General features: G+C 37.3%; 1 protein-coding gene and 4 pseudogenes across 2 annotated transcripts; all 5 read right to left on the bottom strand.

Moving 5' to 3' along the window:
- Window positions 1–53,558: 53,558 nt before the first annotated feature.
- LOC149155259 (E3 ubiquitin-protein ligase PUB23 pseudogene) lies at window positions 53,559–55,186 on the bottom strand (annotated as a pseudogene).
- An 18,069-nt stretch (window positions 55,187–73,255) lies between these two features.
- Window positions 73,256–73,564, bottom strand: LOC149155258 (binding partner of ACD11 1-like). The gene has a single exon (XM_089444373.1). It carries the CDS (start codon window positions 73,562–73,564, stop codon window positions 73,256–73,258), a length of 309 nt encoding a protein of 102 aa, XP_089300499.1.
- A 3,253-nt stretch (window positions 73,565–76,817) lies between these two features.
- On the bottom strand, window positions 76,818–79,287 carry LOC149155257 (E3 ubiquitin-protein ligase CSU1 pseudogene; annotated as a pseudogene).
- Window positions 79,288–84,208: 4,921 nt separating this feature from the next.
- On the bottom strand, window positions 84,209–86,780 carry LOC149155256 (ACT domain-containing protein ACR3-like; annotated as a pseudogene). Its single transcript, XR_016263492.1, has 6 exons — window positions 86,728–86,780; window positions 86,449–86,563; window positions 86,250–86,317; window positions 85,494–86,117; window positions 85,010–85,114; window positions 84,209–84,874 (listed from the first exon to the last, which is right to left on the bottom strand). The product of XR_016263492.1 is annotated as an ACT domain-containing protein ACR3-like (transcript).
- A 500-nt stretch (window positions 86,781–87,280) lies between these two features.
- Window positions 87,281–129,866, bottom strand: LOC149155255 (E3 ubiquitin-protein ligase PUB23 pseudogene; annotated as a pseudogene).
- Window positions 129,867–144,179: the final 14,313 nt, after the last annotated feature.

Below are 144,179 nucleotides of genomic sequence, written 5' to 3'. Positions count from 1 at the left end.
TCGGATTCTCCCAAAAATGCATTTTGATTGATTTGGGAAACAACAAATAATTTTGTAATTTGAGTTGTAGGTATGACCAGTCAGCAGCCTGTACGCTGACTGGGCCATGACTTGGAATGTTGACTTGTCCTCTATCAACAAATGAATTGTCGACACTTGGCGCAACATGATTGGTTGAAACCTGGTGAAATTTTATTGGTTTTTTCTTTTGGTAAAGTGGCCCAATGAGGGAGTGCCACATTACCTCTACATGGTGGAAAAAATTGGTTGAAGGGTTGAACAACACCCCCACGAATCGAACACATGACCAAATACTAAACAACCAAGTCCAACACCAACGCGTCACTCTAATGTTGCTTGTTAAAACAATAAATTTGAATTAATTTAATGTGTAGTATATGGGACAAATGAGGAGGGATTGGGCTAAGCCTTAACCCCTAGCCACCACTATGCCATAGGACTATGGGAGGGTAGCCAAGGGCTAGGGCCTAGCCTAGCCCCATAGCCTGCAGCAAAACCAGAGGCCCATAAGCAAAGAACCAAGGACATGACCAAATGTAGTTTGGAGGGTGCCAACCCCAAGTTGTATGACCCATGGTTTGAATAGCGCACAAGGATTTGAGGTGTACCCAAAATAGAACCCTTAACACAGTCATATGCCAAGTCAGAAAATCGTTGCAAAAAGTATTTTGGGGCCAACTCCAAGGTCATATTGACCTGTCATGTGAACAGAGCGCATGAGAAAGAAAATTTCTGAGGGGCTAGCCCTTAGGGGGCCTAACCATGGTCACATATAGTGACATGGAATGAAGGGCGTGCCAACGAAGGGGGCTAGATAGAAGCCCTAAAAAGTCGGCACTTTTTTTGGTCATATGGTCGTCATGTGACCAAAATGTTCATGACTATGGGCTTAATGGCACCCTTAACGGTCCTACAAGTTTCCCGCCAAGCTAGAATTGTGTCAGGTTTGGCACACCGATTCTGCCTTTGGGGTACTTGAGCCAGGTTGAAGCTGAATTGTAGGATGGTTAGCTGCAAAATTTGCGAAAAGGAGGAAGCAACCACAACTTTCTCAGTTTTTGACCAAATGAGGTACAAAAATAACCAAGATATGGGTTTTTGACACTTCTGGATCTATTGAAGATATCAATTCTACTATTTGAGTAGTGTAACGCATGTAAGCACACTTTTGAGAATTTTATAATGAAGAGGCCCTGAATTGGAAGCTGGACTAGGAGATGTAGCCCAAGAGAAGGGTGAACTCCTTTATCATGATTTTTGTTATTTCTTTCAGATGTGCTTTATTTTCTCTGTTTGGCTGTAAAATTTGTTTAAAATTTACTTTTTATGTGTTTAGTAAGTTGATACTCTACCTAAAACACATAATTTCTCTTGCAAATTGTTTAAAAATATTCAAGTTTACACATACATATTAGTGCATGGGTTTATGTCCAAACTCATCATGCTCACCCATCACCTTATATCCCATACTTATACAAATTTCAGTTGAAAAATTAACCCGCGATGTTTAGGATCACAAAATCCCACTCTCAAGCCTTGAGAGGAATTATTTTTTGTTCAGAAGTACACCATGCACCCTCCAAGAGCACAAAGCACACTCCCTCTCCATTTTCCCTTTCCTTGTTCTAAACTATGCCCTTCAAGAAACGAAGCCTTCTTTTCAACACACTCCTTCAACTTGAAGAAGTGTGCCCTCCTTAAGCACATGAGAGCACTCTGGAGACCTAAATATCAACCCTTCATCCTTCCATAGTGTGCCATGCACCCTTCTAATCCTTTTTTTGGATGAGGGCACTCTTAAGGCATGAAGCTTCACCCTTCAACCTTCATACTTGCACCATGCTCCCTTCTAGGCCTCAAGAATTCATCCTTCAACCTTCAAGAGTGTGCCTTGTTCTCTCCTTCTCTCTATTGAGGGCACACCGCACTTAGGAAGCTTGAAGCCTTCCCCTTAATCCTTCGAACATGCACCACATGGCCTACCTATATTTTATCTTCCTCTTGAGAGCATGAGCACATGCTGAAGCCTTGAAGCCTCCCCATTCATCCTTCAGCCTTTTGAAGTGTGCCCTTGTGCCTAGAAGCTCTCCTTGATCTTTCCAAAGCACATTGTAAAGGAATGAATACAAAATCTGCACGAAAGATGTTATAATAGGAGATTTTCAAGTTGATATTTTCTTATTATGAGTGATTACAGATACATGTATTCTTGGAACAACATGGAAATCACGCATAAGATAGGGAAAAGAGGGAAAATAAAGGAATTATTAAAGAACAAAGGACACATTTAAATCTTGATGATTAACGCACCCAACCCACAGGGATATATCCAAAACCTATGCAAAGGGATTTCACTTTTTTCTCATAAACTTTAACTATTGATTTATTACTTTTATGTTTACCTATGAAGGGTATTACCATATACCATGGTGTTATTTGAATTCATGTGAAGGAAATTTAAATTGATATAACTTAAGTTTTTACTTGGCCTTAAGGAATTTGATGAAAATGAGATTTTGGGGGTTAATCAAAATCCCTTTTCCTTAACAAATCAATCTAGAGGCCTGTGGGTTATGGCCCACTAAGCCTATCGGAAGCGTTTCTTAGGCCTTCAGCCTTTTAACCATGGACTTACATTAGAATCAGAGCCACCACTTTATCAGAGCCAATATAACTATCAGAAGCTGTAATATAGGCGTTAAGCTTTAAAACCCCATGGCCACACAACTATCAGAAAACACGTGAACACGGGATTTACAAAGGAACCCTGCTTAGAGTCCATGTCCAGACCTCAAATATTATAATACCACAACTATAAAATTGACGGGTCTTCCTTTAGCTTTCCGCAGCCCTATTCCAACGCTAACCTCCGAACTCTGACAAGTGATCAACCCGACCTCTGATCGTCGATCGGCTTTATCAGTGATATTGCCATCAGTGTATCGTCCCTTCGGTAATCTGTTGTCCAAATCCGTTAGCCTCTCTGATATGCAATTTTTGATCACATATGGGTCGTCCATCTGACGCCAAATCCAATGGCTATCACTTAATCGCAACTTCGCATTCACAGTCAAACTTTGGTCGGTTCCGATAACTCATAAATAGTTCTGCCAATGCGATAAAGGTTGATCTGGACTGTCAATCATTCGATCCAATGGCTCTTGTGTGTTCTAAGTCATTCCTTCCTTATCTTTGGTCTTCCTCACATTCGTTCGCCGCTTGATGGATTTTTGTGTTTAAAGCATAGTTCTATGCTATACCTGCATTCGCATCACGACTACCATATATTTGATCACCATCGATCCTACTGTGATGGGTGGTCGATCAACACGCATACAAACAGGAAATTATGACATTAACCTATATCTATATATGAAGCACAGATAGACCTGTAAATCAACACTTAACACACTTTTTCTATTATATACAGAGCATGGTTACAATTCTAAGGCATTTCAGCCTTAGGACAAACCCTCCTTTCGACTACATTGTGAATACTTTCGGCTTTCAATTCTATCAGTCCCTCTATCTACTGCTCTATATCCCCCTTGAACACATAGGTTCGTATGTATATAAGAAGTGTTGGATCAGATCACGGAAGTATCTAATCAATTTCTCCATGATTTCCTCTTACAAAAGCCCTAAAGCTCTTGGTACATGCATACATATGGCAAAATATATATTGATAAGTCTCTTCGAGACTTTTATCCATCGTTTTCCATCTCTAAATCTGTTTTAAAATAGATTTTTCCCTGTTTTGCTCCCCTATTCCATGTCTTCCTCCTTTTATGCTTTTGATTCTTCCCTTTGACTAAGGGTGCTGGATGCTCCTGAATCAGACTCCTGAGGCACAATATTTATGACCTCCTGGTCATATACTTCTCCTTGTCCTTAGCAATTCTACCCACTACATTTCTTCAGTGGAACTGCATTCATTGTCTTCTGTGAGATACAACCAAACCTCTATAGTAACAGTCTCCTTCTACTACATGATACCTCACCAAGCTCTTCTCACTCAGTCTTTTGGCATCCTTCAGGTTCTCTCCTCTGGAACCATATTGCTGACTAACAATTCTACCCAACACTTCTTTTGCTGGAATTGTTATCTCTAAGACAACTCTACCCACAATTGCAACTGTGGAGCTACCTCAACAACTTCTACCCAACTGCAGTTGGAAGTTTTTCGCAGCTTCTCTTAGGCTATTGCTACAAATCTTCTCACCTTCTGTTGTCGTTATTTGTGCGACAGTAAGACCGTAACTCTCCATACTTTATCAAATGTACCTCCTTCTCCTCTGCTTTCTCTCTGGAATCCTTCCTTGCATGCATAATCTTCTTCTATTCTTATACCACTAATGGTGCAGGGCTAAAGTAATACCCACACATACCCACAGTATGAATTATTTTCAAATGCATACTGTGGGTATGTGTGGGTGTTACCTTAGCCGTGCAACGCTTCCGATAGGCTTAGTGGGCTGTAACCCACATGCCTCTAGATTGATTTGGTAAGGAAAAGGGATTTTGATTAACCCCCAAAATCTCATTTTCATCATTTGGTATCAGAGCCACCACTTTATTGAAGCCAATATAACTATTGGAAGCTGTAATATAGGCGTTAGGCCTTAAAACCCCGCGGCCACACAACTATCGGAAAACACGGGAACACGGGATTTACAAAGGAACCCCACTTAGAGTCCATGGCCGGACCTCAAATCTTATAAGCCCGCAACTATAAAATCAGCAGGTCTGCCTTTAGCTTTCCACAGCCCTGTTCCAACGCCGACCTCCGAACTCCGACAAGCGATCAACCCGACCTCTGATCGCTGATCAGCTTTATCGGCGATATCGCCATCGGCATATCGGCCCTTCGCTACTCCGCTGTCCAAATCCTTTGGCCTCTCCGATATGCGATCGCCGATCGCATCTGGGCCGTCGATCTGACGCCAGATCCAACGGCTGTCACTTAATCGCAACTTTGCATTCGCAGTCGAACTTTGGCCGGTTCTGATAACTCATAAAGAGTTTTGCCGATGCGATAAAGGTTGATCTGGACCGTTGATCATTCGATCCAATGGCTCCTGTGTGTTCTCAGTCGTTCCTTCCTTATCTTTGGTCTTCCTCGCATTCGTCCGCCACTTGATGGATTTTTGTGTTTAAAGCACAGTTCTCTGCCATACCTGCATTCGCATCACGACTCCCATATATTTGATCACCATTGATCCTACTGTGATCGATGGTCGATCAACACACATACAAACAGGAAATTAAGACATTAATGTATATCTATATATGAAGCATAGACAGGCGCATATATCAACACTTAACACATGCTTTCTATTATATATGGAGAATGGTTACAATTATAAGGCATTTCAGCCTTAGGACAAACCCTCCTTTCAACTACATTGTGAATACTTTCGGCTTTCACAATTCTATTAGTCCCTCTATCTATTGCTCTATATCCCCCTTGAACACACAAGTTCATATACATATAAGAAGTGTTGGATCGGTTCACAGAAGGATCCGATCAACTTCTCCATGATTTCCTCTTACAAAAGCCCTAAATCTCTCGGTACATGCATACATATGACAAAATATATATTGATAAGTCTCCTCGAGACTTTTATCCATATTTTTCCATCCTTAAATCTGTTTTAAAACAGATTTTTCCCTGTTTTTCTCCCCTGGTCCATGTCTTCCTCCTTTTTCTCTTTGGATTCCTCCCTTTGACTAAGGGTGTTGGAAACTCCTGCATCATAATTAGCCTTCCTTTGAACATATATGCATCATATATTAATCACAATGTTTTTTATAGCGTTATGTCCTTGGCTTGGATTTCATATTTCATTCTTGTCATACCTTATATTATTTGAATTGTGGACATGGCTCACCATGACTGTAATCATATTTAGGTTATCTTGGTTTAGTTATTATGTTACTGCTACACATCTTAGTTTGTGTTACACTTGCATGCAACTTGAGAAGTGATGTCTAGTTGTTTTTCCTTTCTGACACTATGCATTTTTTGTTATAATGAATGGTAATGATTTATTTGTATAAATTGGCAATAGAGAATGAACAAGTAGTGGTCAGGGTAACCACCCTAAACCTACCCTATTGTTGGCCCTCATTCTCTTTGAAGCTTCTCAAAGAAAGTTGCTCTACAAGGGGGTTTTGTTTTCCTTCATCCACTCAAGGGTTTCCTTTGTAGAAAAAATATGATTCTCTTGTATTCTCAATGGTGAGTATACGTATTATACCAGGACTACCAAATTTACTCAATTTTCTTGATATATTTTCCCTCCAATAATTTTCTGTGGCCTCCTGCTTTTAGTTTGTGTTTGGTTTCTCTAACTATCAGATGGTTTTTATGTTCCTTTTTTATTGTATGATATTTTTAAATTACTCATGCCATTTTTGTGATGGCATTCTTATGGCATCACTTGCATAAGAGTTTACCGAATTTGGCACAAAAAAGGATCGAGGGCTACAAAGTTTTGACACAAATTATTTTGTATTCGAATAGTTCTCAGCAAGGGTATGATGACCTATCTCATATATATTTTTTAGAGATATTGTCTTGTTTTTCGTTTGATACCGTTCTGCTGGTGAGAACTTTCGTCCAGGGTTTATGTTCTAGAAATTTTACCTCCCAGGCTCCACTTTTACTTGGGTTTTTCAAGTAAAAACACTGGCCATACCTAGACTATCCCTTGGTGATATAAGATTTAATCTGCACCACACTCCTAGAGATTCGCAGGAATTAGACTCCCTCTACCAAGGGTCATAGGACGGGGAGGCTGGTCTGATTCCAAGAATCAAACTCCCCCCACCCGGGGCAATGGGGAGGGGCAACTAAGCAGGGGTGGTAATTGCAACCCCACCCAGGGTCGTGGGGTGAGGGCGCTAGGCAGGTGTGGAAACTGCAACCTCGCCCAAACCCCCCCCGCCCCACAACCTTAGGTGTGGAGAGACTGATTCCTAAAATTAGACTCCCCCTGCTAAGGGCTATGGGATGATGTTGTTGGGAGGGGGTTATAGTTGCATAGTGGGGCAAGGGGGATGGATGGGGTGGAAGTTGTGTGCAACTACCATCAACAACCAACCCCACTGCCTCACGACCCTAGGAGGGGGAGTCTGATTACTACCCCATCTAGAGCCTGCCGAGCTATAAAAAGGGTCTCTTTCACCTCTAATTACCTCACATTAGTTCAATCCAGGAACGTTTTGTTATTTCAAATTGTGTCTCAGTCTGAGGCTATCATTTGCCAGAGTAATGCTAGTCGTACAATGCTCAAAAATACAAGAGCAAACAGATGCTTTTTTACCGCAAACTACTTTTAAAGATTAAACCAAGCATTCAGAAAACTAAGCAATTTATCAGTCAAGGGTTCAATAGCAGTAACTCATCCCTTTGTAAACTGATGGAACTAAAGGAAATCAGGGAACAGATCATCGACCTGGGAGCCAGACAGTAAATGTCAATGCTCACTATAGCCTTAGATCGTTCTTCACACCACACAATAACGCAAATGACAGGAAATGGAACGACAGATAAGAAATAGGACAGCAAATAAGAAATGGAACAACAAACCTGAAATGGAACAGCAAACAGGAAACTGTAACAGCAATTAAGTCTAATAAGCAGTAACACCTTAGTCTACAAGATCAAATGCAATAATCGTGTCCTACAAGAATCAAATGGCAATCCTTCACTTTTAAGGATGAATTGAACAACACACAAAAATGGAACAACACTGATTAATGATGGACTATAGAACAGTGCTTGAAAACCATACATACATGCACACGGCACACCTTAATAGTAATCTGATCTTGGTAATCCAGATATCAATCTTAGTTATAAAGAATACGACTGTATTTTAGAATGGAACAACAATGTCTATAGATTCAACAATCACAAAGAACATAATCCCTAAGATGAATTCAGTAATACCAATGAAATAAGTGTACACACAAATACTCTGTAATTGAATGGCAATAGTATTCTGTAAAGACCAACGATATTATATCAGCACTTAAAGGAACAGTAATACATTGCAAAGTTAATACAATAGTTATGTCTTCAAAAACTTCAGTAAATCAAACATAACAGAGCGTGTGATGTAAACTAACAGAACATATCAGATTACTGAATAACACTGATAATTAAACCATGCATAAACCAAAAGTAATAGTACAAGAGCAAGTGTCCTCGAGGACCGGGACCTTAGCCTCTAGGGGTACACCGCTTGAAGTTATTCCAGACTCAGAGATGAAATAGCAACCAAGTTTGTATTAATGCATAAGACAGAATTACAATAGATCAGTTATCAACGAGACTTGATGATCAAAGTTTCAATGTTAAGGGAAATTACATAAAACATAACAGACTCCTCGGGCTAACAGTGATGCCCCTTTTATAATGGTGAAGGTGGAGATGTCTAGGTGTAAAAATAGTTAAAGTAGCGATCCCTCAGGATCAAAGGATCCTGAGGGATTCGCCCAACCGTTAGTTCTCGGTTATCTCTTTTCTTTCTTGCGCTGAGCCAATATTTCCATTTCCTTTGCAGGGCTGATACGCTTTGATTTGGTTTGCCTTGTTTGCATATGGTTCCCCGTCAAAGGGACAACAGTTAACCCTGCCTTGTTCTTTCCTTTGGAATGGCAGTCTTTCGTTTTTCCTTCTTCCTGCATAAGAAAATGACAATTGTCAGTGTTTTCGTTTTGCACATTAATCTCACAGGTTTTATTACAATTACTTATCATTTACCTAGTTCATGATGCAAAAGGTTTGTAAGTTAGAATGAAAGGATGCTGAAATAATTACCAAAAACATACCTTCTTTAGTACACCACACACCCCCCTACTTACCCTTTTTCATGCCCTCATGAAAACATTGTAGTTGACATGTAAGGTAGTGAGAGAGTAGGCTGGAGATGGAATCTCATGTGGAGGTTTACAGCCATGATGCATAACTAGATGTTCAAAGAAATGGCCTGTCTGACCCTCAGGCATCTCATACAGGGCTTGGTATCCAGGTGCAGGGTACCAAATGATTGGACTCCGGAACCTATATCCTAACCAGGATGGCCCTGCCCTCAAAATGACTTCGCCATAGAGGTGCAAGCGGTTGGTGGCTAACTTAAAATTTTTATACTTAAATGGTTCCCTGAGTTGGATATTCGGATTAGAGATCTGATATCAAAATTTAGCCGCATCAATGGCAAGGTCTTTAATAGTGAAAAATTATTCTATTCCTGTCGATTGACTGCTATATGAATGGGTCCTAATGCTTCAATTACACCTGGAGTCTTCATGAGCTTCCTATGTTGTCTCCACAACTATACTGGATCCCTAGGCTCAGCTCTCACCCACAAGTCTAATCTTTTTTCTTGCCTTTGGAAAGCATTATAGGTTTTAAGCCATTTAATTTAATTAACCCCAAATGAAATAAATGCCTGTAATTGGATATCCCCAACAAAAGGGTTGAGGTTCAGCTCAGTCTCCTGGTCTAATACAAGGTTATGCAAATAAAATTCACACAGTAATCTTTGAACTTTTACCCCGTAGTGCTTACAGCAGTTTATAAAATCATCGATGGTATTAATTTGTATAGGAGCACTTGCTTTAATAGCCTTTATTTTCAATTGCAAATATCGTTCCATTAAAAACAAGGCATAATTCTTAGCAGGGGCTCTACATGCTAGGACGTCATTGTACAAATAACATAAGGTATCCATATGCTTGATAACTATATCTAATCTACGAGTTACCTTCGCGACTTTTTCTTCTTCCCTTCGCCACCCTTCAAAGGCCTGGCTTTCGGATAGATTGACGTTCCTTAGCTGTTGCTGTAGTTCTTCATACCTTTCTCGAGGGACCGTTTGCTCTATAAGCTTTTCTACTACTTACTGAGCTTGCGTCAAACCCTCTCGTAGGGTTACTTTTCTTGGATCACTTTCCCATACGGTGGTGGAGACCGGGAGATTTACCTGAATTTTCCTATTGCGTTGTCTTGCGTTCATGGCCCGTATTTCTCCCGAGGGTTGTGCCTCCATCTGAATTTCTTTATCGCATGTCAATATATCATCCATTTGTATTTCAACATGGGTAACAGTCAACTACTATTCCTTTTGATTTTGAACAGCAGACTGCTCCTCAACAACATTTGGAACAACAGCCTGCTTTTCGACAAGGTTTTGAACAGCAGGATGGACTCTGGTCCTCCGATCCTTTGTCTTGAGGGGTTTTGCTGGAGTAGTTGCATGTTTCCTTCCCGAAGTCCTTTTTACCCTTTTCCTTGCTTTCAAAATCCTGATCTGCTGTCGAAGCTGAACTATTACATTCAGTAGTCTTTGCTGTTCTTTCCGTAATTTCTTAATTTCCTCAATTTCCTTAGAAGGAACAACACACTCTTCATTGTGGCCTGGAATATGACCTGGATCAATTCCTTGATTTTCTCTTTGGGGTGCTTCTTTGTTGCTCTGCTCTGGTTGCTCCAGGGCAAGAATCCTAGCTAGTTCTGTTATTTCTTGGGTGACTTCCTTTTCTACCTCCCCTTCTTCCAGAATTTCTTCTAGTGTCGTCTGGCTAGGAATGGATTGTTCCTATTCTGCATCACTTCTCTCTCCTGTCAAATTTTTATCATGAACAGGCTGACTCTCGTCTTCTACCTCCCCGGCATGTAATTCTTCATGTGCATTTCTATCATGAGTAGAGTGTTCTTTTGGTTCTTCTTCAGCATGGGGATCTGGTGGGCTGGAGGGTTGGCCATATACACCCATATTGGGCAAGATTTTGGCCAATTCATCTTCTCTCAATGGATTCTATAATGTGCTTCCTTCCTGTTGTTCCATTTCCTCCTCCTGCTCAGGTTGTTCGGTTTCTTCCTCCGTTTCTCCTTCCTCATTTTCCTGCATTTCTCCTTCCTCATTTTCCTGCATTTCTTCTTCCTCATTTTCCTGCATTTCTTTCTCATTTTCCTCTCCTTCTAATTGTGGGGGTGTTTCATCCCCTGTATCGTCTATCTATACTGGTTGGCTGGTATCTCCTTGCGATTTTTCCTTCCATCCCTTTAGCCGTGCTAGTCGGACCGATTTCCTTCATTTTTCTGGATGCTCATGTGTACTAGTGGCATGTTTACGTTTTGGGGATGGTGTGGTCAATCCTCCATCTATCATGGTAATTAGCTCTTCCCAGCTGCTCTATTGTTGGGTAAGGCTATCACTAACTATTAACCGTATCAACCCAAGATGACTAACAACTGATTCTACATGCTGTGCCTTTTTCATGCTCCGTGCAACGTCATGAAGTAATGAATTCAAAAATGCAGGTAAATTTACAGAGAATTTTTTCTTTAATACAGCTAAAAGTTTAAGGTGTCATGGTCTTACCACATCTTTTCTTCCTTCACAGGTGATGTAGCTTTGAACGGTCTTTGTCAATTCTGCCCACAGTTCTCCTAATGTTGTTGGTAGAACCCCCTTTCCTCTAATTGTCAGGTTTGGCCTTCCTCCTAGAAGGTTTCTATGATCTTCTGCAATCTCTCCTTCTTTAACATCCATACAGGTCCAACGGCTGGCAGTCCCGAGACCTCTATGATTATGTCATCGGTGACTGCTATGTGTCTCCCCCTCACTGTGGAGTGATCCTCTTGGAAGTTCTGCAAGAATTCAATTGCTACAATCTCATTGGATTCCTGTAAGCAATTGAGATAAGTTAGCCACCCTGCTCTGGTCAAGATTTCCCGTACAGCATCAGAGACTGTTAACACCTGTGGTTCTCTCCAAATCGATCTTCCTCCCATGTTTATGGTTTCGCTGTAAAATCTTAGAATTTTACAATGGAACAGTAGCTGTTAAAACACCGAGAGGCAGACAGACGTAGGACTTGCTCAAAATTTAAAGGGCTTTACTAATGTCGCAAAGCATACTATAGAAATGGCTTAGGAATAGCAAGCCATGCAAAAATAAAAAATAGTATACCGTTGATCCATGCTATTCCCAAGTATGCAATTTCCCAAATAGCGGTCTGACTCGTAATCCAGGGAATGCTGATGTTAACCCCCCCCGCAATGTGATAGGCCATCCCAGCCGTCAAATAAAGGAGTGGCGTGCCATTCTATTCTGAAGCAGAGTCATAAAGGAATAGCGTATGGCAATATGCCATGTTTACAAAAGTAGCAGATTACCAAAATCGATGTGTAAAGTTGGATCGCTTAATACATAAGAGACTGTTGTGATATGATGTGAAGCAGGGAGGATAGGACATCTGCCGTGCATACAGAGTCTCATGCGGTCATTGTCAATTGTTCTGTCATGATTGGTGATAATAGATTTACATGCGTTGTATAGTTCAGAAAATAATATACATTCTTCTTATGTGATTTATTACTAAGGTATAAGAAACAGAAGGGTGTTGATAACTACCTATTGGTATAAACAATGTGACTTCAATACCATTAACAGTGCTTTGTTGTCGACAGGTGTCCATAACCTTGGCAGAGTTGTTTATTTCACCCATGGAACCATGATCCTTTATGTATGCTTAGGAAATGTTGTGCGATGTCAAAATGTAGGCCATTATGCTGGCTTGGTGACCAGTTAACCATAATGCCATTCACAAGGAAGGAGTGAAAGGTGGGCAGGCTGGTTCGTGATGAGACCTCCTGTTCCAAGGGTTCTTTATTTGATATACCTTTTGGACCATATTCCTAGTGTGGTGGCCATGGTGGGAATGTCACTTCACTTTCTTCCTCATGATCTTGGTAGGCTGGCTCTTGATGAGACCCCCTATCCTGCATTTGACAACTTATATAAACAAGTCATTAAGACATCATTGTTTGCTCTTTTTTCTTTCTTTTTCATAAAGTACTTTCCCGAACCAACACTCCTTAAGAGTAGGAATGGTGGAAGAAGTCTTAGCATCTCAATAGGAAGATATAAACCCTTTGCTCTTATTCCTGAATAATAATCAAAGAGGATTAAAAAGAACCAACGTGATAAAGATAACCAATCAAAGCAGAGTTAGTGGAATAATGAGAGCAAAAGATAATGGGTAAGTGTGTCCTTCTCTCTATCCTCTTACCAATTCAGAGCGATTTCTTATAAAAATAGCGATTTTATAATTCACAGATTTCAATATGTTGTGATTTTGTATCCATTGCATAAGTGCATAACTATATTCCAAAAGACATGAAAGAACAGGAACAGTAAGCATCATTAATTTAGAATAGCAAGGGGAGCAAGCATAAGTAAAAGGAATACGAGGATGTTGCTGTTTCAAAAAGGAAGAGCAAAAGAATACAAGCGGTGTTCCTTTTAGAAAAAGGAAGAGTAGAAAGCACAAATGTCGTTCCTTTGGAAAAGAAACAGCAAAAAATAAAAAATGTTGTTCCTTTAGAAAAGGAACAACAGAAACCCAAATGCAAATCCCAATTTGGTCCTCGAAGGACTGGGGTTGTGGAGACAAGCTTCTTCAGATCCTGGAAAGCATGTTCACATTTTTCTGTCCAAAGAAAATCAACATTACTTATTAGTGCATACAAGGGTGCAGCAATATGCGAAAAATGTTCTATAAACCTCCTATAATAACCAAAAAATCCAAGAAAACTGCGTACCTCTGTTTGAGTGGTAGGAGTGGGAATAATCAAAATTATTTGGATTTTGGCTGGGTCTACCTGAATGCCAGCTGCTGAAATACAGTGTCCTAGAATAAGTCCTTCAGTCATCATCATATAGCATTTTTCATGGCTTAAACAAAGCCTGGTAGCAATGCAGCGTTGTAGGACTTTTTCCAATGCATCCAATGCTGGATTGAAATCGTCTCAATATGGTGTAAAGTCATCCATGTATACTTCAAGTCCTTCATTTATTAAGTCTACAAAAATGCTGAGGATAGCCCTTTGGAATGTTGCAGGAGCATTGCATAAGCCAAAAGGTAGAACTCTGTAGGCAAATGTTCCCCAAGGACAAGTAAAAGTGGTTTTGTCTTGGTCTTTAGGGGAAATATGAATCTAATTGTATCCACTGAAGCCATCTAGGAAAGAAAAGAATTTCTTTCCTGCCAAAGTGTCTAGTACTTGATTGATGAATGGGAGAGGGAAGTGGTCTTTTTGTGTTGCTTTATTTAGTTCTCTGTAGTCCACACAAATTCTCCATTTCCCATTCTCTTTTGGTACTACACAAGTGGAGAGACCCATTTACTATCAGATATAGGGTAGATAAAATTTACATCTAAAAGTTTTTGAACTTCAGCTTTTACCACATCTTTTAGATGAGGATTAAGTCTTCTTTGAGGTTGGCGAACCTGGTTCGATTTCCACAATTTTACTATTTGCAATAGAGGTAACAGGTATTGTTTGATCATGCGTATCTTTAAGAGGACCTTCTTTTAATTAATTATCGAATGCTACCTCTATCATGTGACATTGTGTGCGGGATCTGAATTTAGTTTGACTAATAAAATTATTAATGGCATCGTCTTCTGTTTGGTCTTTGAAGTCAGGTGCCTCTTGTATAGTTAATGGAGATCTAATGTTATCAGTAAGGTATGATACAGGGTGCTTATTAGTTTTACTTATTGTGACACTCGGTCGTGCTGGAGGATATAAAGATAAGTTCTTGATATTCGCTCCTCTCGTTATGGTCATATTGCCTTGTCAGCAGCCAATATAGGCATCGGTAGTTGCAAGCCAAGGTCTACCTAAAATCAATGGGTGTCCATCAAGTCCGCTTTTGGGATTTATTATCAGAAAATCGGTTGGATATTCCCAGGAGTCAACAGATTCCATGACATCATGTAGTGTGCCCTCTGGCCTAACCACAGATTGGTCAGCCAGTTCTAGTAAGGTAGAGGTGGGTTCTACAGATGTAATGCCTAGCTTTTGGCAAGTAGTAGTTGTTAAGATGTTAATTGCAGCTCCTAGATCAACTAAGGCATTGGGGAAGGTTTGACCATAAATTTGTATGGTGACTGTTGGATTTCCTGGGTCTTCGTATTTAATGGGTGTTTCTTTTCATAATAATAAGTCAGATAGAGTGCCAACTACTTGGACTCTTGGACTGTTTACTATATTCCTCCTTGGTTTCTTTACACACAATTCTTTGATGGTATTTTCATATATCGGAATGTCTTGAATGGCTTGGAGGAATGGAATTTTTATGTACAAATTTTGTAATTCTCCTAGAATGTCAAAATCAGGATATTGTGTAGGTCGAGGTATGATTAATCGTTCTGGGAACGGGGGAGAGGATGTGGTTGCTTGGTTATGAGTTTGTTGTTTTTTCATACCCTCTTCTCTTGACCGTTGTTCTCTAGGTAACTGATTTCCAACATGGGTTGTCTTATCTCCCTCAGTTTCAATAGTACACCCAGATCTTAGCTGAAGATCATTACACTCCCTCAGATCGGCTCCTATTTCTGATGTTTCTGCTATTTGGACAAATTGGACCGGTCTGTTATTTGGATTGGGGTTGGGTTGGGCTAGGAGTTGTGGTCTCAGATTAGACTGGGGATTTTGTTGTAAGGCTAGCAGTGTAGGTTGAGGGAGCGGAATGGTTCCTACTGGCTGGTGCATCGGTCTTTGCCAGTTTGTCCGCCAGGCTGGACTTTGTGAAGTAGTGGGAGTCCATTGTGCTGGGTATGCATTACTTTGCCAATATGGTGGGGCATAGGGAAAATTAGGCCAACTAGATTGGCTTACCTGATTCGGCCACGGGGTTGATGAAGGAAATGACTGTGGTGACCAATTTGGAAACGGGGGTTGATTTTGCCACATATTATATTGTTGAGCATTATACTGTGGAGACTGAAAAGAAGAAGTTGGATCCGTAAACATACCAGACTGTCACGGCTGCCACTGACGGCGCTGGTTGAGCAGATACACCGATTCTGGCTCTTCTTCTGCTTCCTTATATACTAATTTTAATCCAGGCAGTGAGGGACATCTTTCCGTAAGGTGATCTTTTGTGTAGATGGCGCATGTTTGGACTACATCTAGTGGACACTCCTTATGGCTATGTTTCTTCCTGCATTGGGGAAAGAAGATTGCCAAATTCTGTTCTACCTCCATTTTCTTCTGTTTGGCCTGCATAATATCAAGTTGTGTAGTTAGTGTCCCTAGTATATCAGTTTTAAATTTTTCCAATAAATTTCCAATTTCTGCACGTGTTACTCCTTCTGTCGAAATTTTATTATCTCTTACAAACAGATCATGTTCTGCCGGTTTTAATCTTGTGCTGCCTCTCGAGCTCCTGATACATAAATCAATAATGTCAGCAAAACTTTCCTGATAAATATCTCCTTTTCCCATAATGTTTAATGTTTCAATCCATTGTTCCTTCATGCCCCTAATTAATGCTTTTTTCAACACATTATCAGGTAAAGGCAGTGATGCATAAGGAGATCTTTGAAGATCATACTGAAAATGTTCCACATACTCCTCCAATGTTTCATTTGGTCTAGCTAATATCTGGAATATTTCGTCCTTCAGTTCTCTAGACCTGCAATAGTCTTGATATTTTTTTAGAAAAGATTCTTTCATTTGATCCCAGTTATTTATAACCCCGCCACCTAATCGTATAAACCATCTTAAGGCAACCCATTTTAATGTAGAGGGAAATAATTTCAGTTTCTGGGGGTCGGTGGTGTAATCATATCACCTACACAGCACATCGAACTCAAATAGAAATGCATCCGGATCTTCTCATGTAAGACCGTGGAATTTAGGGATATGTTGAAGAGGGATTTCTTTCATAGGCGCATTTGCTGCAGTATCCACTATGGAGTATTGTAATGTAGAGGTTTGGGTGTTTGGCTGGTTTTGAGCCATTTGGTCGAATATATGCCAATAACCTTCTAGGATATCTAGGAGGGTATTCCTAGGTTGAGAGGGAATGGCTTTAACAGGAATGGTTTTAATAGCGCTTCCTCTATCTGGGATAATGAGAGTGCCTAATGTCTGAGGAGATTGAGTTTCTTCAAAAATGATTTTTGCAACACTTCCCTTGTCTGGGCTATTCAATGGCTGAGTTGTCCCAAGAGGAGACCTCGGTTCCTCAGTTTCCCCTGTCTCTCCTCCTCCTTCACAAAGATTGCTAAAATTCCCTTCTTGCAATAGTTCTGGAGTAGAATTTTCAATTTCTTGAAAGTCCTGCTCTTCAGTTTGACTATGCACCTCAGCAAAGGCTACAGATGGTGATCATGTGGCCTGAAAGGAACTAGTAAGCTGTCTAGAAATAACTTTTCTGGGTCCTACTGAAGGCTGAGATTCTGCTTTCTTGAAGATTCCATCTATGAAGGTTGATCGGCCAAGGGTCACCGGCCCCTTAGCTTTTTCTGGCTTGGGTAGAGGTTTGGAATTCTTTTCTGGCTTTTTTTGCTTAGCCATGCACACAAATCAACTGCTAGGTTCTACCCAAACAAAATAACAGCAAATCTGTAGGAAAGCGGGCAGGGGAGCAAGGCTATTACATGCTCCACACGTAGGTTCTTACCTTCCATTTTTAAAACCCAATTCTTCCCTAGCAGGTTCTTACACTACTCTGAAAAGAAACAAATAGCTACGCTCTTTCCCCAACAACGACACCAAAATGTCAAGCTATAAAAAGGGTCTCTTTCACCTCTAATTACCTCACATTAGTTTGTCAATCCAAGAACGTTTTTTTATTTCAAAGAGTGTCTCAGTCTGAGGCTATCATTTGCCAGAGTAATGCTAGTAGTACAGTGCTCAAAAATACAAGAGTAAACGGATGCTTGTTTACAGCAAACTACTTTTAAAGATTAAACCAAGCATTCAAAAAACTAAGCAATTTATCAGTCAAGGGTTCAGTAGCAGTAACTCATCCCTTTGTAAATTGATGGAACTAAAGGAAATCAGGGAACAGATCATCGACCTGGGAGCCAGACAGTAAATGTCAATGCTCACTATAGCCTTAGATCATTCTTCACACCACACAATAACGCAAATGACAGGAAATGGAACAAAAGATAAGAAATAAGATAGAAAATAAGAAATGGAACATCAAACCTGAAATGGAACATCAAACAGGAAACTGTAACAGCAATTAAGTCTAATAAGCAGTAACACCTTAATCTACAAGATCAAATGCAATAATCGTGTCCTACAAGAATCAAATGGCAATCCTTCACTTTTAAGGACGAATTGAAAAACACACAAAAATGGAACAGCACTGATTAATGATGGACTATAGAACAGCACTTGAAAACCATACATACATGCACACGACACACCTTACTAGTAATTTGATCTTGCTAATCCAAATATCAATCTTAGTTATAAAGAATATGACTGTATTCCAGAATGGAACAGCAATTTCTGTAGATTCAATAATCGCAAAGAACATAATCCCTAAGATGAATTCAGTAATACCAATGAAATAAGTGTACACACAGATACTCTGTAATTGAACGACAACAGTATTCTGTAAAGACCGATGATATTATATCAGCACTTAAAGGAACAATAATACGTTGCAAAGTTAATACAATAGTTCTGTCTTCAGAAACATCAGTAAATCAAACATAACAGAGCGTGTGATGTAAACTAATAGAACATATCAGATTACCGAATAACGTTGATAAGCAAACCAAGCATAAACCAAAAGTAATAGTACAGGAACAAGTGTCCTCCAGGGTCGGGCCCTTAGGCTTCAGGGGTACACCGCTTGAAGTTATTCCAGACTCAGAGATGAAATAACAACCAAGTTTGTATTAATGCATAAGACAGAATTACAATAGATCAGTTCTCAACGAGACTTGATGATCAAAGTTTCAATCTTAAGGGAAATTACATAAAACATAACAGACTCCTCGGGCTAACAGTGCTGCCCCTTTTATAATGGTGAAGGCGGAGATGTCTAGGTGTAAAAATAGTTAAAGCAGTGATTCCTTAGGATCAAAGGATCCTGAGGGATTTGCCGAACCATTAGTTCTCAGTTATCTCTTTTCTTTCTTGCGCTGAGCCGATATCTCCATTTCCTTTCCAGGGCTGATACACTTTGATTTGGTTTGCCTTGTTTGCATACGGTTCTCCGTCAAAGGGACAGTGGTTAACCCGACCTTGTTCTTTCCTTTGGAATGGAAGTCTTTTGTTTTTCCTTCTTCTTGCATAAGAAAATGACAATTATCAGTGTTTTCGTTTTGCACATTAATCTCACAGGTTTTATTACAATTCCTTATCATTTACCTCGTTCATGATGCAAAAGGTTTGTAAGTTCTAATGAAAAGATGTTGAAATAATTACCAAAAGCATACCTTCTTTAGTACTCGACAGAGCCGTGGGGTCATTGGGCTGGTAACTCCCACCCCCGCCTAGCCCCGCAACCTCACAACCCTGGGATGGGGAGTCTAATGTCTCCCTCACCCAGGGCTAGGCGAGGGTGGCAAATGCATGCAGCAACTGCCACCTGCACCTGTCCCCGTCGTCCCAAGGCCTTGGGTCGGGAACGAGTTTTTTTTTTTCCCTTTGAATTTATTTGATTTTTTAAGTTTTTTAAATGTTTATCAAATTTTAATTTTATTTTAATGCATTATTATTTTTTATTTTTTTATTTTCTTGAAATGTGTTTTCTCCTTTAAATTTGTATTAAACATTTATTTAATTATTTACTTAACATATCATTTTGGAAACATAATTTTTGTAAATATACATATTTTAAAATGTGTGTTTTCATTTTAAATTCTTATTTAAGACATATTTAATTATTTTATTTAATATTTTTTTTTTACTTATATATATATATATATATATATATATATATATATATATATACAATCTTTTTTAATTTTTATTTTATTTTTAACATATTTTTACTTTAATTAAAAAAAAATAGTAATAATAATAATAATAATTCAAATGTTATCACCTTTCGATATAAAATTCATTAAAATTTCTTAAAATTTGTCGTTTCTTCAACATTTTTTATTCAAATTTTTTATAATTATTTTTATTTAACATGTCCTTTTTAATGAAAAATATTTTAATTCTATTTATATGTAAAATGCATATTTTTTGTTGAGTATTTAAAATTATTATTTTTACTGACAATTATTTTATGTGTGTTGAAGTATTAATTAACGATATGTAAATATATAAAAAAATCCTAACCTCAAAATATTAGCATTATTATTTTTTTAACTTTTGGTAAAAAAAAAAATATAAAAAAATTTATAAAAAACATTGCAAAGAAAAACTAAAAACACACGTTTGTAAAACCCTTAAAAAATAGACATCATAAGATGAAAATCAAGAAGAATAAGACAACTTGAAAAATGGTTAAATAGTAAACATTTAAAAAAAATTGTTCGCAGTTAGGACATAAGAAAATTTAAAGTGTAAAAAATATGCCTTAAAAAAAATGTTGATGCTTTTCAAATTCACATGAAAATCACCAACATTTAAAAAAATTAGCCACACTTAATACATTACAAAATTTAAAGTGTCAAAAATAAGCCATCTAAAAAAAGGGGTTGATGTTGCATCAACACTTTTCAAAATCAGCAGGAAATTCACTAACATTTAAAAAAAATGTTCGTACTTGATACATAATAAAACTTAAAGTATCAAAAATATGTTCCAAAAAAATGGTGTATTATGAATCAACACTTTTCAAAATCAGATGATTCTTTGCTACCTCAAAAAAACAGTTACTCAGTACACTTCCCATTTCAAATTTTACATTGTTGGAGATAAATGTGCTCTCCCACTTGAAACTCTTTGTGTATGCTTCACTAGTCTGCATAGCTTTTCTGCCTATCCATGGCAGCCGTTAATTTTTTCCTAATCCTAATCATTTCCTACTCCAATTCTTTTAGAAAATTTGGCCCAACAAGTACTCCATTCACATGATCATCCCAATTGACAGGGTTGGTTCATTTCCTTCCATAAAGTGCCTCGAAAGGGCTCATTCAAAAAGACTCTTCGTAGCCATTGCTGTACAAAAAATCTACTAGTGGATGGTAGTCTTCCCACTTTCTTGGTTGATGCATCACATACATATTCAACATATCCTCTAATATTATGATTACCCTTTGTGTTTTCCCATTGATTTGAGGGTGGTGATGTGCCTCTAAAGTAGACATAAATTAAGGCTCATTTTCCCATCCTTCGGCACATTAAACCTCTCTTATTGCATTACATAATGTATTTTTGAATTTAATATGTTCAATATGAAGGTTTATGGATAATTGCATATTTGTGCCTAATATTATTTATTTTTGTGGAATATTGTGAGAATATTGGGCAGATTATGAAGATTTGGAGGAGGAGATAATTTAGGAATTGCTCCCTACTACAGGAGGTTCAATATTAGATAATACATCAAGAAGATATTTTGAAATAATTGCATAGATTCTAGAGCTCCAATGACTGAGAAAATCTAGGAAGGTGTTCCCTGTCATTTAATGTAGATTCATAGTATTAGAAACCAAATCCACTAATTAAGGGATTTTGGTGGGTAAATCTTCCTCTTTTCATGGAGAATGCTTCCTAATAATTTTTTATAAGTACCAAGTTGAATTTGCATCTAGGTGTTGATTTTCCTTAGTCTTCTTGTGCAGAGAACTCATATTTTTGCTGCTTCACTTTCATTTCTTGTAGGGATGTAATTGTATTGATCGAAAAAATGAATATTGGTGCCATGTTAAACTTCTAAATCTTGATCTCCTTCATAGGAATCTGATTTTCCTTGGGCTTGGCTATCCTAGGAGCCTCAGATCCCTTTTATATTATTTACATCTCTTATTTTCACTTCTTATTCACATGGATCTCTTATTCTTGTCTTTTTTCTATTTCGACATTTAGTATTAATGATTTCTTGTTGTAGGATTGGGTTAAATAGTTGAAGTAAGTTATTTTACAAGATAACAAGCATCATTCCATCCTTGGAACAACTTTTTAAGGTCACAATAATCGTTGAGCTACTTGGATTAGTTTTCTTATTCCCAAATCTAGATTTTTGGAAGTCTCTTGTAGCAAATAACAATAAATTTCTGCTACTTTTTAGAACATGCTAATGAGATTCAATCAAGTTGATTCCACTTGAATTAGATCGAAAAAAAATTCTATTTAATAAAAAAAATTACCCCATTTCATTTCCACTTGATTAGGTTAGGAATTTGATGGATTTACTAACTCACTAGTTCTTGAATTTCAAGATTTTAGAGTAGTAATTTTCTGCTATTTTTAGCATGGGTTAACAGAGAACTTTTCGAGTGATTCCACTTAGAATGGAGGCCTAATACATCCTATTCAATAACAAAATTCATCCCATACAATTTGGATTTGATTTTCTTGGTCATTCAATGAATTATAACTTCCTGTAGTAAATATATAAATTCTTGTAGTTTCCTATAGTACTCTTCCAATGTTTATACACTTGCCTAGATTTTCTCAAAAAGATTGGTTTTGGTCCCTTAGGGTTGAATCATGACCACTAGGTCTAAATAAATGGTTTAGGAGGGATAAACACCACTTAGGACTTTCATTTTTACCCATGCAAAACATCTTAGTGATTTGGGTTAATGAACAAATTTATGAATTGGAAAATACAATGATGATTTTCTTGATTTCCACATCTAATGAACTCTGTTAATGGATCTCAACTCTTTGAAAGGTAATGGTTTAAATTTAATTCGTGATTCTTTTTTTATGCAATTAGAATAGGTTTATTTCCTTATATTTTCTTTCGTACAATAGCTTAAGGTTTCATGCTCTTAGGATTTCAATCACCCTGTTCTTCTTACCTGGAATTAATTTCTTTTTCATTTCGAGCATTTCATTTTCTACAATTACTTTAGGATTTTATTTCATTACATGCACTCCATTACATAATGACAACAAAATAAGGAGACATTGTATGTTGCATATATAGTGCTGATACCTCTTAAGATTGTATGAACTCCAGGTTGATAATTAAAGTCGGTAGCCTTGGGAATTGCAACATTCTTGTTGTGATACCAAGGCTCATCATTTTTTGGCACTGTTGCCAGGGAGGTGTCAAAGTATGCATTTTTTCTTCCCTATTTGAAATTTTTCTTTTTACTTTTTTTCAAAACCAAAAAGTATTTGTATTAGACATATTTCATTTCAAAAATAGAAAAGTGCATTGCATTAGTGTTTTCATTCAATTATAGAAACGTAAAAAAATCTCCAACACCAACCCACCCCCGATTTGATCACATGGTGTAGTAAGAGCCAAATCACCATCCACTTTTTCATGTATAATAAGAATAGATCGCAAAGAATGTAGAATAAATGGATGCAGATGATGATAATGAGGAAGATCCTCTCTGATTTAACATTCAAGATAATGATTGTAGTGTGCACATAAAGAACATCCCTCCATCTTTTCTTACAAAATTTCATGGTCTAAGGTCACATAATCTGGAAACCTTTCTCTTTGAATTTGAAATCCTTCGTAGATCCTATGGTTACTAAACACTTAAAATTTGAGATTGTTTCCAGCAACATTGAAGGATAGAGCTCTTGAATGGTTCATCAGTTTAAGGACTAATTCAATAAGATCATGGAGTGAGATGCAAAAAATATTTCTAAAAAAATATAAAGATCATGATCTTAAATAAGAAATATTTAGAATGATTCAAAAAGAATATGAGTCTAGAGGATCTAATAGAGAGGTTCATGTATAACGGTAAGAGGGAAAAACTACATCATTTAGGATCTGACACACTAAAAACCCTCTTACTTAGAACAATTGGAGATGAGTGGATTCATCTCCTTGATCTTATGAGCACAGGTGATGTATACCAATTATCATTTAAAGAAATTTCTAAAACATGAAAACACATAGCAAGAGGAAGGGAAGAGTAATTCAATCAACATCAAGATTGGTAAGTCAATCTAAACTTGGAAATTTGCTTGATAACTTTAAAACATATATTCTTAGCAATCTAAATGAATAAGTAGAAATGTTAAGAATACAAAATGAGAAAAAAGAAGATGTTGATAATTGGGTTATCCATGTAGAATCACATGATGTTAAATATTGCCCCTCATTAACAAGGTTGAAGGAAGTTCACCAAGATGACAATGGAGCAAGTCAATTATCAATGCAACTATGTTATGTAGCTCCAAGAGGACCATCGCAGCCTATTCAACCTTATATGGTGCAAGAGCCTAATTCACAATTTCAAGCTAATGAACATACATCTCAAAGTAATTGTAACACACCCTTTCCTTGGAAACCTTGGCCATTTCAACCCCATAACCAATCTTCGAAACAAGGTTGGCAAGGAGCTTATGGGAGCCATCCACAATATCATGAATATTTTCCTCAATATTATACATACTCAACTCCATGTTATCCTTACCATCCACCTACACCACAATTACAACCCCAACCACATCCATCTCAAATATCTACTCCCACTCAACTACCTATATCACCATTTCCAAACCCACATAATGAATTAGCTCAGCCCACTTACAATGCTAAGGTACAACACTTCCAAACATATCCTCTTGATCTAAATGGTATTCATCTTAGCTTAGGAAGAGTATCGCAAAAAAAGAGATTATCTTGATACCATTGAAAGACAACATGCATAAAAAGAATATTCAAATGAAAAGACCAAATAATCATGGGCTACACTTGACGAAGAGAAAACATCAAAATTAGAGACTGGGAAAGTTCCCTCATGTTTACCATTAGATCCTCTATGTGTTCAAGAACATAATGAGCAAGTGGACCAAGAGCATCAAAACTATATTGAAATATGGTTCCAGCAAAGTGTCAACTTGTAGCAACCCACTCTTCTTCAACAATTCCTGATCTCATCTCAAGCAAAGAAGTTGGTCTCTCATATTGAGGTACCTGTAAAAGCATATAATTCAAGCCTATACATCAATTTATCTATCATATTGATGTGCACTTGACTTCATTAGAAGTATTCCTACACCTGAAAATGATTTTGTTTTTTCAAGTAGAGTAGGATAGGAAAAGAAATAAAAAATGAAAAATAAGAGAAAAATATAAAATCTTAAGTGAAAACCTCCTTTGAGGCGCCTGAGATCGGCTCATTTATTGAAAACCTCCATGAGGTGGTCAATGGGTTGGAAAAAAGGGAATAAATTAGAAAAAGAAAAGATCCTAGTTGAAAACCTCCTTTGAGACACCTAGGTAGACCTACTAGTTGACAACCTCATTGAGGAGGCTAATAGGCCTAGAAGAAAAAATAAAAGGCTTTTCTCCATGTATCTCTCGCTAATGAATGCAGGTGCTCTCCAACCTATGCAAGCAAAAAAAATTGTTGGGTTGTGTTATATTCTTTCCATGACTAGCCTACATAGTTAATTGAGGGGTTAGAAGGGGGGCGAAGCCCCCCCTTCGTTGTGCCGATTGCGCAGCGAGGGGGTCATAGGGGGTTTGAAGGGGGGCGGGTAGCCCCCCTCTATGGGGTCTGGGGCAGTGCCCCAAGAAATTTTTTTTGGACCCTATATTAGGTTGGGCACACCTACCTATGGTTTTGTGCATAGTTTTCGCACATGGTTTTTGAACGCTATGGTTTTCAGTCCATGGTTTTGGGATGTAATGATTTTCAGTCCATGGTATTGGATGTTGGGCATGTATAAATATGTATTGTATCATTAAAAGGAACATAATGAAAAATCAAGCTGATAGTCCCGGTTTTGGGATCCATGGGAAAATCGCTGTGTATATGTGTTTTATGTGTTATGCTCTCACTATTGTTTATTTTTTTGTGTTTTAGAATTCGTATGTAGGTAATTTCTGTACGAGGTTAAAACCTACATTTGGTATCAGAGCCATTTTCGCTTCAAGGGGATGCCTTTGTTGTTGAGGGGTTTCGTCGGGCCTGTGGTAGACCTTGTTCAGTGGGATATCTATGGGATCGATTCTGGTGGTGAAAGAAGATGGCGAGCAGTGGAAAGATAGAGATCGAGAAATTTAATGGTCATAGTTTTGATTTGTGGAAACTCAAGATGGAGGATCTATTGGTGGATAAAGATCAGTGGATTGTGATAGATCTGGATACTAAACCAATGGGAGTGTCCGATGAAGAATGGAAGAAGTTGGATCGAAAGGCAAAGAGCACAATACGATTGTGTGTTTCAGATTCAATATTGTTGAATGTATCACGGGAAGCTACAACTAAGGCTTTGTGGGACAAGTTAGGGACTTTGTACCAATCTAAGTCTCTGGTGAATAAACTGTTCCTACGGAAAAAGTTATATAACCTGAGGATGAAATATGGAGACTCATTGACAGAGCATCTGAATGCATTTAATACTGTGTTAAGTCAGTTATTATCTGTTGATATTAAAATTTCAAATTAAGATAAGTGCATCAGTTTTTTTTGTTCTCTACCAGATTCGTGGGATAGTCTAGTTATTACAATAGGTAGCAATACAACTACCTTACAGTTTGATGAAATAGTCTCATCCTTGCTAATGGAGGAGATGAGATGGAAAAATATGGATAGCCAAAATGGTGATGCCTTGTTTGTACGAGGACAGTCCTAGAACATAAACAAAAATAAGTCATCGAGTGGGAGATCTAAATCTGCAGGAAAACCTGTAAAGGTAGTTTGATGGAAATGCGGAAAGGGATAGCACTACAAAAGGGACTGTAAATCTAAAGCTCATGACAAAGGAAAGGGATTTGATGATGCTCCTTCTGCAGAGGTAAAAACCACCTCAAATGAAGGTGTGGATGTGTACTTGGCTTCTTCAAGTACACATGTAGATCATGAGGCACGTTTCATTGACTCAAGTGCATCCTTTCACTTCACTCCCCATAGAGAGTGGTTCTGCGAGTATGAAAAATACGATGGTGGTGATGTCTTCTTAGGGGATGATCGGAATGCTAGAATCATTGGTCGCAGAAAAGTAATGTTGAAGTTACAAGGTGGAAGGGTTAGAACACTTCTGGGTGTTCTGTATATTCCTACTTTGGCTAGAAATCTTATTTTTGTAAGCAAGTTGGATGATGCAGGTGTAAGAATAGTGTTCGAGAAGGATACTTGCAAGATGGTTTGGGGAACACTTGTATTGATGAGGGGAGTTCCAATTGGAACTCTGTACAAGCTGCAAGGTAGCACTGTTGTTGATCGGTGCAACAATTCTATGATTCCTGAAAGTGGAGTAGAAAATCTAGTGGTATCTAGAGAGAAGACCATGTTGTGGCATCAAAGTCTTGGACATATTAAAGAGAAGGGCCTTCGAATACTTCATGGTAAAGGTATGGTAGAATGTATGAGTAATAGCTCTCTGGATTTTGATTTCTATGAAAACTGTGTATATGGGAAGCAGAATTGGGTGAGATTCCCCTCTGGTGGTACGCGAGTGAAACAGATATTACAGCTTGTGCATAGTGATGTGATTGGACCAATAAAGTTTCCATTACTAGGTAAGTTTGTGTACTATGTATCATTTATAGATGACTTCTCAAGGAATACATGGATATATTTCTTTAAGAAGAAATCTGAAGTCTTTGACAGGTTTAAAGAATTTAATGCTCTGGTGGAAAACCAGACAGAGAAGAAGATAAAGGTGTTGAGGTCAGATAATGGTGGAGAGTTTTGCAGCAAGGAATTTGAAGAATTCTGTAAGAAGTGTGGTATAGCACGACAGAAGACTACTCCATACACACCTGAGAAAAATGGAGTCGCGGAAAGATTAAACAAGACGTTGATGGAAAGGGCAAGAGGCATGCTCAGTGGTGTCAGGTTAGGACATGAATTCTAGGCAGAGGCAATGGAGACAACATGTTACTGGTCAACAGATCACCTTCATCAGTGTTAGAGGATAAGACTCCACAAGAGGTATGGACTGGTAAGAAACTCTCTCTTTCACATCTGAGGGTATTTAGATGTGATGCATATGTACATGTTCCAAAGGAGAAAAGAACCAAGTTGGATAGTAATTCTGAAAAGAGCATCTTTATTAGGTATAAGGATGGTTTAAAGGGTTATAAGCTTTGGAACCCAGTAACAAGGAAGGTTGTGTACAGTCGAGATGTGGTGTTTAGAGAGGTGAAAGATGTTATTAAACATGAATTCCAACCAAAGGAACCTGAGAAGATAGAGTTTGAGCTTAAGGAGGAAGAATCAGACTCTAGAACAGACAAGGAATCAGAAGATGAAGAGCCACAAACTCCGAGTGTGAGAAGATCAGTTCGAGAAAGGGGGCAGCCAGAAAGGTATAGTCCATCTGCTTTCTATTCAAATTTTGTTTTATCTGTTACTGATGATGATCCCAGAACTGTGAAGGAAGCAGTAGATTCAAAGGATGGAAAACTCTGGAAAGAGGCCATGGTTCATGAAATGGCATCTTTGCATAAAAAAGAGGCTTGGGATTTGGTGGAGTTTTCAGCACAAATGAAACCCATTAGCAGAAAATGGGTGTTCAATAAGAAGACAAATGCAGAAGGAATGGTGGAGAAATACAAATCTTGGTTGGTAGCAAAAGGTTATTCCCAAGTGTCAGGAATTGATTTTGGTGATATTTTTTCTCCTGTTGCCAAGCTAGCTTCTATTAGATTACTTTTATCTGTTGCCGCTGCTTTTGATTTTGAGGAAGAACAGATGGATGTGAAGACAATATTTCTTCATGGGGATATGGAAGGTGATATCTACATCAAGCAACCTGAAGGCTTTGCGGTGAAGGGTAAGAAAGAACTGGTATGCAAGTTAAAGAAGTCTTTGTATGGGTTAAAACCATCACCAAGGATGTGGCATCAGAAATTTGATACATTCATGCGGGGACTTGGCTTCACCAGAAGCAAAGAAGATCACTATGTGTATTTTAAATTAATTGGTGACCGTGTTATTTATCTAGTCTTGTATGTGGATGATATGTTACTAGTTGGAAATGACAAAGAAATTATCCAGGATTTGAAGACCCAATTTTCCTCAAAATTCAACATGAAAGATCTTGATGCTGCAAACTATATTTTGGGCATGGAAATTAAAAGAGAACGGGCAAAGAGGAAGCTCTAGTTAAACTAGAGGAAGTATGTCGAGACAATATTGCAGAGGTTTAATATGCAGGATAGTAAACTAGTGAAGGTTCCTATTCTTGTAGGTGTAAATTTATCTGATGAACAATGTCCCAAGACACAAGAAGAAGAAGATGACATGTCCCATGTTCCATATGCAAGTGCAGTCGGTAGCCCGATGTATGTGATGGTATGTACTAGACTAGACATTGCACATGCAGGGAAGGAGCACTGGACAACAATGAAGCAGGTTTTCAAGTATTTGCGTGGCACTAGTGATTATGGCTTGTGCTACCAAGGAAGACCAGGATTGGACAGAGTGTTGGATATCCATGGCTTTGTTGATGTAGACTAGGCTAGAGATCTGGATCAGAGAAGATCTACCAGTGGGTATGTGTTTAACCTATTTGGAGGTGCAGTCAGTTGGATGAGTAATAAAAAATTTGTAGTGTCACTATCAACTACAGAGGCAGAATACATGGCAACCACTCATGCAAGCAAGGAAGCAGTTTGGTTGTAGAGATTGTGTTTAAGTATGGGGTTAGTGTAGGGAGCTATAAGGATAGACTGTGACAGCCAAAATGCAATTTTCTTGGCAAAGAACCTTGCTTATCATTCAGAAACAAATCATATTGATGTTCAGTATCACTTTGTGAGGGATATGATAGAAGACAAAAAGGTGTTGTTGGTAAAGGTGGACATTTTGAATAATACTGTAGATGCATTGACAAAATATGTGAGCTTTGAGAATTTCTCTTGTTGTAGAGAAACAATGGGCATTGTAGGGCTGGATAAATGACTAAGCTCTTTTGTGGCCCCTTGTGGAAAGAAAATAACATGGCGAAGAATGTTGGGTTGTGTTATAATCTTTCCACGACTAGCCTACGTAATTAACAGGGGGGTTAGAGGGTGGGTGGAGGCCCCCCTTTGTTGCGCCGATTGCACAGTGGGGGGGTCACATGGGGTTTGATGGGGCCGGGTAGCTCCCCCGTACGGGGTGCGAGGCAACACCCCTAGAAATTTTTTTTTGGACCCTATACTAGGTTGGGTGGACCTACTTATGGTTTTGTGCATGGTTTTCGCACATGGTTTTTGGACACGATGATTTTCGGTCCATGGTATTGGATGCTTCAGCATGTATAAATATGTATTGTAACATTGAAGGGAACATAGTGAAAAATCAAGCTGGTAGTCCCGGTTTTGGGATCCAGGGGAAAATCTCTGTGTATATGTATTTTATGTGTTATTCTCTCACTGTTGTTTATTTTTTGTGTTTTAGGATTTGTATGCAGGTACTTTCTGTACGGGGTTAAAACCTAAAAAAACAAGTTAGCCAACAAAAGAAAAGTTTATCACAAACCTAGTCAAAAGAAGTCAAATTTTTAATTTCTCCTCCTTTGCTCAAATTTGCCAATAGGACCAAGGCCATGCCAATCCATCACGCTCATCTATTTCCACCATCCACTCATCATTCCCAAGATTTTACTACTCATTTTCCTTGCTTTCATGAAATACTACAGGAATATCATGTAGTTACTGAAGGATAATGAATAAATAAAGAAGAAAATTATTTTTTTCATATCTTGAAAACCATGCATCCATTTTCCAATTTGTTTAGGGGGGAGATGCATATGGATGACAGTAACATACCCAAGCAATTTCAGCAAATTCCAATGCAGATTGTTCGAGAAGTTGACATCCATCATCTACATCCATTTTTGAATTTGTCGATATTCATGTATCCATTTGCAAATTTATTTCATGGGGAGATGCATATGGATGATGCTAACATGCCCAATAAATTTCAGCAAATTCCAGTGCATAATTTTCAAGAAATATACCCCCATCACCTATAGTCATTTTTATTCTTTCTTAAGATTCTTACATTCTTTTGCCAATTTGTTTTTATGGGGAGGTGCATAAGGATGATGGAAACATGCTAAAAAATGTTTAGGTCAATCCAATGTATAATTTGGTATATACGGGTTTAAACAAACTGCAATAGGGTTTCCTGTAGTTACTACACGATGCCCTAGTTTACTATAGGATGTCTTTATTTTCTACATGGAACTAGCTCAAGGCTATAGGAAGGTAGGGAAGGTGACATTAAGTGATGGTACGGGTATCACAGTTGTGAAAAGTGTGGGTAAGGTGAACATTACCCATGGCCCAGTCCAGCACTCCAATAAGGTCAAATTTTATGAAGATAACTTGCGCACGGTAACTAGAAGACAGAGGTTTAGAATCACCAAGCTACGACCACCTGTGTAGAAGAAAAAAAAGGAAATTATCACCTCCATAGGATTAAGGATCGATCATCAACTCAGCAACATCATGCATGCCTCTCCAACAACCATCAGGTAGGTACATGTATGCAATATTCTTGAACTCTTCTCTTCAACATACTATAGTTAGAAATTTGTTGTCAATGCATGAGAGATGAGGTTTTATAAGCTAAGTATGGGTCAATAGTCTCAGCTACCTTCAAATAGTTAATACAACTAACTCTTTCACTCATGCAATGTGGAAAAACCAAATTATGAAGGGTGATGATTTCGAGGAATGGGGACACCAGTTAAAGGAGGAAATTTGTGCAAAGGCCAAGTCACCACAACACTCCAAGCCCTCCATCCAATTCATATCCACTATTTATCCATCATTCATCCATCTCACTTCATAAGAAAAAAAATAATATTTTTCAAAAACAAACCCTACACTCTGTCTCACCCTAGAAATTTCTTGAAAAAAAACACACAAAGCACATCGTCTCAAATTTCACAAACATACACTACTCCCTCTAAGCGCTAGCATCATCCTCCAAACCTTCTACATCATTTCTCATCACTCCCATATAGTTATAATACCATGAAAGAGAAGGAATGAGTACTACAGGAAGGCAGAATGTTGCTACAAGAAGGAAGAAAGGAACAAATTGTGCTAAAACCCAAAATGGCAGTGCTTAAAAGAGACCTAATCAAAACAGAGAACTCCAAGGCCATTAGGAAATCATCAAGGCCACATAAGAGAAGAAGAGGGCAACAAAAGGCAAGAAGGCATTCACCATCAAAATTGAACTCAAACTGTAGTGATGAGAAGAGGCTTTCCAAGAGGTCTCTAAACTCTTTCTAGCTTTTGTCCAAGCCCTAAAAGATATTATAGAAAGGGGAGAAAGGCAGGGAATTCAAGTTCAGGGCCTACCTTAGGCTCAAACTATCATTTCTACTCAAAAAAGGTTTAAACAGGATGTTACAGGGTTTCCTGTAGTTACTACAGGAATTACTACAGGGTTTCATGTAGTTACTACAGGAATTACTATAGGATGTCCTAGTTCTCATCTAAAGGCGTTTTGAAGGTTTCAGAGGTGTCCAAATGGTGGAAAAAAGTAGCAGGAGGTTGGAAAAGGATGTGGAAGACCTTCCCAAGCTTAAAAATATTCAAGAACCCATGTTGAATAACGGGAAGAAGGCAGGCTAATGGTCTCAAGAAACACAATGATTTTTCTATGCACAAACAGTTTTCGAAAAAATTGTGAAAATGGAATGAAGGTTTCAAGGGAGAGGATCTGAATGAAATGGATATACAAGCCCATAGAGTTCACTTGCAACAAGGAAAGTTATGTTTTTTGCTTGAAATATTGTTAAACAATCATGAAAAGAACAACTACATTTTTTGTGTATGTCCGTGCAGAACCTATAACCAATATTCTTAAGAGAAAGGACTTAGGAACGCACAAGAGAGAGGCCACCAAAGCCATGAATGAGGCACAATGAGGTTACTAAGTTTCTTAGAGAATGAGAAACGATTTCAGCAGGGGGTAAGATGGGCTTCTAAATTAGACATAAACTAAGGCTCATCTGACCATCCTCCAACACATTAAACTTATCTTTTTGCATTAGATAATGTATTTTTAACTTTAATATGTTCATTAGGAAGGTTTATGGATAATTTCATATTTGTGCCTAATATTATTTAGTTTTGTGGAATATTATGGGAATATTGGGAAAATTATGGAGGAGGAGATAATTTAGGGACTTTCTCCCTACTACAGGAGGACCAATATTAAATAATAAATCAAGAAGATCATCTGAAATAGTCGAACACATTTTAGAGCTCCAATGATTGAGAAAATCTATGAATCTGTTCACTGACATTTAATGCAAATTCCTAGTATTGGGAACCAAATCCACTAATTAAAGGATTTTGTGGGGAAATATTCCTCATTTTATGGGGAATTCTTCTTAATCATTTTTTATAAGTACCAAGTCAAATTTTCCTCTAGGGGTTGATTTTTCTTAGTCTTCTTGTGGAGATAACTTGTATTTTTGGAGCTCCACTTTCGTTTCTTGCAAGGTTATAATTATATTGATGGAAATAATGAAGATTGGTGCCATGTTCAACTTCTAAATCTTGGTCTCCATCATAGGACTTTGTGTTTCCTTGGTTTTGACCATCCCAAGAGCCTCAGAGCCATTTTGTATCATCTACTTTTCTTCTTTTCACTTCTTATTCACATGCATCTCTTGTTCTTCTCTTTTTTCTATTTCTGCATTTAGTATTAATGATTTCTTATTGTAGGATTGTGTTAAATGGTTGAATTAAGTCTTTTTGCATGATCGAAAGAACAATTTCATCCTTGGAACAACTTTGAAAGGTCATAGTAATCATTGAACTACTTGGATTAGTTTGCTTATTCCCAAATCTAGATTTTTGGAAGTCCCTTGTGGCAAATAACAGTAAATTTATGTTATTTTTTAGAATGTGCTAATGAGCTTCAATAGAGTAGATTCCACTTGAATTATATAAAAAAAAAATCTATTTAATAAAAAAAATTACCCCATTTCATTTTCACTTGATTAGGTTAGGCATTTGATAGATTTACTAGCTCACTAGTTCTTGAATTTCAAGATTTTAGAGGAGTAATTTTCTATTATTTTTAGTCTGGATTAACAGAGGTCTTTTTCAGTGATTCTAATTTAAATGGAGACCTAATACATCCTCTGCAATAAAAACATCTTTCCCATCCAATTTGGATTTGATTTTCCTTATCATTCGATGAATTATAACTTATTGTAGTAAATCTGTAACATCCTATAGTTTCTTGTAGTACTCTTCTAGTGTGTATATACTTGCCAAGATTTGCTCAAAAGGATTGGTTTTGGTCCCTTAGGGTTGAATCAGGACCCCTAGGCTCTAAATAAATGGTTGAGGAGGGACAAACACCACTTAGGACTTGCTTTTTTACCCATGCAAAACATATCAGCGATTTGGGTTAATGGACAAATTTATGAATTGGATAATACAATAATTATTTTCTTGATTGCCACATCCGGTGAAATTTCTTAATGGATCTAAACTCTTCGAAATGTAATTTTTGACATTTAATCCATGATCTTTACTATATGAAATTATAATATGTTTCTTTCCTTGTATTTTATTTATTTCAATAAGTTAAGGTTTCATGCTCTTAGGATTTCAATTACACTTTATTGTTCTTATCTAGGATTACTTCTTTTCCATTTCGAGCATTTCATTTTCTAAAATCAGTTTAGAATTTGATTTCATTACATGCAATCCATTACATCATGATAGAAAAGGAAGAACACATTGTATGTTACACAAATAGTGCTGGTACCTCTTAAGTTTGTACGAACATCGGGTTGATAATTAAAGTTGGTAGCATTGGGAGTTGTAGCATTCTTGTTGCAATACCGTGGCTCATCAGATGGTAAGTGGTGTTGAAGTCTAACTGAGTTCTAAATCCATCTAACATTGTATTCCAAACTTTTTAAGTGAACCTGGCATCTCTGTTCTATATTATCTTTTTGGGTACTTCCTGCAACCTGATTTCCTCCTTTATGAAAATTTGGGCTACATCTATTGTTGTACAAGTAGAATTGAGAACGATTAAGTGAGCGACCCTCCTCAACTTATCTACTACCACCATGATAAAATCATGTTGTCTAGTTGTCTTAGGAAACCCTGTAATGAATTACATTGACATATCCTCCCATTTCCATTCTAAACTTGGAATTGTTTGTAGCAATCCACCTAGGTGCCTACACTCCACTTTCACTTGTTAGCATTCCAATAATTTGGAAAGGTACTATGCAATATCTATCCTTATTTTTTCTTGGCCAAAACTATCTCCTCTTCATGGATTTCATCAACTTCTCATATCTAGGGTGACCTGAGTAAGGTATTTTATGGAATTCATCCATGATGAGTTTCTTTAATTCCTTGGCATGGGGCACATATTTCCTATTCTTAAATGTTAATATCCCCTCATCATTGAGTTGATATCTTCTATTCATTGATTCATCTAGTTGCTTCTCGCAATAGTTCTTCACAAGTTGAAAATGCTCATCGTTTGTCAACCCTTCTTTAATTTTCCTTTTGAGGCCAAATAAGTACGGTCTTATGGCTACCAAGTGAACTTCTTACAAACTTCTACTGAGTGCATCAACCACCTAATTTTATTTTCCTTAATGTACTTGATTTCAAAATCAATTTCACTAATCAAATCCAACCACTTAGTTTGTCTGACATTTAGTTTGGGTTGGTCAAAAAAATATTTTAGACCACCCTGATCAATCAACAACGTCAACCACCTCCCCAATAGTTAATTCCTCCATAATTTTAGTGCGTACATAATGGTTGTGAGCTTTAAATTGTGGGTGACATGGTTCCTTTCATGCCCATTCAGCTTCATGGATTCATAGTAGATCACATGCTCAGGTGTGCTCATGCAATATGGGTATTTCAATGTTGGAGTTGTTCCCATAATCAATTTGATTGTGAAATCATTGTCTTGGCTGCGTGAAAGTCCTAGCAATTCTTGTGGAAATACATCACTAAATTAACTCAGATTTAGATAATTTACGAAGGAATATTCTTTGGTTCCTTTTTCCTATGTGATTTGAATGGTGTGAAGGGAAGAATGCTTCACCTTCAGCACTGGAATTGTTCTGAATGTTATTAGGCTTTTCATACCTTGTAGTGCAATTGGGTCACCCACGTCATTGATACATTCCAATACCTTGGCGTACCAATCCACCTTCATCTTGTGGACTTCCAGCCAATCCATACTTATCAGGACATCATATGATCCCAAAGGAAGAAAATTTAGTTTTACTTTTGTAGCGATGCTCTCGAGTTGTACAGTGAAATATTTAACCATCTTTGTTCTTCTTCTCTTTGTTCTGGTGGCTACCAAAACAAGTCATGATTCCTCATGAATTTTCTTTGGAAATTCACATTTTTCTGCAATCGTACGACTGATAAAAATGAAATCGGATCGTGGGTCAATTAAAATTGAAACTGGAGAGTTCTTGACCATAGCTTTGGCTTGAATGATCACTGCTTGTTGGTCTACTTGTCTATTATCCAATATTACATATATTTTTGTGATGTTCTATGCCACATCATTAACAATCAATGCCTCATGTCTGTTGTGCAACATTACACTAGACTTTTGCAGCTTGGGGAAATTTCTCCTCAAGTGTTTTTCTCCACAATCCCAACACTGTTAGTCTCCTTTCATCTTTTCATTCACTAATTTTTGGGGCGCATTTTTGCTAATAGTGGAGTTTTTTTTATGCTCACTTTTGGAGAAGTTATTAAACCTTCCACCCTTTCCTCCTTTTCCTTTCTTCCTCCAGTCAACCTCAAATTTAGTTTTATGCTTAGACTGTTCATAACAATGCTTAGTATTCTCGATGACCTCCTCCAAAGTCTTGGGATCATCTAGTTTTATTTTGTCTAGGTATTTTTGTGGTAATTCGCTTCCCGTGGATATTGGTCTTCTCATCCTTGATGTAAGGTACATACCTTAGTAGCTCTAAGAATTTCTTGGTATATTATTCAAGTGTCATCTGCCCCAATTTGTTCTCGTATAACTCCTTAGCTTTGTGGTCATAATATTTCTTAGGTAGGTACTTTTCTAAAATATAATTTTCAAACTTCCTCCAGGTTAGCTCCTTCTCTCTGATGCCTTTGATGTTCTTGAGATCAAGGATACCATATATCGACTTTTCCCTTCAAACTGAAAAATAACTATCGTGGCCTTCATGTTCTTGGTATAGTCATGCAGTTTGAAGTACTTATTTATTCCCAAAATCCTATCATCTACATACTTTGATTTCTTTACCTCTCCATCAAACATTTGGGGTTATGCTTTCTTGAATTCCCCTTTAATGGGAGTCTGTATACTTTTCCTTTAATGATGATATATGGTAGTTGCATTATCCAATGATTGGCTAGGGCTGCTTAATTCTCTTTCTAGAGAGTTGAGCAATTCCACTCCTCCTTTAGCATGTCTTCTCCTTTTTCTTGATTGGCTAACTTTTGTTTTCTTAAAATTCCATTTGTGCTTGTAGATTTTTGATGCAATATTCTTAGGCTTGTTCTTTTCCTAGCGGTTAGTGCTAACTTCCTGTAGGCTTTGTCTCTATACTTTGGATAACTATAATTTGGATAAGCTTTGTAATAGTAGGGCATTTACTTCTATTTAATCTCTAATAATAATTTCATTGTATGCCTTGTAGCTTATTATTTCAACTCTTAGACTTCTAAGAGTGTTTATCAGTTCAGGAGTGTCCTCCTCTTTCATTTTCCCAACTGACTCTTGTTCAGGTCCCTGTTGGGTTCTCTTCATATGATGTCGGTCATATTTTCTACATATCCTTTCCTCTTTCCTTATGTTACCTAGATACATGTCAATCTGCCTTTACATGCATACAAATGTTAGCAATCAATAAGCAACAAGAATTGACATAGATTACTTCTTCTCCTTGGTCTACATTAATCTTTAACCATCACATATCAATCAACTTGTAACCATGTTTAGTTAGTAAGCCTATAACCCATGCATTATAGCATTTTGTAGTCAACATAAAAGAAAATTTAACAGATGGGGAATGTCATCGATATCAATCAGTCATCTCACATGTGCATGTGAGCCTCTATGTGTCTAGTGTCTGAACTTGTTGCTCTGATACCACCTTGTAACAAACCCCCCCCCCCCCCAAAATCGTATTCAGCAACTGTTAAAAGGTGGTGGTTACTATGCTGACACAAGTTCCAAGGTGTCATTATGGAAATGGAGTCTGAAAATTTTGATCTTTTCAACTAACTTAAAACCTTGATTTATCATTAGTGTTGCATTCCTCTTCTCAAGGCAATCCTTGTGAGATTAAAACTTGCTTCAATCTTACCTCTGGATCAAAATTCATAGATAATTGAGTTCAAACAAATCAGAAAGCACCATGTTGTCTTTTAGACACGTGGCATCCGCAGGTCAATCCTAATGAACCTCTCAACCTCACTTGGCCTATGCGTATTAATTGTCTACCCATTCATAGCATAGGTTTTACATTCAAAAACATTCATAGCATAGGTTTTACATTCAAAAACATTATATATATATAGATAGATACACGCTCACCTTATATTAAAATATGCATTTATGTGGTTATTCGATGGACATCAATTTCCGACAAGATTCCCATCACCTGGACTCTGTTTCCCAACCCTTTCCATTTTTGCATTCAAAATTTTCTCTGGGGGCAGCGTTCCAGGTTGACATGTAAGGTGGGTCTGCCCTCATACCAACAATTATATGGTTGGAGTTCACTAATCAAATCACTATAATTAATTTATTAATACAGACTTTTGGTAGACCAATTAAAACATATTTAGAAACAATTCATGCTTTAGAAATAATTTAGGAAAAACGAGCTATGTGTAGTTTGCGACTAATTAGAATCCCAAAAAATTATGGTTGACATTAATAATGTCAGGATATCATGTTTCTCACCTTTATTAAAGATAAATAATCTAATTTTTTTTTTATAAAAATGACCAGGTTTGAAAAATGCAAAAATTGGGTTACGAACAATTTCCTATTTTTATATGTCATTCACAAATCTCACAAAACAAATAAACTACTACTAACTAAAATATTAACGACCTTAAAAGAGAATCTAATGTTAATTGTAATTAGACGCTATCTATGCCATTATAATTGTAACTTCATATTTATATTGTCGTGTTTTCTTTTGATCTTAAATCTCATTTTTAATACTTATATTGTTGTGTTTTCTTTGCATCTTAAATCTCATTTTTAATAGTGAGTATTACATCTTCCCTCTTAAACATTAAACATGGATCATAATCCCATGTGAAAATACTTGTTATGCTCGTGATTTTTCTGTATAGAGTAAATTTGTCAACACAATATTAAATTCTAATTAATTTAACTCATTTTAAATTGAAATAGATTACCTTCAAATATTTTATAGATTTTCTTCAAAAATTTTATATTGGCTTGTGAAAGAATATTGACTCCAAATGTCATTAAATGTTTTGCTTGTAAATTCATTTAACTTTAATTTTAATGAACATTGAGACAGATTGAAAAACGATTAAAATATTACTTTTTCTTAGACTCATTTTAACCTATTCAAATGCAAATTTCTTAGAGATGATTAAAAGATTCCAAGTTGAATGAATTTAAACTCGTGTGCTTTCTTTATATGCCTATCAAAAAATACATATAAATACTTAATAGTATTTAGTTTTATAAGAGATGATAGTTAATATCCATTGTTCAAGAAAATTTTATAGCTGTAGTTTTAAAAAAAATTCCTAAATCATATAATTTCCATCAGTTTAAAAGTTCAAAAAAAAGTTTCATAATAAATATCGTGAATTTTCGATATGTTATAAGTTTGGTGTATATTTATTATATGCCTATCCAAAAATACATATAAATGCTTAATATGATTTAGTTTTATAAGAGATGATAGTTAATATCCATTGGTCAAGAAAAGTTTATAGCTGTCTTTTAAAAAACATTCCTAAATCACATAATTTATATAAGTTTAAAAGTTCAAAAAAACGTTTCATATTAAATATTTTGAATTTGTGATATGTTATAAGATTGGTGTATATTTATGTTATAAGATTAGTGTATATTTATTTTCTAAATTAATTAGATTTTATATTAATATTTTTTTAGTTTTAATATAAATCACTCAATTCAATCATTTATGGTATTATAAATCACTTATTTTTTAAATCGGAATGAAGATAGATTTATATTAAAAATTGCACTGGTTTGTAACAAAAACCGAAAATTACATCAAAACATCCAAGTCTTTAAAGAGCTAGTAATTTTTCATTTGTTCTACAATTCTCCTACTAAGGATGTGTCTGGTGCTTTTACAACTATATATACGATAGAATTGAGACAGTAGATATATACATTTACATTGCATCATATAGATAATGGGTGGAAAAAGGAAACAGATGAGATTAGATGTCTGTTGGTGTTGGATTGTTTAGGTTCAACCTAAAAAAGGCATCTTCAGAGCATTTGTTGTTATCTTGTTTGGTCACGTCCTCCATGTTTTCCTTCATGCTATCCTCCATGGTTTCCACTTTTAGCTTTAGTTGCTCGAGTGGTTGCCTCAGTGCATCAACCTCATCTTCCAATTGTCGAATGTGCTCCCATTTCTCCAACTCCCTATCCTGCATTATCATGTTCTCGTGGAGTTGTTTGTGCATTCTATATTTTAGGTCAGCGAGATCCTCTCACAACTCTGAGTGATCCTACACACAAGTGATGCAGGATGGTCTGATGCTTCCACCCGTCAGAGAAGAGCCAACTCACGGCCCCCCAGACCTCGACTTGTGGCTGCCCCAGGCACCCGACCATGAACTGGCTTTAACATTCTACATACTGGCATCCAGTTTTCAACTTTTTAACAAACTCAAAAAGAAAATGGCTCTTTCCTCCTCACTGTCCTCCAGCTAGGCATGCTCGTAGACATAATGGTTATGATCTTTCTCCTCGACAGTTGTGCTCAACCCAACTTCACTCAACTATTCTATATGCAATTTAGCTCTTGAATTCTGACTCCAAATCTCTGCACATGTCAGGGGAATAACTACAACCCACCCAACGTCACCATACAAACTCTCGGATGCACACAGACCCTCAACAGAACACAGACTCTCAATTACACAGAAAACCTCAAATGCATACGCCTTCAGTCCCTCAAACAGAAATGCAATTACACACAACCCATCATGCCTAACACGAGAGCTCACAAACAACAGCCTCAGCTCAATCTGCCGGCTTTTATAGAGGCCACCTTCTCACCAGATAACCTTAAATCATACAAATCCAGCATACCATTATGCCTTTTATAGCTCCTGTTGGATATAGCGTTCATGCAGAGCTAAGAAAAGAAGATGATATAGTTAGGATCCTGATAATTCTCCATCATATCTTTGTCAACCAACATTAATTCCCCACACTACTCTTGGTCGATTCTATCCAACCAAACTAACCTCCCATGAGCGAGCATGGCTTCTCTATGTGCCTAAATTAAATTCTTCTCTATAATTCCCATTCTCCTATAGTCGCCCGAGGTGAAGCGCCATCCTTTATCCCAAGAACCACGAGAGGGTAATGAAGATGCACATTGAGGCTTCAAACTAAAACAGATGTGGTACCAAGGTGACGCACGCCGACACATTGCGACTGATGGTGGAGGACAGAATTGACATGAGGCTCCATGGTAGTCAGAAACAAGCATGAGATGATGGGACATGGTCCAAGGGCTGAGGGGATGGTGATGCCTGGGGAGGAGATCATGGCGGGGATGGGTGAAATGGTGGTGGCTATAGGGGAAGGGGAAGGGGAATGGAGAGGAGAAGGGGAGGGGGAGTTAAATAAGAATGAAGGGGAGTAGAGTGAAGGGAGGGGTGTGGAAGAGACTAGGGGGGAACGTAGGGGAGGACAGAAAAGCACTATTACCACAAGATTCAAACTATTTAAATTTTTTACTTTCCTTTCCCTCCTTTGAGCCTTTCTTGTCATCCTGCAAATGTCACTCTCCAACATTCTTATAGGATATTTTTCCTTCTCTCTACTTCATTCAATATGAATTTTTCTTCACCCAGCTGACATGCCTAATTAGCCTGCATATCAATTTCTTAGTTATTTCCTCTCAATACATGGTAGAAGGACACCGAATCGAAGAAGGGTAAAAAATTTTGGGCTCTCTTAATGATTTCGTTCACGATAGTGTTCTTACCTATTGTAGTATTGATCATATGCCTAATACTGATGATGGAATCTCCTAAAACTTGAATTATTTTTATGCTCATTCGTTGTGCCAAGGTAAGGCAAGGGAGAAAGCCATACACTTTTGCTTTGTTGTTTGTCTTCCATCCAAGCCGCCAAGTATATCTAAATTCAATGATTCCTTTGGGATTATTGAGAATCCCTCCCCCTCCTGCCACACCAATATTACCTTTTGATGCACCATCAAATTGAAGGGTCCATTTGTTTGTGGATCTGAGTCATTCCACCAGACCTTCTGAGGATAACCACAGAATCCATTTGTCCCGAGAGTGAGAGATAAGCCACAGAACCTAAGGGGCATGGGAGCACTCCAACAGGGCCACCTAAGTGGACTCCAACTGATCCAATGAAGGGTCCTTGACTATTTTATGAAATTATATACACGCCAGCAGAGAAGTCATGGCTATAACACCTCTTAGGGCCCAGGTATTTTTAAACATTACCTTTTTCCTAGTTAACCATATTTTCCAACTGGTGTACTTTGGAAGAGAGGACCAGATATCCTTTAAATTATTCTTGGCTTGAAGGGAGCCCAAATATATTTGGGACAAGAGCTGAAGAAGGTCTAGATCTCTATAGGCCAGATGGTTCTACACAGTAGAGGATCAAGGGCCACAACCCACACTTCCTTTGTCACATGACACATAGACTCCTCCTCCAATTCACAAATAGGGAACCTAAAGGGGGAATTTGTCCTCTTCTTCGACGATTCTCCACACTAAGAATTTTTTATGAATAAGCAGCCAACAGAAAAAATTGACTTCCAGGATGGCATTTTTTTCCACATTTTTCTCCATATCTAATTTTTAGGAGGTTATTGGGTGCAAGAGACCATGTGAAAATATTCTTCCTTGGTCGAGTAGCTGGAATTCTTCCAACCCCACCTATATTCCTCATATATTGCAATGGGGGCACACCCTCTTAGCTTTTTTAGGAGCCTTTTTATTTGGGGGAGAAGAGCCTTCGGGATGTTTTCTAGCCTCTAACCCTTCTAGCCTCCATGATGAATACACTCAACGATCTAGTCCAAAGTTTCCACTCCTCGATTTCTCAAGACGAGTTGAAGATCCACCAAGGAAAGATCAAACTCAAGGGTTTGAAGTCCCAAAATAGAATTTGAGAAAATTTTGATAGTGGCTCCATTTCCTAGGATCTTGTTTAATTTTTTTATAATGGAATCCTTGGAGGAGTTTAATTTAGGGGCCACTTGGCCATCCTGATCGTTAAGATGTGATAGGAACTTAGATCGGATCACCTGGGACTACCACTGACTCAGATTAGTAATCGAACTCCAGTAAAGTGTTGCTCTTATTACCATATTTGCAATTCCCAGGTCCCTGATGCGCAACCCTCCATGATGTTTATGGGCTCTAGCTATTTTTCAATTTACTAAGTGGCTTTTATCTGTTTCTTTTTTTACCTCCTTCCCATAGGAATTTTATTATATACATTCCCATTTGATGAAGCACTCTTTTTGGAGCTTGCAGAGCAGGAACTGATATAAAAGGATTGCCAATAGGACTGATTTTATGAGGATTTCTCTGCCTATGTTATTGAGCCAAGTCCCACCCCAATCTACAATTTTTATTTTCATTTTATCCTGCACTTTTTACTAGCCATAGGAAGCTGTGTGACACAGGAAGATTGGGATTCCTAAGTAATTGAAGTCTTTCCATTCCCAAATAGCTTTAAATCCTAGAATTTATTCAATTTTTTTTCTTTTAGCCTTTAGATATTCCAACTGTATATGTGGCTTTTGCTATCATTCGTGGCTCCGCCAGATGCCGTGAGAAATATGTCCAGAATATTTTTAAAGTGCCTAGCTATAGTGGTAGAGGTACCTCCCATTAATATAGTATCATCCGAAAACTGACCATTATTTATGCTTTTGATGCCCTCATGTAAACGAATGCTCGGAAGGCTGAGAGAAGGACGTTCATTCTCCAAATTTCTTCTCAGGGCGTCATCCATAATTATTTATAGGAAGGGTGAGAGGGGTCACCCTTGACGAAGGCCTCTCGAAGATTTTAAGAAGCCAAGAACCCTACCATTCACCAACGGAGAATTTTAGGGAGAGGCAACACAAAGGTTTATCCATATTATAAACGTCTCATCAATCCCTAATTTTTGAATGCATTTTATCTGGAAACTACGCCTAACCCGGTCAAAGGAATTCGCCATGTCCAGCTTAATGATCATGCCTTGATCTCCCCTTTGTGAGCTGGTGTCCAGGCCTCTTGGATAAGGATGATATTGTCAAAGATTTGTCTACCAGGGACATGTTGTGCAATACAACAGCCCCCCTATTTCTAAAAATTTTTACATAAAATTTTGATAAGAAATGGGTCCATTTTTTCAACTTAGTTAAGACTTGTGTATCCACAAATAAAAATGGTATTAACCTATCATAAGAAAAAAATCTTTATTAAAAGGCCCAATGTAAATGAATAATTTTATAAAGCCTTTTAAATAAAAATAAAGTGTTCCTTTAGTAAATATTATAAAACTATTCTTTATTGTGATAAAGTGATCGGAGATCGCATATCGCAATAAAAAAGGAAACACACACAAAAGCGAAAACCTCATCCAATTCTCCGATCCGAAAAGGTAATCGCAATCAGTAAATCGGAGGAAGAAAATGCCAAAGGTATAATAGCCCCTCAACTCCTCCGATGCGATAAAGCAAATCGCAATTGGAAAATCGGTGGTGTCAATGATAAAGGAACATATAAATAGGCCTGCTCAAAACCCCCAATGCGATAAAGCAAATCGCAATCGGCAATCGGCGGAGTCGCATGACAAAGCAATAAAGTTAGATCCAAGTCTCGACTATGATCTAACAATTAGGCATGCATCTAAAAAAATAAAAATACATTTAAAAGGTTTGCATGCATTATATCACCTTTTAGTAATCGGAGATATTTACAGCAAGTGTTAAAGCCCTTCCCTTCAACACTCCCAATCACTGATTTGCGATTTATCGCCAATCGCTGATCAATGAAATCTAAGGCACGCTTGAAATAATCATTCGGCATATGAGCGACGTGATGGGAATTTATGATGTTATTTACCATGATTGACAGGTTAAATGACTATTCAATAATGCAGTTAAGGGTAGATCTTTTAATAAGATTTTATCCGTGGTAATCCTTAACTATATCTCATTTATCATATGCCAATTGACGTAACTCTATTCATTGTCATATTGGCTTGCAGCAGCACTTTCTCTGTATCACGGTTTGCAACTATTTGTGTAGAATTCCTCCGAAACTAGAAATCCGGAGAAAATGGGGAAGAAATCAAAGAAGCCCGCAACAACAGCTCCTGTAGTCAAAGATCTAGGACCAAGAAAAAAAGGATTAATCTCAGATACAACGTGTCTTGGTTTGGGAAACACTAGCTAGGAGAGCATTTATAATCTAATAGAAGCAGAGGAGCCCAAAGAGTTATCAGAGTAGGCCACAGCCGATTCAACTAACAAATCAAAAGGAACTCTTAAGGAATTGGCTTGTTCTTATCTTCACAGGATAGCAGTGTGAGCTAAAATCTTGCCATATACTGATGTAGTAAGATGGGTGGTAGAGAAGATTCTAGTTTTGGACAGAACCTTTTACATAGCTGATGGGAGGATATTCGGCTCATTTCAGCCTGAGGATCTCAGGAAAATGTATCACTTACCTGAACCTAAGAAGCGATACAACAAGGTGTTCCTAGAAGCATTTGCAAAGGAAAACGACTCAGAGTTAGCCCCGATAAAGCAGTGGAGGCATTTCCCGGAAAAGCACAAGCACGAGTCATCGGGTAAGTACTCTGTCGACTCATTGGCTTCCCCTTACTGCTATGCTGGAGCTATGATGTGTAGGATGTGGGGAATACATGATTCTGCTAAATTCACTATAGAAATGGTCCCTCTAATGGAAGCTGCAATCAATGGTTATGTGATGGATTGGGTGAATATTTTGTCTGATAAACTAACCACAACAATTCTAGAGTACAGAATAAATGCACATCAAACTACCAGGACCATTCCCCTATTCTATTACAGTACATACATTATGGATACTATTTGTTTCAATTCTGAATTTTCGTTACTCGGATGGAGATGGACTCCCCAAGACCCTAAACCAATCCATATTTATCATCAGCAGTTATGGAAAGCTCACTACAAAACTCATCTGTATAAAATTTGCAATGGTTTTATTTTACCCACATATTACTCTATTTTCAATAAGCCTGCTCCCAGGATATCCCAGGAAGCAGAGACAAAGTTGACAGTAGTAGGTAGTTGGTTCGAGGAGAAAAAATTTACTTATATAAGGCTTTTTGGTAGCCTCACTAAACCTCAGGTTCTCCCCCTGTATGTGCCTGATAAATTTCTAGCTCGAGAATTGGCTTATCAAATAACAGTAGAAGGGACATCAAAAACCCTTAGAAATTCTAAGAAACAGGTATGGCCTATATTCCCTTTACAATGCGGCGTTTTCACTCTTCATGATTACAAGCATGCAGAGATGGAGAAAGAAAAGATGCTAATGCTAATTATTGCCACAATTCCTAACAGGAAATATGATCCAAGAAAGGTTGCCTATAATGTTCTTGAACAAGCCAAACTTGCTAAATTTGATCATGAAGCAGATGACTTCGATGATCTATTTGCCTCAACTGAATCATTATTTCAAGTTAAAGGATTGGCTAGAATCAAGTATCAATATGAAGGGCTACAAACGTTTAATAGGCTTAGAGAATAGAGGTTGCAAACTCTGTCTTTAGACCTATTAGCCACAATCCCTACAGTTCAGCCATCCAGTCAAACTGAACAAATGACTACTGATAAGACCCCTGATGTGGAAAAGGTCTCTGAGAAAGAAAAAATGCCAGATTAGGAACAAGAACAGGGAAAAGGTAGTGAACTCATGGATACAGACATTCATATTGATCCCAAACTACTCAAAGAATGGCAACAATTCGACTCAATCATAAGCAATACTGAGAGCCTACAGGGATTTAGCATGCCTGAAGTAACAACTGGTCAAAAGACAGCAACTAATACGGTTCCGATTGAAGGAACCAGCAGCCCACCCATGACTCAAAAGGATATAGAGATGATTCCAGAAAACCCATCCAATGAAATCATTCTACATGTAGAAGAATTACCACTTTTCGATGTCTTCTGCAGCCCTAAGCAGAGGGCTGTAATAAAGAGACAAAGGAAAAAGAGAAAACTTGATCAATCTTCTCTTTTTCTTGCATAGATGGAAATAACTAATGTGGTATGGAGAGATGAAGCCAATCCTTCCGAAGACCTTACTAAACTCTCTCAATATGCTAGGGCATACTCAGCAGCTACTATGGACAAGGCATCAGAAGTCAGCAATTTGCTTAAAGAAAAGGATCAGACAATTGTTTCACTGGAGACACAGGTACATGAAAAACAACAGAGGATAGAGCAGTTAGAACAACAATTGGCAGCACAGCAGCAGTCAAACAACCAATTAAATGAGAAATTGCTCAAAGAGAAACAGAGAATAGATCAAAATGTAGTTCAGAAACAAAAGGAACTATCTCAAGCATTGAGCAAGCTGAAGACAATGAATGAACAGTCTCAAACCACCAATTAAGCACCAATGAAGCAAAAGGAACTATCTCAAACCACCAATTAAATGAGAAATTGCTCAAAGAGAAACAGAGAATAGATCAAAATGTAGTTCAGAAGCAAAAGGAACTATCTCAAGCATTGAGCAAGCTGAAGACAATGAATGAACAGTTGAGCAAAACAAAAGATGAACAAATCGCTCAACTATCACTGCAAATAGAAAGGTTCAAAGGATTTCCTCAAGTAGGAGAATTCAAATCAGAAGCTCTCCAGATTAATAAGGCATTATCTAATCAATTGAACTTACTATGTCATAATATCTCTCTTTCTCTACCCCTATGTGAAATTTCCTCATCAATGATTGATAAGTCAGTTGATGCAAGACAGAAATTGGAGCAAGCTGATGAAACACTAACAGAGTTTCTCTCTTGGCAAGAAACCAAGGAAGGACAAGCTACAAATCTGCCTCAAATTCTGGAATCACATAAGGAAATCCTGTTCCTAGAATGACAATCTCAACTGATGAAAGCGGAGAGGGTGACTTCAAGATGTAGATGGACGACTCGTAATATGATTGAATTAATTAATGATACTCTTTATTTGTCCAATTTAATTTCAGAATGCACTCCAGCAAAACTACCATCAGCCAAATCATTGGCGTAGACATGGAAATAGGAACTGGAAAAGAGGGAAAAATTGATCGCGGGCATTCAAACTTTAACATGGGACACCTTTTGGTTCTTCCTTTTTAAACCACATAGTCAAAACACAGTGATGAAATGTCTAACCAATGCAATTGGTTACATGATTCCTGAAATTATTGATGCCACATATTCTGCCCAACTACATTCACGTATGAGTCACCCTCCAGAACTGCAACCGATGCTCGCCATATGCCAGTGCAAGCCAAAGGATAGTCACCCGAAATAATGAATCATTCTTACTAACTGCAAGCATGTCTATTTCAGGGAGATTTTCATATATTTATGATTTGGTTATACCAGCTCACAACATTTTTATTTCATAGTTAATTAGTTTTAGAAAGTATTTATAGATCCTTTCATTTTTTTAGAAAGGGTCCTCAAATTTTGTATTAAGACTTAGATCGGGAGTTGCACTATTGTGCTTCTGATATATATTTTTTTATGAAGACTGGACCTAAATTCTGAGTTTTAATGAAGAGTACTTTTATGGAATATGCACTATTGCTTTTTGTAAGAGTATTTCCAAGTTGAAAGGCGGAATCTGAATGCGATTGATATCAGAGGGGATTCAAATTACATATGGTACTACTATCTATGTCTTTGTTTCATTCTTTTATATGAATTAGTGTTTATTCATTTTTGCTATCATTGATATATGTATGTGCTTTCACAACAGTCCTTTGGCTTATCACTATTGAATGTTTAAGGGTTGTTACTATTTATTCATATTTATGTCAATGGTATATAAAGAATAGTGTAATAATGTTTTAATTATTACTTTGATCAACTACTTGAACAAATTAATTATCATATGAATGAATATTCTTGTTTATAAGTGGAGTCATCTATATGCCTACTTATTAACAAGAATCCCCAAAAGTTGCACTAAGAGAGAAATTTCTTGGGATAGATTAGTTATTTATATTGTTGTACTTTTAGAATAAATCATCCATCATTACCCATAGATAATAGAAAATCAATCACTTATCCATCCTATTTACAAATCATTAGGAAACTAGTCCCATTATATCCAATGGGAGCCACCACACCAAATGGAAAAGGAGTTGCCTTTAAGGTCCGGACCAGGTGGTTTTCCCTGATGTTGATGTAGCAATTTTCGAGGCATCAACAGGACAAAACCCCCTAGTTTTCAGAGATTAAGAGGAGCAATAGCAACTTGAGACGATAAGCTAGCAACTTTGAAAAGATCTTATAAGAGAAATTGCAGAGGGAAATCGGGTGAAATCTAGAGAATGAGGGGCTCGATTCTTTAGGGATTAAAGCTAGAAAGGAATAATTTATGTCACTCCCCATATCACATCATTTAAAGACGTATCCCACCAACCTGCACAGGTCCTTATTTATAACATCCCAGAAGGAGTGGAAAAATATCATCGATAAACCATTCAGACCTGACACCTTATCAAGGGGGAAGGAGAAGATTACTTTTCAGATTTCCTCCTCTGTTGGAGGAGTAGTCAAAGAGATATTCCACTCCTCTGACTCTAAGTGGGGAATACCATTGAGAAGCAAGTCTTCATTGTCTAAATCCCATGTATGATCCTTGGTGTACAAATTTTAATAGTGCTCTATTGCATCTCTTTTAATTTCTTCAAATTTATTGATGATCGTCTCCCCATGAGTAATCTGAGTAATATTGTTTTTCGATTCTCTAAACTTGGCTTGTTTGTGAAAGAACTTAGTATAACTATCCCCTGCCTTAAGTAAGTTATTTCTTGATTTTAGTCTCTGGTACTCCTCTTCCTTTATGAGAGTTGTGTGTAGGCTCTTGAAGTTTTCAACTTCCATATGTATATCCAATTCCCGGACTGACATGGTTTTCGTTCACCCTTGGATTGCTTCCATTTTTTCTTCCATATTTTTGATATTGAACTATCTTTCAGATTTGTTCTCTTTGAGCCAAGCTTTGATGTCTCCTTTAAGTTTGTCAATCTTAGCCTCCCATATAGTAATTGGGCATCCATCAATCCATCTCGACGAGGAGATGGTGACCATCTCCAAGAAATCGGGAACTTCCATCCACTGGGGGGGGTAATCGAAGGGAATAGTGCCCAAATCCAAGGGCAGGGAGATATCTAGGCCAATCGGTCAATGATCTGATCCCGCCCACGAGAGGATGGAGGATTTAAGGATGTAATTCGGAGTCAAGATATTGTTGACAACAAGGAACCAATCCAAACGGGTTGTTATATGGTTTGGACCCACTCTTTTGTTAGTCCAGGTGCATAGGAATTTTTGAGGTTTGAAATCATATAGGTTCAAGGCTAGGATGAGGTCCACCATGTATTCCTATTGGGCATCATGAATAATGGAGGCCCCTCATTTTTCATAATTTCCCATTGTGGTATTGAAGTCTCCCCCAATAGTGCAGTTATTCCCGAACTTTGTAGCTTTCATCTTCGTGAGCAAGAAACTTTCTTTTCCCGAAAGTGGATGGGCATGTACACATTGATCACTGTGAAGAGCTTTTGTTTCTCAATATTAAAAATAGTTGTTATCCAATGGGTTGTTTTTAGAGTACTCATCAGATTTAGCTTTTTCGGATTCCATAACATACCAAGGCCTCCAGACGCTCTTCTTGAACTGACTGTTTCCATCTTGCTACTGTTCCAAAACTTATGTTTAATAGAGTTGATAGACTCCTCGTCCATCTTGGTTTCCTGCAGGAGGGTGACTTCTGGTCTTTCTTTACTGATGAGGGATTTTACTTCCGTGATTCTTTTTACTAAACCCAAACCCCTACAATTCCAAGACATAATATTTAGTATCACTTTTTGGCGTGCCCCGCCCCCTTGATAAGGCCCGTGTTGTTTCCATTTTCCGCCCCACCTCCTTTGTTTCTTACATTTGCTAGCTGACGTGGTATAGTGTGCTAGACTCCTAATTATTTGTATTTTTCTTTTTTTTCCCTTCTCACTTCCTTGTTTTTTTTCATCCTCATTTCTTCTCTTTTCTGATAGGTTTCTTTTTCCTTGTCCCCTCTGATCTACCGTCAGCCAAGCTCAATTGCACAATAGGTCCCTTACCTTCAGAGGAGGTCAAGAAGCCTTCCATTTCCTCCTCTTAATCTCATGAATCCTCGAAACTGTTGTGGGTGTTAGGACTTGAACTAGAGTCCTTGTACCCTTTGGGGGTGTGGCCTTGGGGGGTAGAATGACGAAAATAGGCCCTCGGAAAGGAGCAGGGAGGCTCGAGGGGATTTGGACCTTTCGTCCCAGTGACAGAGCCCAATATTCCAAATTTATTCTTAGATTCCAAACCGAGACTACCCCCAACCGACGAGCTTTGGTTGGTGGGCGGGGGGGTGGGGGGGGGGCGCCCAAATCCACTACCATGTTGGCTTCAACTGAACCTAGGGTGTTGGTGAGAGGTGGAAACTTCAAGGACTTGTGACGCTTAACCTACATCCATTGATCTTTAGGATCCCCATAAAGCTTCTCTGCACATTCTCCACTTTTAGGTTAGTCTTTTGCAAAGTGTCCATACTATTGACACAACTTGCACTTGAAGGGTAACTGATCATAACCAACCCCTTGCACATGCCTCCAGCTATCCATACAGAGGTTGACTACCGCCAGGAGAGTCTTTTCTAAATCCACCTCCACAAAAATCCAAGAATAGGAGAAAATGCCATATTTAGGCTTAGAGCAGTTAATATTCCTCCCCAAAGAGTTGCCAACAAGCTTGAAAGTCACATCATTCCAGCAATGCAGGGGAGGTAAGGGAGTTTCACCCAGACCGGAATTGAATATGGAACCTCACATTCAAGTTTGAAACTAGGACTCCATCAATCTAGATAGAGCCCCTGGACTCCCATAAAATACGGACAGCTCCTTAACACTAAGTCTCGATCCAGAAGATTCTCAAAATAAATGTTTTAGAAACCTTTGCCACATATTGAGAAAATTACAACACCCTTGATCACAGGATTCCAGTTCTTCTCAACCCAGACCTTAACCATATGAGGGAGGGCCAGAGGCCCATGAACTCCTCAACAGACCTCCGTCTACGAGCATCAGAGCTGTTGAGTGGGTTTATGGGGAACAGGTTTCAACCTTAGGGATCTCGTCAGCTTTCTTCAAAAAAATAGAACCCCGCTACTTGTTGAACTTAGGTGCAGAGGCCACCAGAGTATTGAAAGCTTCGATTTCCGCCTAGAACAAAAATTCCAGAGAAGGCGAAGGCATTCCCCCTACCCAGGAACCAATAGGGCGGGCGACTACAGAGCCCAGGACAATGACAGACCAAGCCAGAGGCAGCAACGAAATCAGGAAAGGGGACCCACTGAAGAAGGCGGAGTCAATCCACGGAACCCACCCACCAGCCAAACGGTTAGAACGATGCCAATCCAATAAGTGACTCAGACCGAGTAGAGGAGCCGAGGGAGAAGGAAATGGTCAGTCAGGCCGCAGCAGACACGGCCAACACTGAACCACTGGCACCGGCTAGGAGGGTCAATCCCACTAGAGGGGCATAGACGCACAGCGGGGAACTAGCGGCCAACAATACGAGACCATCAAGCATCAGGTCAAGCTGGTGAATGACATTTACGTGATATGAAGCCCTTTACCGGCTTGGAAATTCTCCATTGTTAAATCACTTATTTTAATATTTTGTTAATTGAGGTTATTAAGGGTATTTAGGAGGAAGGGATAATTTTTTTCTCAATGGAATTTAATTTCAGCAAGTAAAATGATAAATGTTTTAGTAAGTAAAATGATAAATGTTGACGTATTTACGTTATATGCATACTCAATCAATATAATATTGTGAAAAAAGAAAAAAAGGATATAATGTTGTCAAAGAACAATATTATTTTCCTATCTTTTTATATTAATAAATGTTTTTTTTTTCAATAATTTGTAATAAATATTTTTGTGCTGTCAAAATTTTTAGTGTGTAAATGATAATATCATTTTATAATTTCTTTTGGTAAGAGGATGATGACTAAGTTTTCATAGTGTAAATAGATATCACACTCCACTGACCTTGTTAACAACTTCGTTGGCTAAAGATATTATTCGTCAATAATCTCATAATAATCAAATATCTTCCCAAAACGATCATTAGTATTTGAAATATCCATAGCATTTAATCTTGCACTCTCCCTCTTCGAAATAGGAATGCCTATATACATGACTATAACAATAACGATGCTCATACGGATCGAATCTCTATGGGCCGGCAAGTTTCTCTGTTTTTTTTAAAGTAACACTATTAATGTCCGACCCATTCAATAAAATTGATATAACAACGAAAATGCCTTCTCTTTTCAAGCCATCCTTTTGTTTAATTGCTTGGGTGTATCGGTTCAAATTTCGAAACTGTGCATGATAGGTCTCATTATGTACGGAAAACAAGGGGAGACTCTAAAAGTGTTTGCATGCAATCTCAATACCTCCTTCGCCTTCTGCTTCGTTTTCTCTGCGCAACTGAGTTGTTGAAGCATGCAAAGTTTAGACACAGCTCCACACTGAAGCACCTCCCGAAGAATCGACGCAGTTGAAGAATATATGCAAAGCGACCAAAGAATTCGAACTGCTTTCTGAGTGGCAATTTCTGAAACCCTAATAATCTTCTTGGAGACTACAGCAATGCCCATCGGGTGATCAGCCATGGCAGCCCTTCCCTCTGCATAGTCCACTAGCATGTCCAACAGATCTAATATCTTTTCACACTTGGGCTTCTCGGCCTCTGGAAGTAATTCAATCAGACAAAATACTGTGCCTTTCTCTATAGCCATTAATCTGTTCTTTCTGGACCTTTTACATATTGCTCTGAGCACAACCAAGGCTGCCACGATTCCCTGATGGCAGGATTCACCATTTATGATCTCTATGAGACTTTGGAAAATATCAATCTTTTCCCTGCCAATAAATTCCCAATCAGATATCCAAGTGGAAACCTTCTGCAATAAAACGACCGCGTGAAGTCTAGCTTCATTGTTTCCCTTATGCAAGACAAAGGCCATGGACCTAATGCACGCTGCCTCTGACAAAGATCTTGCAGTTTCCTGGGTCATAGGAAGCAGATGCAATATACCCAAAGTTTCTTCACAAGCCCTGAACTTTTCATTGCCATTCTCGTCGCAGCAAGACGAATTGATCAGAGATGCAAGAACGATACTCGAACCGGCCGCCGCCATGCACCTTCTGTTTCCCTCGCTCTCCCGCACAATGGACCGCAATTTTTTCAATGCACTGATGCCTTCGACTGCTGGAGATCTGAGTGCAGCTTGAAGTAACACGGAGAATTGATCAGAGTCGACGGGCGCCCGGGGAGTGGTGATTTGCTCTACGCCCTTGGAGCTGTTTGCAACGCACCATCCTTTAATGAGGCGACGCAGCATGTGGTTGGGAGTTAAATCGAAATTCTCTAGCGGCTGCATGGTAGCAGGACATGTTTTCTTGTTGCACGAAAAAATCCAGTGCTCTATGCTTTCCCGATCATACGTCAAGCCCGTGGAAACGGTTACGGGGTCTCTCATAAGCTCCATCGATATGGGGCACCTGAAGTATGAAGGCACCTCCACCTCCGAACAATCATGTGGTGGGTTATTGAAGCTTAACATAGTAACGTTGGTATCAATACAGCGAGATAACCAGTTATTCAGGTCGACGACACATCAGGGCAGGCTTGGTATCAATACAACGAATTATTCAGATCGACGAGACATCAAGGCAGGCTTGGTATCAATACATGGAATTATTCAGATCGACGAGACATCAAGGCAGGCTTGGTATCAATACATGGAATTATTCAGATCGACGAGATAAATTGAAGCTTAGCGTCTATGACTATATGGTTTCTCTTGCTGCACAGTTGTTAATGTCAATGCACTCGCGCTGTCAAGGTTTCTGTAGTCAACTGTCACGCGGTCAAATATTTCTATAGACTGCAATTCCACACGTTCCAATTAATAGACTATTTCAGCTTTCAACGCAGACACTAATGACTGTAAGTGTTTGATCCAGTCCAGTCCATAGGCAACTGTAACCACACATATCAGAATATTGACTTTTTGAAACTGTAGTAAGATGGTAACCAAGGCAAACTCATCATTAAAAACGTGTCGCAATGCAGCATTGAAAACGATTAAGAGATCAATCCTCTTAAGTCCACGTATTAAGGTCTTTGCCACCAGAAAATTCGGCATTTTAGAGTTTAACTATCATAATTTTGATTCAATCGAGTTTTAACAGTTAGTTCATGTGTCGGGATAGTAGTTTATGGATTACTTAAAATGTGGAGATTTTGGAATTCTCTCTTTTTATTAAAGTTAAACAAATTGTTCGAGTTAAAATTTTATGCCGCCTAGTTCAATTAAGTCTCTGAAATTTCCTAGGATTGTGTTGGAATCATGAATTTTATGCATGAATCTTATTTAATTTGAGCGTTTCACAGATCATTTATGGAATTAATTTTTGTATGTATTTAAAATTTAATTTTGAAGAACAAAAACATATTATGTAATTAAAAAATGTGTGATTAGATTTAATTTTTGTTCGGAGAATTAATTATATTAGATGGTTTTAAAAGTTTATCAAATCTTAATTTTGTAATTAATCAAAAAAATCTTTAACACTTAATTTTATTCAATAAATACAAATTTTAATATATTTTAAATTATTTATATAATTTATTAAATATAAATTTTTAATGATAAATAATTTCTTAATTTTTTTTTAATATGTATAAATGGTTAATTTAAAATATAAAAAAAAAGCCATTTATATCATGAATTGGGTTAGCCAGTGCAAAATGGCTAATATGCCCTCATTACCAAAAATAATTAACTCTAAATATGCCAGACAAACTAATAAACAAAAATAAAATAAAATTAAACTTTACTTTATATTTCTTAAAAAAAAGTTAAAACTGAACTTATTTTTATATTAAGAAAAACTACAGACTAATCATTCAAATTAACATTATCTCCCTCTATTCCCATAAACCAAAACGACTTGATATTCCACAATAAAATCCCTTATCCATAATAATAATAAGATCAAAATCCCCGAAATCAAATTATGAGGATCCTCCGTGTGACTAATAACGCAGAGATGGGAGAAGCATTCTATAATTCCAATAAATGTAGAAAGAAACATAATAATATGGAGCACATCAATTCCAACAGAGCGGCATAAACATATTGCATAAACTGCTATTTGTAATTGGATTTTGAGAACCACCCACTGATTTCACAAACCTTCTCCCCATAGACCTTGTGCATGACATCCCTTGAAAGTGTTTTATAGAAGGGTCGCAATACATTTATGCATACAACTCTATTGTAATTTCAAATGCATCGTATATCATTATTTGTTCAACGGATTTATCTTGTAGCATTAAGGCTGTTTTTATTTTATTAAGCTTTAGATTTGTGTGGAAAATTACAAGTTTTTTTGAAAAATTATAAACTTTTGGAAGTTGATTTTAAAATTAATTAATTTTATTACTTTTAAATATTATTATTATTATTATTTTGAAAAACTATATATATATATATATATATATATATATATATATTTTGTTATTATATATATTGTAATTGTAGTCCATTAATATTAGGAATATGTATTTTTTTAAGGAGTTTATAAAATTGCTTTTTAATGAAGTAGAGTATGTACATTAATTTGGTAATTGTTTTAGTTATAACTTTAAAATTAAATTATGTTAAATGTTTTATCGGTAAAAGTTATGGTGTAGAATATGAAGTCAATGGTTGTATACATTGTATTTATATTTATATTATTCTAATGAAACACAATGTATTTATATTCTTTTCTTCTTCTTTTTTTACAACGAGACATTCGAATCAAAGCCATCAATTTAAGTCACTAGCCTTAGACTTAGGTGCTCTTTAAATCTTTTCACATCTTCCTTACCAGGTCTGGCATTTTGTCACTATTATGTGTTTATTGCTATTTATTGCACCTCACCTCCATGGTTACATTTGTCTACATATTTGAAATTTCCTTATCTCTATCCACAATCATTTGTTTTTATGTACCTAGTTCTAAGGTACTTGTCTCAACGTGTTTATTTTCTAGTAATATCTTCCAGTGGCTCTTTGTTATCAATGACATCACCTTCTATGCAACCATTCTATTCAAGATAGTTAGGTTCAACAACAATGCATCATTTTCTACCTTCTTGATGGAGCTCATGAGTGGCAAAGGGAATTTCATTTCCCTTGTGACGATTGACAAAGATAATAGAAGGTTTCTCTTTATCATTCGAGGAATCCTCATTATCATATCCATTCTCTACACTCTTAACCAATTAGTTTGCTTATCACAGTAGCCACTTTCTATATCAATCGCACATCACTTAGATCCATAATTAAAGCATAGTGTTTTCTATAGCTAATGATCTCTACTATTATACAAGGAATTTGGATTTTCCTTGGAGAAATAGGGTTGAATTTGGCACCATTTCGGAGACAAATCACATAATTTAGATTGTATTCTGCAAAATAAGCCCAAAAAACCTTAAATATAAGGGCCACTAATTATTTTTGAGTTATATATGGAATCAATGGCATGCTTTATGACATAGTGTGCTCCCATTCTCAGTCATGGTCATTAGTTTATTGATATTTTGACTTCCATAGTGAAACAACCACGAAAATAGCTACGAAAATGTTTATTATTAAGCCCATGATGGTGAAATTCAAGGAGCCTCATGGAGAACTACATGGGATTGATATGTCTTTGCCTTCTTAAAAAATGAACCTTGAAAAGTGTTACAAAGGATGACAATTATTCCCTACCACCAAAAAAATTGAATTATCAATTGAATAGAAAAAATCGTACTTTCATGAGCACTCTCTCTAGGTTTGTATGTAAAAACTGGTGTCTTCGTTTAGCTAAAAAATACAGACACGAGCATGGATTAAGAATATACTTTATTTTAGCACATGTCAAAATATTTTTTCTCAAGAGACTAGGGTTAAGGATTATCATAATATTTACAACAATAGATGCACATATATTATTGATTTTGACTATCGCTTTCTTAGCTACTATTCAAAGGATACATGCATGTTTCATACATAATCAAGAATAATGTGGAGGAATGATAAAATCCATTGACAAAAAGGCTTATTGTTTTGAATACCTATGAATCAAACATGTACATGTGAGCCTAATACACAAGCAGAACTAGTGTCTCAAACCTCAAGTTAGAATTAATGTTGTAGCCAAAAGCAAAACCATTTGTGTGTTTCATTTTTCAGTTATTTTTTAAGCAACATTAGTTTATGGTCATATTCAAATTGAGAGAACTTCCACTTAACATAAGAGATCATCTCCAGGATAAATTAGAAATGTTTTGGGAATTTCTAAGCCCTAAAAGCATCCTCCAATAGTTTGCAGTCATATTCAAATTTCCATTTGTGAGCACTACTAATAAAAAAATACATCAACTTCTAGCCAAATTTTGAAATGTTTTAGAAGAACTAAGTGTTAGAGCTAAGTTATAGAGTTGGTGGTCACACTTAAACAACAATTTATTAAAATAATTCTACTTTTATTACCCATTTGGTTTAGATCTTCCTCAAGTCATGAGATTCAAAGATCGCATCTAACCCTTAGCAAGTGTCATCATCTGTCTACTAGGACTCACATACACTCATTCAAATTAAGGAGGGGACAGGGGGGTTGTTAGACACATAACCAACAAGGGTTATGGTGTGGAATACAAATTAACACAAGGAGTCTAGGAGAACTTGGAGGAGGAATCCAGTGGTCCTAAACATTTTCTTTATATCTATATCATTCAAATGAAATAAAATTACTAATAATAATAATAATTATTATTATTATTATTATTATTGTGTATAAAGTTATATACAACATGGTGTGGTTTCATTGCATGCATTATAATCATATTGCACTAACATATTGTGGTTTCCTCCCATCTATCTTCCTCTGCATGGATTCATACAACATATGTTAATGTCAAACCATTAGTACTTAGTAATTCATAATGCCACATTTTCTCACTTACTCCATGCAGAATACATAGTTTAAGGACACTATCATCCCAATTAAAGAAAACTAGTTTCTCGGAATAGTCATCACTATTCTATTAAACTATATATTTGCAATATCACTTGTGCCCCTCACAAAATTTTCAAGATCTGTCTAATGATAAAGGAGGAAATTATAGTTGCATACTTAAACAATATGTTCCCCTTGTCATTTTATCTGATATTGTTCGAAGATATATCTTACCTTATTAGTATAGATTTTGTAGCTTGGTTACTGATTTAGTGAGGAAGACACACTTCTGGGAATGGAAACATGATTTCTTCTCTAATCCACCATTTTCTACTAATGGTAGAATCTTCAAAGCTAGAGAACCACATGGTAGGGAGATTAAGACAATGGCTTAGACCTACTCTCAAAATTGGTCCTCCAAATTGTTTGAATAGAGTTAATACATTATAATTAGAAAAGAAATCAAGGAGCAAGTCCAATTTAAATTTAAAATAAATTTATTTGTAAATATTCCTTAGAGAAAATCCAAAAATATTTGTTTCAAAATTATTCCTAAGAGAAAATCCTAAATTTTTTATTTGAATTATTCCTGTAAGTGACTAGAAATATTCATGAACAATCCTTAGGCTAAATCTTGAATCATAAAATTGTATGGTAATGGTTTCTCTTGCCAACTAATGTGAACTAAATTTTGTCTTATAAAAGAGAGGTTTTTGGTGAGACTTTGTGTTTTCGTTTGAGAAGTAACACATTTATGCTAGTATTCAACTAACTCCTTGTAACCTTCCTCTTGCACCTATTTTCCTTTCTTGAGCAACAAAGAGTTTCCTTGACTATATAATTAAGATATTCCCTAAGCGCAATCTAGTGGATCTCCCTGGATCAACCAACTATAATGAGAGAGTGGGATCCTTTGTTGGTTATTGAGCTTGATTTTATTCTTGATTTAGGCTTTTTTTTAAGCCATGTTTGGACAATAGTTTATCATTGGGGGTAGATGGTCTTTCTATTGGGCACGACCCAACTTGGCCTAAATTTTGGCAAAGAGTCCACATATTGTGGGGCAGAGCACGCAGCGGAGTGGAGCATGTAGCAGAGCACATTTATACCGTGTGGTGTCGTAAGGACTTCGGGGTTGGTCGAAGCCCCTCCTTTTTGTAAAAGTGTGTGACTTTCTAAGGGATCAAAGGGTTTGGTGGCCATAGTTGCTTGATTTAAAGAGTCAATTGTATTTTGACCATGGTATTTTGATGATGTAACCCTACAATGCAATATTATATATAGGGTGAGATAATAAGAAGAGGTATCAAGTAGTTTTTATCCATATCAGTGTTATGCGTGAATTATTGTGATCTATAATTTGGTAGCAAAGGAGAGGCTCTGCAACTTAGTGCGTAGAGGCATAGGGAAGAGTCTGCAGCTAAGTGCACAGACCAAGAACTGGTTGTTATTCAAAGATTCATTATAGTAACCAAGAGTTCTTCTGGAAGTAGCCCTACACTCGGGTCAACCATGTTAATTTGGTGTTTTTATGTGTATATTTGCTTATTAGCTGTTGTAGAGTAGTAGTTATTACAATTGCATTTTACTTCATCACAATCATAGTTTATCATTTTATATGGAATGTTTAATTGATTAATCTAATGCAGCAAAGGGATTTATAAATTCTAATAATAAGATAACATAATAATACCACACCTCCTAGTCCCTCAAGGCTAGAGAAACCTGGTTCTACATCCTCCCATAGTAACTTCACGTGAGACAACAATCTGCTTGTAGGTCATTGCCGAAAGGGCCAATGATCAAGGGTTTTGTTGGGCTGAGGTATAGATTAAACCTAGGTTAGACCAAATCAAGCCAACAAATGGTTTCGTTGTCGGGATCAACATCTGTTTGAGGGATATGTCGATGTGGTACCCATCAGAGAAGGAGATTCAATACTGGATAGAACTGAAAGAGCAAGAATTTGTGGATCAAGAGAACAAAAACCCTCATCTTACATCCAAATCATGGTTACAATAGTATATTTTTACGGATCAATACAACATTTTATTCGGTTCTTTTCATGTTGAGATGTACAAATGGATATCGAGGTTGACAGAAAGAAAGAATTGTTTTACGAGTGAAGAACCTATGGTGTGGACTCCTGAACTGATACATCAACTCAAGAGGACTCACAATAGGAATTCAAGGGTTGTCAATTTTTGGATTGATAGGATCTTGGGAGGATTCATTATTGAGTTTGTTGTAGACTTGACCATGCCTTATAGTGAAGCAGAAAGAAGATTCTTCAAAGGAAGGCGAGGTAAGTATTTAAAATATCTAAAACTCTCGATTAAGATGCTTATGTGTGAAAAGGGTGTTTTATGGATGCAATCAAATTGCTAGTTTACTTATATTTGGAAGAAGAGAGAATAAATATGAGAAAGAGATCAATGTAACATGAAGTGGAAAGAGATATAGAGTAAATACTAGAAATATATCTCGTGGAAAAGACCCGAAGACCTTCGTAGAGACTGATTATAGTCCTCTTTTGAGTGGATCTAAAATTGAAAGAGAAGAAAACCACATTGATAAGCCCTAGGTAACTTCACAATATTCACCCTTCCAGCTTGAGAGTTCGCAGAGGCCAATATCTAGTAATATCCAAGGTTTTTTTGGCTTTCCCCCTCCCCCTACCCGTCCTAACCCCCATCCTCCTCCCCTTACTCATACCCCTCCCCCCTCCAAGAAGAAGTATGGCTCATGATATTAAGCAACCCATTTTCAAAGGAACTGCATTGGAGGATCTGGAACTATTTTTCTTTTCTGTGAAGATGTATGGACAATGAAGTAGATCAATGATGAGAATATAAATAAAGTGCAAATCATTACCACACTCTGAGATAGAGCATTGACATGGTATATCAATTATTCAAATAATCAGAAAAAAGATAATAATAATAAAAATTTTAAAAAAATGCAGATATTAAAACAACACTGATAAGAGAGTGTAAGAAGTCAAAGTATGAGTTGGAGTGCATCACTGAGTTGAAAGAGATGAAATAGAAACCTACTAAGTCTTTTTGGGAGTTCGATCAAAGATTTAAGGTGTTATTGGATCAAGTAAGCTTTGAAATAGATGTGCAGCAACATCAAGAATTTTTTATAGCTACATTGTTACCACATATCAAATTTCCATTGATGCAACAAAAGATAGAAATTCAAGTTGAAGCTCTACAGATTGTGATCAAAATGGAAGCTTTGCCTATAGGAGATACTAATGCAGGCATACAACAAAATCGTAAGTGGTTGGCAAACCTAACCCTACACACACAAGACACCAATAAAAGAAAAGAAGTTAGAGAAGAAGTATGGTGTACAAAGTGCATATCGGAGGGCCATTCTAAAGAGCAATGTCCTATCTTTAGGAATTACATGACTAGTGGGACATCAGATCACTTAAATGTAGGATCTAGTGTGTGGTGCAAAATATGTAAGACTAGAGGCCAACATCGTTCAAAATACTATTACTTGTTACAAAAATATGTAAAAAATCCAAGGAATCTATATTGCTAATTTTGTAAATTAGTAGGATATGATGAGAATTATTATTGTGCTCATGAACTAATGATGGGGCACGGAGCGGAAACTTATAGAATGCACGAAGAAGAGCACGGACATGAGGAAAATGGACAACATAGTGGTCAAGGCAATTACTAAGGAAGAGGTTGAGATGGTGGAGCTAGTTGAGGATGTGGACAGATCATTTGCTATAACTACGGCTAGCCAGTTCATTTTGTGAGAGACTGCCAGAACCCCACAACGACATGTAAGTACTCTAAATCCTTTGACCATGTAATTAAATAATGTCTTGTACTTATGGAAAATATGACAGAAAAAAGGAATCAACAACCGACACAGTATATCCAAATGATGACTGCTAAAAGGAGGACCGAGGAACCTCAAATTAGTATTGTCACTAAAAGTGGAGCTGTGACTAGTAGTGATAAAGAAGATGAAAAGAAAGAATCTGAAAGTGAATGAGTGAGAAACACTATTGAGAAAGTTCATGTTTTTATATTCATAAATAAAAAGAAGAATTTATTGAAGAAAAGTGAAGTTTTATGGATGTTGGAGCTTTGACCTCTAATGCACAACCAAAGCCCGATGAGAAAAGTAACTGTGACGTGTCATTAACTTCAATACAGAACCGATCCCTAACACAAAATTGAGCTCTGACACAAGACCAGGATTCAACAAATCAAGTAGGTATTTTCAAGTCTTTTCTGTGTACTTGCATGAAATTGTTAAGAGATCAAAAGGTTGTACAAGGGTTGCAGGAGTTGATAGATTCTATGCAACTAAAGAAACACTGCGAAGTGAGATGTGTGCAGCCAATAATTTGCATCAACACAAGAGAAATGAGTCTTAGTGTGTAGATAGGAGAGTATGGGATGGATCAAAACATTCTATATCTGATGCTAATGTCTTGAGGAAGAAGACGTGGGGATTAATAGGTAAGCCGAAGCTACAGTGATCTCCTATTCAATTAAGGATGGAAAATCAGAAAAATATCTTCCTGCTAGGAAGAATACCAGGTGTCACAGTGTATATTTAAGGAGTTCCACTACTGCTGAATTTTAAGTAATAGAGATCATCGATGATAGTAGCCCTTATGCTGTATTTCTCAGAATTGACTAGGCATTTGACAATATGACCATAATTAATTTGTAGAAGAGATAGATGATATTTGAAGGAAACAATATGAGAGTAATTGTTCCCTTCGATCCATGAGAAGGAGTAATATATATAGAACTAGTCAAAGATGAATACTGCGTAGCTGACATAGGCAATATATATCAAATGACAATGAAAGAACAAGATTGTGTTAGCCCTACTATAGAGGGAAATTTGAGTTCGTAGCATGATAGTTTTTGTACCTAAAACTCAGAAGAAGAGTTGGAGAACTAGCAGAATAGGATGCATGAAGTATCCACAAGGTGTTGTGCAAGAATTACCAAATCAGTTCTTTGTATGATATCTAAGGTATGTAACCTACCTTCTTATGATGCCTTAGGTGATGTAAATACTTTTTTTGATAATTATGAAGAACAAGTTCCAAAAAATCAAGGGTTGTTAGCCTTGGATATAGCCCTGAAAGTTATCCCTGCTAGATGGTGGAATACACACAGGAATAATATAGGAGGTTGGCAGAACTGTCGAAGACTGATAGGGATAATGTTTGGACAAATAGATACATATATGGAGATAAAATATGATGTTGAAGCTTATCCTAAGAGGCATATCCAATTATGCACTATAACATGGAAGGATATTCCACAACAAGGATGGGTACATGGATTCATTCATACATTAGAGACAATCCTTAAGAGCTTATCCCTAGAAACAAAGCTTCAACATGGTATCGTGAATTGGGCAGACATGGTTTATGGATTCATATTAACATTTAGCTTTAAGGATGATCTCCCATACAAAGATTTGGCCCTTGAGACAGTCAAGAAGAGGATATTTGAGAATGTAACCCCACAGACATGGAAGCAACTTGAGTAGGCTATGCATATAGAAAATGCACTGGAGTGCTATAACCTTACTTCAGATGAATAAGAAGATCATCGTAACATTGATATAGAACACTCGTAAGGAGATCACTGAGTAACTGGACCTAATCTAGAGGTACCAGACATAACAAGGCCACTGAATACCCAGAAGGTAAACATAGGATCAGAGAAGGAACCCAAGTTTGTAACAATAGGAGACTACTGGGATGAGGATACAATCATTAAATTTACATAATTACTTGATGAATATCAAGAACTATTTCCCACCATGTTTTAAGAGATGAAGGTTATAATAGGAGATCTAGGAGTCATGAAGATTCCTGTTAATCTTCGTGTAAAGCTTTAGAGGGACAACCCTGCCGCTACAGCTTCGCTCTAAGGAAAGGAGAAAAGTCTGAGTGCCACTAGTAGTTGAAAGTGGGAACTGGGCTATAAACTACGCTGCAGACAAAGCTTTGACGTACGAAGTTACTTCACTACATTCTAGATTATGTCGAAGTTTGTAGGAGCATTTACAAAAGAAGGGTTGCTTTGCTACAATATGGGATGCGTCAAAGTTTGTCAGGAAAATATGACTGTTAAAAAGGAAAGTTGTCATTGAAACACATAGAGTGATGCATTTGTGAGGATAGATTGGCAATGGATATACACATGTTGGTGAACTAACACCCTCACCTTTCACTGAACCTATACAAGTAGTATAGCTCTATCACAAAGTTTAAGGTTGAGCTCCAGAAGGTTTACATACAGGCTAGCAGGGACACAAGGAATACATCACATCACATACCATATTTAGTCACAGACGATGATTTCCTAGCACAGATACAACAATAGTCCACGAAGTGGATCAATGCGTTGGAGACACATATGAAGGATACTCTGATAGAAGAGGATACTATGAATTTTGGGGAAGTGAGTGGGAAGAATAAGGATAAGCAAGAGTTAGAAAAAGAGAAGCAATACGATGAGGGTCTCCAAGTTCTTCCTGGAGGTGTGTTGATGGTGTTGGACCCGCCATGGTATCAAGGGGATCTCCCCGGTAGGTAGTCCCAATTAGACCTCAAACCATTTGGTGTAGGAGTCCTAGCAGTGAGTCGGAAGGTAATGCCTTGGCCGTGATGTTGTACAAAGGCAAGTAAGATAACTCTATCAGTAGAAAGGGTGTGATTGATGCAAAGAGTAAAGGAATCTGTACGAGAGGTTACAACTTTTCGAAGGAAGAGGAAGGTGAAGGTGAGTTCCAGGTTGAAAGGGATCAGTCCCAACTCGGCTAGGAACACACCAAACAAAGGACATGCACAACTTCCGGTGGAGCAATCCATTCAGATGCGGAAACCACAACTGAACAACACTCAAGGATTAGTCCAAGACGAGTGTGATGGTTGATATAGCAAGATTCATGAGAAAGGTCTGCCTAATGTCCGACAGAGCAGTTGACATAGACGGTGACAACATTAACAACATATGCAACACATTAACAACAAGATTCATATAATTGCATGTGAATAAGTTCATACACAAGTACATAAGTTAAACAACATATATCATTAAGGCAACCAGAACAGTCCAACTACAATAACAACATATGCATGAAAATGTGTTGGCTCTTATTATTAAAGAAGTGTAAGTCACAATCATACAATACACCATGTAAACCTGCTAGCCCCAATAGTGGAACGTTACAGCCACATCAGCTTGCTCCTCCAATGAGATGTACTATCTCCATGCAATGGAGAAGCCAAGGCGCGTTGCAATACAGTCCAAGTCTTCTTCAAGATAGTCTTAGTAGAAGCTTGGATGACCAAAAGCCCATAAAATGAATTATGAGGGACTATTTATAGCGAAAGGAGGGGTGACCCTTGACATTCCCCTTTGTGACAGTTCAACTACCCTCATGACTCTTCACCTACTCTATCACTGTTACATCCAATTGTTGAAACTCGAATTAAACTTGACATGACTCAACATTACAATGCACGTGTACTCATGTGAGACAACTTGGTTTGAGCAAGCCTTGCAAGACACCACTGACACTCGGTCTGATGTGGTGAGACCAACTCTTTGACATGGTTGTGATGGTCAAGCTGGTGAGATGATGCCAAGATTGGTCATGTGTGATGGTGTGCATGTATCTCATGGTGACATCTTGTTAAAGTGAACTCTTTCCTCCGTTGCAACCGGTGCATTGGTTCGGCCCCTTCATCTGACTCATTTGCTAACATGCGCATGGAATTCTTGGGTATGGTTGAACCGGAAATACACTAATGCATAGTGTCTGTGCTGATCTTCAAGTGTGTACTGGTGGTCATGTGCATCAACTTGCCAAAGTGCATGCTCAGACCAAGTTGGACTTGCTTCTTGTCTTCACCTCGGTGAGTGTGTTGAATGGGTTGGATTACGTGCATGTCCTCAACGACATGCATGCTGTTGGATCCTTTGCATAAGATCAATAAGACTGTTGACCATGTTTACTTTGTGTCAGCTGTTGGGATGGATCCTTAACTTGTACTAGCAGAATTTCATCCATGAGTGCATGTTGCACCCACTATTATTCTTGTTCCTATTGCAACTCATTAGACTGTCTATGCAGCTTCATGTTCTTCTTGAGTTGTTTCTTCATCACATGAAACTCCTTCTTTGTTCCATCTTCTACCTTCGCGTGATCTTCATGTTGTGTTGTCACTTCATAGCTTGAGTCTCTAAAGTTGCTTTCATTATCAGTGGATCTACATGATCTTGCAACTTTTCTCCACCTTTATGTTATCAACAACCTTCCTCTTCCATTCATTGTGTTCACTTCATTCGTTGCATTCACTACATTTGGTATGCTACCTTTAGTTGTTGTCCATGATGTTGCTCGCTGTGATGTTGATACTTGATGTCCTTGTCCACAAACAACTTGATGTCTTCGTGAGTGGACAAGCTCATAGACACCTGATCGACTGCAGCCCCAAGTCTGCTCTAAACGGTGTCTTCATCTCTACTCTCCTGGAAGCCATTGTACCTATATTGTGAAGAGGTAGATGAACACCTGTGATACCTGGAGACATGGAAACACTCATAGAAGTAAATATTTATTTGAAAACCAGAATGGACATGAGAACTGACTTGCAACATACCTGGGTGAATGATTATGAAGGTTGTGAAATTTCAGCCAGGAGGTCGGGAGACCGACTGCCAAGACTGCACAAGGCACAGTTCGGCCTGTTGAGAGATTAACTGGTTTCTGGAACTGCGCAATGCACAATCTAGTATGGCTACTAGATACTGGGATTTTGGATTGTGCAATTCAATTCCGGGAATGACTGTTGGCCTAGGGACATATTTGTTCAATTTCTTGGGCCAAGCAGTCGCTGTCCTCCAAAAATTCCCAAAAAAAGTCCTAGAGACCATTATTTGGCAAGAATGCGCACATATGGAGAGGAAGGTGAGCCTTCCTTTCCTAGATTGTGCAATGCAACCTTGGTGAAAGCAGAGCCTAAGCCAAGGTTGGCCCGACTTGTTAATGGGAAACTGAAAGCAAGTAAGCCAATGAATGCATGACGACACGAAGTGATAGCAGAAGTGATTAACATTTCATGCAAAACATGTATGAAGGATTTAGCAAGAAGATTAACATGCATGTGGGTGAGGCAGTTCACCAGTTGGGCGAATGTTCGTGCAAAACAGTTTCTTGCATTGGATAGCAGTGAGATAGCAATGAAAATTGAAATAGAGCTAAGACAAACTAGTATACATGTAAATGACAGCAAGCATTCAAAGAAATCAAGAAAATGATTCTCCCACAAGAGAAAACACAAAAAGCGATAGAAATGCAGCACAAGGCATGGAAAGTGAGCTTACCCCAAAACAGCTGAGCTGAATATGCTCACTACTCCTAGATGTGATGTGGGATGTTAGAGCTACAAGGTTTATGTGAGGAATGAGATATGTAGCATCTCGTTTATGAGTTTTGATAACATCAAGGTTTGGACACACATGCTGCAAATCGAGGGGAAGCGACACTTGGTGGGAGGTTTCTAAAATGATCTTTGCATGTAACTTCCAACTGCTAAACATAGATCCCTGAAACAAGGGATGCCTTTGCATGTTGCCTTGGGAGAAGTAGCCCATGCATGTAAGTCATTTTTTCTCAATCCCGGAGGGAACCGGTCAACTTAGCTCCACATGCAAGAGAATGCTTGACTGCTAGAGAAAAATGCCTATATCTAGCTGGGAGCTGGGCTGGTTTCCCAGGAGATTTGGGCAATTTCTGTGCTGAGTAGCTGACTACTACCTAGATTTGCACAATCCTGGGCTGAATAGCTTGCTGGTGGGAAAATTTGCGCAAATCCTATTGGGAGGGTTGACTGGAAGGATTGCGCAACCCTAGAGCCCAGCAAGCTGTCACAGAGGATTGCGCAATTTCTGGAGGGAAGGCTGGTTTCCCTCTAGAAATGCACAATTTTCAAGGGGAAGCTACTCAGCCTGTAGCTGGACCAAGTCCGGGTGAGCAACCTATGGAGGAAAAGATCAAACTATGATCAAAAGGCTGCCTTTGAGAAAGAAAGACATTGAATCTTGAGGACTTGACGAAGAAAAAAGTTGTTGTGAAGGTTGGTAGGGAGGCTCCAAAATAGGCAAAGGAAAAATTTTGGAGCGTGGTTGTAGCCGCTACAACAAGGTGATGAGCAGAACACAGAGTCTAAAAATATAGAGAAAAATACAACACTCAAAGAGAAGAGGAAGGCACACATTGAAGCTACCATAAGAAGAAAAACGAAGTAGAAGGAAGACAAGACAAAGGACATAACATCATTTATCCTCACTAATGGGGACTTGGACCAGATTGGAGACATAATTCAAGAACAAACAATAGAATCATGGGGCAAGCGAGAGGATCACTATGCCACACTACTAACAAGTGTTGCGAACCGCATTGCAGAACTGGAGACACTAGAACAGATAATTGGACAGCCAACACAGGCAAAGGAGAAGCTTGGAGAGTAAAAACCAGTAGAGCCTATAGTTGGGGCATAGATAGCACCAATACTTGCTAGAACCCTGTAGTTTGACTCCATCGAGGTAGAGCAGTAGGCCAAAGAGAAGATGTACGTGAACATGAACATCATCGTAGTGCCACTTCAGAGATTAGACAAGCTACATCTAGAGATCATAGATGAGCTGAAGCAGCGCAAACAACTCATTCTTTTTTGCACATCATTTACTAGGGTTAAGGTTTTTGCATCTTACGAAATCATACTTTATGTTCAAGGGTAGTTTTGGATTCTTGAAATGTTTTCTTTTTATTAAGAGTAGTTGACACATCTCTCTTCATATATAAGATACCACCATTCCAATTAGTTTGTATCACTTTGCAATTTATAGTATTTTTTTCTATTTCATTCATTAATAAAATTTGTATTTCGTTGTATCAATGTACTCTTTGCAATATCTTCTCTATGTTTCCATTTATGCTTTTGCATAATAAAATCCCCTTCAAGCCTCCGGACAATCTGTGCATTTGTTTTTTAGAAGAAGCTTCTACCTTTGGATGGTCATGCATCGTGATATTTGTATATTGGAGCAAATTGCCAACTTTTTAATATCTTTATAATGGTTAAGAACATGTGATTCCTCATAAGAGGTCATAGGTTCAAATCTAAATGGGGGTACAATATGTACACCTTTGTAGACTTTAGTAGTCAAATCACTATGCAGACACAGATCCCTTGTCCTCAAAACAATGAGATCTCATACACCAAATTAAAAGTCGATTGTCATGCAAACAATAAGGTCTTATTGTCTTGCTTAGTCATGAACTTAAAAATATACTAGCATTTGCACCAGATGTTGCAAAGGAAACGCCGTAAGGCATAAATTGAAGAACACAAATACAACAAAAGAATACTTTGATAAAGAATACAAATATATTGAATGCTCAAATCAATGCCCCATTAATTGGAACCACTTAGTAGACATATCTATCAACATTAGGATTATACACAATGATCAAGAAATTTCCCATATACAAACAACACCTTCCACAACAACCTTTTGTCACATCCACATTTTAAAAAATGCCTTGGAACGTGATTGGAATCTCCCATATTGCCTTTTTCATTATGCAGATAAATCTTCCATATTGCTATTTTCATCATGAATATTGTTAGTTCATTGTTGTAAAGTGTTAGTGTGTTAAATTCAATACTATAAGTTCGACAAGCGAAAAACATTCCTCAATTAGCATAATATGCATTTTTCTGTCACCGTGTATTTTTCAGTCAAAGAGCACAAGTAACAGATTAACATGTATTTTCCTTCATTATTTTCATAGAGCCAAGCAATCTACGCCTTATCTATAAAGTAACAAAAACATTTTGGAATAAGTTTAATATTTCAAGCCAGTGTCTAACCTATAAAGTAACAAAATCTTTTTGAAATAAATTTAATATTTTAAGCAATTGACTAACCTAATTTAATAATTGAAAATTTCTCAAAGATGAATTAAACTCCATAATAAGAGAGCCAACATTGGAGCCCATACTTTCACTAAAACCAAAAGAAACACAACCACTTATTAAGAAGAAATTCAAGCAATAATAATAAAACAAAAATAATAAACGTTAAAGGATAAAATGGTATTTCCAACACCAGAAGCCGAAACCAGAAGCGAAGCCAAAACTATTATGGAGGATCAAATTTGCGCTGGTCAGGCGGTTAGGGGAGAAGATTTTGAATTCATTTGTGATGAGGTTAATTCCATTAAATGCCTATTGACGGATGCGAGAGCCACCAGAACTTCCAATTCTAGTTCAGTGACCAATTGGCTTAACAGACTTGAGGATTTTCTCACTAATGTTGTTGACATAGTGGAGGAATGCGAGCAGGGCAAGCTTATTTTCATCAACATAATTTTCCGCTATCGAATGGGCAGGAACATTAGGAAACTAAAGGAAAGAATCACAAAGATACACACGGGTGCTAAATATCTCAAATATCTGACCTCCCTCAATGCTACTATTGGTGTTCAAGCACTCAATGCATATATTGAATCTTCAGAAGAAGATAAAAGAAGAAAATCATGTGCTCTTCTATCTCAATTTCAAGTGGTGGGATTAAAGGAAGATACTGAAAAGGTCAGTCGGTGGATATTGGAAAATGGATTCAGAGTGATTGCTATTGTGGGTATGGGACGACAGGGAAAAACCCTTTTGGTGCAAGAGGTATTCAACAACCAAAAGGTCGAGATAGTTTCGACCAATTTGTGTGGCTTACAGTATCACCCAAATTTATCATAGGCTAATTGAGAAAATCATTTTTCAGTCTAAGAAGTATGACTTTCTAAATTTTGATGTAATATCTAAATTTTACTTTTCTCCATTGGTAAGGTAGCACTCAATGCATATATTGAATCTTCAGAAGAAGATAAAAGAAGAAAATCATGTGCTCTTCTATCTCAATTTCAAGCGGTGGGATTAAAGGAAGATACTGAAAAGGTCAGTCGGTGGATATTGGAAAATGGATTCAGAGTGATTGCTATTGTGGGTATGGGAGGACAGGGCAAAACCCTTCTGGTGCAAGAGGTATTCAACAACCAAAAGGTCCGAGACAGTTTTGACCAATTTGTGTGGCTTACAGTATCACCCAAATTTGTCGTTGAAGCGCTGCTATTGTCGACATTTAGACAGATAAAAGTGTCTGAGGAAAAAGAAGGGGGTGTAAAGGGAATTCAGGACAGAATTAACAAATATTTTGAAGGAATGAATAAAAATCTAGAACGAAGACGACGTTTATCTTTTTTAGATGACTGTGTTAGATCTAAGTCATACTTCCATCCAGTCATTGCCCACGTCTATTGGGAACTTAAAACATTTGAAGTTCCTGAATTTATCCAAAACAAACATCAAAAAGCTGCCCAACTGCTTGAGTGGTCTAAAGCATCTCCAACTTCTTGATGTTAGCTGATGTCAACAGCTGTCTAGCATGCATTTGGGGGTTGAAGCCCACAGATATATAGTGTATCTCAATGTGAAGGGCTGTAGAAAGATCAGACATTTAAACACATATACAGAGACCATAAAATTGATTTGATACAAGAACGACTATGGCAGGGTAAGCAACATTACATGCATACTTAATTATAAGACAGATAAACCTGAAGGCCAACACCACTACATTACAGTTCTAACTTGATAGTGCCATAATACTTCAAGTCTACTTCTTTGCTGCATTATTCCTATTACCAAAATTAGCAGCAGCTTTGGTTGCCCTGTCAAGAACCCCAGCAACCATCAGTGCTCCTGTTGCAAAATAACTGTTGTTGACAGGTGTTGTTCCTGTGTTGCAAGCTACATGCCCAGCTATAATCAAAGCTGCTTTTGATATCTTTCCGAAGAATTTGCCAAAATCTGCCACCTTTGCTGTAGCAGTGTCCATCACTTGATACTTCTCGTCTAACTCTTTGGCTTTGCTTAAAGTATCTTTTCCTAGGGTATAACCTTTTGAAAGCATTGTTGTAACCATTTTTACTACTTGGTCAACAAAATGGAACAAAAAATCTCAGTTGTTTATCAAGGGCTTCAAACTGTCCAATAACAACAATGTTAATATCCTCAGAATATCATAGGCTAATTGAGAAAATCATTTTTCAGTCTAAGAAGTATGACTTTCTAAATTTTGATGTAATATCTAAATTTTACTTTTCTCCATGGAGTAGTCTACTTAGGCAGCGGAATGGCTCAGCTTTTGCCACCGCCCAGAAAATCATCAGGCTCTGACTGCCGGTAATCCCTCCGCCCTCGGCCACCCTCCCCTAGCTCCTCCATCCTCCTTCTCTGCCACCCTCCCTTGGAAATCCTGACATTCCTTGACAAAAAATCTGATCGGAGGTGGAAATCCTGACATCCCTTGACAGATCGGATCCAAGCTAGAATTGCAGCCGTGGAGAGTTATTTCCATTTCCAATTCGAAATGAGGAATTGTGATTCCACGGACTGCTCACTCACCTTCCTCCTTGACTTAGAGCCTCCCGCTCTGCAATTCCTCTGCTCTACAGCTCGCCACCCAGGGACAATTCGGTGACACCTCCGACTCTGTTAACGACTGATTGAGACATGCACCGTTTATGTCCTATATCTGTCACCGGAAATCGTAAATCCCCGAGTTAGCGAAGATGCCACAGAGGCATTCCAAGAACAACAATGACTTGGCATTCTTTACATACGACGAGAAGAGAAAGCTTGGGTATGGTACTTAAAAGGAAGGGCTCGACAAGGACTCCAGTAAGCCCTTTGATGCCTGCTCTCTGTGCCTGAAGCCATTGATAAACCCCCTCTACTGTCAGAAGGGCCACCTGTTCTGCAAAGAATGCATTCTAGAATGCTTGTTAGCGCAAAAGAAAGACATCAAGAGGTAAGATTCGTTATCCTGAATAAACCCAGTTTTTAGTTTTGAATTTTTTGGAGTATTGGGTATTGTTTTCCCTTGATTTGGGCAAATAGGTTCCTGCTACCATTGTCTTATAGGATTCTATAAGGGTTTTCTCTTTGGGTGTTACTGGTCCTCTGTCGGGAATTGTTCCTGTATTAGGGTTTTTCATGGAATCCTCCAATTGGGTTTGTGGGCATTTTCTGTCCCATTTTTTATGTTTTGTTTCAGGTAATGGATTCCTGTTATTAGGTTTCTTGGGGAACTATGCAAGATCGAGAAAGATCGGAGAGAACATATAATTTTTAGATGCGCTGCCCATAAAAACATGCACTGTAAATTAAATATAAGTAATGTCTCTTCTTTTCCACAACTACTGGCAAGTGAATATATAGGTTGGTTAGGGAAACTATAGGACACCAATACAGAACAAGTAAAAACTAAAGTCAAATGATGAGGAGCGATAAACCTTCCTTTTTGTAATTAAAGACCCTTTTGACTTGATAGCCATTAACCACCTTACAAGATCCGCATTACAATCAGGTTGTTTCATAAAGAAAACGCAACAAGAATTTAGCAACAACACAAAATGCTTTCTTTTCTTTATATATTCAGTACATATTCATCGAGGCTCATGCAGAAGACATTGATTCCTAATTTCAACATGCATAAAGAAGGATTTGAGGCACACCTCCAAAAGTATAGTAATAAACCTGATTCACATTGAAAAGAATTGAGTTAAGCCTTGGATGTGGTAAGTTGTTACTCATTTTTACTAATGAAAATTAGTTTGAGTTTGCTCCATGATTTCTCTTGAGTGGACATTTGCCAAAATTTTATGGTTCCTCTTCTTCATATTTTTCACTTTCCTCTACTTCACTTACTTTGGGATGATGTCAGTTGTTATTACTCCAGGTTACCACATTGCTTCAATCATTTCATCGACCTTTTATTCCTCTTGGAATCTCTTCTATGGGTTCATTGTGTTCTTTGGTGGAAAATTCTATACTCCTCTTGGAATCTCTTCTATGGGTTCATTGTGTTCTTTGGTGGAAAATTCTTGTACGGTGGAAATGGTTTTATTGGTTCAACTCCATTTGTTGGACACTTTATGGTCTAATTGCAGCACAATTGGGTGATGTGGATTCTAAGATGAATACAATAGAAGGAAAATACAAAAATACTATATTTTGGGAGAAGCTACTTCTTGGGAGTTGTATTTTACATGGTGTGCATTCATATTTTATTTTCTTTGATGTTTCCTTTTCCATTGAAACATTCAAATTTCAGATTTAGGCATCAAAGAAGGGGGTGCTACTACATACGAAGTCCTTATATATAAAATTTACGCTGTTAAGAATGGATTTCATTGAACTTGAGTGCTAGAAATTAGCTTTATTCCATGGACTACTACATACAAAGTCCTGATATATAAAATTTACGCTGTTAAGAATGGATTTCATTGAACTTGATAACATGTCTACAACTCCAGAAATCAGTCTTTTCAATCTGTTAAATATGTTATAAAGATTAATGTATATCACGCCAATATTACCAGGGATTTTGCCATCTCTAGCCTCGAAGACTTCCAGTTTTCTCTATAAAGCTTAATAGAACATTTCCTTTTTCCTTCATAATGATCAATAACGAAAATACAACAAAAATCAAATCTACATAAAGTAACATAGTGTCCATTCTTGGTAAGATTTTTGCTGAATTGACTTGAGCAACAGAAAAGCATGCGAGAGATATGATTGAGATTGGGGCCGAGTTCAATAAGTGAGCATTACAAAATTTTGCACAGAAATTATTTTATCAAATTCATCGCTGGTCACCCATGGATATCAGTAGCCCCCAAGCAGAAAAGCTAAGATACTGAAAAAGAGAAAACTACATATTAAGCCCAATCAAAGATCAATGGCATCAAAAATCGGATATTTTGTATCGCAATTAAATGATACATACAGCACTAGGACTGATCTCTTGAAAACTGATGTTTTAGCATATTTCGTTCCCTAGTCAAGAATATCTGATTCCATGAACTGCACCCAGGATATTATTACAGCATACATACTATCCAACAGATTCAGACACAGAGGCAACCATATTCTCATACAAATGCCACATATATACTAATACCATGCTTATCATATTCCTAGAACCATGCTAACTGAACAAGGCTGACTAATATATATATCAGAACAAAACAGAATTAAATCCTCCAAACCCTCTTAAAGAAAGCTTAGGATGATATGTAGCAAAAAGTAAATGCCTGCATGATTTTTCGATCACATGCCTGAAAAGAGATGCACCGTCATCCTAAAACTCCAGATGCATAAGAGCCTCAAAATTAGAACACAAAAGCAAATCAAGCTTTATTTGGTCAAATTTATGAAATCCAACAAACTAAAATTCCAGGACTGCTTAATCATATTTGTACATAGTAGTTCAACATGAGTTTGATGTTCATGTTTTAACTGTTGGCCTCATAAGTCCCATGCCAGAACAACTTCCAACATGTTTAAAATCGGTTGCCTCCAAGTGGTCCCCGTGACCAGAAAATCCAGTACCTCCTTTTTCCTGGGTGATCAAATGCTTTTCTTTGCAGCTTCTATTGCAGACAAAACAAACCCCATCTAATTTAACAAATTTCTCTGCACACTTTTTGCAATAAACATGGCCACAAGTGCTGATTGCCATTGGTGTATTCCTGTTTGCTAGTGTATCTTTGCAACTAGGGAAAATAGAACTAGCCCCCAAAACCTTAGATTTTTTATCATGTGGATCCTTGGTAAAAATAACTGGAAAAAGAGACTTCAACTTCAGTTTCTCTTTACCCTCTGGGCAGATTGTATCAAGTGAAGGTGCCTCAACTTTTTCTTGAGCCTCGGGAGTTGCTGATGGCAGCCAAAATGCTTTCATTGTCCGAAGAGCCTCCGCTTCAAATGAAGTCACTTTAACACTATTGGCCCCATGAAAACTATTTTTGTCTCGAATGTGATTTTTGTCATTATATTGAGGTACAACACCATTGTTTTGCTGATCAAATGCATCAAGTTCCTTGTTGCCTCTTTAACAACAGCTTCTCTTCTTCCTCCTCCTCCTGTTTTTGATGTGCTTCATAGCTTGCAAGTTTCCTATCAAATCATACACCGATAACACCAGCAACTTACAATACCCACTCATAAAAAATTTAAATTAAAAACCTAAATATATCAGATATTTTGTACTCTCAACATTGAAGTGTCGGCAACCTAAACTAGTCATTCTACTGATAATGAATAGGGATACAATCCTAGCAACACTCGTTTCTACCATGTAGTATCCAAACTTCTAGCTTAAACTGTATGCAACGAATAATATGACCCCATACTCAAAATATGCACAGTGGCATCTAAAGCTCAAATCAGATTAATGTCAATTGTGATCAACCTCGGTACTATGATAACTGAGCCATACAAATGTCCAATTCCATTGAATCCAGATTAACAAGAGCCATCAAAGCAGACTAATGTCAATTGTAATCTACCTTGGTACTATGATAACTAAGCCATACAAATGTCCAATTCCATTGAATCCAGATTAACAAGAGCCATCAAGAAATAAATGGAATAATATTATAATCTTGTAGGCCATCTGATGCAGATCTGAAATTCCCAACAAATCAAAAGGCAGTGCCATTCATACAAAATGTAACCATATGATTCCTTCAAAGAAAATAACATAGACCCTGGACAGACATAAGAGCTTTATTCTAGCAGGTGGAGGGAGATCATCTACCCAGGCAAAGAAGGTCTAGTAACCAGTCCAATAGGCTGCAGTCTGGAAACAAGTTGAAGCACTTGCAGTGATGATGACATGGTTAAAATCTGGTAGCCTTGACCCTCAATACAGTTGACCAAATAGTTTCAGGCTGTGGGTTGTGTTGATGCTACAACATTGGTGGATAAATGTCAGATGGAAGTCCTAGGTGACTCTGATAAAACGGATGCCATCAGTCACAGCTTCACAGCTTAAAAACAACCTGATTGTAATGCGGATCTTGTAAGGAGGTTAATGCCTATCAAGTCAAAAGAGTCTTTAATTACAAAAAGGAAGGTTTATCGTGCCTCATCATTTGACTTTAGTTTTTACTTGTTCTGTATTGGTGTCCTATAGTTTCCCTAACCAACCTATATATTCACTTGCCAGTAGTTGTGGAAAAGAAGAGACATTACTTATATTTAATTTACAGTGCATGTTTTTATGGGCAGCGCATCTAAAAATTATATGTTCTCTCCGATCTTTCTCGATCTTGCATAGTTCCCCAAGAAACCTAATAACAGGAATCCAATACCCGAAACAAAACATAAAAAATGGGACAAAAAATGCCCACAAACCAATTGGAGGATTCCATGAAAAACCCTAATACAGGAACAATTCCCGACAGAGGACCAGTAACACCCAAAGAGAAAACCCTTACAGCATCCTATAAGACACTGGTAGCAGGAGCCTATTTGCCCAAATCAAGGGAAAACAATACCCAATACTCCAAAAAATTCAAAACTAAAAACTGGGTTTATTCAGGATAACGAATCTAACCTCTTGATGTCTTTCTTTTGCGCTAACAGGCATTCTAGAATGCATTCTTTGCAGAATAGGAGGCCCTTCTGACAGCAGAGGGGGTCTATCAATGGCTTCGGGCACAGAGAACAGGCATCAAAGGGCTTAATGGAGTCCTTGCTGAGCCTTTCCTTTTGAGTACCATACCCAAGCTTTCTCTTCTCGTCGTATGTAAAGAACGCCAAGTCATTGTTGTTCTTTGAATGCCTCTGCGGCATCTTCGCTAACTCGGGGATTTACGATTGCCAGCAACAGATACAGGACAGAAATGGTGCATGTGTCAATCAGTCGTTAACAGAGTCGGAGGTGTCACCGAATTGTCCCTGGGTGGCGAGCTGCAGAGCGGAGGAATTGTAGAGCGGAGGAATTGCAGAGCGGGAGGTGCCGAGTCAAGGAGGAAGGTGAGTGAGCAGCCCGTGAGATCACAATTCCTCATTTCGAATTGGAAATGGCAATAACTCTCCACGGCTGCAATTTGAGCTCTGATCCAATCTGTCAGGGGATGTCAGGATTTCCAGCACCGATTAGATTTTCTATCAGGGAATGTCAGGATTGCCAGGGGAGGGTGGCAAAGAAGGAGGGTGGCGGAGCTAGGGGAGGGTGGCGGAGGGCGGAGGGATTGCCGGCGGCCGGAGCCGGACGATTTTCTGGGCGGTGACGGAAACTGGGCCATTCCTCCACCTAGGTAGACTACTCCTTTCTCCATTGGTAAGGTAGGTGGCCTTTTTAAGCTACTTCTATTCTACAAAACTACAGGAATAAGTAGAATTTAAAGGGTAGGATCTTCCTTCTCTGCAAATAGTTATTTACAGACAATTTGTAAAGTAAGATTACATTTAAGACTTTTTCTTACAAAATAGTTGAAATAAATGAAATTTGTTTTTCATTATTTTCCTTTCTTTTCACAAGTAAAATCTTATTCTAGGTTACTCTCAATATCCTTGACCAAAATGGCCTTTGAGGTAATCTACATGATCCAATCTTGATCTTGGAACTATACAGTAGGAAAAAGTACTGTCGTTTACCCATGAATGGTACTCATTTATCAAAGACCTCAAAACAAAATTGAAAGATCAGACATTTAAACACATATACAGAGAACATAAAATTGATTTGATACAAGAACAACTATGGCAGGGCAAGCAAGGTCTAGATCTAAGTGCAGTATTAATGCTATTTTGAGGAAATAGATTTCTTCTTAAATTTATTTGAACATTGTTCCTCCACATATAAAAATAGATAAAAAATATAAAAGAGTAAAAATAAGTAAATGAAAATACTCCTAATGTGTTACCCTCTTCATGAAATTTTATCACCCAAATTTGTCATTGAAGAGTTGCTGCTGTCGACGTGCAGACAGATAAAAGTGTTTGAGGAAAAAGAAGGGGGTGTAAAGGGAATTCAGGACAGAATTAAAAAATGTTTTGAAGGAATGAATAAAAATCTAGAATGAAGACATTGTTTATTTGTTTTAGATGACTGTGTTAGATCTAAGTCATACTTCCATCCAGTCATTGCCCACGTCTATTGGGAACTTAAAACATTTGAAGTTCCTGAATTTATCCAAAACAAACATCAAAAAGCTGCCCAACCGCTTGAGTGGTCTGAAGCGTCTCCAATTTCTTGATGTTAGCTAGTGTCAATAGCTATCTAGCATGCATTTGGGGGTTGAAGCCCACAGATATATAGTGTATCTCAATGTGAAGGGCTGCAGAAAGATCAGACATTTAAACACATATATAGAGACCATAAAATTGATTTGATACAAGAATGACTATGGCAGGGTAAGCAACATTACATGCATACTTAATTATGAGACAGATAAACCTGAAGGCCAACACCACTACATTACAGTTCTAACCTGATAGTGCCATAATACTTCAAGTCTACTTCTTTGCTACATTATTCCTATTACCAAAATTAGCAGCAGCTTTGGATGCCCTGTCAAGAACCTCAGCAACCATCAGTGTTCCTGTTGCAAAATAATTGCTGTTGACAGGAGCTATTCCTGCATTGCAAGCTACATGCCCAGCTATAATCAAAGCTGCTTTTGATATCTCTCCGAAGAATTTGCCAAAATCTGCCACCTTTGCTGCAGCAGTGTCCATCACTTGATACTTCTAGTCTAACTCTGTGGCTTTGCTTAAAGTATCTTTTCCTAGGGTATAACATTTTGAAAGCATTGTTGTAACCACTTTTACTACCTGTTCAGCAAAATGGAACAAAAAATCTCAGTTTCTTATCAAGGACTTCAAACTGTCCAATAACAACAATGTTAATATCCTCAGAATATTATAGGCTAATTGAGAAAATCACTTTTCAGTCTAAGAAGTATGACTTTCTAAATTTTGATGTAATATCTAAATTTTACTTTTCTCCATTGGTAAGGTAGCACTCAATGCATATATTGAATCTTCAGAAGAAGATAAAAGAAGAAAATCCTGTGCTCTTCTATCTCAATTTCAGAATGCCATGTCAATCTGAATGTGACTATATTCAGAATGCCATGTCAATCTGAATTTTTTCACGGAAACCGTTTTGTTCACCTTCGAGCATTGTCTGTCGGACTCGCTTGGTCAGATTCTCGCCAACGATTTCCCAGAAGGAATGTTGCACCGTATTGAAAACGAGGGCGCCGAACGATATCCCTATCAGAACGAAGCAGTATTTCTTGATTTCATTTTTTATGTATAACAGATCAGGGTTGTAATAGATGCTCAGCACGGCACTCAGGATGTAAGCGAAGAGTGCGCTTATGGAACCGCAGACCATGGACCCTACGGATCCTAGTAGGGCATAGGCCCATTCTGGGGCATTCATCTTGACTAGTCTCCAGAATGACCCTGCCTGCTCTATGAAGGGTACTTTCTCTGTTTTGTGTGCTGAGTTGACATTGACAGATGTGCTGAAATCGGAAGTTGAGAAGTCTGAAAGCCTTCTGGAATAGGGAGATCAGCCATAAGAAGAATTTCTTCCAATTATGGGCGAGCTCACAGAATTCCTTGCGCTGGAGGGCCTGGAAATGGGCAAACAAAAAAAAATCAAAATGAGAATACAAATCTATGTTCATTCTATTTCCCCTTTCTTCCCGAGATCATTCAAACTGATAAATACTGAGAATTTATGGAAGGTACAGAACAAGTTTCCTTTATATCTTGGTGATGAATGAGTGGGTCATTCAGAATGTGACAAAATGTAAAAGTCCATAAACTTCTACAGAGTAACATCTAAAGTACCAATAAACACTAGAAGGGTTAATGGGAGGAGCAAAACAACTACAATTTAAGAAAAAAGATTTATCTCTGGACCAAACAAAACCATTATAATTTGAGAAAAAAAAATGAAGGATTGTATGAGAAGGCATCCAAACAGTTTGGTGGAAAATCTTTCACTGTAATAAAACCAGAAAAACTTGGCAGTAGCTAAATAATTTTCCAAAGAAAACCCCGAGGATCTATAGACAAACAAAACAATTATAATTTCACAAACTACTAATCTAAGGACGAACAAAACAAGTATAATTTTATGAAGAAGAAGTTGAGGATAAGCATTATAATTACAGTTTTACAGAGAAGGCCCCAAGGATTTATGGGACTGCAAAAAAAATTACAATTTTATAAAGAAGGCGAGAGGATTTATGGGAGAAACAAAACAATTCCAATTCTATGGACTTTCTGTGAGAAAACTATTGCATAGGTTAACCACAATGTGCCATTATTGAATTAACATAGTGGGATAAAACCTTTACCTGGCACTGTTCTTTCTTGCATTGTTACCAAGATCATGGGTAGTTTCTTGGAGTCTGATCAATGTTGAATAAGCCCCGTCATCCGATTTTGAGATAAGGTCATTGTGAGTCCCCATCTCAAAAATGCTCCCCTGCTGAACAACTGCCACCAGATTAGCCTTCCTAATGGTTGAGAGATGATGTGCCACAACTACTGTTCTTCTTCCTATCATGAACCTGTCAAGGGCTTCCTGAACAAGTTTTTCTGATTCAAAGTCCAGAGCACTGGTTGCTTCATTCAAAAGTAGTATGGCTGGGTTCTTCAACATCACTCTGGCTATTGCAATGCGTTGCTTTTGTCCGCCTGATAGTTGACCACCTCTTTCACCAACCTGGAGTTGCAGACCCAACTCCAGAATGGATTGTTAGACGATTAAATAATCTCCAGCCATTAGATCATCAGTGAAGAACGTTCTGATCAGTGAAGAGTCGCTTGCCCTGAGGTCTGAAGCGACACAGGTGATTTTTGCATATCCCTCTAGACCAGAGATACCCGTTCTCATCCGTTTCTCATTGAACATTCCAACAGGAAAAACTGTAGCTATGGTTGGTCGAAGTGGGTCAGGAAAGAGTACTGTAGTTGCTCTGGTCGAGCGCTTCTATGACCCCATTGAAGGTATCCAATACATGATTTTACATGGCATTTTCATACCCTGAACTCTGGTTTTTAGTTTAATGAATTGCTTCTCAAAAGTACTATTTTTAATTTCTGTGAATGAAGGTCAAGTGCTACTTGATGGGTTTAACATCAAAACTCTGCAGTTGAAATGGCGTAATTAATTATAAATAGAATAAAAACTTTACACCGTGAGAACCCTACTTAATTTCTGCTCCATAGCTAAAATTTAAAAGCCAAAATTAGAATTGAATTGAAAAAAAAAAATCAGTCAAGCTGTGTCTGTGATAGCTTTACTCTGCACTCGAATGACTAATATAAAGTAAAACAGTGATGAGGTGCCACATTCAAGAGTAATGGCAGATATATCCACTTCGTGTGTCTATTGATATATGTGAGATATGTGTTATTGAATGGTGTATATTTCTATTATTTATGTTTGAGAAGATCAAATTTTTTTTGGTGTTAAGGTTTAGATTCAAAAAACAATTGTACTTCAAAAGATTTGATTTTTTCTTGGGAATTTGATAGATTTAGATTTGAAATGCATCTATACTAGTCTATACTCATTAAAAACTGCGCTGTTGAGTCTCTATTATTTACCATTAAAAATTCTAAAATGGTTGATTGATGAAAATAGTATAGAATGAATATTGACTAAACACATGCAATAATGTCATTCTAATCTAATACAAAAAAGAAAACTTTACTAACGTTCTTCCTGGAGGGAGAAGAAGAGGGAGGAATTTAGCTTTCCATTCCATTAAAGAAATAAACAGACAAGGCATGGCATGATAATAACCAGTAAGATATCATTACAAGCGAGCTTGTCTGAAACACCCTTCTATCCCAAGTCAGTCATTCATACATACAGGTTAAATAACTCCAAACATAAGTTCGTCTGATAATCTTGCCTGCCACTATAAGATACAAAGCGAATGAAGCAACACTGGGTTCGAAAGTGGCCATGGGATCAAGTTCAGCAAACAAGGAGTAGAAGCATTAGTGGTAGTAAGCATTCTGCCATTGAGATTCAGAACTTGATCATACGAAAATTGTATGAGAGACGGTCAAGCTGGGCCTTGAATAAACTAACAAAAGAAAATCTGAATTTCGATCCGGAATCGACTGGGAGAGAGTTAGCAATGTCACCTGGCATATTCTTAACCTGCAGAAACACGGTATGGCCAATTTCTCTCCTCATAGCTTCGACTACCTTCATATCGATATTCATGGCAAGATTTCCTGAATAAGCATCCCTGACATAGAATACATTGATCGCTTTATCCCCTCTGGTTGTCACATCTGCTCTTGTCACTGAGAGACCATTTTCACGGAACATGTGAGTGACATCCGAAAGAAGGCCTACTCTATCGCTTGCACACAGCTCAAGACTCAGGCCCTGTTCAGCAGGAGCTAGAGGTTATTAGATTCAGCAGCAGAAGCAGAGATTCAGATCTTCAGATCAACATCTCAGTGAGCAATTAGTTGGATAAAACTTGAAAGATTTAGAATATGGAAGGCAAAATCCACTGACCTCAGATGCCCTGCGTTCTATTGCAGCCTCCAAGCACTTGACAACTCTGTGTTTCTCATCTTCTGTGTCTAGGGTACAACCATCCATATGCCGAATGTAATATTCCTGTAAGTGCAATTTTTTTTATTTAATTAGAATTTATTTTTTTGGGTTAAGACAGATGAGAAGATGAGTTTTGAACTAGTAACCTTAATATTAAGAAATGCCTTAACAGCACACCTAATCACAACATATACAAATCACAGTATATACCCACTAGCCCAATCAGAAAGACTGAACACATTATTGCCACACATTAATTAAGGACATGTTTATGTGTTCAGTTCTTGAGGGAAAACAATTTTGGGAGGGTCAAACACCTTCCCTCACATACAAAGGGCAACTAAGATTTGAATCTGAATAGTTTGCATGCTGGCTCCCATCTCAATCACTAAGCCACAGCCTGATGGAAGAAAATGCATATATTTTTACCTCTTTAACTTACCTGCAATGCATAAGGTAAATTGCAAGTGATTGAAGCATGAAAGACAACATACTACATGTCTGTCAGAGTACAGACTGTATCAAACAGCAACTTTGGCCTGTCTCTACACTGGATATTAACCACAGAATAGCCTTTTTCATTGCAGTTCTCGATGGTAATGACAGGCTTCTTGTTTTCATCCAACAAAGTGGGGTCTGAGGAATCAGAAGAACACTCATAGTCCCTGTCAGCAAACATCAGCTGGTGCAGACGCCTCTCTCGGTGAGTTAAGCCCATGGAAAAATCTGTCTTGACTCCTTTGGTGCCATTGTCATTCCCTTTAAGCACGTTTGAAAGTCGTTCCTTAATGGTAGACAGACCAACTTCATCCTCTATAGGCCGGTTTGATAATTCATCAGTTACATATACAACACATGCTACTCTCATATTATGGGTCCAAGATTCTGCTGCTACTACATTGCAACCAAAGCTTGTAAGCACTGCAGAAATTTCTGAAAGAAGACCAGGGCGATCTGTCCCAGTCAATTCTATTGCTGTGTATTCTCCAATGGATTGTACACCTACAATCCTACCTAAACAAGTCTTCACCTCTCTACTGGAAGTGACACGCTTTGTTCCCAAGGACTGCAGCAAGAAAATCAACAAATATTAATGAGTAAATTCTCATAAACAATTCCAACAAATCCAATATACCAACAATCTGCACAGCATCCTCTTGTTAAAATAAGTTAATTTCCAACGTCAAGCTAAAGCTACCTGCTGTATGTATTCAATGATGCTTTCATCTGTAAGTTTATCCCCTAGCTGGTCTGTCACATGAAACACTGTAACACAAAAGTAAAACTTGAATCATTCAATCAAACAATTGGCTGAGTCCCCTGCAATGTCCACACAGCAGCATTTGCAGAGATGAAAAGGGAAATGTTCAATGATAGATCTAAAGGAGCGAGCTTACCATCCATAAACCATCCACCATCTGAGGAAATATATGCTTTCGAAATGGTTAGATCTAGATCAGTCAAAAGTTGGACCACTTCAAGAAGTATGCCATGCTTGTTCCTACTATCCACCTGCACAGAGATCATCCACAACCCCAACTACTGAGAGAGAAGCACATCATCATGACAAAATTACTAACAGCCTGCAGTTGCACAGGATTTTCTTCAGCCTTGGGCTGAAGCCAGCAATCCTTCCATCCCCATGAGGACAAGGATAGGTGGGAGGGGTTTCTTACCATGATTGGAAATAGCCATTGTAACGCTAGCAATGCCTTGCCATGGCAATGGCCTCCATGATCTAGTTAACCAGCACAATAATGAACTCGAAAGAAATTTCAAATGTGAAGATCAGACGGAAACCCCAATAGAAGGAAATTTCAAATGTGAAGATCAGGCGGAAACCCCAATAGAGAAGAAACATTTTTTGAAGTTTAAAAAGAAAAAAAAGGAAACTCACCCGTAAACCTACAAATGGAAGGCCCTGGAGAAGCAATGAAAAACCCTTAGCTGAAAAGGGGATCTCTTTCAAAACCAATTTATCAATAAGAATGAGCGGAAACCCTGACGATGGTTATTACCTCTACTGAACTACCATAATCTCCATTGTTGGATCAATCAAGGGACAAATGTACCATGGAGATAGAATGAGTGCAGAGATTTTTACAAGATCTGGATTTCATTCTAAAAAGGTGCGCAAATGGCGGTGTTTTCCCTGCTTCCCGTGGGTCGTTACCCTAACCATGCCTCAACAATCCTGAGTCGTCATCTTGCAGCAAAGAAGGGATTCCCTCACTCCCATCCGCGGCCCTCCTCATCCTGCAGCAAAAAAAAGGTATTCCCTCCCTGCCCTCCGCGGCCCTCCTCATCCTCCTGCGGCAAAGAAAAACACGACGGACGAGGCTGGTAGGTAACATAATTAATTAAATTTTTAATTAACCAATTTTATTTTAAAAGTTTTTTAATGTTTTTTAATTAAATTGGACGGCATACCATTGTTGAATCGTCTAACAATGCATCTGACGGTTAGGATTAGGACAGAAAGGAAATTAGGGGAGTTGATTTCAGAGGGAAACGCCTTACGGCGTAATTATCACTACTATATTACATATATTAGCTCTACTTAAAATAAACTAACCTCAATCACTATTCTTCCAATGAAAAAAAATATCCTTTAAAAATCTTCAACAATTTTTTATATATACTTATTTTAAGTAATAAAATGTTACAACTATTGTTTACCCTTATTTTTATATTTTATATATCCTTATTTTAAGTAATAAAATTTTTACAATTATTGTGTACCTTTACTTTTTGTTGTTGTTGTTAATATGGAAAAAAATACTTCTAAAAAGCGAGAGGATTTTTTTTTAATATGGCAAAACATATGTCAAACAATTGAGAGGCAAGATGGATGTATATTAGACATTTGAACTTTGGTGGTGGGTATGTTAACCATTTGAACTTTGGTGGCTTATCAATTGGAGGGAGAGCCAACATGCGAGCCTCGGGAGAATTGTATAGTAAAAACAACGCAGCCTGCAGTTCTTGGAGATTTGAGGGTTGAGCACTTTCGGTCATTAAACATATCAAACATTTTTTCTAAGACAAGCTTTGAAATATTTTGTGCAGTGATAATTTCTGAGGCCTTTTAAACGGGGCATAATTGAGGGATTCTAGCTCACCTTAAGTGCAACTTTAGGCATTCTGATGTGCTTACTCGTATTCGAGAGGTTAATTAATATAGAGTTTCTTCAATGGCTACTACTTTCGGCACCATCGATACTGGTAAAAGTCCTCACAATCCTAACAAATCTTTCGTAATTTTTTTGTTTTGCAGATCGTGTAGCCCCCAAATGATAGTATCTCAATCCTCTCTTTTAGTCCAAAAGCTAACTATTTGGTGGCCATATCCTGGGATAATCAAGTTTGTTCTCAACTACCTCCATTTACTGAAATGTGGACTTGTTCAGATGAGATTTTGGGGATAATGGCATTATTGTAATAATTTTGGATTGGTGTTTTGTTTTTGATCTTCTATTATATTTTTGAATGCGGGTCACCAACTTAGATGTTGGAAGGTCCTTCAAACTAGGGCTAGCATGCCAAAAGAAACAATGTCACATGACTAATCGGTGAGGTGCTTCAAACCGTGGTTGGAATTCTAGTACTTCTTATTTTTTCTTGTGAAGTTTGTTTAGAAATTGTAATATGCTTGCAGGAACCAGGGCTATAGCTTACTTATAGAAATAACCATTAATGAAGTTTCAGAGTGTGCTTCTAAGTTTTTATATTATGTAATGCTTCGTATGCAGGTTATCTGTTCAACATGGAAGGATCATGGAATTATTGTTTTCTCTGCTGGTTGTGATAAACAAGCTAAAATGCGGCCACTATTAACTGGGGTTTAGCCATTAACTGTGGCCATGCATGATGCACCTATTAAGGAAATTTCATAGTTTCTAGAAATGAACTTGCTTGCAACTAGAAGCTGGGACAAGACACTTAAGTATGTATATGATGGTTTTCTTTGATTCCATCTCTCTTTGCTTATTTATGTTATGAGGTTGTTTGTAGATGTTAATGGATTTGTGACATTATGAATTTTAAATCCATTGGAACATAGTGCCAAAAATTTAATATATTTTAGGCTTTGAGTAAAATGGAAACTTCTCATCTAGCCAAAATCTTTATAAAATTATGAGATTAAAGGGAAAAAATGTTAGATTGACCCAGGTCCTAGATTAACTACTCAACATTCTTCTTATATACCCAATACTTGTATGTCGCTTACTTCCATAGCCTCATAACTATGCAACCTTGTTAGAAATAGACACACCTACCTTTTAATTTTCATCAACATTGTATTCTACAAATCTTCATATAAATTGTATTGTCCCACATGATGAGTTTTAATGCTTGGATCTCCTACTTGCAACTGTCTATCACTCTCTCCTTTTATTTTATTCACTGCTCCATCAGTAACTTGAAGTTATTTAAGATTGCATCAACCTCTCCTTCAAACTTGAAGAAAATTTTGAAAGCTTCCTGAGCCTTTTCCTCTAAGGCTCTAGCCCTATCTAGACATTTCTAAGCTTTGGAAAAACATATTATTTTCTCCAAGTCACTGAGATGAGGAATGTCTACCCCCTTATTGGGATATTGTATTTGCCATTGAATGATTCCATCTAGCATATTTGGAATATTCTCCAATTCTTCCTTGACAGGTCCCATCCTCTTTATATAATCATCAAACTTAGCAGTTTTATCTTTGATGTCTTGAATGCTCCTATAGAATTATTTCTGAACCATACTCAGTGCCTCTTGGATCTCAAGTGATTTCCTTTTGAACTCTTTAATTGAGTCTAGTTCACCTTCTTGCTGGAATTCTAGCTCTGTAATTATTTGCCTAGCAACACTGAGTTATGTCTAAGCATCATAGACCTTTCTCTTTAGCTTGGAAACATTATCACCTGTTGCTTGGGCCATGCCAATACTGGCAGTTGCATTCATATCTAGATCAGTTGTTGTATCATGAATGAGAACCTCCTTAATGAAAATATCTCTCCCAACCTTATCCTTTTTGGAAACTCTCCTTCTAACCTTGTTCTTCTTATATTCATAATTGAATGTTTTCAATACCACTACTGGGTCAACCATGGTCATGGGGAAAATTGAAAATTGCTCCTTCTCCATTTCTTTAATCTAACTTGGTTCCACTGGAGACTAAGGAGTGGGGGGTATCTTCAGAGATGATGGAATTTCAAGGTGTTCAATCCTTTTTTCTTTCCACATAGCTTATTTCTTCTCCTTTGGAGTTCCTCATCTCTTTTCCTTTTTTTTTCTTGCTGCTTGATTCTTTGTTTAGTTTCTAAAGCTAATTGTTTCACCAGATCATCTTGTTCTACTTTCCTTCTAATACATATGTAAATAGGAACGCAAAAAATTACAAATATAACCATAAATACAAAGATGCAGTAGAAATAACACTTCATTTCATTAATATCAAACACTGAAATATGCTTACAAAATGAATGGAAATAAGACTAGCTTGGGCAATGGTAGCTTATCTCTGAGAAGAGATGTGGCAGCTACATGCCTCTGAACTCTATTACAATGAGGCTCGAAGGCATATTTATTGTTGAGAAACAATGGAAAACCCTAAACATCCAAAAGCTTAACCCTAGGAGATGAAGCACCAAACTATGGGCCCCGTTTGGGTAAATTGGTACATCAACTTCATGAGGTTGTAACTTTGGCATACGGTCTCCATTTGATGTGCACAATACCTCGCTAGAAAGATCTATTTGAGAACTACAACTTTCGAATGAGAAGCATAGGTCTCCAACTGATGTTGCTTCCAAGTTTCCCAAAGGACGTCATTTAGGGCCTCAAAATGGCTTCGGAAGTTCAGGTCCCAAAAATCTACCAAAAATAGTAAATTGTGTTACAAATAAGGAAACCATTAAACTAAAAGAAACAATGGTGGGGATCCAAGTGGAATAGGTGGGTAGCCACCAATATCCCCTCGATCAGTCCTCCCCCCTTAGGAAGCAATGGTCCCCATTGCGTTGAGTCCCTCCATGAGATGAGGAAACTTCTGTTGAACTTGGTCCTTGGTGAGCCACTTGCCCTGGTGAAGGAGTTGGCCTGCTTTGACAACTCGATATAGTTGGATCCTTTGCTTTTGGGTGTTCTTTATCTGCATGTCCATGATATAGTTAGTTGTGGCTTGCTTCGTGCAATCTGGATTTAACTTTGTAGGTGTGAGTTGTTCTGCAATGTCTGATATATCCAGCAATGGTGGGAAGTATGGTCGAAGGCGGTCCACATTGAACACTGGGTGTAGGCCAAGTAATGGGGGAATGCTGAGCTCAAATTCATTGTCGCCCATAACCTTGGTAATTTTTTAAGGACCATATCAGAGTAGTATGATTTTACGATAGGCTCCAATAAGGCGTTCCTTCTAGAAATGAAACTAGTCTTTGTCACCCACCAGAAACTTGTGTGGCACCAAATGTTGATCATGTTGCTGCTTGTACTTGGCTTTTGTTTTCTCTAGAATTTCATGGACCTAATGATAGATATGTTGGATGTGCTCAATGAAGCTTTTTTCCTTATCGGCTTCTGACTGGACATGAGCCGAATCTGCCTGAGTAGCTACAAATGGTATGGCCACATCAATGGGACATAGTGGCTAGAATCCCAAGCCCACCTGAAAAGGGTTGTGGCCAATCGAGCTGTAGAGAGCTGGTTATAGCTGTGCTAGATATAGGGAAGACTCTCATCCCATGTGTGTGGATGCTTTGTGTTGTACATGCGCAGAATGTGTATGATCATCCTGTTGACAACCTCTGTCTGGCCATTAGTTTGAGGATGGAAAGTTGTGGACTTAGTGAGCTTGGTGTCCAGCATCGGCCAAAGATTGGATGAAAATGTAGTAAGGAACATGTTGTCCCGATCTGAGATGATAGACTATGGGATCTCAAAGTTTACCCACACTAGTTCAAAGAAGAGTTTAGCAATGGCTTCTACTGTGATATTCTTCTTACAAGCCCCCAGAATGGCCATCTTCAAGAATCTATCGACGACCAAAAAAACACAGTTGTTTCCATGCTTAGTAGAAGGAAGGCCCAACATGTAATCCATGGAGATGGATTCCCAAGGTCGACTAGGGGTAGGAAACAGAGTATAAACGCCTCGCTTCTTGATGGTCGGTTTGGAAATGGCACAGACAGTGTAGGATCTGATGTACTTCCTCACATCCTGTCAAAGATTCGGCCAGTAGAAATACCTCTGCAGTACTGCCACTATTTTCTCAACCCCGAAATGCTGAGCGGCCCGACTATAGTGCACTTCCCAAATCATCTTGAATCGCTCTCTTAAAGGAACACAAAGGTGTCCCAGGTGGCATAGAAGAGCATCCTAGAGGTGAGAATCTGGAACTTGTTGACATTCTAAGAGCATCTGGTATGTGGGGCTGAACTCTGGGTCACTTCTGTAGAGAAGTAGTGAATCAGAAGTCTCATGCCCACAAGAGTTGAGCACAATGGTTAACGCTATGATCGGTGGTCGCCTAAGCCCGTCTGCAACATTATTGGTGCTACCCTTCTTATACTTGATATTCAAATGGAACTGCTGCAGGTATGTGGAACACTTTTGATGGCAATGATTCCGTAACTTCCCTTGCATCTATATGAACTACAGGGGTTAGTGGTCTGTGAGGATGACCGTTTCCTTCCCCAAAATATAATGCTTCCATTGTCGGTAGGCCTGCATAATGGAATACATCTCTTTGTCATAAGTGGGATACATTTGGACTGTGTCTGAAAGTGTCTCACCATGATATGCCACTGGATGCCCTTGTTGAGTAAGGACTGCCCCAATAGCATAGTCAGGGGCATCTATCTTGATCTCAAATCATTGTTGCAAGTTTGGTAAGGTGAGCACTAGTGAAGAGCAGAGGCGATGTTTCAATTCTATGAATGCCTTCTCTTGAGATTTATAACAAAAGAATTTTGCTTTCGCTCCTCCCTTGGTGACTTGACTTAAGGGCCAAGTGATATGACAAAATCCCAACACGAACCTGCAGTAGAAATTCGCAAGACCCAGAAAACTACGAAGCTCTATGAAAGTGATTTGGGTTGGCTAATCCTGAATGACTTGGATATTAGCTAGATCAACATGCACCCCTCGTTCATTAATAATGTATCCCATAAACTAAACCTAGTTCATGCCAAAAGTGCATTTCTCCAAATTGGCACATAGCTTGTGTTGCCGTAATGTTTGGAGAACCTGTTGGATGTGGTTGAGCTACTCTTTCCAACTCCGGTTGAAGATCAGGATGTCATCCAAGTATATCACTACAAATGAGTTGGTGAATGGCCGCAAGATGTCATTCATAAGTCTCATGAAGGTTGTAGGAGCATTCGTCAACCCAAAAGGTATAACAAACCATTCAAAAAGGCCCTTCTTGGCTTTGAAGGCTTTCTTCCACACATCATAGGGTTCGATTGGTAGTTGGTGATAGCTAGACTTCAAGTTGATCTTGCTGAAATATTTTGCCCCCTTCAGTTGGCCTAGAAGGTCCTCAATCATGGGATCGGGTACCTATTCTAGACAATGATCTTGTTCAGTGCCCCGTAGTCAATATAGAGTCTCCAAGTCCCATCCCCCTTCTGTACCAACACAATTGGGCTCCCACAGGGTGATGAACTCTGACAAAAGTGACCTTTATATAGTAGCTCCTGAATCTACCTCTTGATTTCATCATTCTCCATAATGAAGTGCAGATAGATTGGTCCATTTGGCAATGGTGCACCCTAGGTCAAATCGATGGAGTGCTTGACTTGACAATGTAGAGGCACTCCTGTGGGGTAGGTGAAAATGTCCTTGTACTCCTCCATGACCTTGTCCATCTGTTGTTGCCATGCGGAGGGGCCCCGTCTGGAGGTCATTGCCACCATCTTCTTCTTTCCCTGAGAGTGTATCATCAGGAAAACAAATTTCTCGGTTTTGGAAATGAGCTTACTACATTGTTTTGTAGTAACCAAAGAGATGACGGTAGGCAGTGCCACCTCTGGTATCTTGTACGACTTATTTCCCAAAGTAACAATAATACCATGAGGCCTTGACTCATACACAACATGTCGCTTCCATAAGTATGGTTGGCCTAATAATACAAAACAAACATCAAGGGGAGTAATGTCACATAATACCTCATTCGTGAAGGGTTTGATGTTGTATGGAAGGTGACATTGCTGGCTCACGTGAAGATCCCGTCCTTGCTGAAGCAACCCGATGGAGTATAGTTGTGGATGTGATGTGGTTAGTAAGCCCAGCCGCTTCACAACCTCTGCTGAAATGAGGTTCTTTTGGCTCCCACTGTTGACAATGAACTGTAGCGGATAACCCTTTACTCACATCTGGGAGTGGAAGAGGTGCTCCTCCTCCTATGGACCTTCGGTTCCTCCTTCTAGATCTTCATGGTGGAAATGGTGGCATTGGGATCCTAATAGATAATTTGCTTCCCTTTCTCATTCCCCTTGTCGGGTTTTGACTCAAAGTTGGAACATGCATCTCATTCCGAATCCTTTAGCTCGACCACTAGTGACTACTTGTCCTAACACTCATTTGTGTTGTGAGTGGAGCTCTTATGGAACTCATAGCACTTTCCCGTGTCCTTCTTCGGCTTCGCGACATTGTTCTTTTCTTGCAGCTTTTGTGGGTTGTCCTCGCCACCCTGACTTGGTTTTGTCCTTTGTTCTACGGTTTGGGTGCACCTTTCCCTTGCTTCGGATTCATAGATCCAAAGTCTCACTTCTTCTATTTAAACTTTTGCTCGCTCATGGCAACATATCGGTATGCCCTGTTGAGCGAGGAGATGTCTAGGAATTCGACCTCGTCCTGGATATACGTGTGCAGGCAGCTATGGTACTTGAGAACCAAATGCTTCTCAGAATCCTTGATACCCAACTTCATGCGAAGGGTATGAAAAACATTGGTAAACTCTGGCACATCTTGGCCCCTTCCATGTTGCAGCATTGTCCACTTTATGTATTTATCCTCATAGCTCCTGACAGGGTAGTACTACTCCTTGATGGCATCCTGGAATGAGTTCCAAGTGGGTGTGTTTGAAAACCATGAGTTCGTACTTTAATCCTTCTACTCATAATAGGTTTCCCACCAATCCTTGACGTGGGGGGATGCTTTGAGAAGTGTAAAAGTGATCTTTTCCTGGAAAAATCATGAATGGAAAAATATCCTTCTAGCATATTTAACCATTTATCTACAGCATCTACATCAATCTGACTCTCAAATATGGGAATGTTGAAGTTAACTTCTACCTTGACGGGTGTGGTGCTTCCAGAGTAGCTGCCGGAAGTCAATGCATCACCCTTAGGTAGCCATAGAAGGATTTGGGCAAAGTTTTCCATCATCGCATTCCTTTGTTCGTGCGAGGGCTTCTTCAGGCAAGATTTTGAAAGGATCTCGTGGCCCTCTTCTTACTCTTCATCCACCATGGGAGGTTGTTAGGATTTGTGAGGCTAGTCTTGCAAAGGTTCGAGAAATTCAAGCCCTAACTCCTTATATCCCGACCTCGTTGGGGACATGCAAAGAAAAACAGAGAAAGAGGAGACCACTCTGATACCATTGATCGAGATTTAAACAAGAATGCAAAAAATTACAGATATAACCATAAATACAAAAGATGTAGTATAAATAAGACTTCATTTCATTAATATCAAATACTAAAATATGTTTACAAAAGGAATGGAAATAAGACTAGCTCGGGTGATGGTAGCATATCTATAAGAAGAGATGTGGCGACTACATGCCTCTAAACTATGTTATAATGAGGCTCTAAGGTCTATTTATTGTTGAGAAACAATGGAAAACCCTAAACATCCAAAAAGATAACCCTAAGAGATGAAGCACCAAACTATGGGCCCCGTTTGGGTAAATTGGTACATCAACTTCCCGAGGTCGTAACTTTCGCATACGATCTCTGTTTAACATGCACAACACCTCGTTAGAAAGATCTATCCGAGGAATACAACTTTTGGGCTAAACTAATGTTGTTCTCGGTTTTCCCCAAAAACATTTTTTAGTGCCTCAAAACGGCTCCAGAATTTTAGGACCCAAAAAAATACCAAAATTAATAAATTGTGCTACAAATAAGGAAGCTGAAAAACTAAAAGAAATAATGGTGGGGGTCCAAGTGGAATAGGTGAGTGGCCACCAATATCCACCTGGATCATTCCTCCACCCTTAGGAAGGAATGGTCCCCATTGTGTTGAGTCCCTCCATGAGATGAGGAAATTTCTACTGAGCTTGGTGCCTGGTGAGCTGCTTTCCCTGGTGTAGTTGTTAGGGTGCTTTGACAACTCGATATAGTTCGATCCTTTGCTCTTGGGTGTTCTTGATCTACGTGTCCATGATCTGATAAATTTTGGCTTGCTCCATGCAATCTAGATTTAACTCTGTAGGTGTGAGTTGTTCTGTAATGTATTATGTGTCCAGCAATGATGGGAAGTATGGCCGAAGGCGGTCCACATTGAACACTGGGTGCAGGCCAAGGAATGGGGGAATGCTGAGCTCAAATGCATTGTCACCCATAGCATTGTTGATTGTGTAAGGACCATATCAGAGTGCTATGAGTTTATGATAGGCTCTGGTAAGGTATTTCTTTTGCAAATGCAACCAGACTTTTTCGCCCACCTAAAACTTGTGTGGCACACAATGTTGATCATGTCGCTACCTGTACTTGGCATTTGATTTCTTGAGAATGTCATGGACCTGCTAGCTGATATGTTGGATGTTCTCAATGAAGTTATTTTCCTTATCAACTTCCAACTGGACATGAGCCTAATCTACCTGAGTAGCTGAGAATGGTATGGCCACATTAATGGGACATAGTGGCTAGAATCCCAAGCCCACCTGAAGAGGGCTATAGCCAGTCAAGCTATGGAGAGCCTGATTATAGTTGTGTTGGACATAGGGAAGGCTCTCATCCCATGTTTGTGGATGCTTTGAGTTATACATGCATAGAATGTGTATGATCATCCTGTTGACGACCTCTGTTTGGCCATCAATTTGGGGATGGAAAGTTGTGGACTTAGTGAGCCTGGTGTCCAGCATCAACCAGAGACTGGACGAAAATGTACTGAGGAACCTATTGTACCGATCTAAGATGATAGACTGTGGGATCCCAAAGTGTACCCACACTCATTTAAAGAAGAGTTTAGCAGTGGCTTCTGCTATGATATTCTTCTTGCAGACCACTAGAATGTCCATCTTCGAGAATCTATCAATTACCACAAAAACACAATTGTTGCCATAATTAGTAGAATGAAGGCCCGACATGTAACCCATGGCGATGGATTCCCAAGGTCAACTAGGGGTAGTCAGCCGACTATAGAGGCCTTGCTTCTTGATGGTCGGTTTGGAAATGGCATAGGCAGTGTAGGATCTAATGTACTTTCCGACATCCTATCGAAGTTTCGGCTAGTAGAAATACTTCTGCAGTATTTCCACTATTTTCTTGACACCGAAATGCCCATCGGCCCAACTATAGTGTGCTTCCCAAATCATCTTGGCTCACTCACTTGAAGGAACACAAATGTGTCCCAGGTGGCATAGAAAGACATCCTGGAGGTGAAAATTTGGAACTTGCTGACCCTCCAAGAGCATCTGGTATGTGTGGCCGAAATCTGGGTCACTTTTGTAGAGAAGTGGCCAATTAGAAGTCTCATGCCCACAAGAGTTGAGCACGGTGGTTAACGCCATGATCAGTGGTTGGCTGAGGCAATCTGCAACATTATTGGTACTACCCTTCCCTATACTCGATATTCAAATGGAACTGCTACATGTATGTGGACCACCTTTTATGGCGATGATTCTGCAACTTCCCTTGCATCTATATGAACTGTAGGGGTTGGCACTCTGTGTGGATGAGCGTTTCCTTCCCAAAAATGTAATTCTTCCATTTTCTACAGGCATGCACAATGGAATACATCTCTTTTATCATAAGTGGGATACTTCTGGACTGTTTTTGAAAGTGTCTCACTGTTATATGCCATTGGGTGCCCTTGTTGAGTAAGGACTGCCCCAATAGCATAGTTAGAGGCATTTATCTTGATCTCAAATGGCTGTTGCAAGTCTGGTAAAGTGAGAACTAGTGAAGAGCAAAGGTGATGTTTCAACTTTCCGAATGCTTTCTGTTGAGATTCAAACCAAAATAATTTTGCTTTCACTCCTCCCTTGGTGAATTGATTAAAGGGCCAAGTGATATGAGAGAATCCCAACACGAACCTGCGGTAGAAAATGGCAAGACCCGGAAAGCTACAGAGCTTTCTCAGAGTGGTTGGGGCTGCCAAATCCAGAATGGCTTGTATCTTGGCTGGATCCACATACACCCCTCGTTCATCAATAATGTATCACAAATACTGAACCTGGTTCATGCCAAAAGTGAATTTCTCCAAATTGGCACATAGCTTGTCTTGTCGTAGTGTTTGGAGAACCTGTCGGATGTGGTGGAGGTGTTCTTCCCAACTCTCGCTAAAGATTAGGATGTCATCCAAGTATACCACTACAAATGAGTTGGTGAATGGCCAAAAGATGTCATCCATCAATGTCATCAAGGTTTCAGGAGCATTCGTCAACCCAAAAGGCATAACCAACCATTTGAAAAGGCCCTCCTTGGCTTTGAAGGAAATCTTCCATATATAAGAGGGTTCAATTGGTACCTGGTGATAGCTGGACTTCAAGTCGATCTTGCTGAAATATTCCCCCCCTTAAGTTTGTCCAGAAGGTCCTCAATCCGTGGGATCGGGTACCCATTCCCGACACTGATCTTGTTCAACACTCGGTAGTCAATATATAGTCTCCAAGTCCCATCCTTCTTCTGTACCAACATGACCAGGCTCCCACAGGGCGATGAAATCTGATGAATGTGACCTTTCTGCAGTAGCTCCTTAATCTTCCTCTTCATTTTGTTGTTCTCTAGAATGGAGTGTCGACAGCTTTGTCCATTGGGCAGCGGCGCACCTACGGTTAGATCAATGGAGTGCTTGACTTCACAGTGTAGAGGCACCCCTATGGGGGAGATGAAGATTTCCTCGTACTCCTCCATGACCTTGTCCATATGTTGTTTCCATGTGGAGGGGCCCCGTTTGGAGGTCATTGCCACTATCTTCTTCCTTCCCTAAGGGCATATCATCATGAAACAAATTTCCCAGTTTTGGAAAGGAGCTTACTGCATTGCTTTGCAGTAACCAAAGAGATGGCGGTAGGCAGTGCTACCTCCGGTATCTTGTACAACTTATTTCCAAAAGTAACAATAACAAAACAAGGCCTTGACTCATACACAACATGTCACTTCCATAAGTATGGTTGGCCTAATAATACATCACAAACATCAAAGGGAGGAAGGTCACATAATACCTCATTCGTGAAGGGCTTGTTGTTGTATGGAAGGCAACACTGTTGTCTCAGGCGAAGATGTCGTCCTTGGTGAAGCCACTAGATCATGTATGGTTGTGGATGTGCTATGGTCGATAAGCCTAGCTACTTCATGACCTATACCAAAATGAGGTTCTTTTGGCTCCTGCTGTCGATAATGAACTATAGCGGGGAACCCTTTACCCACATCTGGGAGTGGAAGAGGCGCTCCTCCTCCTTTGGATCTTTGGGTTCCTCCTTCTAGTTCTTCATGGTGGAAATGGTTGTGTTGGGATCCGCATCGATAATCTTCTTCCCATTTTCATTCCCCTTGTCAGGTTCTAACACAGAGTCAAAACATGCATCTGATTTCAAAGCCTTTAGCTTGGCCACCAATGACTGCTTGTCCCGACACTCACTTGTGTTGTGAGTGGAGCTCTTATGAAACTCACACCACTTTCCCGTATCCTTCTTCAACTTCACGGCATTGTTCTTTGCTTGTGCCTTTGACAGGTTATCCTTGGCCACCTCAAATTCGATTTTTCCTTTGTTCTGTAGTTTTGGGGCACCTTTCCCTTGATTTGAATTCGCAGATCCAAAGTCTCGCTTCTTCTATTTAAACTTTTGCTCGATCTTGATGGCATATTAGTATTCCATGCCGAGCGAGGGGATGTCCAGGAATTCCATCTCATCCTAGATGTACCATTGCAGGCAACCACAATACTTGAGAGCCAAAATATTCTTAGAATCCTTGACACCCAACTTCATACGAAGGGTATGAAAAACATTGGTAAACTCCGGTACATCTTGGTCCCTTCCCTGTCGTAGCGTGGTCCACTTTATGTATTTATCCTCATAGCACTTGATAGGGTAGTAGTGCTCTTGATGGCATCCTAGAATGAGTTGCAAGTGGGTGTGGCTGAACACAGTGAGTTCATACTTTCATTCTTCTACTCACAGTAGGTTTCCCACCAGTCCTTGAGGGGGATACTTTGAGAAGTGCTAAAGTGACCTTTTCCCGGCAGGAAAAATCATGAACGGAAAAATATCCTTCTAGCGGATTTAACCATTTATCTACAACATTTGCATCTAACCCTAAAATATGGGAATGTCAAGCTTAACTTGTACCTTAAAGGGTTTGGCGCTTCCAGAGTAGCTACCGGAAGTAGATGTGTTGCTCTTAGGTAGCTGCTGAAAGATCTAGGCAACGTTTTCCATCATCACGTTCCTTTGTCGCTCGAGGGCTTCTTTGAGCAAGATTTTGATAGGATCCCCTACCCCCTCATCTTTCTTTTCATCTACCATGGGAGGTCATCAAGATTTGCGAGGCTGGTCTTGCAAAGGTTCGACCAGTCAAGCCCAAACTCCTTATATCTCGACCTCATTCGGGACATGCAAATAAAAACAGAGAAAGACCAAACCGCTCTAATACCACTAATCTAGATTTAAATAGGAATGAAACAAATTATAGATATAACCATAAATATAAAGGTGCAGTAGAAATAACAATTCATTTCATTAATATCAAATACTGAAATATGCTTACAAAAAGAATGGAAACGATACTAGCTCAGGCGATGGTAGTTTATCTCTGAGAAGAGATGTGGCAGCTACATGCCTCTGAACTATGTTACAATGAGGCTCGAAGGCCTATTTGTTGTTGAGAAATAATGGAAAACCCTAAACTTTCAAAAACTTAACCCTAGGAGATGAAGTGCCAAACTATGGGTCTCATTTGTGTAAATTGGTACATCAACTTCCTGTGGGTGTAATTTTGGCATATGATCTCTGTTTGACGTGCACAATACCTCATTAGAAATATCTATCCGAGGAATAAAACTTTTCAGTGAGAAACATCAGCCGACAACCCATTTTTCTCCTATTTTTCCCAAAAAACATCGTTTAGGGCCTCAAAATGGCTCCGAAAATTCACGACATGAAAAACTGCTAAAAACAGTGAATTCTGCTACAAATAAGGAAACTGAAAAACTGAAAGAAACAATGATGGCGGTCCAAGTGGAATAGGCGGGTGGCCACCAATATCCACTTGATCACCTTCTCTATTCTTTTTCCTCCTTTGTTAGTTGCTTCTTCAATCTCACTCTTGATTATATCTGCTTCTTTCATCTCCTTAACCAGTTCTAACGCCCTCTCGAGCTTTTCAGCTTCTTCCTGGAGGTTGAGAATATGTGAACCATGGGTTTCTTTTTTCTTCTTCTAAGGTCCTTGACTTAGATTTTCTTTAACCTCGTCTCTTGAAGATTTCCTCATCAGTATCTCTCTCTTACAAAAATATCTACAGACTCTGAAGAATCTATATTGTAAATTCTCTAAATCAGTAGGACACGATGAGAATAATTGTCATGCTTACAAACTAATGATGGAGAGTGGTGCTGACACTTATGAAATATAAGCAGAAGAGCATGAACATTATAAAAATGGTCAACGTTGTGGTCAAGGAGGTTACCAAGGAACAGGTCGAGGACGTGGACAGATCATTTGCTATAACTGCGGCCAACCAGGTCATTTTTGGAGAGACTTCTAGAACCCCACAATGACATGTAAGTACTGTAAAACCTTTGACCATGTAATTTAAGAATGTCCTGTGCTTATGGAAAAGATGCAATAAAAAAGGAATCAACAATCGACAAAGAATATCCAAATGATGACTGCTAAAAGGAGGGCCGACGAAGCTCGAATTAGTATTGTCACTAGAATTGGAGTTGTGACTGGTAGTGATAAAGTGGATGAAAAGAAAGAATCTGAGATTGCATGGGTAGAAAGACTGTGGAGAAATTTCTTCTTTTTTATATTCAGAAAGAAAAAGAAGTATTTATGGAAGCAAAGCAAAGTTTTATGGATTTTAGAGCTTTTACCTCTATTGCACAACCAAAGCCCGATCATAAAAGTAACTGTGATGTGTCATCAAATTCGATACAGAACCAAGCCCTGACACAGAATCGAGCTCCAACACAATACCAGGATTCAAAAAATCAAGTAGGTATTTTAAATTATTTTCTGAAGACTTGTATGAAATTGTTAAGAGATCAAAAGGTTGTAGAATGGCGTCAGGAGTTGATAGATTCCTATGCATCCAAGGAAACACTGTGAAGTGATATGTGTGCAGTCAATAATTTTCATAGATAGAAGAGAACCGCTAGAGAGATGAGGCTTAGTGTGCAGATAAGAGAGTATGAGATGGATCAAATTATTCTAGATCTGAGAACTGATGCTAATGTCTTGACGAAGCACACATGGGAATTAATGGGTAAGCTGAAGCCACAATGGTCCCCTATTCAGCTAAGGGTGCAAAATCAACAAAATATCTTCCCTCTTGGAAGACTACCAGGTGTCACAGTGGATATTGAAGGAGTTCCCACTACTGTTGATTTTGAAGTAATAGAGATCGTCGATGATAGTAATCCTTATCCTGCATTTCTCATAATTGACTGGGCATTAGACAATATGGAAATATTTAATTTGAAGGAGAGATGGATGATATTTGAAGGAAAAAATATGAGAGTAATTGTTCCCTTGGATCCATCAAAAGGAGTGAGATATAGAGAGCCAATCAAAGAAGAATAATGCGCAGCTGACATGGACAATATCTATCAAATGATAGTGAAAGAACAAGATTGTGTTAACCCTACTGCAGAGGGAAATTTGAATTGAGAGCATGATCAATTTTGTACCTCAAACTCAGAAGAAGAGTTGGAGAACTAGTAGAATAGGCTACATGAAGTATTCATAAGGCATTGTGAAAGAATTACCAAATATATTTTTTGTATGATATTTGAGGTATGTAGCCTACCTTCTTATGATGGCTTAGGTGATGTAAATTATTTTCTTAATAATTATGAAGAATAAGTTCTAGAAAATCAAAGGTTGTAAGCATTGGATATAGCCTTGAAAGCTACCCTTGCTAGATGGTGGAATGCACACAAGAAGAATATAGGAGGTTGGTAGGAATGTCAAAGACTGAGAGGGATAAGGTTTGGAAAGATAGATACATATATGGAGATAAAATATGATGGTGAAACTAATCCTAGGAAGCATATCTAGCTATGCACTATAGCATGGAAGGAGATTCCACATCAAGAATGGGTACATGGATTCATTCATACATTAGAGACAATCCCTAAGAACTAGTATGTAGAAATGGAGCTTTTACATGGTACTATGAACTGGGAAGACATGGTTAATGGATGCATATTAACATTCAACTTTGAGGACGATGTCCCATACATAGATTTGGCCCTCCAAACAGTCAGGAAGAGGATATTTGAGAATGTAACGCCACTGACATGGCAGCGACCTGATTGGGTTGTGTAGATAGAAAAGTCACTGGAGTGTTATAACCTTACTTCATATGAAGAAGAAGATCCTCGTAACATCAACATAGAAGAGTCAGAAGGATATTGCAAAGTAACTGGACCTAAGCTAGAGATACTAGATATAACAAAGCCACTGAAGACCAATAAGGTAAGCTTAGGATCAAAGAAGGAACCCAAGTTTACAACAATAGGAGACCACTGGGATGAGGAGACAGTAAGTAAATTTACATAGTTACTTCATGAATATCAAGAACTGTTTCCCACCAAGTTTTCAGAGATGAAGGATATAATAGGAGATCTTGGAGTCATGAAGATTCCCCTTAAGCCTGATGTGAAGTTGCACAGCGACAACCCTACCCCTAGAACTTCGCTCTAAGGAAAGGAGAAAAGTCTTAGTACCACCTTTAGTTGAAAGTGGGCATTGGACTATAAACTACATTACAGAGAGAGATTTGACTTAGGAAGTTACTTTGCTACATTCTAGGTTATGTCGAAGTTTGTAGGAGCCTCGACGTAAGAGGGGTTTCTTCGCTACAATATGGGATGCGTCGAAGTTTTTCGGGAAAATATGACCTGTTAAAAAGGAAAGTTTCCATTAAAACATGCAGAGTGATGCATTTATGAGGATAGGTTGCATGAATCTAGCGATAGATATAAACATGTTGGTGAACCAACACCCTCACTTTCACTGAACCTATACAAGCAGTATATTTGTGTCGCGAAGTTTAAGGTTGACTTCCACAATATTTACATACAAGATCGTAGGGACACAAGGAATACATGTATCCCCTGCCATATTTAGTGACAAAGGAAAATATCCTAGCACAGATAAAACAATGGCCCGTGAAGTGGATCAATGTGTTGGAGACACATACAGAGGATACTACGACAGAGGAGGACACGATGCAGTTTGGGGAAGAGAGTGGGAAGGCTAAGGATGAGAAAGAGTCAGAACAAGAGGAGTAATACGAAGAGGGTCTCTAGGATCCTCCTCGAGGTGATGAGCAAAACAGAGAGATTGAAAATACAAAGACAAACCCATCTATTGCAGAGAAGAGGAAGGGACACGCTGAAGCTACCACAACAAGAAAAAATAAGCAAAATGTACACAAGACAAAGGAAATAACGTCATCGGTCCTTACTGATGGGGACATAGACCAGATTGGGGACATAATTCATGAAGCAACAACAGAATCATGGAACAAGCTAGAGGATCACTACGTCACACTTCTAACAAGTGTTGCGAACTGCATTGCAGAAATGAAGACATTAGCACAGATAGTTAGACAGCTAGTGCAGGCAGAGGAGAAGCTTGGAGAGGAAACACTAGTAAAGCCTACAATTAGGGCGCGGATAACACCGATACCTACTGGAGCCCTGCAGTTTGACTCCATCGAAGTTGAGTAGTAGACTGAAGAGTGGAGGTACGTGAACATGAACATCACCGCAGTGCCACTTCAGAGATTAGACAAGCTGCATCTAGAGATCATAGATGAGCTGAAGCAGTGCGAAAAAGTCACTTTGTAGTTAAACATTCAAGTAGAGGGAGAGCGAGATTCGCTGAAGTAGAGGCTCGATGAGGTGATCCAGGAAAGGGATCAGGCAGTACAACAACAACAAAAGCTGAAGGAGGTGGTCAAAGAAACATGTCATGAGGTTCCAGACATTAATGTCCGAGAAGAGGAACTAGTGGACGACAAGGTCGTGAAGCTCGACCTTGCAGTAAAAGGATACAAGGATAAGATCACGAATGTGGAATTTACATATGAGATGAAGATCAATGAGCTATAGATGCAGCTAAAACCATCCACACCAAAGGAAGTGTGAGAGCAGAGAGAGGCCGACCTGAAGGGGTCAATGGTCAGGATCTCTGCAGCAATGGCACATTGTGGGAAGCTATTGGATGAGAGGTTACATATTTGGACTTTGCTGCAGGAAAATCCAAATGCACAAAAATTACAAGAGGACATTCAATAGAAGTAGCTATAGTTGGAGGAGATTCGAGCAACTATGAGAACGTTACAAATCTCACAGAAGCTCGCAAAATTCAATGAGGGAAATTCCCTCCAGAAGAAGACTGAGGAGCTGAGGAAGGAAGAGTAGAATTTGACAGAGAGAACTCAGCCACGACAGGATGAGGCTCTCCAACTGTCCCAAGCAGTGGATGAAAATGTTCCAGATCTTCGACAGAGAGAGGAAGCAGTGATGCAGAAGGCTACAGGACCGGTGACAAAAGCACTATTAAAGGAAGTGTGCAGCGAAGAGAAGTAGGTCACAGACATTCTCTAGGAGTTCAACAATGCCTACAACAACATTGCAATGAAGATAAGAGGAAAATTGACTAATTGACTCGGGACGAGTCATATGTGAGTGTTGGGGGCTTGTTGGGCATAGCCCAACTTGGCTTAGATTTTGGCAAAGACTCTACATTTTGTGGGGCAGAGTGTGCAATGGAGCGCTCAACGGAGCACACAATAGAGCATGCAGTGGAGCACATTTATATCGTGCGGTGTCGTAAGGGTGGATAGAAGCCCCTCCTTTTCATAAAAGTTCGCGATTTTGTAAGGAATAAAAGGGTTTTCAGGCCATAGTTGCTTGTTTTAAGGAGTCCATGGTATTTTTCTGAAATAACCCTACAATGCAATAGTATATATTGGGTAAGATTATAAGAAGAGATATCAACTAGTCTTGATCCATATCAGTGTTATGGGTGAATTATTGTGATATGTAATTTGGTAGAAAAGGAGAGGCTCTGCTGCTGAGTGCATAGAGGCCTAGGGAAGAGCTTTCATCTGATTGTGTAGATAGCCTGAAACTTAGTGTGCAGGCCAAGAACTGGTTTTTATTCAAAGATTCATTATATTAAGGAACAATTCTTGTGGACATAGCCCTACACTAGGGTGAACCACGTTAATTTGATTTTTTTATGTGTATATTTTCTTATTATATATTGTCGAGTAGCATTTATTATAGTTTAGCTTTACTTCAGCACAATGACAGCTTATGATTTTATATGGCATGTTTAAGTGATTAATATAGTGTGGCAAAGTGATTTATATATGTTAAAGATAAGATAACATAATAATACCACATCTCCTAGTCCCTCAAGGCTGCAGAAACATGGTTCTCCATCGTCCCATAGTCACTTCGGGTGAGACTACAATATGCTTGCATGCCATTTCCGAAAGTGCTAGTGATCAAGGGTTTTGTTGATGCGTAGTATAGATTGAACCCGGGTTAGCCCAAATCAAGCCAACACTTTCCCTCGTACTATTGTTGTCGTGATAAGGATTAGCAATGTTTGGTTATGGTTAAATATGATTGACCATTAACGACCATGTTAACCATTGCTGAGCACGTTTAACCATGGTAGAATATGGTTGACTTCTTGTCCATGTTTGATCATGGTGAGCTTGTTCGACCATGGATATAGTTATATGAGGAAGGTTGACTATGGACAAGAATGGTTGAGTATGAGAGAACATGGTTAACTATGGTCAAGTATGGTTGACTATGAGTGAACATGAATTACCATGGTTGGAAATGTTTAGCAATAAACGAATATGGTTAAGCATATAGCGTATGCTTGATAATGTGGTTGACCATGGATGATCATGATGGTCATGGTTGACTATGCTAACCCTTGTTAACAATTGTTGACTTGTTTCAAGAATGGTTGAATATGGTTGAATAGGTTTGACAAAAATGGCAATGGTTGATCATTGTTCATCATGTTTTCTATGCTAGATATGTTGACTGTGGTCGACTATGGTTGACTATGTGATTATGTTCACTATGGTCAACCATGTTGAAATGGTTCGCCATTGTGAACACAATTAACCACTGTAACATTGATATTTTGTGACCATGTTTGACCATACTAACAAAAATTGACCACGTTTCAACATATTTGACAATTAATACTATGTTAGTAGATATTAACCATGGCCAACCCATAGTATGATGCATACACTATATGTTGTTGGGGACATTATAATGATGATTATTGTTGGTGACATTGCAACAATGACATTTATTTTTCATAACAATGTGATGTCATTTGTTATTCTACACATGATGCAGCATGCTCATATTGACAATGGTTGACCATGTTCAACAATCATGGCGTCATGTGAAATAACATGTGTGATGTCATTTATTATTCCACACATGATGCTGATATTAATAATGGTTAACCTTTTTCAGCCATGTTTCCATGCTTGAGTAGTAATAACCATCATGATTGAGTAGACACCTATCAGAAATGGGATGACCAAGTTTGACCATAGTCGACCATGGTTTCCTAGGTTGTCTATGGATTACCATGGTTAACTCTTTCTAACTAACAATAAATATGGTTGATTATGTCAAACATATGGTTGAATGTGGTTAACTATGGTTAACTAAGATTAACTATAGTTGGTATATAGTTTACTTAGGTTTACCATTGTTGACTATGGTTGACCATGATTAACGATGTTTGAAGAGGGTCAACCATGGTTGAAAATTGTTGTTGATGGCTAACCATGGTTAACAAGGTTGAAGAGGATTGACAATGGTTCGACAAGGGTTAGAAATATGGTTGATAATTAATGACCATGCTAATCATAGTTGACCATTTTTGAACTAGATTGACCATAATTAAATAGGTTTTAACTTCTTGACCATGTCTAATCATGGTGATCCTGTTCGACCATGGATGTGATTATAAGGGCATGGTTGACAACTTGACTATGGCCAATTATGGCTGACTATGAGTAAACATGGTTGACTATGGTTGGTAATATTTAGCAATATATGAATATGGTTGAGTATGTTAAGTATGCTTGACAAAGTGGTTGACCACAAATGACAATGGATGATCATGGTGGCCATGGTTAACAAAGGTGACCTTCATTAACTATTGTTGAGTTGTTACAAGCATGGTTGAAGAAGGTTGAATATGTTTGACCAAATTGGCAATGGTTGATTATTGTCGATCATGTTTTCTATACTAGATATGTTGGCTATGATTGGTTGTGTGGAAAGTGATTACAATGCTTGACTACATTGACTATGTGGTGATCTTGACTAGGGTCAGCCATGTTACAATGGTTGAGCATTACGATCATGATTTTCTATTGTAACATTGATATTTTGTGACCATGTATGACCATGTTGACAATTGTTGACCATGGTTGAACGTGTTTGACAATTAACACCATGTTAATGTATATGAACCATGATCAACCCATAGTATGATGCATATGCCATATGTTGTTGGATACATTGTAATGGTGTTTAATGGAGGTTACATTGCAACAATGACATTTATTGTTGATCATGTTGTGATGTCATTTGTTATTCCACACATCTGAATAATCTTTATTATTCATTAGATTGTGACACTCTTTGTCACATTTTGACGTTGTTCATAGTTCTTCACACTACAATGGAATATACCATTCATCACATTGCAATGATGGATATTATTCTTGCATTTCACTAGAACTTATTGTCTTTCACATTGCAATGACTTATTTTTGTCATGTTTATGGCATTTGTTGTTCATTACATTGTGATAATAGTAGTTTTTCAACATATTGTGATGTCATTTTTTATGAACAAGAAATGGCGGTATTGTGATGTCAACTATGTTCAACAATTGAACAACATAACCAAAAATAAGAAAACATGTTCATGTACGGATAACCATTATAAAGCATAGTTAACATCAGTCAACATAATTAACCACTAACACATTGACCATCCAAATTAGGTATGTCAACTTTTGGCAACATTTAATCGCGGTTGATGAATTGTCCATAGTTGACCTATTGATCATGGTTGACCATGTTTTTTGAAATTAACTCTGCTTGACAATGTTTGTCCACACACAACATTGTTTATTAGTAACATTAATATTATAATAACATTGATGATAAGAATAACATTATTATATCAAAAGCCCCAAGGGATAGCTCAATTGGTAGTTCTTGTTGCTAAGTACCTTGCCAATTTGGGAGGTGACGAGGTCAAATCTCCTCATTACCCTTGGGGTTATGCCTGAATAGATAAATTGCTCAGTAGATCCTTTCATGTGGATCTTCTGAGATTACTACCCGTGGATGTAGTAGCCTCTAAGTGATCGTGAACCTTAGTTCAAAAAAAACATTATTATAGTATAATTCGATGAATTTTTATATATAATATTATTATTGCATTAATGATATTGATAGTGCTTTTATATTATAGTTAATGTATTACATTTAATAATGTAACATTGTTAGTGTTATTAATGATGTTACTACTAAAATTATTATTAATATTAAAGTTATTGTTATTTAATGTTAATATTATGATTTTAATATAATTCCCATTAGAACTACTACTAATACTAAGAATAAGATGATTTGGTTCATATAATAATAATAATATATTAGTGATATTAATATTGGTTTTATGTAATAATTAATATATTACATTAAATAACGTAATATTTCAATGTTTTTTCTTTTTCTTTTTGAAAGTTGGACATTTTGCATTATACAAATGAGGATTACATGAACATGAATTACCATGGTTGGAAATGTTTAGCAATAAACAACTATGGTTAAGCATATAGCGTATGCTTGATAATGTGGTTGACCATGGATGATCATGATGGTCATGGTTGACTATGCTAACCCTTGTTAACAATTGTTGAATTGTTTCAAGAATGGTTGAATAGTGTTGAATAGGTTTGACAAAAATGGCAATGGTTGATCATTGTTCATCATGTTTTCTATGCTAGATATGTTGATTGTGGTCGACTATGGTTGACTATGTTGACCATGTGATTATGTTCACTATGGTCAACCATGTTGCAATGGTTCGCCATTGTGAACACAATTAACTACTGTAACATTGATATTATGTGACCATGTTTGACCATGCTAACAAAAATTGACCATGTTTCAACATATTTGACAATTAATACTATGTTAATAGATATTAACCATGGCCAACCCATAGTATGATGCATACACTATTTGTTGTTGGGGACATTATAATGATGATTATTGTTGGTCACATTGCAACAATGACATTTATTTTTCATAACAGTGTGATGTCATTTGTAATTCTACACATGATGCAGCATGCTCATATTGACAATGGTTGACCATGTTCAACAATCATGGTGTCATGTGAAATAGCATGTGTGATGTCATTTATTATTCCACACATGATGCTGATATTAATAATGGTTAACCTTTTTCAACCATGTTTCCATGCTTGAGTAGTAATAACCATCATGATTGAGTAGACACCTATCAGAAATGGGATGACCAAGTTTGACCATAGTCTACCATGGTTTCCTAGCTTGTCTATGGATTACCATGGTTAACTCTTTCTAACTAACGATAAATATGGTTGATTATGGCAAACATATGGTTGAATGTGGTTAACTATGGTTAACTAAGATTAACTATAGTTGGTATATAGTTTACTTAGGTTTACCATTGTTGACTATGGTTGACCATGATTAACAATGTTTGAAGAGGGTCAACCATGGTTGAAAATTGTTGCTGATGGCTAACCATGGTTAACAAGGTTGAAGAGAATTGACAATGGTTCGACAAGGGTTAGAAATATGGTTGATAATTAATGACCATGCTAATCATAGTTGACCATTTTTGAACTAGATTGACCATAATTAAATAGGTTTTAACCTCTTGACCATGTCTAATCATGGTGATCCTGTTCGACCATGGATGTGATTATAAGGGCATGGTTGACAACTTGACTATGGCCAATTATGGCTGACTATGAGTAAACATGGTTGACTATGGTTGGTAATATTTAGCAATATATGAATATGGTTGAGTATGTTAAGTATGCTTGACAAAGTGGTTGACCACAAATGACAATGGATGATCATGGTGGCCATGGTTAACAAAGGTGACCTTCATTAACTATTGTTGAGTTGTTACAAGCATGGTTGAAGAATGTTGAATATGTTTGACCAAATTGGCAATGGTTGATTATTGTCTATCATTTTTTCTATACTAGATATGTTGACTATGATTGGTTGTGTGGAAAGTGATTACAATGCTTGACTACATTGACTATGTGGTGATCTTGACTAGGGTCAGCCATGTTACAATGGTTGACCATTACGATCATGATTTTCTATTGTAACATTGATATTTTGTGACCATGTATGACCATGTTGACAATTGTTGACCATGTTTGAACGTGTTTGACAATTAACACCATGTTAATGTATATGAACCATGATCAACCCATAGTATGATGCATATGCCATATGTTGTTGGGTACATCGTAATGGTGTTTAATGGAGGTTACATTGCAACAATGACATTTATTGTTGATCATGTTGTGATGTCATTTGTTATTCCACACATCTAAATAATCTTTATTATTCATTAGATTGTGACACTCTTTGTCACATTTTTACATTGTTCATAGTTCTCCGCACTACAATGGAATATACCATTCATCACATTGCAATGATGGATATTATTCTTACATTTCACTAGAACTTACTGTCTTTCACATTGCAATGACTTATTTTTGTCATGTTTATGGCATTTGTTGTTCATTACATTGTGATAATAGTAGCTGTTCAACATATTGTGATGTCATTTTTTATGAACAAGAAATGGTGTTATTGTGATGTCAACTATGTTCAACAATTGAACAACATAACCAAAAATAAGAAAACATGTTTATGTACAGATAACCATTATAAAGCATAGTTAACATCAATCAACATAATTAACCGCTAACACATTGACCATCCAAATTAGATATGTCAACTTTTGGCAAGATTTAATCACGGTTGATGAATTCTCCATAGTTGACCATGTTTTTTGAAATTAACTCCGCTTGAAAATGTTTGTCCACACACAACATTGTTTATTAATAATGTTAATATTGATAATAACATTGATGATAAGAATAACATTATTATATCAAAAGCCCCAAGGGATAGCTCAATTGGTAGTTCTTGTTGCTAAGTACCTTGCCAATTTGGGAGCTGACGAGGTCAAATCTCCTCAATACCCTTGGGGTTATGCCTGAATAGATAAATTGCCTGGTAGATCCTTTCGGGTGGATCTTCCGAGATTACTACCCATGGATGTAGTAGCCTCTAAGTGATCATGAACCTTAGTTCAAAAAAAACATTATTATAGTATAATTCAATGAATTTTTATATATAATATTATTATTGCATTAATGATATTGATAGTGCTTTTATATTATAGTTAATGTATTACATTTAATAATGTAACATTGTTAGTGTTATTAATGATGTTACTACTAAAATTATTATTAATATTAAAGTTATTGTTATTTAATGTTAATATTATGATTTTAATATAATTCACATTAGAACTACTAGTACTAATACTAAGAATAAGATGATTTGGTTCATATAATAATAATAATATATTAGTGATATTAATATTGGTTTTATGTAATAATTAATATATTACATTAAATAACGTAATATTTTCAATGTTTTTTTTTTCTTTTTGAAAGTTAGACATTTTGCATTATACAAATGAGGATTACATAAACCAAAAAGTTTTTGCTAATGGTCTTCTTGAAGGGAAAATAGAACAATAATAGAATTTTAGAGTCTTGAGGTTGTTAAGGCCTCATCTAACTAGAGCATCTTGTAAATAAAAAATTATAAAATTAGGTTGGTTGTGCCAAGTCTTGACATACATTGACACGAGAAGAAAAAACAAATTACTAGTGCTACAAGCAAAAAATCAGTGAGTCATAATAGCTTTTGGGAAAAATACCCAAGCACCAACGTTGGTTGGTCACTACCCTCATCTGAGGAGGAGATGTCAGTTCATCTCTTAGCTAGAATGGTCATCTTGTGGTGTATACTGTCAACATTTTCCTCCACCTTTGCCAATCTGATAGAATTCTCATGTTGAGTCCTCCTATACCACCCTATGTTGTCAGCAATATTCAAATACCATTTAACCTTGTGCCGATTTCATGGCATGATTGGTGAAGTGATGGAAGTATAAACAATGTGCCAAGAATAATGTGATCCAACCTCCGTTCATTTGAGCTGGCATCATATCGAGGTGAGTGAATGCCGACTCTTGGGAATGTTCATTGCAGAGTAATATTGTTAATATTTTAATGATGTTAATAATATTAATAATATTACTATTATTGATATTAGTATTAATTTTAATATTATTTACATTAATTTTATTAAAATTAATAATAATAATGGTGCTATTATTAATATTATTCTTAATATCAACATGTTGTGACTATTAATTTAATTAATAATATTAATATTAATAATAAAATTAATAATAATATTATTATAACATGATTATTACAATATTATTAAAATTATAAGTGGTTATATATAATAATATTAATATAGAGTGGTAATAATAGTGTATTTATGTTATGTGAGAAAACGGTATAAAAAAGTTTTATTAGGTAGTTTCATAACTTTTTTTTTGAAATAATAATAATAATAATAATATGTACATAATAATAATAATATTAATGTGATTGCTTAAATATTTTTACTAACAATAATATTAATAATAGTATAACATTATTAAGAGAAATACTTTAGTATAATAGCATCATTATATTAAAATGCTACTATATATCATTATTGCATTAATAAATGTCATTAAGGTTACTAATAATGTATTGAAGTTGTTATTAACCTTAACATCTTTAATTTTGTATAAAATATTTTTTTGGAAGAAGTTACATTTGAGATTTAGGTCGACATGTTTCGAATCGACAAGTGTGGTTCATCTTCAAGACACGATGAAGAAACAGATCTAGGAAGAAGGTTAAATAAGGAGACAGGTCAACCTAACGGTTAAATTTAACCACGGGAAGAAAAGAAAAAGTTTGATATTATTTAAATAAATTTTATTAATTTATTAATTGTTTATTTATTCTTATTTACTCAACGGTTATATTTGACTAGGTTTTAATAATATTTATGTATTTATAAAGCTATTTATTTTTACCTTATTTAAATATATTAATATAAGATAATATATTAATATATATTTAAATAAGGTAAAAATAAATAGCTTAATAAATAAATAAATATTATTAAAATCCTAGTCAAATATAACCGTTGAGTTAATAAAAATAAATAAACAATTAGTAAATTAATAAAATCTATTTAATAATATCAAACTTTTCCTTTTTCCTCCCCTCGTCAAATTTAGCCAAATTTTTTTTCTAGCTGTTAGGTTGACGTATCTCCCTATTTAACCTTCTTCCTAGATTTGTTTCTTCATTGTGTCATGACTAGATTTGTTTCTTCATTGTGTCTTGAAGATGAACCACTCTTGTTGGTTTGAAACGCATCGACCTAAATCTCCAATATGACTTCTTCGAAAAAACATTTTATACATGATGATATGAATCACAAAAGTTTAAATTCGAATATCATTAATTTTATGAGTTCTATATATTAAAACTCATAAATTTTAATGAATTTTAATTTTATATTTTTTTATATTCTTAATCATTAATATTAGTTACACTATTAATATTATTAATACTATAACTTAATATTAAAAATACTTATGGATATTAAAATTTAAAATTAATAGTATAACATTAATAAGAGAAATACTATATTATAATAACATCATTATATTAAAATGCTACCTTATTGCATTAATAAATGTCATTAAGGTCACTAATAATGTATCGTTGTTATTAACCTTAAGATCCTTAATTTTATGAGTTTTATATATCAAAACTCTTAAGTTTCAGTGAGTTTTAATTTTATATTTTTATATTATTAATGCTAGCATTAATATTAGTAACGCAATTAATATCATTAATACTATAATTTAATACTAAAACTATTTATTAATGTTAAAATTTAAAATTAATACTAAAATAATAATTTAATGTTAATATTAATATTAATATTTAAGGTTATAGGCATGTTTATTTTGGAATAGGGTTTATATAATTTTAATTTAGTGATGGTGATAGTTTAACCTCAAATATTTAAGATTTATCTTCAAAGTAGTTTTGTCCAATTTTCTTTTTTTAATTAAATTAATTAATTAAAAAGAAAATGCCATATGAATAAGTGTAATATGAAGTGAAGATAGTTATGATTTTTTGAGCATGTAGCATTAATAAGCCATAATATTGGCAAATAATTTTTTTAAATAAATATAATAATAAAACTAGAATTTAATTATTTTTTATAGTTTTTTAAATTTTAACATCTAAAATTTAATTTTAACAAAAATTAAAATCTAAAAATAAGTTATTACAAAACATTTAAACAATGTAAACTCATAAAAGAAATTGCAAATAAAAGAATTAGATCTTTATCTACTAGTGTTAAATCCATATTTAAAATAAATCTATTCGTGTGAAACCTGACCTTTATCCTCCACCCAGGGAACACACATGAGAGAAATGTAAACTTTTTTGCTTATCTTTGATTAAAATATCCACCCAGCGAACACACATGAGAGAAATGTAAACTTTTTTGCTTATCTTTGATTATGGGCTGACTAGTTTGGTCTTACAGCCAACTGTCATTCGGTCAGAGTTTTCCACCATCACGTTCCAATTAACAGACTATTCGATCTTTCAACGCAGACACAAACGGCCGTTAACTTTTCATCCAGTCCATAAGCCACTGTAACAACACATATGACGGTATTGACTTTTGAAAATCTAATCAGATCAGATTCCTCTAAATGTCCTAAGACATTCAAATCAGATTCCTCTGAATCTTTATTTATGACAAGGGACACAGGATAAGACTTATTTAAAAGTCAATCATTATACGTCCACGTTTATATTATGGTATTTGTCACATGAAAAGTAAGTTAAATGTGGAAATTCAACATTTTAGAGTTCAAATATTTTAATTTTTATTTAATTTTTTCAAGCTATAATTTTATTCCATAATACGAATTTTGACGGTCGACGATTACGTTTATCTGCGCCGCCGGGTTTAGACGGAGGGGGAGGGCGAGTCGCGACTGTGTTAAACTGAGGTTCTCTACGCCGATAAGAGCTGTCTCCTCTTTCGCTCTGCGTCTACGTGACCATGCTCTTAAGCTCCCGCTACCGACGCGATAAACTTCTGCCGCTTTAGGGGTTACATCACCGTCCGATCTACCTACTGCCGGGAAGGTCTGTCTTTTCCGATCCTCTGAACGGTCGTGTTACCCGACGCTTTCGTACCGTGGGATGGAGCAAAAACGCACGATCTTTACCGGAGCCAATCCGGAATATATCATTCTAATGAAAAAAAATTGATATTTGTTCTTTATTTTTGTTTATAGCCAGACATTGGTATAAAATCCATGGATTTCTGGCACTAACCTTAGACTTGGGTGCACTGTAGACCCGCCTGCGTCTACCTTGTTAGCTGTAGCATTTCTTCTATTATTCTATGTTGATTTTTAACTATTGCACCTTCCCCCTATGGTAATATTTGTGTGCATATCTGACATTCCCCTGTATCTTTCCACAATCATTTGTTTGTGTGTGCATAGTTCTAAGGTTCTTGTCTCAACGCATTTATTTTCTAGTAACATATTCTAGTGGCGTTCCGCTATCAATATCGTCACCTGCTATGTAACCATTTTATTCAACATGGTTGGATTCAACAAAGATGCAACATTCAGCCATGGGTGGCATAGTGAATTTCATTTCCCTTATAACGGTTGATAAATGTAGTAGAAGGTTCATCTTTATCATTTGATAAATCATCATAATCACATTCTTAACCCATTGGTTTTCTTGTTCGAATAAGCATTTTCACATCACTTGTACATCATTTAGATCCAAAATTTAAGCATAGGATTTTCTATAGTTGATTATCTCTACTAATGTACAAGGAATTTGGTTTTTCCCTGGTGAAATGGGATTGAATTCGACAACATTTTGGACACAAATCCCATCATTAATGTTTTCTTCTTGGAAAAGGAACCACAAAAGACCTTAGCTATAAGGGCCACTAATTATTTCAGAGTCATATTCAGGAGCAATGGCACACTATCCGACATAATGTGCCCCCATTCTCAGTCAGGGTCATTCACTTTATTGACACTTTGACTTCCGTAGTGACAGACCTAAGAAAATGACCATGGAAATGGGTATGATTAAGCCCGCGGAGGATAAATTTGAGGAGCTTTAGGGAGACCTACACGAGATCATTATTTCTTTATCTTCCTAAAAAAGGAACCCTGAAAATTGTTACAAAGGATGAGAGTTATTCCCTACTGGTAGGAAACTTCAATTATCAATTGAAAAAAACACATCATACTTTCGTGAGCACTCTCCCTGGGTTTTTATGTAAAAAATGGTATCATTCTTTAGTTGGAAAATATAATGCAAATGTAGATTAAGAATATACTCTACTTTATCATTTCTCAAAAGATGCTTCATCGAGAGACTAGAGTTGAGGCTTATCATAATATTTGCAACAACAAATGCACATACATTAATATCATATTATTTTGATGGTGCATCAAACTATTATTGCATCAACTTTGACTCTCTATTTCATAGTTATTATTCAAATGATTGATACATGTTTCATACATAATCAATAATCATGTGTGAGAATGATATAAGTTATTAACAATAAGGCTTTTAGTTTGAATTCCTATGAATAAAGCATGTACAAGAGAGCCTAATCTGCAACTAGAATTAGAGCCTCAAATGTCAAGTTAGAATCAATGTTGTAGACAAAAACAAATCCTTCAGTGTGTTTCATTTTGTAGTCATTTTTAAATAGACATTAGTTTGTGGTCATCCCAAACTCACCATTTGAGAGAACTCCCACTTAGTAGAAGAGACAAACATGAAGGTTTGTTAGGAAATCTTTTTGGAATTGCTAAGCCACAGAGCCATGTTCCAATAGTTTGTGGTCACGTTCAAATTTGTATTGGTAAGCACTTTCAATCACTAGAGGACTTAAAATTTTAGCCAAATTCGGAAATGTTTTAGGAAGAACTAAGTATTAAATATGAGTTGTAGAGTTTGTGGTTAGTCTTAAACAACCATTTAGTAAAAGACTTCTTCTTTTGTTACCCATTTAGTTGTGGTCTTCCTTAAACCACTAGATTCAAATATCACATCCAACCATTAGCAATTGTCCTCATCTCTTTGTTAGGACCCACATACACCCATTCAGATTGAAGGGTTGGGGTGGCAAGGGGGATGTTAGATACATAAATTGCAAGGGTTATTGTGTAGAATATGATTCGACATGAGGAGTCTAGGAGATATTTAAAGAGGAATCCAATGGTCATAAACATTTCATTTATATCTATATCATTCTAATGAAATGCAATCAATTGTTATCATTATTTTATTATTATTATTATTAATTTACACATATAAATATTCACTTAAATATCTACAAATTATACAAAACATGGCGTGGCTTCAATTCATACATTATAATCATATTGCACTAACATTTTGCGATTTCCTCCCATCTAGATTCCTCCAGATGGATGTCTACAACATATGTCAATGTACAACCATTAGTATTTAGTAATTCATAATGCCATTTATTCTCACCTACTCCATGTAAAACACATAGTTTGAGGAGGTTAGTATCCTATTAAAGAAAAATAGTTTCCAAAGTTTATTCATGACTATTCTATCAAATTCTATATTTTCAAACTCTCTAATGTAACTCACAAAATTTTCAAGATATTTCTAATGATAAAGGAGGAAATTATAGTGGCATCTTGAAACTATGTTTGACCCCTTGCTATGGTCTCCATCATTGTTGGAAGATGTAGAGACCTTATTAGTGTAAAGTTTGTAGATTGGTTAGGGATAGAGTGCGGAAGACACACTTCTAGGAATGGAAATAGAATTTGCCATCTAATCCACCATTTCCTAGTGATGATAGAATATTTGAAGCTATAAAACCACATGGTAGGGAGAGTAGCACAGTGGTTTAGACCTACACTCAAAATTGGCCCTCCAAATTATTTGACTAGAGTTGAGCCATCATAATTAAAAAATTAGTCAAGGAATAACCTTTTAAGCCAAATTTACCTTTAAAATCAATTTATTTGGAAATCTTCCTAAGATAAAATCCAAAAATATTTATTTGGGAATTATTCGTGACAGAAAATCTGAATTTCTTTTATTTGGAATCATTCCTAAAAGTGGCTCTAAAAAATATGCATGTGCAATCCCCAAGCTAAGTCTTGAATCACATAATTATATGGCCATGATTGCTCTTGATGACTAACGTGCATTATATTTTGTCTTATAAAAGAAAGGTTTTTGGTGAGACTTGATGTTTTAGTTTGAGACGTAACACCCTTATGCTAACATTTAGCTAAATTCTAGTAACCTTCCTATTGTCCTTTTTGTCCTTGCTTGAGAGGGAAAGCGTTTTATTTACTATATAATTGAGATATTTCCTTAAGTGTAGCCTATAAGATATACTTGGATCAATATACTATAATTGTTGGAAACAATTTTAATATTGAGAGGGGGGGTGGATCAATATTAAGGCTAATTTAAACTTTTTATGCTAATTTATAGTTTCTCATTCAAACAGGGAGCCCACTCTGTGTACAACAATTAATGAATGATAACAACATCCATATAAATCAACACAAGAATAAACATAATGAGTAACAAACACATGAAACACAAAGGTTTAACATGGAAACCCTTCCAGGAGAAAAACCACCAAAGCTTGTTTGCTATTTGATGTAAAAAAGAGCTCCTACTCTATTACATGACATTGTTTGTGGGCCGCCACTCACAGGAAGCACCACATCCCTTTGATTTTTTGCTAGCACCCACTATAAGGAATAACCAACCCCCTTCTTTTGTGTTCACCTAACCAACCTACAAGAAGAACCAACTGAAGCACCAACTTCATGGATTTATTGCAAGCACCAAATTGTAGCTCCTTGGATATATGCAAGCACCAACTTGTAGGAGGCACCAACCCCCAAGCTCTAATTAGACACCCACTCAAATGGAAGCACCAAATCCCTGTATGCAGGGTCCGTCCCACACTCAAAAAGGAAGTTATTACTCACTATAATTGGTAGCCACTCTGCCTAATTTTAGTTCAGTTCTTTTCTGGAGCCTTCTCTTCATTCATCCAACGGAACACTCTGTCTACTCTATAGTAGCATACATTCTCATACGAAGCTCTTTACTCTCGACTCTCTTCTTGTACACAGGAACTCATCCTTTCTCTGCAACCGAGGCACACTTGGCCTCTTCTTAGAACCACTGACAGACCGAGCTCTCTACACATCTCACTAGCAACATTGTTGCTTTTCTGCAGTTTCTCAATTATTGTCCTAGATTTTGTTTAATTTCTACACAATGGTTGATGTTATCTCCGCAGCCAAACACATTTCCTGACACTATACTCTATGAATGGCCCTCCATACTGTTGTAACATCTGGTTACTTGCCACTACTACCATATTAAATGCTTAGCATGAAATCTTAAGCATTTTCTTGACTATGCTACTCAACAAATGCAATTGTAGCACGATTAATTCAGAGAATAGGAACCTGTGTAATTCTCAATACTGAGAATTAAATCTTAGTCAACTTGCACACTCAAGGAGTACCACTGGATTGGATTATACTTGATACAATATTCGAACATCAAACTAGCACTTCATTGATGCTCTTTAAGGCTCACATGGGTCGAGATGTACATCTGCAAGGCTTCCTTGATCTAGGCCTAACCTTCAGTACTCGACCTTCTTTTATATTTAATTATTTGTGGCATGAGGAACACTCAGGTATGGAGATTTTGCATGTAGCCATATTTTCAATTCAATTCTTCTCAACATGTAAGAGAGATAAAAAAAAGATTTTTATGGAGTCACATGTTGCCTCTGGGAATCGTGGTCCTCTCTACCTTAGTCTCCATCCTTTAATTATCACCATTGACTCCATTAAAGAATTTGTGCAATTATCGTCCTTGCTGCCTTGCACCGGTACTTTCACTATCTTCCTTTATTCTAGTGATACCAACTATTATGTGTGCATTTACCTAGCTATCACATGCTTCTTCTTATCCCACTATGTCCATGGCCAATTATGGCATAACCACAAGATAGGGAGGACTTCTGTCCAAAGTTGTCGACTTATCCATGCCTAAGGAGCTAAGCTCTTAAATAGTTTTTGACTTGTCCAGTCACTGAACATATGTCCTCAATGCGTTTATTTGTTGAACCCAATTATGGAAAATAACCAAAGGGGCATATCTCTGAAATATGGCACATGGTTCCCATGATTTGTGACTCATTCCATGCCATTAAACATATACCACTATCGAGATGGAGCTCGGATGTGGTGATGCTTAAATCTTCTTATAAAATGGATCACCTACATCTTACGGTCTTGTAGTCTTCGTGTTTGGCCCACCGGCCACCTGGTTGCCTTTGAAAACCTTTGTCTGCCAGATTCTATAGACCTCCACCTGTTGGCCCCACTACAATGCCTATACTATTGAGTTGGAGCGTTGATGCCATGTGGCTCTAACGTTTTTTTAAATTGGCTTTCATAAGGCTTACGGTTGGTAATCTTATAGTTATTGGCCCACTAGTGTGCACCACTTCTAATGTTACCTTGTCTTTGCACTCTTTTCTTCGTATTCGGTCTGATGTCCTTCACACACTTACGTGCAATGGTTTTTGTTCATAAATAGCCTAGAGGCCCTCGGTCATGAAAACACATGAAAACCACTACATAACCTTGACCTTAGTGTGCCTTTCGTCATTTGATGAAAATTTCAACTTATAGGAAACTCTATGTCTCCTAGAAATCCATTGAAAGTGCTTCTGGGTTTTTGACTTTTGGGAAATTCTTGTTACGGGTTCTGTGAATTGACTTTCCATCAAATATTGTCCCCTGCTAGCTGAGTTCCTTGCCATCTTGTACCACCTTTTAAATAAACCTTTGGGGTTTTGGGCCTTTTAGGGTTCCAGAGTCCCAGGCTTCCCCCTACACTGGCTCATTACAAACCCATAACATTTTAAAATAAACCTTCTGGCTTCCACCTTCTGCGGTTCGACCTTCTGCCCCACTAAGATTCGAGGAACTATCCCCGCAACCTCGACTCACTGCTATCCTAATTTTCTTTTAAATAAGACTTTGGGCTTCTCGGCTTCCCAGGGTTCTAGGCATCTAGACACTGCAACTATAAGTGACTTTGACTTGTCAACAAATTTTGAACGAGAGGGTGATTTGCATACTTTAGTATATGATTGGAAAGATGTTTCCAATAACTTTCCAACTAGGCTATTTCCAAGAGAATTTGAGTAAATATCATAATGCATAAATGCCTCAAAATCATGGGTCTCCCAACCATCATAGTCATCTTTTTATTTATTCCCCACTAGGCCTACTACTATGATGATTCTCTACAAAACACTGCATCAACCATGCGACTCCCCTCGAACAACAACAACCTTAATGCTGGTTTGGTTGACATCAACGCCTCACTTCTTGCTTCCACTTAGCCATCAATGCTAATCTTGCTTGACATCAATGTTAACATAAATGCCAACACATTGGATGCCACCAACCATCGATACTATGCGAATTTTTTAACACATATCTCCTATGTTGTAGGAATTAATGCCAACACACTTTCCAATTATTCATACAATGCCAACTGTCCAACAGTAATGAGAGAGTGGGATCCTTTGTTGATTGTAGAGCCTAATTATCTTCTTGATTTGGAGGTATTATTTGTTAACCATGTTTAGACCCCAGCTCCTCATTGGGGTGTAGAGGTGATTTCTCCCTTAGTATTGTTCCATGACAAGGATTAACAATGATAAATTATGGTTAAATATGGTTGACCATTAATGATCATGTTAACTATTGTTGAACTAGTTTTACCATGGTTAAGTATGGTTGAAATTAAAATTTCATTATGTTAAAGCCCTTCTTCATTAGCTATTTTTATTAGAAGCCTCATCAAAGAAACCCATAGGGTATTTTCTCTAAAAATTCATAAGCCGAATGCATCTCAGTGGTCCCTTATTGGACATGGGATCGATTTTGTTTAGGTAAGCACATATGTTGATGCATATGTGATTGACGTCCAATGAAGAATTTTTAAAAATACTTGCATTTATACTTCTCCAAATTCCCTCTATAATGTTTAAAGGAAGGGCCCAATATTCCTTCTAACTCAACATCTAGTCCCACAAGCAAGCTTCCATAGATGTAAAATTCCAGTTTTCATAAATGTTTAAGATGCGTAGAACTCCAATCCAAATGGAGACAACAAATGGACACTACAGGAAAACATGGACCACGTCATCGAGTGCCCCCTTACATAAAAAACATATCCCAAGTCCAATGAAACCCCTACGACATAGATTGTCCCATGTTAAAATCTTATTCTTTCAAGCCAGCCACGCAAAACATTTGATCTTTAGGGGAAGGTTCCAATTCCAATGGTCATAAACATTGTATTTATATCTATATCATTCTAATGAAATGAAATAAACTCTTATGATTTATTTATTTATTTTTCTATTATTATTACTATTAGTCTACATATATAAAGATTCACTTAAATATGTAAAAATTATACAAAACATGGTGTGGCTTCAATGCACACATTATAATCATATTGTGCTAACAGTTTTTGGTTTCCTCCCATCTACATTCCTCCACATTGATGCCTACAACATATTTCAATGTCAAACCATTAGTATTTAGTAATTCATAATGCCAATTTTTCTGACTTACTCCATGTAAAACACATAGTTTGAGGAGGTTATCAACCTATTGAAGAAATGTAGTTTCCCAAGGATATTCATGACTATTCTATTAAATTCTGTATTTTCAATCTCTCTAGCATACCTCACAATTTTTTAAAGAAATTTATAATGATAAAGGAGGAAATTATAGCTTCATCCAGAAATTATATATCACCCCTTGCTATGTTATGCATCATTGTTGGAAGATGTAAAGACCTTATTAATGTAGAGTTTGTAGATTGTTTAGTGATAGAGTGAGGAAGACACACTTCTAGCAATAGAGATAGAATTTCCCATATAATCTACCATTTCCTAGAGGTGATAGAATATCCAACGCTATAGAACCACATGGCAGGGAGAGTAGCACACTCGTTTATGTTAGCCTCTACAATGTCCTAGGCTGAGGAGGAGATCGAAAGAAGTAACTTCAAACCCCTTGCAGTTTAGCAGCTAGTCCTGCTAAAATAGAGAGGGATCTGTGGCATAAGCGCTTGGGTCACATGAACGAGAAGGGATTAAAATCCTTGTTGATAAAAATATATTTCCAGGTTTGAAATCCTACAATCTTGATCTTTGTGAGCATTGTATATATGGTAGACAGAGAAGGGTTTCATTCCTTAGAGGTGGCCATGACAAAAAGAAAAATGTGTTAGAATTGGTACACTCAGATGTGTTTAGGCATGTTAACATCAAATCATTAGGAAGAGCATCATATTTTGTAACATTTATAGATGATGCATCAAGGAAGGTTTGGGCATATCCTATGAAAAATAAAAGTGAAGTGTTTGGAATATTTCAAAAATTCCATGTTGCTGTTGAAAGAGAGACTAACAAATTACTAAAACATTTAAGAACAGATAATGGTGGAGAATATTTCTCAAATGCATTTAAGGAATATTGTAACAGGTTTGGCATAAAGCATGAGAAGACTGTGCCTGGTACTCCTCAACAGAATGGTGTCACAGAAAGGATGAATCGCACCGTTATGGAAAATGTGCGAAGTATGTTGTTCAATTTTGGTTTGAAGAAGAATTTTTGGGCTGAAGCAGTCAGGACCACTTGCTACCTCTTAAATAGATCTCCAACTACAGCCTTGGATGGCAGTATCCCTGAAGAAATTTGGATTGGTAAGAAGTTGAATTATTCTCACTTGAAAATCTTTGGATGTGAAGCATTTGTACATATTTCCAAAGAAAATAGGACTAAGCTAGATGATAAATCTATGAAATGCATATTTTTGGGATATGCGGATGAAGATTTTGGTTATCGTCTATGGGATTCAGTCAAACATAAAATTATTAGAAGCAAGGATGTTATATTTAATGAGTCAGAAATGTTCAAGAGCACTGTAGGTGAGTTGGAGGTCAAGAAGGTTATTGACAGGTTTGAAGAGCAGCAAGAAAACATACCACCAATACAAGAAAATGAACAGCAAATTCAAGAGCATAAAGAACAACAAGTGGAAAATGATGAACAACAAGAAGAAGGAATCTTGTAGGAACCTTCACAGGAGATTCAACCCGATAATGCACCACCACAGTTGGTTCACAGATCTTGTAGGCCTCATAAGCCTTCACAAAGGTGTCCTCCTTCAAACTATATTTTGTTGACTGATGAAGGTGAGCCTAATTGTTTTCAAGAAGCCTGTAAAGTTGAACACAGTGAAAAATGGAAGAAAGCAATGGAAGAAGAAATGAACTGTTTGCTGGAAAATAAAACTTGGGAGTTGGTAAACCTCCCAAAAGGTAGAAAGGCTCTACAAAACAAATGGGTTTACAGGATTAAGCATGAAGGTGATGAAAAGAAGGAGAGGTATAAAGCAAGGCTGCTAGTGAAAGGTTTTGCCCAAAAAGAGGTATTGACTTCACTAAAATTTTCTCACCTGTTGTTAAAATGTCATCCATTAGAGTCATTCTTGGTCTAGTTGCTGCTTTAGACTTAGAATGTGAACAGTTAGATGTAAAAACTACTTTCCTTCATGGTGAATTGGAGGAAGAAATTTATATGGAGCATCCAGAAGGCTTCATAGAAAAAGGCAAAGAAGGCCTTGTTTGTAGGTTGAAGAAGAGTCTCTATGGGTTGAAACAGACACCTTAACAATGGTACAAGAAATTTAATTCATTCATGTTGGAACATGGTTTTCAGAGGTTGGAAGTTGACCATTGTGTCTATAGCAAGAAATATGATCAAGGAAAGTATATCAAGGCTACAAAGAATAGTAGCCCTCTCTACAATAGAAGCAGAGTACATAGCTACAACAGAAGCTTATAAAGAGATGTTGTGGATGCAACGATTCCTAGGAGAGATAGGAATAAAGTAGGACAAGTATGTGTTATATTGTGATAGTCAGAGTGCCATTCACTTGGTGGAAAACCCAACATTTCATTCAAAAACCAAGCACATTGACTTAAGGTACCATTGGATCTGGCATGTGTTGGAGGAACAACAATTATCCTTGGAAAAGATTCATACAGATAGGAACCCTGCTGATATGCTCACTAAGATTCTACCACAGAATAAACATGAGTTATGTAGAGACATGGTAGGACTCGGTGTGACTTGATTCATGACTCTTATTTGGCTTCAAGTGGGAGAATGTTAAGTGTGAAGCCAAATTCATGCAGAATTCTAGATCCTTATACACTGCCATTAGTTTCTAGATCTCCATCTAAAACACATGCACGATTCTAGATCCTTCTACAACCTCTATAAATTTGTAATTTCTCTGGCCAAGGAAAGCAAGCCAAGGTCGAGGCCTATTATGTAATGCAAAGTGATTTCTGTTCTCCAATGATTGTTTTATCTATTCCACTGTTTCTGATTAAGTAATCTTGTTGTTTCTCCATTTGTCTGTCTCTTAAATTATTCTTTGCTATTGTCGTCTAAGTCTCTGAGTATAAATCTGTTGTGTGTGATGTATGCTCCGAACTAACACTTGGAAATTCTCCATTGTTAAATCACTTATTGACCATTAAAAGAATACCAAAAAAAATGGTTTAGAAGAAGAGATGATTACATATTTTGAATGTAAGGTTGCTCATAAAATTGATAAGAATAATATATGTTTATGGAAAAAATCATCGTAATTATATATATATATATATATATATTATTTTAATATTTTGTTAATTGAGATTATTTTGGGTGTATATATATCTATATATATATATATATAGATATATATTATTTTAATATTTTGTTAATTGAGATTATTTTGGGTGTTTAGAGGAAGGAATAGAATTTTTTTAGCAAATAAAATGATAAATGTTTTAATAAGTAAAATGATAAATGTTAATAATATATGTATAGTCTTCCAGCAATAGTATAGTACTGTGAAATTTTTTTATTATTTTACTATATTCTTATATACATATATTTTTGTGGTGTCAAATTTGTTAGTGAATTGATAATTTCTTTTGGTAAGAGGATGATGGCTAAGTTTTGATAATGTAAATAGATATCGCTCTCCACCGAGCTTGTAAACAACTTCGTTGGTTAAGGATATTATTCATCAATAATCCCATAATAATCAAATATCTCCCCAAGGGCCAAAAAGATCATTACTATTTGATATATCCACAGTATATATAATCTTGCACTCTCCCTCTTCGAAATAGAAATGCCTATATACATGTCGATAACAATAATGATGCTCATATTAAACTGCTGAATGGTTTCCATGGGGTTTATTTTTCATCACAATTCTGATAATAGGTACATGTTAAAAGGATATGTCATATGATGGTATCTGCCACATGAGGCTTTTTCAGATGCTGCCTATTAAACTGCAAGCTCTTTCAAGCTGTTTTTGAGCCATATGGTGTTCAAGTCACCTGAACTTTTTATCTGTATATCTCCTCAATATAATATCAAGATTTTCTTTCTAAAAAACAATAATGATGCTCATACGCATCGAATCCGTATGGGCCGGCCAAGTTTCTTTGTTTTTTAAAAGTAACATTATTAAAGTCCGACCCATTCAATAAAATTGACATAACAACGAAAATGCCTTCCTTTTTCAGGCCATCTTTCTGTTTAATTGCGTGGGTGTATCAGATCAAATTTCGAAACTGTGCATGATAGTTCTCATTAGGTACGGAAGACAAGGGGAGACTCTAAAAGTATTTGCATGCAATCTCAATACCTCCTTCGCCTTCTGCTTCGTTTTTTCTGCGCAACTGAGTTGTTGAAGCATGCAAAGTTTAGACACAGCTCCACACTGAAGCACCTCCCGAAGAATCGACGCAGTTGAAGAATATGTGCAAAGCGACCAAAGAATTCGAACTGCTTTCTGAGTGGCAATTTCTGAAACCCTAATAATCTTCTTGGAGACTACAGCAATGCCCATCGCGTGATTAGCCATGGCAGCCCTTCCTTCTGCATAGTCCACTAGCATGTCCAACAGATCTAATATCTTTTCACACTTGGGCTTCTCGGCCTCTGGAAGTAATTCAATCAGACAAAATATTGTGCCTGCCTCTATAGCCATTAATCTGTTCTTTCTGGACTTTTTACATATTGCTATGAGGACAACCAAGGCAGCCATGATCGCCTGATGGCAGGATTCACCCTTTATGATCTCTAGGAGACCTTGGAAAATATCAATCTTTCCCCTGCCGATAAATTCCCAATCAGATATCCAAGTGGAAACCTTCTGCAATAAAACAACCGCGTGAAGTCTAGCTTCAGCGTTTCCCTTATGCAAGACCAAGGCCATGGACCTAATGCAGGCTGCCTCTGACAAAGATCTTGCAGTTTGCTGGGTCATAGGAAGCAGATGCAATATACCCAAAGTTTCCTCACAAGCCCTGAACTTTTCATTCTCACTGTCGTCGCAGCAAGACGAATTTATCAGAGATGCAAGAACGATACTCGAACCGGCCGCCGCCATGCACCTTCTGTTTCCCTCGCTCTCTCGCGCAATGGACCGCAATTTTTTCAATGCACTGATGCGTTCCACTGCTGGAGATCTGAGTGCAGCTTCAAGTAACGCGGAGATTTGATCGGAGTCGACGGGCGCCCGGGGAGTGGTGATTTGCTCTACGCCCTTGGAGCTGTTTGCAAGACACCATCCTTTAATGAGGCGACGCAGCGTGTGGTTTGGAGTTAAATCGAAATTCTCTAGCGGCTGCATGGTAGCAGGACACGTTTTCTTGTTGCACGAAAAAATCCAGTGCTCTATGCTTTCCCGATCATAAGTCATGCCCGTGGAAACGGTTACGGGGTCTCTCATAAGCTCCATCGATATGGGGCACCTGAAGTAAGAAGGCACCTCCACCTCCGAACAATCATGTGGTGAGTTATTGAAGCTTAACATAGTAACGTTGGTATCAATACAGCGAGATAACCAGTTATTCAGATCGACCACGTTTCAGGGCAGGCTTGTTGTCTGAAGGCTTCAATATACAGATAATTAAAGCTTAGCGTCTATGACTATATAGTTTCTCTTCCTGCACAATTGTTAATGTCAACGCACTCGCTCTGTCAAGGTTAGGCAGTCAGTTGTCGGTCGGTCAAATATAGAAATAGTCTGCAATTCCACACGTTCCAATCAATAGACTATTTCAGCTTTCATCGCAGACACTAATAGCTGTAAGTTTTTGATCCAGTCCATAGGCAACTGTAACCACCCATATCAGAATATTGACTTTTTGAAAATATAGTAAGATGGTAACCAAGGCAAAGTCATCATTAAAAGGCGAGGGTGTCGCAAGGGAGCATTGAAAACGATTGAAGGCGGAGACATTTCCGTATTATGACGAGGAGCGAAGGAGGATTTATTTGAAAGTCAACCCTCGTATTGGTATGTTAAGGTATTTGCCACCTGAAAAGTATGTTAAATGAGGAAAATTCGGCATTTAATCGATTTTTTCGAGCTTTATTCCATTGATAAGAATTTTGACAGTCAGTGTATCTGTTTATGGATTACTTAAAAAGTCGTTAAACGTGGAAATTTTGGAATTCTAACTTTTTATTAGAGTTAAACAATTGGTTTGAATTAATATTTTATGTGGTTTAATTTAATCAAATCTTTATAAAATTTTGTTGGAATCATAATTTAATTTATGAATTATATATAATTTGAATATTTTAAAGATTATTTATAATATTAAATTTATTTATATATAACTATAAAAATATATCATCTAATTAAAAAATGTTTGGTCAGATTTAATTAAACATTTAAATTTATTCAATAGTTATATATTTCAACAAAAAATTTAATTAATTTTAAATTTCTTATATAATTTATTACATATAAACCTTATATGATAAATGGTTTTCTTAAATTTTTTATATAAAAATAGTTAATTTTCTTTTTTAATTTTTATATAAAAATGGTTAAGTTAAAATATCGTATATATAAAAATATCTAATTATATCATGAATTCGGTTAACGAGTGCAAAATATGGTTAGCATGCCCTTGACTAATACTTTTTTAATCAAAAATTTACTCTGAATATCATAAACAAACTAATAAACATAAATCTAGTTATATAATTTTAAAAATAAAATAAAATTAAACTTTACTTTATATTTTTGAAAATAAAAGAAATTAAAACTGAATTGAAATTTTCATATTGAGAAAAATTACATACTAATCATTTGAATTAACATTATCTCTCTCTCTTCCCATAAACCAATACGTGAATTAACATTATCTCCCTCTCTTCCCATAAACCAATACGTGAATTAACATTATCTCCCTCTCTTCCCATAAACCAATACGTGAATTAACATTATCTCCCTCTCTTCCCATAAACCAACACTGTGATATTCCACAGTAAAATCTTATCCATAACAAGGAGGGTTTTGCGGCAAGTCTATGCTTTGAAAGAGTGTTTAATTTGGGGAAGCTATTTTGTTTAATGGACAAACTTTGCTTAAAATCTTATTCAAATTTGTAGTTACTGAAACTACAGAAGTTGGTTGGCAAATAGATCAAGTTGGTTGACAAATTGGCAAATAGATCAATTGGTTGTAGCTAGCATCCTGAAGAGACTAGAGTAGGTGCAACATAAACAACAAGAAGGGCTATGGTAGCAGAGACATTATATCCAAAAGTAGATGTTGTTGATTCAGCAACAGCTTATCCATGAGTGCTATTGATAGTCTAAGCCCATGGATGCATAGAATCATAAATAAATGCGCAGCCTCACCGTAAAGAGCAAACTCTACATCCTGTAGATCAATTGCACGCCCTCATTAGTGGGAACAGGAGCTTATGCCTTCACATCACCACTTACAAAAGCAAGGAATGTAGGAACATCCATCGACTTCATAACTAACATGAAATATTAGACGTATTGGTTCCTAAAACATTGAAGAATTTTAATTTTTTACAGAAGTCCAGTGAATTTGGCAAAGGGACCAATCTATTTTGTTTAGAGGATGACCTCCGCTTAAAACCTTGTTGAAAGCAGTGGTTGAATTCCAAACAGAAATTCCAAGTTCGAAATGCCTAACTTGGAGAAACAGAGCTACACTGAACTAAAGGAGATCAAGCAGATCATTGGTCAGAGCGCTTGGGAGTACGATAAGTGGTTCTGTGCCATCAAAATAGCAGTAATTGGAGTATGAAATCCTTCAGAAGTCCTAGTGAATCTGGCAAAGAGACCAAGCTATTTTGTTTAGAGGACGACCTCTGCTTAAAACCTTGTTGAAAGCAGTTGTTGAAACCTGTAGTTATAACAAATAACAGTTCAAGCAATGCACACCGGAAGGACAAATAAATTACCAATAATTTAAAAATCCTCTGCTCAGCTTGGTTTTGCACTTCTTCGGAACTCATTTCCGGTTACAGTCTGTGCAATCTCAACTATATACAAAAATGGGTAATCCTAGTATTCAGATAGAAATAAAGCCTGTAAAAATTGCAGAACCTGAAGCCCTAAGCTGTATTAGGCATGCACCCCTTTTATAGAACAAACCTGAAAGTTTCCCCCTTTGGTTACAAATTCTTGGGTTCAACCTTATGCTTATCTGTAGCCCATTATAATTAGATTACATGCTTGTAATGAGTTGTAAACAAAAGGCAAAATGAACTGGGTATTCACAAGCGCTCATATGGGTTCATGGTGAATACCATGAAACTCGTATATTTGTAAATAAACTTCGATCAAAGAAGATGTCCATTTATTAGGTTCTGGAACTTGTGTCAATTAGGATGGGGTAGTTGAAAATTCGAATTCAAACATTGAATATTGCATAGACCTAGAAAAAACAGCGAAGGGTAATAATGGGACTTGGGGAGCAATGCATTTACAATGGTTTATGTAAAGGCCCAATGATTTTGTGTAAAGTCCCAAAAAATCCAATCCCACCAAAATCTAGAAAAGACTTTGGAAATCTTGTAGTCTTGAAGAAGAAAACACCACCCACCTATAGAGCACTTGGGAATTCCCGCAGCCTCTAAGAAGAAAACAACCTCCACCTGTTGATTTAGTGTAATTGCAAAATGGTGTGGACATTAGTACATTTGGGTGGGGAGAACATGCAAAGCAGAGAAAAGCAGAATAGATTAGAAATTATTTGTACAGAAATGCCAAGTTCCAAATGCCTAACTTGGAGAAACAGAGTTACTCCAAACTGAAGGAGATCAAGCAGATCATTGGTGAGAGTGCTTAGGAATACGATCAGTGGTTCTGCGCCATCAAAATAGCAGTAATTAGAGTCTGAAATCCTTCTTGTTATTAATCCACCTAAATATGAATTACAAGCTGAATCTCAAAACTTAGTAAAGTATTTAAATTAAAAAAAATGTTATTAATAAATATAAATCAAAGTGCCACATTTAACACAATGATATTAGATGTTTTCGAGACATGGTAACCATGCCTGCATACTTTCACAAGTACACCACATGGGTTTATGCTCAGTCCACTTGTCCACAACGATGATCTAGATGTATGTCTATTGTTATTTTTCCTGTTAAAGTTGGTAGACGATAGCCTGCCATTTTTCCTATTAACGCTGATCGAAGGTGGAGGTCAGCACTGGTTAGCTTTCTTGAGAATGTGGAGGTCATCATTGGCTAGCTTTCAAAAGAACCTGAATTGCCCAAAACTCAAAGATCGAAGGTAGGGGTCATCACTAGATAGCTTTCCTGAGAAGGTGAATTTCCAAAAACTTAAACGAATCCACAACAACAACATCCATCACATCGTGCGTGGAAAGAAACTATCCGGTTGAATTGACCCTTCCAATTCAAAGTGCTTTCCTGCAAGTTGAAACTTGTTAAGCTGAAACTACCCTACAAGTTGAAATCGCCCTTGGGTAGGTAAACACTGGCTTCAGAAAGTCCTCCAAAGGAATTTAAGGGGAAAAATCAAGGGTCGTTCAATAGCTTAACTTTCTATTTTCTCTTGGGCACTGCAAGAATTAATGGGTCAAGTGTTAAGTAACATGGAAGGATAGGAAGGTGCTAAGTAACAGGGAGGGATACGAAGGGCCTATGAAGGTAGAGGCCCTATCGCAGCTGTGAGGACATATCAATGCTTGAGGGCGAGTTGGGGTTGTAATAGATTTGAGGAGAGACGAGTTTCCTTGTAATTAATTCTTGTGCATAAAGGTGAACAGAAGGGATAGCCTGTACCATTGTTCATGAAGTTATAAAGGATGTGTGGCTTTGGTTTATTACCTGGAACAATCTATTGTACATTTCTGCGAGTATATTTATATATCAAACTTGAATGTTTGTCAATTTGCTGGAGGAAGCTTGCTGGAGCTGGTTGGAATTCTCAAACAAATTTATATGGCTACTGATTTCACCAGGTTCTCTTAATTTCTTGTTCACTCACTGTGTATTAATTAACAATTTATCATATAGATGTTTATGTCCAAAGTCTATTGTTAAGTACATTTGTATCAGTGTTTCCTATACATTTGTATCAGTGCTGCCTATTTCTCTGAATTTACAAATCAACCCAAAAATTTGATTATTAAGTGTATTTGTATCAATGTTGCCTATTTCTCTGAGTTTACAAATCAACCCAAATTATTGATATATATATTTTCAGTGTTGCCTATTTCTCTGAGTTTAGAAATTAGCCCAAATTATTGATATATAATTGCAGCACTTCCTATTTCTCTGAGTTTACAAATCAACCCAAATTATTGATATATAACTGAAGTGATTATTTATGCACTCTTTATATATATTTATATATATGCAAGCTTGTGAGCACTGAGTAATCTTTCCAGTTCTTATGCATACATAGGTTTTCATTAATAAATACCTGCTAATGCACACTGAATGTTTACTTTCATCATTCATTCAATGCATACTGACCTGCTTTCTCTCTGTGTGATTAAGTGTTAGGTAAACTTGACTCAGGATAGAGTTAAAGTTGACCAGGTTAAAGAGTGATGGTTTTTGGGCACATGGTATTGTGGACCCATAGTATTCTGCCAGTGGTATTATATGTAATGGAGCTTATAAAAGGTTGGAAGGACTTCATTGTAAAGCAAGACCTGGAGGTGAGCGGTGAAGGCTCACTTGGTTGGATTGGCCAGGGTTTTGGCCAATGCTAATGAGATCTTATTAGGTTCGGTTTTTCCCCGGATTTCGGGTTTTCCTAGATAAACGTTTGTGTTTATGTGTCTATGGTTGTTGCTGGTTATTTTTATATTTATTCCTCTCAGTAATTATTTATGTTATGTAGTAAATTTCTTAACAACTGGTATCAGAGCCAGATCTTGGTTTCAAAGGGATTCCTTGATGCTAGGGGTTTATAGTGCCTGATGAGATCAATGCAACCTTTTTTCAGATCTGGGTCTGGAAAATAATGGTGGAACAATCGTACGCGGAAGAACCTCGAGGATAATGTGCAGAAGATAGTGTCGTAACTGCCAGGGATCGCAGTGCATTTGCGATATTTACCGGTTTGGAACATGCTGACGAATTGTTCGGGATTGATGTGGCTTCGAAAATTGTTCATTTTCTGCTACGTGAGGCCACCAATGCTGGAATCTATGAGGTTCTCGTCGAGCTTGCAGTTGGAGCAATTTGATAGAAGTTCTTGAGCAAATCAAATTAAGAGAGGATGGATCAGAATCGCAGCAGCAATAAACAAAAAAAAAAATTAATAAAGTCAAAATTATTACATGTAAATAGGCATACTACTATAAGACCTGGTAAGGCATGTGTGCCCCTCGGTGATCACCGGTAAAGTCTGGGTTAAACCTAGGTGATAGGGGGGATGTTGGGTTAACAATACCCCGGGGAAAAATTCTGAGGGGGGTAAGAGCCAGAGTGAGTAGGATTGTCTCACTTAACAGGTTTGGCTGGAGTTAGTCAAGGAACCCCAAGTCAAGTTTAAGGGGGGAATTGTTACGTAAACTTGACTCAGGATAGAGTCAAAGTTGACCAGGTTAAACAGTGATGGTTTTGGGGCACATGGTATTGTGCACCCATAGTATTCTGCCCGTGGTATTATATGTAATGGATCTTATAAAAGGCTGGAAGGACTTCATTGTAAAGCAAGACCTAGAGGTGAGCGGTGAAAGCTCACTTAGTTGGATTGGCCAGGGTTTTGGCCAATGCTAATGAGATCTTATTACGTTGGGTTTTTTCCCGGATTTGGGGTTTTCCTAGATAAACATTTGTGTTTATGAGTTCATGGTTGTTGCTGGTTATTTTTATATTTATTCCTCTCAATAATTATTTATGTTATGCAGTAAATTTATTAACATTAAGAACCTACATGCAAAAGGAAACTAGGGAAGAAGAAAGAAACCAAACCAGGGAAGCCGGCTTAAGGACTAAGAGCAACTGAGGTACGAGTAAGAACATACATGCAGAAAGAAGTGTGATACCAGGTTGTCCACTAGCACCAGCATCAGTAGATGCCCATGAATGCATCCATATGTAAGGGGTTTCCCCCATAGGAACGTACGCCAAATTCCAGGATACGATACCACTCGATCGGGTAAATCCAACCATCTTACTTCTCTTCGACCCGATAAGAGTGCGCAAGTAAACCAGACACCACAGCAAGCAACTTCAACCATTAAACAGACACAAAAACAACATGCATTTGCCATTGGGCAACTTCAACAGTTTACCACCTTGCAACTTTAGCCCACCTGGCAACTTCAACCCGCAAAAGACTTTAACTTATAATACGATAGTACAACATTTCATAACATTTAATAATGGTAAAACTGATGCTAACATTACTCTCCACTTCCCAAATAATAAAAACAACAGAAGTCGAAAATAACATATGCTTTTGGCCTCTCCTCCTTGGGAAGAGGCCAATTAAGATGATGAAATAAATTTCCATATAGTTAACAAATGGAACTAGTTGTATACGCTGCAAATTCAGTGTATAAACTGTATTCCGCTGTAAACTCAGTGTATAAATTGCATACTCGTTAAAGGAATTAATGCTAAAAATCGTGATTTCGATTATTATAGTCCCATGCCATTGCCAAATGGCACGGACTAATAATAAGATAAAAATCCCCGATATCAAATTATAATGACCCTCAATGTAACTAAAAATACGGAGATAAGGGAATCATTCTATAATTCCAATAAATGAAGAAAGAAACATAATAAGATGGAGCACATGACTTCCAACAAAGCGGCATAAGCATGATTGCATAAATTTGCTATTTGTAAAAGGATTTTGAGAATCACCCACTTATTTCACAAACCATCTCCCCATAGACCTTGTGAGTGACATCCCTTCAAAGTGTTTTATAGAAGGTTCGCAATACATTTATGCATACAACTCTATACCGTATGCATATATTGTAATTTCAAAAGCATCATATATCCATATTTGTAGCATTAAGGTTGTTTTTATTTTAATAAGCTTTATATTTGTGTGAAAAATACAAGTTTTGGTTTTTTTTTTAATGGTAAGTTTTTGAAAGCTAGTTTTAAAATTCATTTACTTTATTATGGTTGAATATTATTATTATTATTATAAAATATATATATATATATATCTATATATATTTATTAATGTGATGTTATTATATAGTGTAATTGTGATTAAATAATATTGAGAATGTGTATTTTTTAGGAGTTTATAAAATATCTTTTGAATGAATTAGAGTATGTATATTAATTTGGTAATTGTTTTGGTTATGATTTTAAAATTAAATTATGTTAAACACTTAATCTGCAAAGATTATGGTGTATAATATGAACCATTATGAGGATTTAAAGAGACCTTGAAAGAGAAAGTCAATGGTTGTATACATTGTACGTATATCTATATTAGTCTAATCAAATGCAATGGATTTATATTCTTTATTTTTGGTTTACAACGAGACATCGGAATCAAATTCATCGATTTAAGTCACTAGCCTTAGACATGGGCGCTCTTTAGATATTTTCACATCTTCCCTACCAAGTTTGGCATTTTGTCTACTATTATGTGTTTATTGCTATTGATTGCACCTCACCTCCATGGTTACATTTTTCTACATATTTGAAATGCGCTTATCTCTATCCACAATCATTTGTTTGTATGTGCATAGTTCTAAGGTACCTCTCTCAATGTGTTTATTTTCTAGTAATATCTTCCAGTGGCTCTCCGCTATCAATATCATCACCTTCTATGCAACCATTCTATTCGAGATGGCTAGATTCGATAAAAATGCATCATTTTCTACCTTGTCGATGTAGCTCATGAGTGGCAAAGGGAATTTCATTTCCCTTGTCGTGATTGACAAAGATAATAGAAGGTTTCTCTTTATCATTCGAGGAATTCTCATTATCATATCCATTCTCTACATTCTTAACTAATTGGTTTTCTTGTTACAGTAGCCACTTTCTATATCGCTTGCACATCACTTACATCCATAATTCAAGCATAGTGTTTTATATAGCTAATGGTCTCTACTACTATAGAAGGAATTTGGCTTCTCCCTGGAGAAATGGGGTCGAATTTGGCATCATTTTGGAGACAAATCACATAATTATGAATTTCTTCTGAAAATGATCCCAAACAAACATTAACTATAAGGGACACTAACTATTTTTTAGTTATATATGGAATTAGTGGCATTCTCTACGACATAGTGTGCTCCCATTCTCTGCCATGGTCAATAGTTTATCGATATTTTGACTTCCATAGTGAAACAACCAAGAATAACGCTACAAAAATGTTTATTATTAAGCCCACATGGTGAAATTCAAGGAGACTCATGGAGAACTGCACGGGATTGATATGTCTTTTCCTTCTTAAAAAAAGCAACCTTGAAAAGTGTTATAAAGGATGACAATTATTCCCTGCCACCAAAAAATTTGAATTATCAATTGAATAAAAAACAACGTACTTTCATGATCACTCTCTCTAGGATTGTATGTAAAAAATGGTATTGTCCTTTAACTGAAAAATACAAGCACAAGCATGGCTTAAGAATATACTTTATTTTTTCATGTCTCAAAAGATGCTTTATCAAGAGACTAGATTTGAGGATTATCATAATATTTACAACAATAGATGCACATATATTATCAAATTATTTTGATGGTGCTTCATAATACAATTGCATCGATTTTGACTCTCCCTTTCTTAGCTACTATTCAAAGGATAGATGCATGTTTCATGCATAATCAAGAACCATGTGGAGGAATTATACAAGCCATTAACAAAAAGGCTTCTAGTTTTTTGAATACCTATGAATCAAACATGTACAAGCGAGCCTAATCCACAAGAAAAACTGGTGTCTCAAACCTCAAGTTAGAATTAATGTTGTAGACAAAAGAAAAGCCATTAGTGTGTTTCATTTTTCAATTATTTTTGAAGCGAGATTAGCTTATGGTCATATTCAAATTGAGAGAACTTCCACTTAACATAAGAGACAATCTCCAAGCTAAATTTGGAAATAGTTTGGGAATTTCTGAGCCCTAAAAACATCCTCCAATAGTTTGTAGTCATATTCAAATCTCCATTTGTGAGGACTTCTCATAAAAAAATAGATCAACTTCTAGCCAAATTTGGAAATTATTTTGAATAACTAAGTGTTAGAGCTAAGCTGTAGAGTTGGTGGTCACACTTAAACAACCATTTATTAAAAGAATTCTACTCTTATTACCCATTTGGTTTAGGTCTTCCTTAACCCATGAGATTCAAAGATCGCATCCAAGGTTAGTAATTTCCATCATCTGTTTATCTACTAGGACTCACATACACCCATTCAAATTAGAGGGGCAAGGGCGGGGGGGGGGATTGTTTGACACATAACCAACAAAGGTTATGGGTTGGAATACAAATCAACACGAGGAGTCTAGGAGACCTTGGAGGAGGAATCCAATGGTCCTAAACATTTTCTTTATATCTATATCATTATAATGGAATGAAATCAACAATTATTATTATTATTATTATTATTATTATTGACAACATTGTGTGGTTTCATTGCATACATTATACTCATATTGCACTAACATATTGGGGTTTCCTCCCATCTATACTCCTCCACATGGATTCATACAACATATGTCAATGTCAAACCATTAGTACTTAGTAATTCATCATTCCACCTTTTCTCACTTACTCCATGTAGAATACACAGTTTAAGGACATTATCATCCCATTAAAGAAACGCAGTTTCCAGGAATAGGCATGACTATTATATTAGATTACATATTCTCAATATCTCTTGTGACCCTCACAAAATTTTCAAGATCTTTCTAATCATAAAGGAGGAAATTATAGTTGCATAATTAAACTATATTCGACCCCTTGTTAATTTCTCCATCATTGTTGGAAGATGTATCTAGCCTTATTCGTATAGATTTTGTATCTTGGTTTGTGATATAGTGAGGAAGACACACTTCTGGGAATGGAATCATGATTTCTTCTCTAATCCACCTTTTTCTACTAATGGTAGAATATTCAAAGCTATAAATCCACATGGTAGGGATATTAAGACAATGGTTTGGACCTACTCTCAGAATTGGTACTCCAAATTATTTGACAAGAGTTGATCCATTATAATTAGAAAATAAATCAAGGAGTATCCTCTCAAGTCAAATTTAAATTTAAAATTAATTTATTTGTAAATTTTCCTTAGAGAAAATTCGAAAATATATGTTCCATAATTATCCTAAGAGAAAATATTAAAATTTTTATTTGAAGTTATTCCTATAAGTGACTCTAGAACTATTCATGCACAATCCTTAGGTTAAATCTTGAATCATAAAATTGTATGGTCATGATTTCTCTTGCCAACTAATGTGAACTATATTTTTTCTTATAAAAGAGAGGTTTTTGGCGAGACTTTGTGTTTTAGTTTCATAAGTAACACATTTACGTTGGTATCCAACTAACTCCTTGTAACCTTCCTCTTGTGCCTATTGTCCTATCTTGAACGAGAAAGAGTTTCCTTGACTATATAATTAAGATATACCCCTAAGTGTAACCTAGTGGATCTACTTGGATCAACCTACTATAATGAGAGAGTCGGATCCTTTGTTGGTTATTAAGCTTGATTTTATTCTTGAATTGGGGGTATTTGTTTTAGCCATGTTTGGACCCGAGTTTATCATAGGGGGTAGATGGTATTTCTGTTGAGCACAACCCAACTTGGCCTAGATTTTGGTAAAGACTCCCCATTTTGTGGGGTGGATTACGCAATGGAGTGGAGCGTGTAGCAGAGTGGTGCATGCAGTGGAGCACATTTATACCATGTGGTGTCCTAAGGGCTTTGGGGTGGGTTGAAGCCCCTCCTTTTTGTAAAAGTGTGCAATTTCGTAAGGGATCAAAGGGATTTGGGGCCATAGTTGCTTGTTTTAAGGATTCCATGGTATTTCGACCATGGTATTTTGATGATGTAACCCTACAATGTAATGTTATATAGGGTGAGATAATAAGAAGATATATCAATAAATTTTTATCCAGATCAGTGTTATGGGTGAATTATTGTGATCTGTAATTTAGTAGGAAAGGAAAGGCTTTGAAACTGAGTGTGCAGGGGCGTGAAGACGAGTTTGCAACTAAAGAGTGGAGGTACGTGAACATGAACATCACCGCAGTCCCACTTCAGAGATTAGACAAGCTGCATCTAGAGATCATAGATGAGCTGAAGCAGTGTGAAAAAGTCACTTTGTAGTTACACATTCAAGTAGAGGGAGAGCGAGATTTGCTAAAGTAGAAGCTCGATGAGGCGATCCAGGAGAGGGATCAGGCAGTACAACAACAACGAAAGCTGAAGGAGGTGGTCAAAGAAACATGTCGTGAGGTTCCAGACATTGATGTCCGAGAAGAGGAACTAGTGGACGACAAGGTCGTGAAGCTCGACCTTGCAGTAAAAGGATACAAGGATAAGATCACGAATGTGGAATTTACATATGAGATGAAGATCAATGAGCTACAGATGCAGCTACAACCATCCACACCAAAGGAAGTGCGAGAGCAGAGAGAGGCCGACCTGAAGGGGTCAATGGCCGGCATCTCCGCAGCACTGGCACATTGTGGGAAGCTATTTGATGAGAGGTTACATATTCGGACTTTGCTGCAGGAAAATCCAAATGCACAAAAATTACAAGAGGACATTCAGTAGAAGTAGCTATAGTTGGAGGAGATTTGAGCAACTATGAGAATGTTACAAATCTCACAGAAGCTCCCAAAAGTCAATGAGGGAAATTCCCTGCAGAAGAAGACTAAGGAAGTGAGGAAGGAAGAGTAGAATTTGACAGAGAGAACTCAACCACGACAGGATGAGGATCTCCAACTGTCCCAAGCAGTGGATGAAAATCTTCTAGATCTTCGACAGAGAGAGGAAGTAGTGATGAAGAAGGCTACAGGACCGGTGACAAAAGCACTATTAAAGGAAGTGTGCAGCGAAGAGAAGCAGGTCACAGACATTCTCTAGGAGTTCAACAATGCCTACAACAACATTGCAATGAAGATAAGAGGAAAATTGACTAATTGACTCAAGACAAGTCATATGTGAGTGTTGGGGGCTTGTTGGGCATAGACGAACTTGGCCTAGATTTTGGCAAAGACTCTACATTTTGTGGGGCAGAGTGTGCAACAGAGTGCTCAACGGAGCACACAATAGAGCATGCAGTGGAGCATATTTATATCGTGCTGTGTCATAAGGGTGGATAGAAGCCCCTCCTTTTCGTAAAAGTGCACGATTTTGTAAGGAATAAAAGGGTTTTCAGGCCATAGTTGCTTGTTTTAAGGAGTCCATGGTATTTTTTTGAAATAACCCTACAATGTAATAGTATATATTGGGTAAGATTATAAGAAGAGATATCAACTAGCCTTGATCCATATCAGTTTTATGGGTGAATTATTGTGATATGTAATTTGGTAGCAAAGGAGAGGCTTTACTGCTGAGTGCATAGAGGCCTAGGGAAGAGTTTTCATCTGATTGTGTAGATAGCCTGAAACTTAGTGTGCAGGCCAAGAACTAGTTTTTATTCAAGGATTCATTATATTAAGCAACAATTCTTGTGGACATAGCCCTACACTAGGGTGAACCATGTTAATTTGATTTTTTTATGTGTATATTTTCTTATTATATGTTGTAGAGTAGCATTTATTATAGTTTAGCTTTACTTCAACACAATGATAGCTTATGATTTTATATGGCATGTTTAAGTGATTAATATAGTGTGGCAAAGTGATTTATATATGTTAAGGATAAGATAACATAATAATACCACATCTCCTAGTCCCTCAAGGCTGCATAAACATGGTTCTCCATCGTCCCATAGTCACTTCGGGTAAGAGTGCGATATGCTTGCATGCCATTTCCGAAAGTGCTAGTGATCAAGGGTTTTGTTGATGCGTAGTATAGATTGAACCCGGGTTAGCCCAAATCAAGCCAACACTTTCCCCCGTACTATTGTTGTCGTGATAAGGATTAGCAATGTTTGGTTATGGTTAAATATGATTGACCATTAACGACCATGTTAACCATTGCTGAGCACGTTTAACCATGGTAGAATATGGTTGACTTCTTGTCCATGTTTGATCATGGTGAGCTTGTTCGACCATGGATATAGTTATACGAGGAAGGTTGACTATAGACAAGTATGGTTGAGTATGAGAGAACATGGTTAACTATGGTCAAGTATGGTTGACTATTAGTGAACATGAATTACCATGGTTGGAAATGTTTAGCAATAAACAAATATGGTTAAGCATATAGCATATGCTTGATAATGTGGTTGACCATGGATGATCATGATTGTCATGGTTGACTATGCTAACCCTTGTTAACAATTGTTGACTTGTTTCAAGAATGGTTGAATATGGTTGAATAGGTTTGACAAAAATGGCAATGGTTGATCATTGTTCATCATGTTTTCTATGCTAGATATGTTGATTGTGGTCGACTATGGTTGACTATGTTGACCATGTGATTATGTTCACTATGGTCAACCATGTTGCAATGGTTCGCCATTGTGAACACAATTAACTACTGTAACATTGATATTATGTGACCATGTTTGACCATGCTAACAAAAATTGACCATGTTTCAACATATTTGACAATTAATACTATGTTAATAGATATTAACCATGGCCAACCCATAGTATGATGCATACACATATTTGTTGTTGGGGACATTATAATGATGATTATTGTTGGTCACATTGCAACAATGACATTTATTTTTCATAACAGTGTGATGTCATTTGTAAT

The sequence above is a fragment of the Pinus tabuliformis genome, chromosome 9, assembly GCF_031772625.1.
Source record: "Pinus tabuliformis cultivar Carrire ecotype Pingquan chromosome 9, CPIR1, whole genome shotgun sequence".
In the NCBI taxonomy this organism is placed as follows: Eukaryota; Viridiplantae; Streptophyta; class Pinopsida; order Pinales; family Pinaceae; genus Pinus; species Pinus tabuliformis.
Note: the sequence above shows the minus strand (reverse complement) of the source record. Positions and strands in the feature narration are given on the sequence as shown.

What these genes read in the sequence shown, in the direction of transcription:
- LOC149155258 (XM_089444373.1), bottom strand. Translation starts at nt 73,564, where the DNA reads ATGGTTACAACAATGCTTTCAAAAGGTTATACCCTAGGAAAAGATACT.